This window comes from Micrasema longulum, unplaced genomic scaffold (assembly GCF_059751315.1).
Source record: "Micrasema longulum isolate JH-2025_06_02 unplaced genomic scaffold, ASM5975131v1 h1tg000083l, whole genome shotgun sequence".
Lineage (NCBI taxonomy): Eukaryota > Metazoa > Arthropoda > Insecta > Trichoptera > Brachycentridae > Micrasema > Micrasema longulum.
The window spans coordinates 257,480-374,760 of NW_028277289.1; the positions used below are offsets into that span (position 1 = coordinate 257,480).

At 31.2% G+C, this 117,281-nt stretch overlaps 1 protein-coding gene across 1 annotated transcript; it reads left to right on the plus strand.

The window, feature by feature from the left end:
• Nucleotides 1-16,072: 16,072 nt before the first annotated feature.
• On the plus strand, nt 16,073-91,119 carry LOC148284843 (nectin-3-like). The gene is made up of 5 exons (XM_088234048.1): nt 16,073-16,076; nt 17,353-17,558; nt 67,249-67,378; nt 89,480-89,613; nt 90,853-91,119. The coding sequence occupies exons 1-5, from the start codon at nt 16,073-16,075 to the stop codon at nt 91,117-91,119; spliced, it is 741 nt and encodes a 246-aa protein (XP_088090174.1).
• Nucleotides 91,120-117,281: the final 26,162 nt, after the last annotated feature.

Sequence of the window (117,281 nt, forward strand, 5' to 3'; positions counted from 1 at the left end):
AAACATAGGTAGAATGGTGAATAATACACATGGTATAAAGTAGCCACTTAAACCAGCCGATGACAGGTTTTAATTTCTGTAAATGCCTTGACTTCTGTTTTGATATACTAATTTTAAAAAGCATCATGAATTAATTGAAATTTTTTGATATTTTTGATGTTTTTATATCTTAAATACTTCAGAAATTATTCAATTATCATTTTTCCAAAACTGATAATCAAACTTAATTCATATAATTTTTTTATGCGAATCATTTTTATTCAAACAAATCAATTTGATTTTACTAAAATATGTTTCATACTTGCCTTAGATATTATTTGAAAGGACGACAGGACAAACAAACTAGTCAGAAGCCAGCTGTCAAAGTTAAAAATGATTTTTTTTGTAATGCTGATTACCGACGTACACCAAAAAATAATGATTTGCTCAGGGGTTCCTGTCATTAAAAAACTATCTCGCCGCTTTTGAATGTCAGTAGGTACAAGAGTACAAGAATCATGGAGTTCGTGTATATTAAATGAACACTCAGGCTGAAAGGGTAGACAGTTGGAATAATTGTAAAACTATTGTTGCTCAAATATAGGTAGAATGGCAATACCTTGCTAGAATCAACCTTTTCGAAACATCTAGATCTAGGTTCTGCAGTACAGATGAGGAAACACCTGTTAAATTATATATAAATCTGATGCTTTACATCATAAAAATAGCCTTATCCTCGGGAGACCACTGGATAAACCTGAGGATGTTGAAGAACTCGACCCTACCTAATAGCCTAATACTTTGTGGATCTGGGTTTAGAGGAGGAAATTAAGCAAAATGTAAACTCTCGCCATCCACACAGTAGACAGGTTCTTGATAGACCTGGGCTCGGAGGGATGGAACTGTTTTCGAGGACCCGTCACAATAGATCTTCACAGGTCACAGTGACGTCAAGAGCATGCATAGCACTAAATCCTACATCTAAGAATACCATTAAAGGCAAAATAGTGAATGTTACGCAGTATGTAATTTGGTCACTCATACCAGTTGAATACAGGTGAAAAGCCCTATCAATGTCTAAATTTTCATATTCTCTTAAATTTTCTTCATCTCTGTTATTTTATGTTAATTAAATATCATATTAAATTTGTATTTTTTATGTATATATTTTTTCCCGCTAAAGCCTATTAATTACATGGGGAACTAAAATGCAATTAACCAAATTGAAATGCATTTATGTTTAAACATCCATAGCAGAATGGTGAATGTTGCATACTGTGTAAAATATCCGCTCAAACCATCCATTGATAATCATCTGCCGTCCTTACGAAAAATGCCGTATCTAGCATTTTTGTCGACATTTTGTTAAATACAAATTCGAAATTACTCGGAATTGCAAAAAGTCTGTCTCTCTCTGTCTTTCTCATTTTGGGAAATAAATTATGAAGAGTACGTTAAAAATTGACGAATATACGATGTAAAAGGATTTTTTTAATTTCTTCGTCTTAAAACGGTATATTTCCGCATTTGGTGGCAAATCGTAGGATTCGAATGACCGACTATAGCCTGGAAGAATTGAAGGAATATAAAATAGATGCTTAAATACAGGCAGAACGGTGAATGTTGCACAGTGAATAAAGTGGCTACTTAAACCACCCAATGACAGATCGCAAGCCTTGTAGATGCCTTGACTTATATATTCCTTTCTCTGAAATGTTTTTTATGTCTGTTGTAATACGTTAATCTATCAGTAATATAATATTTATTTTATTTATTTATAAATTTATTGCAAAAAAAAATAAACATACTTAATAACAGGGAATCTACTTAAAACCAATTAATGTAAAATGAAAACGGGGTGTTTTCTGTTCATGATAGTCTCCATCATATTGCCCGGTAACAATATTCAAATTTGATAAAATATTATTGAATACCGATTAAAACTACCAGATGAAAAAATACCCATTTTTATGAATAAAATAGTAATTTCCATTATCCATAAGGACAATAAGCAAGTTCTCAAAATATAAAATTGCTAATAAGAAATGGATAGTGGAGGTGGGTTGCGCACGGATCGATGAGTGGATTAAGCCAAATATGTAAAATGTATGCACTGTTTATGAATTTTATTAATTAGTCTATATAAATTGGTAATGTTTTTTATGAATATTTTTATTTTTTTATTTTGTTTATTATGTTCATTGTAATTAGGTTAATTGGTTTAATTGCGTTTTTTTATTGTTTTTTTTTTTGTTAATTTTTTAAACTTTGTTAAATATATTTCATAACTTTGTTAAATATTATTATCTTAGGCATGTTTCACATTTTTGTAAAATGATACCTTCGGCACGGGACACTCCAGTGAGGGAACATTATTCTGTATAAAAAAGAATACAAACAAAAAAGTATAAATAAATAAATAAAAGGTAATTTTCCTAACCTTTTATATCGAATATATAAATTCCAAAGTGTTAATGTACCAAGGCCTAATTTACATTAACAATCGATTCGTTCTCAAACAAACAAACATTACACGTTCGTTTAGTATCTTATTCTCTTTAAAAATAACGTTTTCCAAATAAATAAACTGTAATACCATCATAAACATACCATGCCAGTCTCTTGGTGCCTTCACTTAAATTTTACCCAGCGTAAAATATAGAAATAATGAAACAAACAATACGTGATCTGTGTTTACAGTAAGAATTTAGCCGCTATATTGGTCGGTAACCTTCAACCAAATATTTTATATTTTCTTTAATGATTTTCTTGAAGCACATCCTGAAATTTCAGTACCCTGAAAAGTCTTCAACTTTAATCCGACTCCCACCATTTTGTAGACGCTCAAGAGGTTTCATTACGTTACTGTCATTTGAAAAAAACATTTTATACTCGAGCGAAATGCCGTAAACGTATAACAATACTTTTACTTGTACTGTTTTTAGCATTCGTTTACCTTGCGCAACTTTTTGTAAGTATGTACTTTCAACTTCTTCAGATAAAATCGAGAATATTCATTTTCCATATTATATTTCCGTATGATTTTCCGGTAGATAAATTAATTAATTTGATGCTTACGTTTGATTTAGACGCTTATAATATTTTCTTGTCCCATAACTCTTTAATACTGATTTTAATCATCTCACATTACATATTTTAGACCCTTAAAAATTCTACAAAAAAAATCATTAAAATAATACTTTATAAACCATCCTTGTTCTCAACTACCGAACTGTTCAAAGAATTTAATGTTTTAAGAGTGGAGGATATCTACGGAAAGTGCTGTATGCTCCCGGTGCATAAGGAGAGCCTCCCATCGGACCGTATTACGGGAAGGTTGAGAACAGGATGCCTAGCTCTACCGAGAATTAAAACTACCACGGCCAAACATCATTATACTTACATAGGACGGAAGCTTTTCAATAATTTACCACAAAATCTACGTCAAGAAATAAATTACAGAAAATTTAGGGATAAATTAAAGAAAAGCTTCTTGACATAATTAACATTAACTGTATTTTAAAAAAAGAGATGTTTGTTTAATATGTGCCCGTGTTTACAAATTTTGTGTTTTTATTTAATATTTTTTTAGTGTTATATTTTCTCAATTTTTAAAATTGTTTAATTTTTTATTTATTTTATTATTTGGTTTTGCATTTTATGTTTTATTTTTATGTTATTTTGTAAACTTGCCAAACACAAGAGCTAGACTCTTTTTTGGCAAGTATAACCTTAAGTGTTCCATTTTTCTACTGAATGTATTGTTTATTTATGATAATAAAGGTTTAAAAAAAAATATATATGTATGTATATATATTTTTCTCGGGTATTTTTTTTGTCGTTTAATTCATGCGTATATTCATTAGCTTTCTTTTTCTTATATTTAAGAGTCAAAATCACTCGCAAACGAGTAGAGGCGTGTAAATAAATTAAATGATTTTTTTTGTTTGTTTATTGTCGAATTTATGAATTTATAATTGCAAGTAATTGCTCATTTAATTTATTATTAATTAATTATTAAATAATTAATTAATCCTATTGGAAGGAGAATATAAACTGATAATGCAAATTTAAATACAATGTACACAATAAACAATACACAGAAGTGGAGGTTCAAGGTTTAAATTCCACTCTCCCGTGAATTTTTAATTCTTATTTTTGCATTTCAGTTGAAAAGAAGGAAATGGCTAAGTATTAATTAAATAAATATTATAAGAAAGCAAATATCGGTATTTTTTAACAATTTTTCAATTTGTGAGAGAATATTTAATTTGAAATAGGATCATATAATTATTAATATTATTAAGTACTGAGTATCAAAACTTTTTAATCCAAGAACGAATTCGTATATTTAGTACGTGGAGAGACTAATTTGTACTGCTAGAGAAGAACTTCAGATTCTGTTTTAAGACTCCCACTGTGAAACTTTGAAGATATGAATAATATAATATTTAGAATGTATGTAGCGTGGTGTTAAAGTATGTTGAATAAGTTTCTCAACACCACCGTGAACCAAAGTTCAAGCATGACATTCTAACAAACAATTATCAAGTTGAATCTACTTCAATTGTCATTCCTTCTAATTGTTAAATTATTTTAATCATCGTGTCATGAGAATTCAACAAACACTTTTAAACTCAACACAGGGAAGTTTAAATATGCTGCTGATGGAAATAAATCACCTCGCCGGTAAAAGTAACTAATACAATACGTACATAGTTGAAAAAACAGAAACCGTTGTTTTTACAGATATTATTACTGTAAGATTTACCTAATTGGATACGACAAAAGAAATCGAGGTCGTGCTTCGATGTGTATTAATTATACGTTGAATAATTTATAAAAACTCGCAACACTTCACACTTGCATCTCCAGGTGCAAGGCCTACCAACACAGAAGCCAAGCACATCACCAATGACTGAAAAACTAAATTCAAACTCTCTCCGCCCAGCATTGGTTCTAGTAATCTTCGAAACAACGATACCAATTACTTATAATATTCAACGTAAATTAATCTAATTAACACGGTTACGTTCAGTCAGTACTTTCGGGTATTCATTTCGTTGTATTTTATTGTTATTTTTATATGAAGATATATTTAGTTAAATTTCATTTACACCTCCAGATAAATATGTTAATTGAAACCTTTTTTTTAACACACCTTGTAACAAAACTTCGGTATGTCGAAAGTCTGTACAATTATTATTTTACACGAAAACATATTCATTACAAACTTTTTTCATTTAAAATTATTTATTGACAATTCTTGATGGAATTACATTGTAATGATGTAATAATTTATATTTCCATATAAGTTATTAATTTAAAAAATACTTGGTACACTTCCACTTATTTATTTTGAATTAGATAACAAATTTTAGAAATAAATAGGATAAAAAATAATAGTGATAGAATTTTAATAAATCAGCAGATAGAATTTAAAAACTCACCCTTATTAGCCCCCTTAGTTAGACCCTGTACATTGTAATAAAACAATAAATATATTTCAAATAATAGAATATTTTCTTAAAGTACACCGCCGCCAACACATGTTTCAATAATTTGTCTCACTCTGTTCCATTGCAATATTGCATATTGTATCTTTTTCAACTTATTTTTATATGTACCTACACTTAAGATAATATTTAATTTTATATAAATTACCCTTACACTGTAAAATATTCACCAGTCTGGAGATGCCCATTAGAGGGTGAAAGCGCTAATTGGTCAAAATAAATAAGTGGAAGTGTACCAAGTATTTTTAAATTTAATAACTTATATGGAAATATAAGTTATTACATCATTAATTACAAACGTTTAGACCTTTTCTGAGTAAATTTATAGATATATTTTATTTTGTTGTATTTGGCCTTCTAGAATATTCTGATAATGTCTTATCGCGTATGAACGTAAATATTTTTATATTATATAATTAATACTAACATATTCTTTATACCTGTATTTTGATTTAGAAGTTGTAAAGATGTACTTTTATCTAATTATTAGATTGTTGTTTGAGAAATAAGAAAACACTTAAATATTTCGATTTTCTGCGGGGTAATATTCTTTTAAGGAAACACCTAAGTACTTATTTCATGTTTTGGAATTATGTCGTTTGTTTAGGCGACTTTAATTTTAACTGGCGCGTCTTGGCGCCGGCCTGATATATTCTTCACAATGAACAAATGGTTCCCCTTTATAAAAAAAACGCACTGTCATTTTTGTTAGATTAATCAGACAACCAAAACGACAACTCAGCCCTGTTTTGTTACTATTGCACTGTTAAATTTCTGAGAAAAATTAAGATAAGTTTTTAAGCAAGTGTTTTTTCTACATATCGACAAACATGACTAACAAGTTCCTGCACCATTAAGATGATACAACAAATATAATTTAAAATCGAAAATGGAGCTATCCGCTTTGATAAATTGAGCTGAACTCTACTACTACTACAAAACTACTGATAAACTCCTGGTACTTAAGGGTGCACTGCTTTTATAGTAGTTGTCCATAATGTTCTCTTTACTTCCGAGTGAGAAAATGTTCTATTTTCCTTCCTGTCAGCAATTTGACATTCGTTCTATGTAATAAATATTTTAGATGTTTTGATTATTATGTTATTTACGTAAACAAAATGCACGATTATTTTCTGACGAAAGTAGGTCTAGTTGCAGTAGGCATTAGTTTCTGGGTGGGTCCCAAATGACTTATTATTCATTTTGATATTTATTATTTTTGATATTACTATCTTTATTTCTGAATTTCACATAATTTACTTTTTTTCATAAAAAATAGCTTATGTAATAATATTGCAGATTAAATGTTTTTATAGAAGTTGTTTCCAACCAATTTTAAAATTGTAAGCCGTCTAATTGATAAAAATATTTCTTGTTAAATATTTATAAAATCTTTTTTTTTGTCGCTATTGTAACCTTTATCTTTTCTCTATTAATGTTTTAAAAATTTTACTTTGTGTTTAGTTTATTTGCTGTTTGAAAAACAAGCACCATTTACAAAATACTTTTTATTTTATTTATTCGTATCATTTAAGGATATGATATAAATAAGATGATTATTTATAGATACATCCGATAAAACATTTTTTGCGTAGTTTTAAGTTAACTGAAAGTTTAAAAAACATATTATTTGGAAATTTTAATTAAAAAATTACAGTCATGTTTATCATCAATTTACACCCACTGAGAGATTTTTTTCCAATTGAACAAATATGTCAAAATTTCTTTTATACAACTTGTAACAAGGTTTGCCTGAAAATTTTACCCTTTATTCATTACGTGGAAGTTATTTCAATCAGTTCATTCAAATAGAAAAAAAAACTTCCTGATTCAGCAAAGGGTGTATCTAAAAAGTTTCTTGTAGATCCGGGGCTGAATTTATCTTCATAAATAACTGTAAGGGAAGTCGAAACGGAACAGGTAGGGGGATGTGACGGACAATACCACCCCTGAAGGTAGAACATGGGACCAAATTACCCCTAGGTGACTAAGCAACAATGCCAGTCATTAATTTTACAGTGCAAATCGTCTGTGAAATCTAATATCACAGTTACCAAGTTATTTAATAATTTCTAACTTTGGTGATAATTTTATCAATTATAAAGTAACAACACAATCTTACATCTTTTTACATTTACTTTTACTAGTGCAGTGGCATTTAAGTTTACACATTAGAATTATTCTACATGATACTCGTATCATGATCAAACCAATTATGCAAATCCAATAAAATGTATTTTAGAATTTATTTTCTGAGACTACTCACATAGACAAAATTTGTAGATTTTCAGAAATTATTCATTCAACCATAGTAGATCATATTTGCGTGAATTTTTTGCAAAAAAATCGTTCATCGAAAATATTCATCATCATCAGTGGCGCTACAGCCCGTTGTAGGCCCTGGCCTCCTCCAGAATTTGTCTCCATTCTTCCCTGCACCCTGCGGCTCTTCTCTAGTTCGTCAGGCCAATTGCTCTAATGTTATTTTCCACATTATCCAGTTATCTTAATTTTGGTCTGCCTCTACTTTGTCTACCTTCCAGAGTAGTATAAATAATATTTTTTGGCGTAAGGTTATTATTTATTCTCTGAGTAAATAAGAATGAAACTTTAAAAATTCAAAATTTAAGAAAGTCGGTTTTTTTTCAACACAATAGACCAGGAGACCCAATTACAATAGCAAATTACAGTACAGAGCACCCAGGCTTAAAAATAGTAATATTTAGTTGACCGGGAATCGAATTCGGAACCTTTCGTGAAGTCAAGCGTCTTAACCACGGAGGCTGCCATTATTCCAAAAAACCCTCGAAATATGGATGTTGAAAGAAGTTGTAAATTGTAGTATGGTGCCGAGTCGGTACTTATACAAAGCTTGGATTTTTACAAGTAAATTCAACCATATGTGGTATTTTTTCAATGTCAGCAAAAACACCAATTAGGTACTTAGACACCTTCATAGTATCTTAAACGTCATCTGATTTCGATGCCCAGCGGCATCGGCCCTAAGTTAGCAGCCCGTTTGGAGTTTATTACTCGGGTTTTAATTTGAAAAATTATGTGTACAATGATTAATGAGTTTGTGTTCTACTGTTGGCAACATTTTTGTTCATTTAGCCCAAAAAGTATATCGTTATAAATGTAAATAAATGTATGGAGAAAACCATAGACTAAAACGTCGATGAATGTTTCCTCGTTACATCCGAGATCTTGCAATTTTCTTGGTCGTTAAAACTAAATTCGACTGTAGTATAGGTTAGCGTCATTCGAAATAAAAATTTACCCCAGTAGAATATTGTATTTGTTTTTACGTTACATACATTATTTTACTTGATTACGAACCTTCAAAATGGAATGCAACTAGAGAAGTGATAATTCTTGACTAATATGTTATAAAAATATGAAGGATTATACATTAGAATACTTGATTTTAAATCCGATCAATACATTCAAATATGTAAAAAAACATCCCAAAAACCTCGCAAAATAGCTAAGATAATTTACCTATTTAAATTTGCTTCTGGTTCAATTGACAATTTTGAATTACTATCCAAACTCTCTATTAATGTCAACAAATTACAACAGGGATGGAGAATACCTTAAATAAGGTAATATGGAAGTCTAGGCATTTACAGGGCTTATTACATGTCATTGGCTGGTTTAAGTGGCCACTTTACATACTGAGTAACATTCACCATTTGGCATATGTTTGAACATCCATATTTCTTCAATTCTTCCATCGGTTGATTTTTGTGATTTTTGTGATTTAGTGATTTAGTCATTTAGTGATTCTCTATTAATGTTTCTCCAAAACCTTCTTTTTCAAACGTCTCTTGTCTCATATAATTTTAAGCAAAGTTCATATTTTTGGTGAACTTATAATAATTTTAATTTAATAACAAAATTATTAAACATAGATTTATTTGCGATTTACCTTAACGACATGCGGCGTTTGCTTTCAAAATAATTTTGTAGTTTTTTTTTCTTTTGTATTTAGATAATTGTTTATTTTATGTTTGAGAATATATTTTAATTTACTGTGATGCTACTTGTGACAACCACCTGTAATTGGTTGGCTTATTTGTAATTTATTTTGTTTATTATATATGATAAAAGTAAATGTTGGTTATCCGAAAAAATAATTTTTTAAAAGGTCTTTTTTTTATGTGTCTTCTTGTTCTCTTTATTTGAAAAAAAAGAACTGAACTTATGTAAACACCCAATCCATTTTTTAAATTTTTTGATTGCTATGTATTCTGACTTTTTCTGATGATGCTTATATGGATGTTCGTTTTTATCGCCATCCCACGAAACAGTTCGACAGACCCAGCATCTCTTATCTCTTTAATATAAAAATATATTGAATAATTGTTTCGCAGATAAAGACAAAGCTGATCAGAAGAGGTGATTTTTATTCGTTATATAAATTTCTTTTACGGACATTTCCAGATAAAGTTAACTTGAGTCATTTCAGTTTAATTTGAAAATTAATTTTAATAGGTTCTTACTGAAACTGTATTTTTAAATCCAAATTACATCCGGAAACGTCATTAATTGGGAGCGGTAACGGCCGGAACAGCCTGTAGGCTTCCCGAAGGCTTTCATTAATTATGAAAAAACTGGCCGTGAAGCCCGCATATCGATTAGTCTGATTAATAATGGTACTACAAAGAGTCATAAAACCTACTGGTGTAGTTTGAATTTTGTTTTATCTACTCAGGTAGACGAAAATAAAATTCGAACCAGTTTTAAATGTATTAGAAGCAAACTTAAAAATCTCCACCGAAAACGGAAAATTAGTTATTGATGCCAAAATAAACTATACATAAAAACGTACCTACCTCAATAATTGCGTAATTAAAAACCGTCTCTAAATCTAGCGAAAACATATTTCAATTATACTATTTAACACCGCAAACTGAGCATCCTTCATTGAGTTAGTGAAGCATAATTAGAAACCTGGCATTTTCACCAATATCTCAGTAATATATATATAAAGTTGGATAATCTATATAGCGCCATTTTTGTAAAAAATCACCTCAAGGGCGCTGTACAATTATTAATTATCCCAGTACGTCTTGTAGCTACAGAGGTCATGGACGGTTCGGATTCTAGTTCCTCGTTTTCAATTAAGATCAATAAAAAAATATAACAGATAGGAGCTTGATTATAGGACGTCTTGCAGCTACAGAGCGCATAGACATTTAGAAATTTAGCCCCCATTTACACATTTTAAAAATTGACAAATAAATTTAGTGTATATATTGACAAATAATAATACAAAAAAAAAATAATAAAAAGGAGTAAGATTACAACACTTCTTGCAGCTACTAAGCGCATAGGCGATTGGAATTCTAGACCCCATTTACAAAATTAAGTTATTTTAAAGTTACTACTACTACTACCATCACACCATTTCCCCGTAGGGGTAGGCAGAGAGAATGGACCGCCACATACGTCTATCCTGGCATACAATCCTAGCCTCTTCCACATTCATACATCTTGTCATACATGCCCTTCGGTTCTGTCTGCTTTTGACATGACCAGACTTAAGATTTTGGTTTATCTGATCATGCCACGTCTTCCTTGGTCGTCCTCGTCTAACGTCACCGTTCATTTTTGCCATATATACTTGTTTTACCATTCTCTCGTCGTCCATTCGTTCTACGTGACCAAACCATCTCAGAGACCCTTTCTTAATCTTATCAATTATACTTGTCTCAGATTTACACTCTCGCCTAGTTGATATATGAAAGCTAGATAACTAATCATCGTGCAGCTACAGAGCGCATGGACGAGTGGAATTTCAGCAAAGTTAGAATGTCTTTCTCTATTTCTGCATCCATTAGCATTCGCATTGTAAATATTCTCAGCCGTTCTTTCGCTGTTCTACATATCCAAACCAGCGCAGAGCTCCTCTCTTGATTTTGTCGATAGCGCTTGTCTCAGCCTTACATAATGTACGGATCTCAACATTTGTGCGTCTATCGTACATAGTTTTACCACACATTCGCCTGAGAGATCGCATTTCCACAGCATTCAGCCTACTTTTGTCCCTGTTTTTCCAAATCCATACTTCGCTCACATACATCAGGGTCGGGACCAGGACTCCGTTGTGAACTGCCAATTTGGTCATTTATTTGCCATTTATCAAATTTGCGTCAGAAAAATAAAATATCTTGGATATTCAAAAAATATTTCTGTTCAATACTCTGAATTTCATTATAAAGTTGAAAAATGGTCTGCTTTTTGGATACATGTTAAAAGAAATTCAATACAATAAAGATTTCCACAGCTATAAAATGAGAAGTGGAAGCGATTTCAGTCCTAAGGTAAGACTGACTGAAACTTATTACTGCCTTAAAGGTTTGACAATGTTTCATTAGCAGCCAGAAAGTCTCGAAGAAGCTGGAAGCGTTCCTACTTTTTGAAGAAAATGCTTTGTGTACGTTATAGGGATAAATAATATGTAGAATAGGGAAATATCACTTTTTTTACATTTTTAAGGTAATAAAGGTCTTTAAAGGTTATTACTAGCATAAAAAATCTTTTTAAATTTGTAACTTTAAATTCCCACAAAAACGGTCATTCCATTGGCTACGTCATGATTCATATTTATTTGTTCCTGCCCATTCAAATTTGTTTAGAACATTGTCACAAATCTTGACCTCACAACTCCCAAGGCCGAACACGTAGCGTTTTTCTAGCAACTTATATTATAACTTGTATGAAATGTTTCTCCACAGTATGCATATTGATTTTAAAAATACAATTGATTATTTTAAATCCATTTCATATATTTTTATCGGTATTCGTAGTATGTGATATTTCCCTCTTATAGATAAATTTAAGTCAGTTATATTTATATTTAAATTTAATTTAACGGAGAGTAAAAACATTTTTGAGAAGGGAATATGGAAGTCTAGGCATTTACAGGGCTTACCACCTGTCATTGGCTGGTCGTAAAAATAGTCCCTTCTCAATAATGTTTTCCCTCTCTGTTGAAATAAATTTAAATATGAATAACTCTCTAGGGAGGAAATCCAGCCATTCTGCAAGCATTTGGAGATACTCAAACATTGTTGAATTAACTACCTGGTAAAAGAAGAAGTATAAAATTTGGAAAATTGTTTTCAGGCGTTGCCTAGTAGGTGATTTGGTTAAGCCGGATGAATCTCACCCACGTAATAAAGGATTCAGCTCTTTTACTTTACAAAAGTCAACAGATGGAAGAGTTGAGGAAATGTGGATGTTCAAACATGGGCAGAATAGTGAATGTTACACCGTGTTTAAAATGGCCACTTAAACCAGCCAATGACAGGTCATAAGCCCTGTAAATGCCTAGATCTCCATATTTCCTTCTCAAAAATGTTTTCCTCTCTGTTGAAATAAATTTAAACATGAACAACTCCCTAGGGAGGAAAACCAGCCAGTCTGAAAACATTTGGACATACTCAAACATTGTTGAGTTATATTTATGTTCATTGTTTTGTAGTTTTATTCTAGTAAGTTCATTTATATGACTTTGTAAATTTGCAAACTAATAAAGAAATATAAATAAATAAATAAATAAGTTCTAAAATGTGTGATGCTGTTTCTTAGTCTTGCGGTAGGACATGGGAAACAAAGTTCAAAGCTCTAAATATACAGTTTGTAGAAGATAAATAATGCCATCCGCAAAATACTTTGTCCGCAAATTGAGATTATTTAGAACGCAAGCCATCTCTTAGAGTTGTTTACTTTGAATTAGATTCTAAGACAATTGTTTTATTTTATTTATGTATTTATTTAACTTCTACATACTTGTTTGTATTTGTGCACAGAAAAAATAACATTTCTACCAACAAACCAATAAAATAAAAGGTGTTGTTTAAAAACAGCTTAAATACATACAGCGACCATACAGCAAAACTTCCGAGAATTTTTTTTTATATTGTACTTTAATTTTGTTTTTTTTTATGAAATATCAGATTTTATTTTTTCATTTAAGACATATTTCACCGACGAAGCGGTCTGCACCGGATGCGGACTTGGGAAGGGGCTGGTAGGAGAGGGGTAGGGGTTTGTGGAAGGGATGCTAGTAGATGCATTAAGGATATTCTCAATTTTCAAATTGAATTAATATTTTTTATTTTAATTCTGTTTTTTATAGTTTACCCTGAAAAACGTTCCTCTGAAATTTTGCGGTCTTGCCCTGAAAACACCGTGTATAATTGAATAATTTTACACGGTGTTTTCTTATATTTTTTTAAAATATGAAAATATGTAACTACCGTTCATTTTTTATTTTCGTGTAATAATTGCACGTAGTTATGCAGCAAGCAGCCAGTCCACAGTTTTAAAAAAAAAACTTTGGTGTTAGCGAGTGCAGTAAGGTCAATTCTATGTTCTGCTTAAAACAGCCAGACCTTTTTCATTTGAAAAAACTGTTATAATCACCTTCTGAAAATAGTATCAATCACAAAAACGGCATTTCCAATTTGCAGAAAACACCCACAAAACTACAAAAATCTTACGCTTTTTTAAAAATCATTAAAAATAGTCAAATATATTAATTTGATTCTTGTTTGTAATATAAAAAAAATATTCATTGTTTATCATTTGTCAAAGTCAAAAACATTCCAACCGTTGTGCAGATTTTATTATTCACTATTTTCATAAAAGTGCTATTATCTCAGTTTCACTTTTCTATGGCTGGCTGCTTTCTGCGAAATTACGTTCAGTAAAGGTTTTTAAACGTATACTTGCCACGTTATTCCGGTAAAACATTTAATCATTTATTCATTTTCAATTTTTGTATTTTAAAAAAAGATTAAAAATTATGTTTCCTCACTGTGTCTCGTGCCGGGTAAACATTTTATATTATTTTGAAAAATGCCCTATATACTTGCCAAACAATTTTTTTTTTAAACATTTATCTTTTAAGTAACTCTACAAAAAAAAACCTTTTTGCATATTTGGCCCGATCCACTTATCAATCCATGCGCAGCCTACCTCCATTATCCACTTCTAGCTAGCAATTTCAAAATGAGAGAACTTACTAATTGTTCTTATGGACAATGAAAGTAGGTAGTACATTTTAATTTTCAGTTTAGTTCAGTACCGAAGTACGGCGTTTATTGGCAAATAAGTCAAGTACTTACTTACAGTACAAAATAAAACAAAAAAGGTGATTAACAAGTATAAATTACAAGAAAATATTTCTAACAGCCTCACTAGATACAAAGGTACATTTTTTAAAGCTACGTATAATATATACGCACCAATGTAACATATTATAATATTAATAAATAAAGGTTTCAGTTCTTAACTTCACAAAAATCAACAGATGAAATATAGAAGAAATATATTTAAATATGGGCAGAATATTGAATGTTACACAGTGTGTAAAGTGGCCACTTAAACCAGCCATTACAGGTCATAAGCCCTGTAGATGCCTAGACTTCTATATTACCTTCTCTTAAATATTCTTCATCTCTGTTGTAATATGTTAATATAAACAGCTCCCCAAGCTCAAAATATTGTTGATAATAATACCTTATTGTAATAAAAAGGAACAAATTACGAAAATAAAATGCTTAAAACATTTATGAAAAATATTTTGAGTTTGTCCAAATTTTAGTAGACAAGGACTGGATTAAACTCCCTGAGGAGTTGTTAATATTAACATATTACACAGAGACGAAGAACATTTAAAAGTAGGTAATATAGAAGTCTAGGCAACTACAGGGCTACACTACCTGTCATTGTCTGGTTTAAGTGGCCACTTTACACACTGTGTAACATTCACCATTCTGCTTATATTTGAATATCTGTATCCCTTCAATTTACAGCTCAATTCATAGCAATTCACAGTTCACAGCAATTCACATTAACAGCTCCCGAGGTAGTTGAATCCAGTTCTTGTATCAAAAAATTTGAGGAAACTCAAAATATTGTTGATAAGTCCACCTGGTCTATGAAGAAGTATAGATATTGAAAACAATATAAATTTCAGGCGTTGCATAGTATGAAGGTGAAATAATTTAATTAGATTAATCTCATTCGCATAAATAAAAGTTTCAGCCCTTTTACATCACAAACATCAAAAGATGAAAGAATTGAAGGACTACAGATGTTCAAATATGGGCAGAATGGTGAATGTTATACAGTGTGTAAAGTGGCCACTTAAACCAGCCTATGACAGGTAGATGTAGCCCTGTAGTTGCCTAGACTTCTATATTACTTTCTCTAAAATTTTCTTCATCTCTGTTGTAATATGTTAATTTATGAAAAAGTTTAAAAAATAATAACGAAGATAAAAAAAATACATAACAAACTACTAAAGAAAATAAAATAAATATTAATTTATAATTTAAACATTTAGTAACTTACAGTTTTAATTCCAAAGACTAAAAACAAGCAAAGAAAATTACAGATTATAAAAATAGAAAGAATAAAAAGATTTTTTTAAATAAATTAATTAAAAATAGACTATTGAAGGCAACATTAAAATATTATTATTAAGACCTTATCCAGCTACTTCTTCCAATTCTGAGAAGCCATTATTTTACTTTAACTGGGAATTTATTTTTGGAAGAATGGGTCAATTCTTGAGAAAGCTTATTATAGCATCGAGGTCCTATAAAACTTGAGTGTCTTTGGGCAAAAATTGTCTTCATTTGGCTGACCACAAGACTACCTTAATTTATGGCTCTGGATCTTTTGAAGTGTATTTTTACTAATTGAGGCTTCTTATCATCCTCTTTTATAAGTATTTTTTTTATTCGAATTTATCTTGATGTTATTTTTATTGTTATACTTGAGTATCTAGTAACTCAAGTATTTGTCCTTTTTTGTGTCATGAGAGGTTAAGTACATTCACGGAGTGCTGTACACGCGCAAACCACGAACCCACTACGTGATATCACGTGATTGGCCCATATAACGCCAAGGAAAAAATCCACACGACTTAAGTCAAAAATATAATAATTATCGTAATATATAATTCTTTTGTAATCCATGTATTATGTTTTATTGTATTTCAATGAATTTATTTATTTGGTCATTTATAATATAATTTGTTTAGAAATTATGGAAGTTATTATGGCTTTTTAGGCTGTGTCCGTGTTAAGCCATAATAATTACCAAGAAAGAAAAAAAATATACAGTAAAACTTCGACTATCCGGATTTATGAGTGGCAGATTTTATTATTTTATAGTAGAAGTAATAAACCTAATTAAAATCAAATTAAAAACTTACTTAAATGTCCAGAAAAGGTTATTGCACAATTCCATTTTGTTTTAAACCTTTTCCTAATTTTTTTGTTTCCTAATTACGATGCAGATATTCGGCGATCCGGGTTGGATTCAGAAACGAATTAACGTTGTTCGGATAAACGGAATCCTGGTGTAGTATCCTAAAACAAATAATAATTACATGAAATACAATAGTGATACAACAATAACAATCTAGAAAAGCAATAACATCGAGAATAATTTAATGTAAATAATAAAATAAAAATTATACGTGCATACTTTCAGACGTAATAAAATATACAAAATAAATAGAAAATATTACAAAAAGGTAATTGAAATATGGTTTATGAAGTATGAATTAAATTTATTAAAATAGTAAATAATGTGACCAAAAAACTGTTTGTTCTAAATTAAATCATACAAAATAATATATACCTAATAAATGTCAATCCACCCTGATTAAACAAATCCGTGTGAGTTTGGACGATACGTGTATAACGGGCCATTCTCAGTCGGATACCATGCGGCTGGTTTTTTATAAATTCTAGTAATAATAAACGAACAGTAGTCTGTAATTTTTAAACGCATAAAGCAGTAACTATGATTGTATTTTTATCCCCAGGCGGGTCCAGCGAAGTGGTCGTGTCGCTAGAGATGCCGCGCTACGCCACGCGCGGCGCGTCCGTCACGCTGCACTGCGCGCACAACGTGCAACAGGACCAGCTGGACAAGGTGGAGTGGCGGCGTGCGGGGGGCAAGTTGGCGCAGAACGTGCGGGGCCGCATGCCCCCCTTCCGCACCTTCCCCGTAGAAGGGGCGGACGTCAACGTGAGTACTAAACTTTATTATTTTAAAATGGTGCCAATCACAGATATTTATGAACGTCGATTAAACATCCTTTAACAACATGAACGATCACAATGGAAGCGAACCGCGATAATAAACTCGCGCATACACATTGGAAAGATTTGTTTCTCGTGGTCACGTGGCCAAACGTGAAATATCAAAGTCAGCGCGAGTCAAGTTTCAGTTTGTCCGTTTGACGTTTAAACTCCATATATAAATATTTCCCTTTCAATGGTTTCGTCAATAAAATATATTCGCATACTTTAATAGTAAACTCTCCTGTCGTGAACACATTGATAATATTGTAATCAAATATCTCAAACTTCTTGATTTTATCAATAGAATGACGACGGACTTAAAAAATATGAATACAATCAAAACTCTTTACTGCTCACTAGTTCAACCCCATGCAGAATATGCTTCTACAATTTATTATTTATTCTATGGGACTCATGTTGACCATATCGAGTCTGTCCATCACCGTTTTCTAAGAAAATTGGCATGGTTGCTCGGATTGCAAAGGGGTAATTATTTATATTTTAAAATAGAGCAATCTCAACAATATTTTGAGTTTGTCCAAATTTTTGTAGACAATGACTGAATTCAACTCTCCGAGGAGCTGTTTATATTAACATATTACAACAGAGATGAAGAACATTGAAGAGAAGGTAATATAGAATACTTCACAAACATCAACAGATGAAAGAATTGAAGGAATATAGATGTTCAAATATGGGCAGAATGGTGAATGTTACACAGTGTGTAAAGTGGCCACTTAAACCAGCCATTGACAGGTCATAAGCCCTGTAGATGCCTAGACTTCTATATTACCTTCTCTTTAATGTTCTTCATCTCTGTTGTAATATGTTAATAGAGCAATCTATTGATATTCCTTCATTGGAGAAACCTTACAAGTGATATCCCATGTTTGTTGCAATCAATTTCCTTTTCATGTTCCGAGCCAGAAGTCAAAATCTACTATTTATCAAATCTTATAAGACCATATTTTGATTTAATGCCCCAATGTCCAAAATGTGTAGATAAGTCAATTCATCACACATCACGGAATTCTGTGGGATAGGTCCTCCGCCTTTTCATAGATCTATTCGCCACTAAAACAGTATAGGATGAAGATGGATTGACATGGGTTAGCTTGAAGTCTTATATATTGATCGTGCTTCTAGATATATAATATACCATAATTGTATTTCCCCTTTTTGTCTTTGCTACATAGTTTTATGTTCTTTTTGTTTAGTTTTGTGCAAATATTTTTTGTACATAAAAAAAAATTTCGGCATAAATTTGTACCGTCAGCGTCAGGAAAGAACAGAAAGTAGCTTATATCGGTTACCGATCCTTCAACTATCGCTATGAAAAAAATACGACCGTCTGTTAGTCCATGGCGACGTAACATCGTTATTCTGTTCACAAATTCAAAATTCTATATTAAAACCAAAACTAAAAGCAACCAAACTAACCTTGGATAAATTAAGTCAATTATTGAAATTTTAAGAATTAATTTCAAATTGATTATTTTTGACATTCCACTTTACAGCGTTCTCATTTTCAAATAAAGTTATTCATTGTGATTATATTTTATTATTTTTTTAATGTAAATTTTCGGAATAAATAGTAAGTGGCCTTTTTTACTTTCTATCTCTCCAGCTATCCCCGTGCAAAAAAGCTAGTTGATCGGTCGCTCTGTCACTTTCGCAATTATAATTAAGAAGAAGAAATATTCACATGCGAAATACTATTTTTGACGGTTACAATGTTTGGCAATCATGACTCGATATATTAGGTATATCTATTCCTATATATCTTATTTTTCTAATTTACTACTGAAACTTAATACGTTATTTCGTTAATTCACCCCATTAAGATGAAAGATAAGAATGGGGGTGTAATAAAGTAGCTTTATAGGCGGAACCTTCTACAAGTAATGGAAGCTATTGTAGGAGACATGCATAGTACATAATACGAGAAAATCGATTTTATGAACGACCGAACATTTTTTCAAAATTGTTCGTGTTTCAATTTATCGCAAGAGAGATGGAAAAAATTTTTAGAAAAGGGAATAAGGAAGTCTAGGCATTTACAGGGTATTTGATCTATCATTGTCTGATTTAAGTGGCCACTTTACACACCGGATTAACAATGCGACACAATCGGGACATTGGTGCATGCAAGCCATAATATGTTCTGGAGGTTCTGATCAAGGAACATTACATTATTATTTCGCAACCTGCCGATCGAAACATTGAATGCCACTTGTTCCAGCAACAATGGTACATCAATCAAGCTACTTAGTAAATTAAGCATAAATAGTTATTGTTACAGTCATTGTTATTCTTACGTTTTTGAAGACTTTAGATTTTTAACATTGACTCCATTTCTCAGTAAGTGTAGGCATTTCTCTCGAGGCCAATCATCATTTGGCATTATCTAATAGCATCCGTTTTCATAAAAATCAATAAATACAATTTAAATAAAGTAAATAATTTAATAAATAAGAATAATAATATAAGATAAGAGTGGGGACATTTTTTTCCAATTTATAAAATGACATATGTATGTTCATTATATCTGCTTAATATGCTCTAAAAACAAAATCAATTTTCAAGAGGTCTTGGACTGGATTCTCCTTAGGGAAAAGATTTGATTTGGAAACTCATTTAAAATTTTCAATGGTCTATATTATGGTTTATACTATTTATATATCGCGGCACGCAGTGTTTTTAACAAAAATACACACATAATGGAATATAAACACTTCAATATAATGTGATAAAGAAAAAAAAAAGCATTATGTTACATAAAAACCACAACATAGCAGTTTCGTATGAAGAACAACACACAAAATAAATAAAATAAAAAAAAATTAAATACTAAAAAAATAAGATAATAAAAAAATTACAAAACAATTTTTAAAAAAGTTTTTTTTTAAGATATAAAATATAAGTATTTTGAATGCAAAGAGCAATAAAATAATTTAAATGTCAAAAAAATTAAATAATAACTATTAAAAAATAATCTAATAAAGTATACACGTAAATACACCATACAAAAGAAAACATAAAAAAACATAATAATCTAACAAATGTAAATTACCGTTCACCATCTTTGAAATGATTAAATAGAGTTGATTTATGTAAAATATACTTTATATTAAAAAACTAGAACTTACGTTATGTTGTACTAGTACAATCTACTATATTATCGTAGAACAGTATTCGTCCTTATGCAAGACGGGACTTAAATCCCATGGAATTAGCACAGGTGTCCCAATAAATGTAAATAAGTCAATTGTTTGTGAATGGATAAATAACACTTAAATTTAACACTATGTTATGTTATTTCAGTTCTCCTTTATCTACTCCACGTACGTTTTCTCTTTTTCGAAGAAACATAAGTTCATTGTTATTGCATGAGGAGAACCAAGTCCTAAGTGCATAGAAAATAGTCTGTTCCTAGAATATTCAACAAGAACGTGCTTCTTCACTTGACGTAGGTACCCACACATAACCAAGTTGTTTAATTTCATCCCCTGTTACCATTCATCCCGTGTTACCATAAGCTCTGAGATCTTATAGCGAAATAATTTATTCGCGTTACGATAGCACGTAGATCTTGGGCTGCTGATAATCTACATTATTACACCAGCTTTAATAATGTTACCTCTCAACTTCTTAGTTTGTAAAACAGATTAGCATTACACGGCGCATACCTTCATGCTCTGTACGAATCTAGTGAAATTATATGCCATTCTCACGTAAGTTAGACAAATTCTCAATTATTATCAATTTTCAAACAGTGTTTACTAACCGCCTCTTGTCAATGAGCTAACCGAAAAATACTTATATTCTGCAAATAAAAATATTGAAACTGAAAATAAATCTTGGATGAAAATTTTACCTACTGCGCCGCATCGGTTCAACTTCAATTTCATTAAATATTAGTAAACTTCATCTTTTTTATTGCCTTTCTGCACATAATAATGCATATGGCACTGCATTGGTACACCAATCGCAGCGTATCTTGATCATTTTCCTTACATAAAGGTAAAATGATCAGTCATACGCTTCAGGAGCCAGTCAAGGGATTATGAAATATTCAAGCAAATAAACAAATTATTAAACAAATATTTTCATGTCGGGAATCGAACCCTAGACCTCTTGCATGGCAGGCAAACGCGCTGACCACAGCACCACGAGGCCGAAAGTTAGCAAACTTACCCCCGAGTATCCAACCCGCGTTCTATACTAAAAACAATTTAATAAAAGTCTTGGCAACTCGAAATCCAAAATAGATTATGCAGAAAAAAATAGATTATGAAGAAAAAAATGCAAATGTTTTGGCCAATCCGCGAGAATAAAAAAAATTACCATTGGTTAATAAAACACAATAAAATAAGAATTGCTTCATGTGTCCAGTCAAAAAAATTTTAACACTTGAGACTATGACAAAAGCAGTAGGCGGACACATCTTTTGGTAAGAAACAAATCTATCAGTTTTGAACTGTGAGTTGTCAAAAGGTAATAGAGCGTCCTCCCGTTATTGTTCTGAGATTGATAGTGTTTTTATAAGGAAAAGTGTGGTAAGTGTTTTATTTGATGCTATTTCTTATGCAATTCTTTGAATATATCCATATTCTAATGTGTTAGGGTGTTTTATAATGTTATGATGTAACTAAATCTGACAAGTATTTTTACTGGAGTAGTAGTGGTTATTCACTGCTGATTCTGCTTTTCGTTTAGAGCAATATTAATTATAATTGTAATACGCGTATTTCAATAAAAAAGTAAAAGTACTTAAAAAATTAATGTGTTTTTATTGTTTTATTTTATTTTTTAGGGGTAAATAATGAAAGTCATACCCCAAATGTGGATTTCACTACAAGCTGAACCTTAAACGGTCATTCATTGGTGCTTTAACCCTACGTATTTTGTTAAAATACAATTTCAGAATTCTTAATATTGTTCAATTATTGAACAACGTACATACAATGTATTTATTATCTTACATCTATGTGGAAAATATTTATGGAATGTTTTTACAATTTATGTTCCCTGAACTTTTGTTTTCTCTATGTGTTTTATGTTAAAATGAAATAAACAAAATAAAATAAAGGCACAGTAATGCATTTTTTTTTAACACCAAGAATTATTAATAACATTTTGTTCCATATCTTTTTAGACCTATTTTCAATATTCCCTTACAATTAAAATGAAAACACCCTGCTTTACCTCTTCCATCCAACCGTATCAGTGCCTAAGAAGGTACTATTTTGTATAATTATTAAGGTTTAGTTTATGTTTACAGCTAGTGATGGGTTACTCTGAGTAGCTGAAATTTGTGATCTTATTCGTATTAAACTCATGTAAAACGTAAACCTGGAAGTATTTTTTTCATTTTAACTTCAAAATGTTTTTTAGCAAAAATCAATGCCGAAAAACTAGATAATGTATGGTAGATTTAATAAAAAATAATACGGATATGCATCCTAAATGGGGTATCCAAATAATATATCATTAATGGATTCCTCGTTCAGGTCACACTCGCACTTAGGAATATTGACTCATTAATTTCAAAGAAGTGTTTATTTACGATGCAATAACTTGTTTTAATTCGAACTAAGTGACTCATTATTATCTTATTAAAATTATACGCGTGATTTCATTTTTAATGCTTATTATATATAACTGTATGGTTTCTGAATAAAATAAAATAAAAATATAAAACAATCAAAAAATACCTAACAAACAAACCATCACGCCGTTTCTAGTATAGTTTATTGTAGAAGTAGGCAGAGAGAATTGAACGCCATATCACTCTATCTTTGCATACAGACTTCGTTTCCTCTACATTCATACATCTTGTCATGCACACACGCCGATTATTCCTACTCTTGACATGTCCATCTTCAAGTATTTGATGGACTTAATCGTGCCATGTCTTCCTCGGTCTCCATCAACATTCGCGTCGTAGATCCTTTTAGCCGTTCTTTCACTGTCCATTCGCTCTTCATGTTCAAACCAACGCAGCACCCTTTTCTTAATTCTGTCGATAATGCATGTCTCAGCCTTACACAGTTAACGGATCTCGACATTTGTGCACCTATCATACATCGTTTTACCACACATTTGCCTGAGGGATCGCATTTTGACAGCATTTAACCTACTTTTATCATCATTTTTCCAATTCCATACTTCGTTTTCATACATTAGAGTTGGCACTAGAACTCCATTGTGAACTGCTAGTTTAGCCTCCTTTGATAAATATTTGTTTGATAAAGTAGATTTCAGTGCACCGTTCGCCCTGTTTCCGGCACTTACTCTCCTTTCAATATTTTTCTAAAAAATACCTACGGAGAAATATATGAATGATGCGTACATTAATAACTAACGCAAATATTTTAAATATGTTAGATGCATATTTAAATATCCCTCGACTTTTTTTAAAATAAAAAAATAATTAAACTTTAATATTTTTTTAATGTCCTCGTAGACTTGAAACAGCACGTATTTACAAGATATGCAATCAAAAAACCGATTTCTTTAAATTTTAAACTAATATTCGAAAGTTAATTCCAAAATCTGTTTGATTTTGAAATTATTCAAAGAAAAATATACTTCAATTACTGAGCTCATCAACAAAGACTTAAATTACATTTTAAAACAATGAAAATTTGCATATTTCCTGAAATTTATTCATGTCCCGTTCTACCTCAGAACTGAAAACCTCTTTAGGACCTCATTTTGAAAGCAAATTGCATCATCCACTGTTTCTGAGAGATAGAGTCCCAGAAGGCAAGAACAGAACAATAATATTATGTATGTAAGGGAAGAAAATATAAAGGACGAAACCACTTGCAACCAAATATTGGCATTCTATCTTTTGTATTATTTTTTTTTTGTCTTGGGGCATTATGTACCAATGAATATAATAAACCTATTTATTTTATTTTTTTATTTATAAATTTATTGCAAAAAAAATATATTCATAATAACAGGGAATCTATATAAAACCAATTAATGTAAAATAAAAACGGAGTGTTCTCTGTTTATGATAGTCTCCATCTAACATGGCACAGCTTGTTCTAAGATGGAGATTTTCTATCTTTAGAGCATAAGTAGTCCTATACTAATGAAACAATAACGTAAAAAAGAAAAACTAAAACAACTTAATTATAAATGCCTAGCTAATCAAATGTAATAAATTAAAAATCATTATTATACAAATATAAAGTATGTATATATGTGCCAAGAATACATGTTACTTAAACATAAATAATAAAACAAATATAATGCAATAAAATACATAAAAATATTAATAATATGTGTATCAACTATAAAAATTACTAAGTTTTTTGATTTGCATATATTTTTCAAAAAAATCTATCGCTACACTATTTTTATTTGCAGTTATTTTTATTTTAAAATTTGTTTTACATTTTGAGTCTTATATATTTGGCAATAAATCATTAAATATTTTTGGAACAATTACATTATATTGCTTTTTACCAAAGGCGGTTGATACAAATGGGACAATACAATTAATTTGTGTTGCTAAACGAGTGTTTATATTTTGTTGGGTTTTTTTGACCTCACTTAATGTATCATGTTTTTAAAAAATAAGTTTACAAAGTAAAAGTCTGTTTCCTAAATGTGTTTTTAATATCTATAACCTCTCTTTCTTGTTCAGGTGGAATGCGAAATACAGTTCTGATACTAAAATAGACCCAAAACCCTCGACGAGTATTTTCCATTCACCGGCTACTCTAGGGTAAAAATCCTAAAAAATGAAAATAGAAATACCATAAGTCCCCCTCGTGTTATATTATGTAAAGTTTTTTCCTACCATACCTAAAGATCATGGTTTGTTTTCCGGAAAGATCTTTTTAAAATATGTTGTTAAAGGTGTGATTTTCATTGTAATATTTCAAAACCCCTGTATCATATCTGAATTGTAAGACAAAAATCATTATATCTTTATGTATTACGAGTAAGTGTTCAAAATACGATGCAATCCGAGTACCAGTACAGTAACCTATGCACTATTTTTGTGATATTATGTACACAATTAAGCGTTTATAAAACCCATAAAGGATAATATTTGGAAACAGCTGAAGAAAAGGTTATTTTTTGTCGTGGTAAATATATAAATCAAATTAAAGTTGATGTATTTAGATTTAGATTTGTTTATTTATGACAAAATACATGAGTTTTTAATTTTACATATTATTACCCTACGATACATATTTTATTTGTACCAAATATTTTCGATCAGCAAAAGTGCTGGTATGAGGGGATATAATATATTATGACACAATAACAAAAAGTCGATAAAATAACACCACATATCACTCGTCACACGGGCTGTAAGAACTGTTTTATTTGTTTTTTTTATGTACGTATATGTTTTGTATATTTTAAGGTTATTAGAAAGTGAATTGTAGATATTTATTGCTGTAAACACAAAACTGTTTCTTTTTCTGTTAGTCCTAGGTTTTTTGCAAGTTAAATTATTTGACACTCTTGTATTTATTTTATGTATATTGAAGGTTAAAAATTCATTTTATATTTGTCATTATTTTTCATCTTAAATATCATTTTTACCTTTTCTGTCTAACATTTCCTTTATTAACTATTAAAAAATTAAAAAATCTTACATATTTATAATTTTTTATAAACCACTTCAGCTTTTGAGTTATACGTTAGGTTTCGAGGTTACTTCCTCATCTTCACGACTTGAATTATCTTCAAATTGCTCGCATTGCTATTTGTTTTGTAAAATATTGTAAGAAAGAAACAAAATAATGAAAGAAGGAGAGAGAAAGAAGATAAAATGAATCATAACGGGAATATTTTTAATGGAGGACTCAAAGTTAAATTGAATTAATTATAGGTTTAAAGATGTAGTTATTTCTAAAATTTTTAGATTGTCTAATCAAATACCATTTTTGTAATTATATAAAATTTCTACACCAGTTTCATGATAAAAATTAGGATTTTCGGGTATAAGGTGGTTTGCGAATTCTGCGAAACCAGTCTTCGTCAGGGGCAAATCGTCCATCTAGTCGATTACACGTAGCTTACCAATATATTTAACTATCAATAATAATGTTTTATAGTAGTTTTAATAATAGGAAAATAAATAAAATAACCTTTTTATTATAGATTAATGTTACCGTTTATATGTTCCTCAAAAAATAAATATAAATACCTAAAAGCGCATTGGCTGGCTGATTACTGCAGTTTATTCCTCAATACAAAATATATTATATTCCTTGCTGAGTTCAATCGCGGATTACAGATATTATTTGAAGCTTCTCTATTTGGAGAGTAGTATTTCGGACATTATTTCCTAAAGCCCATTTTCGTTTGATAGTATTCTGTTGACATATGACATGCGGCCATTTTTTTGTCTATGCGTCTTAACTAGTGACGCTGCGTTCGGTGTTGTCAATTATTGGTATTATTAATTTTTAGTTTTGAAGGAAACAAAGCTGACGGCTCGGCGGTCACGACGCCGACAATCACGTGACATTTTTGTTGCAATATTATTGCAAATATGCCTTATGAATTTTATTGTTATGCTATGTTATTTAATGCAAAACGTAAAGTTAAAACTATGTATTTTGGCATAAACAAATTAATCTAAATTTAATCAAATTGTTTAATTTAAAGTTTTTTAAATAAAATATATAGTAACATTTCCTATTACGTAAAATAAAAAGCAATTTTTGTGAACTAAGGGGGGGTGAAGTCATACAATACTGTGTTTATTTTATTTTTGATTGTGTAATTGAATGTAAATTACAAAAAAAAAATACCGTGTTTTCAATCAGTGCTATACGAAAAGGAATTATAAATATATTTTTTTTTACTAAACTTTTTTTTTTTTTTGTAAATGTTGGATACATGTACTGTAAAATAATCGAGAATATACCTACATATTTTTCTAAGTAATGAATTGTTGTTTGTTTGTTGGATTATTGGTAATAATTTTTTTAATTAAAAGTAACTAGGTATTTTTCTGTTGTCAGCAAGTGAAATTGGAACTGGAGAGATGAAGTTGTTTTTACACAAAACCGTAGAAAAAGAAGCCGTGTACCTGTATATACTTTATTACTTATATATATGTATGTATGTGCAGCAGGTACAAATTATATAAAAAAAATATAGCTTACCTATAAAAAAAGTTACCACTAGCTACTGGTCGACGTACATGTCTAACTCAATACTTATTGTGCTTTATACAAATTTATAAACAAATCGGTTTTAATTTTCGCTGTGTGGTATGACCACAAAGCGAAAATATTTTTTAAATCGTTAAGAATGAAATACCCTAATAAATTATAAGCAAACATATTAGATACTGTTTATCCTCATTAGGTACAGTAAATACGTGTTCTGAGGAAGCCAGCATTTATTTATTTTTATTTAATACAGCATATTTAGTTCATTTATTTTTTTTATTATTTTATTCAGAAAATTCTAAGTAATGGATTATACCTATCTTGAACAAGAGAAAGGGTTTGAAATGGTGTCAGTTCACAACCCTTTAATGCTATCAGTAATAACTAACTTAGGGTTGAAGTAGGAAGAGAAGAACGGAAGTCATTAATTTAAGGGTTAATGCAATTCACATTCACATTTGAACTATCAATTTATCTTTAACTTGCGATTTAACCATAGCCTGATTGGAGTTGACGTTAGTTTAAGTTTTGGTATATGTAATCAAATACGTGTAATTAAAACCCATTCATAATACTTAAATGCTTACAGTGTTATCTAGTTAAAACCATTTTGTTAATAAATAAATGTATTCTTTAGACTAGAATTTGTTTTCTTAATAAGTTTTGTGCAATTTGTCAGTTAATTTTTGGTATATTACGATATTTTTTATCATTTTCACGTACAAAAAACGTAATTAGTAATTTTCCACACAACAATATTTGCAGTTAATTTTAAATAAATAAAAAAATCTAATTTCATATGCTGAGTTGTTTTCAGTGTAAAATACTTTACAAATCGTATATTGAAACTTAACTATAGAAGAAAAATTATAGACCTTTTAAATTGTAAATTCAATGTGGGATTGCCCTGAACTATTATCTCTCATCAACTTCAGGGTGCCTGGAAGAATGACTAGACAGATACCACCGTTTTGTAGCAACAATTCACGGACATTGTATACTTGTAATGCCGTATTAAATAGACTTCATGAACTCGGCAATAGTTATTCCCACGTATCTGACATATTTAGTGTAGGGTATTGTTCCTATAGAACAAACCTTTCGAACTTTTTCAAAGATGGTGAATGGTAATTAAATTTATTTATCCATGCATTTCATAATATATATATAAACAGTTTTTTTTTCAATTTGCCTAGTTGTGTGAAACAGTACTTATGATTTTCTTGTTGTTTTACTGTAGAATGTTTTATTATTTAAACTTACTACTGAATATGCTGTATAATATTTAGATTAATTTTTTAAGAATAACTTTTAGTTTATTTTTTTTTTATAAATCTTGGGTATAAGGAAATTCATGTTTTTTAAAAAAAAAAAAAAATAGTAAGCCAAATATGTTCATATTATAAATGTTTGTAAAAGGCAGATTTGCCATTTATGTTTATAAAAATAAAATAAAATATAACAATCCATTAAAATTTTAAATAACTTTTTCTTGTGTTTCCGGGTAAAATAAATTTTTCATATTGTACATTCAAATGTGCGTACTTACTCAATCGAAGATCACACGACAATCAACCAAAAGGCACACGCATTGACATAGGCTAGTTCAAAGTGAAATTACAAATATAATATTATCATTTATTATATACATAAAAGATGAGTGATACTTTAATCCACAAATTTGGAAAATCCAGTGACCGGTTTCATCGTTTTCGCGACATCTTCGAGACTAGTATCTTTATTAAGGAGTTCAATGCATTTATACAACACAAAGGTAAGGAAATAATAATTTAAAATTATATGAAAGTGAATTAAATAGTTATTTTTATCTTAAAAATCATTATCAACATGTTTTCGGGTTAACTAATGAGATGATATAATGCTATTTTAATGAGTTTTAAGTATTTTATTTTTAGTGCCCCATCCTTTGAAAGTGTGATTTTTTTAATTTTATAATTATAATTTCTTGGAGATGTCGCAAAAGCGATGAAACCGCTCACTGGATTTTCCAAATTTGTGGATTAAAGTATCACTCGTCTTTTATTTATATAATAAATTATAATGAACTTCTATCAAGAATTTTCACTTACAAACTTAAATGTTTTTTAAAAATATTATCATATCTACAGCAATTTTTACTATGGGTTTTCATTAATTTTTTTTTTAAATACGATTATAATTATTGACTTGATAATATTAACTAAAATAACGTTTATCTAAAATATGAATTTGACGTTGAATTTGAAGTGCTTATGTAGGTACTCATATTTCAGAAATGGATATTATTTTCAAACTAATGACAGAAGCTTTTCTAATGAAAATAGATCGCTTACGCCATTAGCGCTAATATTTATTGATGCCAGCTGGCGTTTCAATTTCAGCTATAAAATAAAAATTATAAGTCAAGGTACAGAAAAAAATATATTTCAAATACAATAGACACTTTGCAGAACTAAATAGATGACTAAATCGTCTTCATTCAAAATATTAATTACTTACATTTTTTTTCATAAAATATAGAAACATTTGTTTATTTTAATCAACAGTTTTACGGATTTATCATCATCATTTACAGAATATACTAGAAGTCGCGTAGAACCAAATTTGTATACATTGCACTGTATCCAAAAGTTTCTCAATTACCCCCCCCTATTTCATTATGTTGGTATGCATGCCCCTGAAGTCTAACATTTGCAGCTGTATTCATTGTTTACTTTGTCTGTGGCAGTCTCCTGCAATGTCAAAAAACTGCTGTGAGAAATTGCGTACAGTTTTCAGAGTAATAATGCGTAACCTAGAGAGGAGCCCTATCACTATGTTTTATAGAACGCAAGCGATGTTGGTTTGTTGGTTAGCAACCATTTTGTTTTGTTTGACAACAAACACATAACGGTTCTGTCGTATGCTTTTGTCGGTTTTCTTGGCTTTTTTGTAAATAACTTGGATATTTACGTTATAATAAATAAAAAACGACTATGGTGAATTGCAGTATGTTTAGTTGCAGCAGTAGGAGCGTCAAAGGTGTTAATGAGGTCAGTTTTCTCAGGTAATTGATTTCAATTATTTTCCCATGGCTAACATTGATTTTTGGCATTTATTGTCTCGACACGTGTATTATGTTGCTTAAAAACTTTCTTTATATCAACATATTTACTTTAGACACTATTTTTTCTCAATTTAAAGGAAAAAAATGTGAATCAAAGTATGTTTACTGTTGGTAATTACAGTTGATTAAGGGCAATATGTCGGGGCCGCACTAGGCATACATATAAAGTTTGAGTATATATCGAGTCGAGGTTGATTATAATTTTACTAGAAAATAGCAACGTTAACCTTGAAATCGCATCTAAAATGACATGTCCAAATTTCAGGCCGCAGCGACTCGCTGTTTCGTAGATGTGACGGACAAACTAACAAACTCAACACAGGATTTTGGTTCCATGGAGTTGGGATTTATGTCTCAATAAATGTAACATAAGTATATTGTGAATAAAAAATAAACACACACATGTATTTTCAGTTTTATAAAATCAATAAATAAAATAGGCAAATTATAGAAAAATAAATTGGTATAAACTTGCAATAATAAATACATAAGTACATATTGAAAAGTATTTACAATACAAATTAATATCCATTTGGCAATTCTCGACCTGAGTACGGCCAACATAATACCCAATAGGCATGTAATGGTTTTTCTACGTTTGGTGTCCTCTATGACTTGGCGCATTATTACTCTGAGGTATAGTTATATACAATTGAGCGTCTTGTCCAAATGCTCATTAAAATGCACGTTGATGTTATAATTTTTATTTTTATTCTTCATTAATAATATGCATGCTTCCATTTTCCATTATGGTGAATCCCAACTCAACACAGGGCTCTTGACTTCATAGCGTTAGGAATACGTAATTATTTTTTTTTGCAATATGTATCTTTTGTCAACCTCGTAGTATAATGGTCAGCACGTTTGTCTACCATGCAAGAGGTCTCGGGTTCAATTCCCGACATGTTTGATATGAAATATTTATTTCAAAGGGTCTTTTTTTACTAAAATATTTCATAGTCCCTGAACTGGTACCATCGGACGGTGCCATCGGCTGGGCTAATTGATCACTTGACAAACAATGTAACATATTTTCCATTCTGCCTATTTATAAATATTCACGTAAATCTTTCGATTTTCTATAAATGCTTGGCTTGAATTTTACATTCGCATGCGTGTTGGCCCGCAATAGAGAATGAAAGTGTTGAGAAAACTAGCGACATCTTTTATTGAAAAGGAAAAACCGTTTTTGCGACCTAATGGTCGGCACGTTTGCCTACCATGCAAGAGGTCTCTGGTTCGATTCCCGACATTGCAAACACAAAAATATTTTTTTGCACTAGAATATTAAATAGTCCCTGGACTGGAAGCTAAAGCGTAGGACTGATCATCCTACCTTCATATTTACTTTGTTCTTGTATACTTTATATTGACTCTTACATGACTGCGATTTCCACGAGCACCCTTCTGCTATTTTTTCTTTCCTCTTAACCATCTCAATAAGGGTGAGCAAATTACAGTGACCACAAAGTTGGTTTTAGTACCTACAATTCTGTGTGGTGGATTACACAGGCCTCTAATTAAGTATTATAGCCAACGTAAGTGCCACAGTAACAAAACATTCCAAATAAAATAATAGAAAAAAACATTATTGGAATTTTTACTTGATAATGATTTTTTGCGTTAATCAAATAAACTTATTTGAGGGGTTTAAAATTAATTAAATTAATTTTATAATCTTTGAACCTCCATATAATAAATAAATACACAATATAATGAAACTTTGTGAAACAATATTTTTTAAATGAGTGTAGTTATGTCGTTGGTGACAACATATCTATAGTAATATTCATACCCACATATTCTGGCACGCTCATTCTAGAACTGTCTCTCCTACTAAATAGTCATATTTGTATTTCATAGTCAAATTGGCAGCCTCTATGTTTTTTTGTGTTTTTTTAACATAAATAAATATTTGCGTTCTTATAATTTACCCAAATATTTCATTTCGAAGGCCATTTTCAACGAGTTGTAAATAACTCACTATTAGAAAATGGAATCAAGTTGGGGTAGAGTGGGATCCGAACCACGGACCTTTGAGCCGTGAGTCCGAGACACTAGCCACGGGACCACAACCCGATCAATATGCTTGACTCGCGCACGGAAGGTTCCGGGTTCGATTCCCAAAAAAATTAGTCGTAGCATATTTTAAAATTCGCTTCCCGAACCAGCAATCTCTCGCCCACGCATCCATCGTCACCGATACCCAACCAGCGGAAACACGAGAAGTTTTGTTAGAAACAAAACTATAAATTGCCAATCAATCAATCTCGCATTGTCAAAAAATACCATATTAATAATTCCAGAATAAATTTCAATTTTAAAATATAAAACTAATTTCACATTTCCATGTGAGAAATATGGTAAAGATGGTAAATATATAATTCTGGCTCATTTGCAGTCCTCTACGATCATGATTTTTATAAAACAAATGAATGCAAATGTATTTGTAGATACATATAAAATAAGATTTTTTTTTGTAGAAATTTCAATCGAATTAATTCGTGGGAAGGAGACAATGGATTGAATGATTTTGAAATAATTTAAATGTACTTACGCAAAATCGTAATCCCTTCATAATTGTGGTTGCTTCACATATTTTAAATGCTTTCACCGACTTGCCAAAGCCGACAAGCCGGAAGATTAAAAAAATGTTTTGAAGATGCGTTACATATTTACAATTTTAAGAGATTAGTTGCTCTGAATTGCTCTGAAATGTGGAACGTACAAAGTAACACGTTATACTATATCTATAAACTGTATAAAATATTGATTCGCTCCTTTAGTATTATACTGATGATAGTATATATTTTTTTAAATAAATGCTGATCAAGTGTTTTTTGATTTACGGTATGATTAAAAAAACCTCAAATTTTTAGCCCTTAATTGCATGAGTATTTAATGTTTTCCGAAGAAATGTTCTTTAAGAAATGTTTTTTTCAACACAAAAATTTAAATGTGTGTTTTCTCAAACCTGGGTGTTCTGTGCTGGAATTCAATGCTATAATTGAGTCTCCCGGCCTATTGTGGTGCTTTTTTTGTAAAGAGACATGGAGCCTACCAGTAACACACTTTTATAATAAGTTCAAATACTACAAGACCACACAAGTATGTAACAATTTTCAAAACCTAAGCTCTGAAATCATATAGACAATATAAAATCTTAAATTATTTTTATATAACTGATCTTTAGCAACTATCTTATTCAATCTTGGCAAGCAGCGTATTTGATTTTGTCGAGTAGTTTATTTGACTTTAACTAGTAGCTTTTTTGACTCTGGAAATCAGCTTATTTGATTTTGGTGAGTAGTTCATTTGACTCTAGCGTGTAGCTTACTTATTTGACTCTAGGCAAGTGGCTGATTTGACTTTGACAAGAATCTTTCATGACTTTTATAAGGATCTCACTTGACTCCTCAATCTGACAGAAATCTTAATAAATAGCGAATACAATCAACAAAAGGACCGAATTTTCGTCCCATTGTAGTGTGGCAGACTTCCAGGTTAGGGTCCGAGTTTCAAATCCCGTTCTTCTATACCTTGATCGACATTTTCTTAAAATAATGCAAAGGGGGGAATAAATTTTTAAGGTTTAATCAAATAGATATGATGCTTCATAGAAAAATAGTTAGAAATTATGTTCTAAAAAAATGAGCCTTATCGCGTCAACATTGCCGTGCAAAACGCGTAGGAAAGTAAAAAAGACTAACTGTCTATGCCAGATAACTGTGAATTCAAAGCTGTATGTCGCACCTTTTTACGCCGTTTCACATTTAGTGACTACAAGTTACGTTCCGGAACATAAGTTGAATGGAACGCAAGACGGGTGCTTAGTGTTACATAATATATATTAATGAAATAAATAGGATTTATAAGTGAGTTAGTCTAAAAAAAAATTTTTTTACAATCGACATTTTATATTGTTAAATTAATATGTTTTAGAAATAAGTACGGATTTCTGTGTTTTTTTTTACTCTTACAGCAAAAATTTAATTAGATATCAGACAATTCAGAGACATTTTCTTTTTAGTAAAATAAATCTAAATCTATGAAAATCTAAATTAAATATTGTAATTTCAACAAAAGGTATAATTTATTATTTGCCCAATTTTAAAAGCATTTTCAGCAATTTTAATGTTGACAAAATGTCCTCAGAGGTATGTTTCACATAAAAGCTATACGTATAATTAAACCCTTTTTGTGGGAGCATTGAATATTATTACTCCCTTCCCAAACAACTACCTAACAGAGAACCTTAATTCTTATCAAGGGATGGCAGGGGTGATAAGGGAAATATTGTATCTACTTTTTAGTCTAACGCATTCTTGTTTAAAATGTATTTTCATATTAAATTATTCTTGTGTTGTAAAGATTACGTTTATGGGATTTTTAAGGTCCTTAAATGCATACAATAGAGCAATTATTTAAGGCAGAATTTAGATTTATTAAACATTTTCAGCGAGAATAGCATACAAAATTAATCATTTACCCGTCATAAATATTAATAAGCCGACCACCGACTTCTGACCACCACGTTTGAATGATTATTAAATTTTGAAAAGTTCTGTTACACTTTATTGTGTGTATTGTGTAAAGCGGATGAAAAATAAAAGACTGTAAGTGAAAAGTCAAATTATAAATCTAAAGTTTTAGCAGTTTAAAAATACTAATTGAATCTTTTTGAAAGTGAAACTTTTTAATATAATTTCTATAAATAGTACGTAATACTGTGTTTTATGTTTCTAATACTATGGTGTCATACTATTTTGAATTGCATTAACAGATTTTTTGTATTGTCCCAAAAAAGTTTACTTTTTATGTACCGTCCCCATTGAGATATAATATATTATCGAAATAACACTCCGTACAAATCCGAGCTAAAAAGTCGTCCCCAAAAGAAAGGAATTACCAGCGGACGGAACAAGTATTGTCACGTCATATCACGTCGAATTTGACATGCAAAACAAGCAGTACAGTAAAAATCACGGACTGTTTACATCGATATACTGTAAGTTCTATTCAGTATATCGCTCCCTTCCGCATACGCGCCACCTTTGTACATCGTTTCACCATACGCCCGGCTAACTGAGCAAGACAGAGACAGGAGATAGGCGGTAACATATTAATAAAACGTTTTTAACATTAAAATAGCTATTTTAAACAAGCATTGATTAAGATAAAAATATTCTTACAAGTGAAAGGTTATTCTATCGCTTTTCCAGATCGATTTGTGCTTTATCTTAGCGAACATATAGACATTTTAGTAAACGCGTGGAGAAAAGTATCCGGTGAACGCTCGCAACAGACTTAAGTCCGTTCTATCAAACATATGCCAATTGGCCGCAGATTGAAGAAACATTTTTAGAACGCCCATGTTTACTCTAGTTATATACTTCATTGACCATCCCAAACAACTCCTGGAAGTAAGTAGAAGAGTAACATTTTGTTTGTGTATTATATGTTTTATTAATAATATTTAATTTTTTTAAATTTGAATTCTGGAATCGCGAGTTTTTGAATACTACGTATTTCGATCATCTGTCCAAAACAAAACAAGGTGATCATTATGATGCTTCTAGCGCCAGTACAGATACAATAAAATATAGCGTTGAACCTTGTAACAAATATTTAACACGGACCCTGCTAGGAATCTCACCGGACGCTTGAAACACGAATTTTCTATACCGATTTCCTTTTTCAGAATTTTAACCTGAGAGTAGCCATCGAGTCGAAAATGTGTTGGTTCTGTTTCAGACACAAAGCTGTATTTTTCTCCCGTCCTGACGCAAAAAAATTGAAATATTATGAATTTTCAAACTTTAAATGCGTAAATTTATCACTCAAACTCATTGGCGTAAAATAAATATTTCTTACTTAATCCATTTGATATTGCATTACCTTCTATAATATGAAAAAAATAGGCTACAAATCACGATAAACATGCAAATATTTATGTGAAAAGGAAATGTAAGGAAAGTTAGTACTCGAATACATTGTTTAAGATAGGATTACGCTGTTCTTGTGTGTTGTGTTGAGGTCTGGGCTGTCATAATGGCGAGTTAAGGTAGGATAACATTGTTTTGTCGTGTTGTGAAGTGATAAAATGTGTTGAGGGCTGTTCTGCCGGTTTTAATAATCATTCATTAAGCCATGAACAGTGACTTAATGCGTCAAGGAGATGATTCTAGAAACATTGTTGTAGTGTGTTATGACGCGCCGTAACCCCCTCCATCACTATTGCGCGACTAAAAATCCTTGTATCGGGAATGCATCGATGACGCGCCACTGCACACTACGCAAGAGCAGTGTCATTCTAGCCACATAAAATACATAGAGTCAATAAGCTCCAGCTAGCTCCCCAACACACCACTCCACAACATGGCATAATTTTCAGTTTCAATTTTACCCTCTTTCAGATGCATGAAATATTTGAAAAAATACAGGGCACAGTTGATCGATTAATCGTCGAACTAAAACACCTCTGCAATAATTTGTTGACATATGTGCGGGTCATAGTCAATTGATCACCTGAAATATAGAGCAACGACCGATAAAGCTACTTGCCGATAAATCTTAAGCTGTTTTATCTTCCTGCTAGCAGAATCAACTTGCCGATGGTAATGCCAGTAGGAAGAGCAATGTCTTTACTTAACCGTATTTCTTCGGATATCGACATTTTTCATATTAGTGAAAAAAAGTTCAGAGAGGATAGCATCCTTTTTCTATAATTGGTGGGTATTTTTATTTTCGTGTTATCCATGCATTGAAATATTTTTGTAATGTCCGTAAACGTAAATAAAATAAAATTAATTGAAATTAAATTGAAATAAAGCAATTCATAATTTTATAAAGAATACAATACATTTTATTCTGCAAAACTAACAGTATTGTACATAAAATATCCGTCTACATAAGAGCAACGTCTTGCAGTACATTCACGTCAAGGAGACATGAAGAATACAAAAACATGGTCTCTAAAGAGACCACAGGGCGAGGTAACGCCCAGTCAGCCCAAAGAGTCATCCCAAGCGAGACAGGCAGAAGAGTAAACTCAGTCCCAGCAAGTAGTCCAAGTACAGCAAGTTCAACTCCTCATCACCGTTACTCATACTTTCCACAATAAAGTTTCGTATTTGCCATGTAATAAATACACTTTGGAACACCAACATTGTGTTTTCTGTCTACTGCCATCAGGGGTAGGAGCTCCGACCAACAACATTCTAAATCCTACAGTATCAACCCCCAACAACAACTTTAATCCTACACATTTATTTTTTCGAAGAATCACACAAACTCGTATCCTTTTACAACAGGGGACTTTTGTTTGTAAATCATTATCCTGGAAGTGCTTCTGTGATAAAAAAACAACACGAAGTTTTTCGTTTCCTTATCCATATTACATGGACTCCACTAACACAAACGAAGGTCTCATCTCGGATTAGGGATTCCAGGGAGGAGTACTGTCCTCCCAGATTTTCAATTATCGTTCATAAATATTTAAAATATTAGACCCTTTTTTTAACAGAGATAAAGTTATTGAAAACATAGAAATCTAAACATTGAGAGGGCCGTCGGCACTTACACACTATGTGACAATTTTACTCTGAAAAATAAAGGTCAGCGCCATATAAGCTTTTGACATCACTGCGACATGTGTAGATCTATTTTGCCGTCATAAGAAAGAAGGACGCATCTGCCACTTTTTTCGAAAATGACTTAAATACATATTCGGACCCACGAAAAAAATACGCATCTACTGGTACTTGAATTATCTTCCTTAAATAACCACAACCCTATTATTTTCATGAAAAAATGAGACTTAACTGCAAAAAGTCTTAAAGACTACTAAATATAAAAGGCTGTTCTGACTTTTAATTATAAAAAAATAATTAAAATATTTATTTTTTCTTCTATTCCGTTTTTAAAGACATCTGAAATGAATGTACCTACTCGTTTTCAATTAAATTTAAGATCTGCTGGTAATTTCAAAGTTAATTGATTATTAAGTCGGCGTTACTAGTTTGAAAAACAGTAAATGGCCAATAACGTCTGTTTTATTTAGTTGAGTAAAATCTATTGGCATGTTAACACTAAAAAATAAAGACATTTACTTAATTACTAAATAAAAAGGGCGTTTCTAGCCAGAAACGTCTTTTCATTGCAGTATAACATATATTTTTACTAAAAAGAACATGAAAACGTTAATTTTTAAATTTTCAACTTAAATTTTATTAAAATTAATAAATAGATTTGCGTTAGGACAAACCATAATACATACTGTTGCATAATAATATACTAATTTTTGTAGCATTTTTCACACAGAGAATTTTTAAATTTCCGAGATACGAAATATTTATTTTCTCCGTTTTTTGTTTTATGTAGAAACGTTCTTCTTTTTTATGACGATAGTATTGTAACAGGTCCTCGTAAATTAGTTCTCGCCCTCCAAGCTCCGGTCTTCAAAGACCTAGCTACCGAGTAAAGGGCTAGTGTTCTAATATTTCTAAATCTTCCTCTTCAAGTTCAAATCCTTAAAGTAACGGGCATATGGGTCATCAGACAGATGCGGCTTTTTCTGATCGCGCCATTTACCCGTTAGCAGATGCACGCTTGAAGCGTTGGTTCGCGGGATGCGTTATTCTTTATTCACTTTGCCACTGAACCCTAAATACAATGAATGCAACTCCTGACTTGCACTGGGGTTCTGGTACCTTATTGTTAGTAACTTGTCTCGCGGCAGTCAGGATCAGATTAGATGGTGGAGTCATGAAGAAAGGGCACTTGAGATGGTTTCTTGATTATAATTATTTCACGACACAGTGGATAAAGTAACTGGTTCGCGATCGCGGTGAGAAGAGAATTATTATTCAAGCACATGAATCCTGACAGTTCGGTTATATTAGCAATTGTTCTTTTATTAAATGCATTTGTGTAATTTTGAATAATGTTAATGTTGGGCCGGAGACAAAAACGGTGTACCTACCCACAGTTAGAAACGCAACATTTTAATCGGGGCCCAGTATGCAGCAAATAAATACAACAAAGTAAATGTGGCGTAACCAATATAAAACATTACATTTACATATAATGTGGATAGATCTTTCACTGCACTTTGGAACATTTACTATTCATCTTTTAGTTAGCTGACTTCCATTATAACGTATGGTATTTTTTAATTCTCTGTACGTGTTTCGTTTGAATATTGGTTCACGAATAAAAAGGGCTGTGATTTTATTAATCTGGAATCTTTTTATTGGATTCGTCTCTAAAATAAGCAACGGCAAAAATGTTCAACTCTCATTTTTTTGTGATTCAATTCAAACAGTAAATATCTTCTGGTCGTGATGAGATCGACATCAATATTAGACACTTTATAAACAAAGATCAAGGTGTTTTTTTCGTATAGAAAAAAAATATTTTCGATCTTATAACATAGCAAATTTTTCAAATTTGGTGCTTATTTTCAACGAGTTGTAAATATCTAAATTTGTTGCAACAGAGGAGGAAATCATTTTTGAGAAGCTAATATGGAGGTCTACGCATTTACAGGGTTGGTAACCTTTTATTGGCTGTTTTAAGTGGTACCTTTCAATTCATTTATTCAATTTATTTATTTTAAAAATAACATGTACATAACAAACTTAAATTTAAGGCGTACATATTTTAACAAGAAAAAAAAACATTAAAGAGACTTTTGTCAATGTAGTAGGAGAATCCTGCTCCGGAAAATCTCTTCGGATACATGGAACAGATTTATAACCACAGCGATGTTGTTCAGCATAGCTGTAGCCCTTCCAACAGGCATAACCATTGGCCAGTTGGTCCTGTTTATCGGAATATGCAACAATTTATGCTAACGCTGTTTTAGGTAATTATCAAGAACATATAAACCAATGCTCCTCATAATCTCAGGATTATCAACCATACCGCGCAACGATCGACAAAAAAGTGTAGTCAAATACTCATTCCTTCTAGTCTCTAAACTGTTGTAGCCAAGCATATCGTGGAGAAACTCGTTCGGGTAGAGCCAAGAATAATACCCGCACTCTCTTATGTAGAGATATCTCTGAAACTGTTGGATTTTCTCTATCATAAAACAGTACTTCAGTTCATGTGGCCTCCAAATCATCGAGCCACTCTCGAGTCTTCTTCGCACCAAGGAGTTGTAAAGAGTTCTCAGTACGCGGGTATTTTTGAAAACCCTGGTAGTACGCAGAACAAATCGTAACATCTTCACTGTGTAACATTCACCATTCTTCCCATGTTTAAACATCCGGGGTTCCTCTATTTTTCTATCTGTCGACTTTTGTGATGTAAAAAAGCTTAAGCTTTTATTATGTGGGTGAGATTCATCCAACTGAACCAAATCACCTACTAGGCTACGCCCAAATATAATTTTCAAATTTTTGTGCTTCTTCTTTTACTAGTTTGTAGATTCAATCATGTTTTGAGTATGTCCAAATAATACCTAGACCTCCAAATTCCCTTCTCAAAAATGTTTTCCCTTTCTGTTGCAACAAATTTGGATCGGAATAACTCCCTAGGGAGGAAATCCGGCCTGTCTGCAAACATTTGGACACACTCAAAACATTGTTGAGTTGTAAATAACTCACAATAAAGAAATTAAAATCAAGTTAGAGTAGAGGAGGGTTCGAACCATTGACCTCTGATCCGTGAATCCGTATAATAACATAATAAAAAATCAATTATATGTTTTATTTGACTTGATGAATTTTGTCGAAATAGCAAAATATTATAACTCGCTTTAAAAAACTGAACCAAGATTACACGGAAATCCTTGATCTAATCCTATAGGATATCTTAGACGACTTGTGCTCTGAATCAGCAACATCATAGTAAAAGGTATTAAAACTGACCAAAAGGGCGTGTTTCTTTAATGACAACTTCAAAAGACCGAATATTCGTTTCTTGGTCACTTCGATTAAGTGTTCTTAAATTATCATCATTGTCTTAAAATAGTTGTAAGTTGAACTTGTCGGGGATCTTAAGACTAAATGACAAGGTTGATGGTTGGTGACCAGCATTTTGTTCTATCGAATATTCTAGAACGGGTTCAGTCTATCAAAGAGCTTACTTTTCTTTGTGATCAAATTTTACCAAAATTTCAACCTTAGTTTGTCAATTTAAATATTTATATTGTTGGCCTCAAATAATGTCCGTCAGATTTACATATCAGAATGTTAATTTGTTCTTGAATATGATAACAATATAGACGGTTCTTACTTTTTCTTTAGAAAATAAATATTCTGGTTCTTACGATTTACCTAAATATTTAAATTTTTGGAACATTTTTTTTAGTCATCAATAACCGTGAAAGAAAATGTCAAACAAAATGTCGTGGAACAGGGTTCGAACCTCGGATGTCTTGATCAAAAATCCGTGACACTAGCCACGGGACAACAACCCGTCATTGTATAACGTGAGTTTTCGAAAATATGCGAAAAATAAATCAAAAACTATAGATAACCTCAAAAGATGCGTCGTTTTTTCGATATGATATTCGTATAGTGCCAGAAAGATGGGTAAAAGTAGTTAGCTAGCGATTGACAATACTTTCAATGATATGTTATTTACTAATTTTGTAAAAAAAGTATAAGTTTTCATGAAAAAACAGCGAAAATTTATTTATGTCCCTAATATATTAAAGTGGCAATAGGTAGGACATGTCGCATGAATGAATGCAGCAAGATGGACTCCTAGAGATCTAAAGCGGTGACCTTGGAAGAATAAGAGAAGCGTCAGAAATATTTTTACCACAAAGTTAATGCTTTAAATATTCAAAATACAAACGGTTTTACTCACAAAATTTTGGGCAAGTTCAAATCTTTGTAAACGAATTTACGATATCCAGAATTAGGAAAATAAAATATTTTCATAAAATATTGTTAATCTTGCTTTTGATTCAGAAATAATTAAGTTAATCTACTTAAATAAGTATGCCAATGTTGTGTGCCTTATGTTCGATTAGATGTGGATGAGCATAATACAAAGATTATGGAAAAGGTAAAATATTATTATTCATTTTCTATTACTTAATAATTCACAATAATGAAAACTATTTTTTCATGAATATAAGGAGATAAAGATATTAAATATAATACAAACCTAGATTCAAAATGTGCATAGCTTTTCAGGTGATATAAAATGTTTGTTTACGGTTTTCCACCAAAATTTCAACCCTACGAGTATTTCAAGCATTGTGTTTGAACCTTTTAAAATATCTCAAAAACACTCCCCTTCTTTCTAATTTTCATCTAAGCTCGGAAATTAGTTGCCAAATTTATACTTCCGATTTGCATATTTTTTTTAAAGTAACGATTGATTAAGACACGCTATAATAGAACCATTAAGAGAAAAACGTGACTGGTGAAGATTGATAAGGAATTAATAAGAAAATAAAATACATAATAATTTTATTTTTTCAAACTTCAAGTACAAAAAAAAAGTACTTTAGCGGATTTATCAGTAAAAGCAAATATCTTCCAGGCAACCAAAAAACAGACTGGTCAAAAGAAGAGCTGGTCATTTTTTTTTACTTCAAACGAAATATACATCAAAAGAATACATTCATGAAAAATAAACCTAATTAATAAAAAATAACAGCTGTGTTTTTATGGAGAGATAAGACTACATTTATCAATTTTAAAAAAGTAAATTGTATTATACATATTAAAGGATGAAGAATGTGGAATCAGATAATGAGTTTGGAAGGGGAGAGAAAGAGAAACCAAGGAAAGAAAAGGGATAAAATATTAAAAAACAATAAAATACACGGAGTTCAGGGTTCTGAGGATTTAATGTAATGTTAAAGGCGTTTTTTTTAAGCTGGCTAGAAAAGATTCATTTTTTATATCAAAAGAGGTAGCTCATACAAAAGTCTTGCACCTTGAACGGAAAATGATTAGCTGAAAAATGATGTGCTATTACGAGCAAAGAGAAGAGCAAAGCAAAAGACCATGATCAGAAAGGTAAATGAAATTCTCAGCGAGATATTTTGGAGCGCAAGAGTTGTAAAGAATATTATAAAGAAGTGAGAGAAATTGAAAGTTTATGCGCTGATAAAAACGAAGCTACTTAAATTCGAAGCGAAAGGGTGATACATGGTTATACTTTTGAGATTGAAAATAAAGCGGATGTTTTGATTCTGCAAACGCTCCAGACGATCTATGAGTTCCGTATTGGCGTCAAGATGGCGAATGTTAGCATAGCACTGAAAAGACAATGGAATAGATTGGAACAGTGTTCTTAAAATTGTGGTTGTCGGAAAATTCTAAGGTATTTTTAGTGAATGAAGTGAAAAGTTTAAATAATTAAAATTTTAAATATTTATTATTAATATGGCTTAGTAAGAAGTTTGATTGTTTTAAAATATGTTAATGCGTACATTCAAAACCTTTTTTTAAACAAATTTTTGTTTTTTTTTAGTATAACTTACGAAGGAAAGAAAGAAATCATTCGGAATTCAGAAATAGGGGCATTTAAAGAGCTTTAGACTTGTCATTAGCTGGTTTAAGTGTAATTGTGGTCCCGTGGCAGTATTGTGAATTTACGGATCAAAGGTCCAAAGTTCAAATCCCACTCTACCATAACTCGATTCCCATTTTTCCCCCAAAAGTTATTTACATTTATTTTTAAATGGTTCGAAAATTAAATCATTTTTAAAAATGATAAAAGTTAAAATATTTTTTTTTTATATAAGAAAAACTAAAATTTATCAAGATACTTTATTTTTATTTTATTTTAAGCTACTGTATCTAACTTTATCCTTAACACACATTTTTTCTAATAACTTTTTACGGTGTTTGCCTTCACGTGGCTTGAATTATTTTCATGTTGAATTTATATTACTTGTCAATTTCTGCTTTAATAATACATCAAGCAGTCACCCTCTTTCTTCACAATTTCTGTTTTCTCAAGCTCCTACCCTTATATAGCCATTTCCAGCTACGAAGGCTTCAATATCCTTCAGGGCATAAAAAGCTTTATCATCAAATAATATCACAAAATACTCATAGTTATTCCGCCGTAATATGAAGCCCTACGGTGCCCTTAAAATACATCCTTTTTAACCAAAACTTAAGTCAATAGAATTTATCATTGAAAAATAGTACCTTAAAATGTATTTATATTACAAATATTTTAAATATACATATTTTATGTGCTTCGGTCGTATTTTATTTCCTTCTCGTTTGAATCAGGTTGTATTCTCGTGACTAGTTTCGCAAACTCATGGATCACATTTCCGAGGTTCAAATCCTACTTTACCTCGACTTAATTCCCATTTTCTAATAGCGACATAACTCGTTGAAAATGAGTCCAAAATTAAAATATTTAGGTAAATCACGAGAACACAAATACCTGTTTATATATTTTTTAAATTTTATAATCCTTCAAATATTATTGAAAAAAATGCTGAACAAAACATTTATACGTGTACATTTTAGTTCCGAAGTTGTAAGCTATACTGCCCTCAAAATTAAAATGGCAGCTTTTCGACAAAAATCACAATCCTAATTTAATGTAAGGTATGTTCTACAATAAATTTCGATCCATTTGATTTAAAGTAGAAATCAGTAAAAAGAAAAAAAACGGTAGTAATTCTTTGCAATAACACAGTATCTAGAGATATATAAACTAAAACACAATGTACGTGTGATACTTATGGGTTTTATTTCATTAAAAATAATTGAAATACTTTGTTTTTACTGATGATTATGTACAGTTTTGAAAAATTTGAGTAACGTTGATTAATATTCACATGTGTCATATCTTGAAATACGACTTTTGCAAATAGCTGCCTATTTACTTATGAGAGCAGTCACATATATTTAAATATTTCCAAAATTACTTAAATTTGTTATTGTATAATACTTATTTATGATTTGTTTTTGGACAATTGTAAATAGTCCTTAAATCAACTCATTTTGTAGAACTAACGTTTCGACCCTGCAAAACAAACGGTACTTAAGAACACAACAGTTTTTCATTCAATAAAAAATCCTGGAAATTTACTGGGAGTCTCAGGAATAGGGGGAGGAAGGTCCTTAATTATTTACCCACGCAGAAGGCCCATCTGGGGGCAAAAACCCAAGAAACATCATCTGTACCTTTTTGCTCTAAACCTTCAACCTTCGTGCTTTGGTAACTTAATCTACTAATAAAATAAAACTTTTATCGACTTTATTTATATTCCTTTAAAAGAAAAGGTTAACGCCTACTCCGTATTTCTTGTAGCTACGTAATTCACGGGAATATAGTCATGTACAAACTCATACATAACGAGAACAAATAAATTGTAAATAAATTTTAAATAACTTTTAACGTGGTTTCTATCTCAACCCAATTATGTCGACATTCTACTATTTGATAGATTTTTCTTCGGGTTAGTTCAGACATATTTTTTGATACTTATATTCTTAATTAATTCTCGAAACGCATTCCGTTTATTTATACAATAAACATAATACATTTTAAATGTTTTTTTTCACTATTTTTACTTTAAGTTTTTTTTTCAACAATGTTTGAGTATGTCCAAATGCTTGCAGACTGGCTGGATTTCCTCCCTATTCATATTTCAATTTATTTCAACAGAGAGGGAAAACATTTTTGAGAAGGTAAGTGTGTAAAGTGGCCACTTAAACCAGCCAATGACAGGTCATAAGACCTGTAAATGCCTAGACTTCCATTTTCCCTTCTCAAAAATGTTTTCCCTCTCTTTTGAAATAATTTTTTTTATTTTTTTAAGTTAATGGAATCGTAAAACAAACGCTCAAAAATTACTAGAAAATGAAATAAAATAAAAAAACATAACTTTGCCTCAAAACACATGATTATGGATTGCACTTAAGTGAACTAAAAAATAACTTTATAATAACTAGTAAAATATATTTTTACCTTTCATATATCAAATAATTTGTATGTACGAGTAAGTTAAATTCACAAATGTATGTTTTAAGTAAGAATATTTCAACTATCGGTAGTAACAACTTGTAGTGTTGAAACAATAAACTTATGAGTTGTTTATTTACAAACTAGAGAGTAGACATATCTTTATTAATTCTACAGTATCCAATAGCCTAAAAATATATCAAGTTTTGTTTTTTGCTCTCCTGTAAACTTTGCAAAATGCAGTTTCGATAATGTACGTAGGGACCGTCGCGTCGATACTTCTTTTTCAGTTTTCTTTTTTTATCGTTCCTCTCCCCGGTGGGAATTGGATATCATCACTGCACTCTTCACTTTGTTGGCAGCTGCCTTGAACAAGGACTGAATGCTGCAATGGAACCAGTCACGCAAGTTCTTTAGCCAAGCAAAGCAAGAAGCGCCTTCTTCCTGCACTGCGTCTACCTTCAATCCTTCTCCGTATAGAATGAAGTAAAATGTTTTATTTTTTGCCTCTCATTTCATGAAAAAAAAAATCTCGCGTCTCCCATACGGTCACTTTACTATTTCTTCAACACCACAGACAGACCTTATCGTCTCATTTCCGATCTGATCTTTAAATATTTTGCCTCCGATGAAGCGTCTTCATTTCCGTCACTTTAAAAAGGCTTTTTGTTCTCGGCTGATATTCTGAAAATTCTCTACCCCCTGGAGGGTAGTTAATTTTTGGATTTGTGTTTTTTTCATGCAATTATACTTTGCCTCATATATGCTTTCACTGATTCTTTAACGTCAAATAAATACGAACACGTAAAACCAAACGAAAAAAAAATCAAATATCATTTAGAATATTATTGCGACCATAAGCATTACCTAAAACACTTAATTAGGTTGAATTTACTAAACCCTTTAAGTTTATTTTTCGTTTTTCAAACAGTTCTATTCATCATTTGACGTTTAGTTATCAGTGTAGCAAAATCAAAATCCACAAATTAACCACTCTCTAGGAGGTAGAGAAAATTCAGAATACCACCCCTGTTGGTATCGGCTCTCACTTCCATCCCGAATATCATGATTGGGCAAATGTATATCTTATATTATTTTCAAACTCAGATAAAATTGTGATCGTATGGATATTAAATAAAGATCTAAATTCGTTGCAACACAGAAGGAAAATGTTTTTTAGAAGGTAATATGGAAATCCTAGACTTGTAATGTCCATATTCCATTTCCCCATCTCAATTTTTTTTCCCTCTCTGTTGCAACAAATTTAGATCTAACTTACTCCCTAGGGAGGAAATCCAGCCCATCTACAAACATTTGTTCATACTCAAAAAATTGTTTATAAAATAAAAACTTTGAAAAAAAAATAAAACATGCGATATTTTATATGGTTTTAAGTAAATATAATCGACGGGTCGCGACGTAGAAAATGGAAATAACAAAAAAAATACCTACCCAAAAAATTTTCGCCGGTGAATGTAATGCGTTTTTAATATTGTGTAAGTTTTAGAAATAAAACTATTGTGTTCACTCGAGATTTTCTGATAGCAATCGTTCTACTATAACTGGTTTTTTATATGAAAAGGTTGTAAGGGAAAAGTAAAATTGAAAAAGCAGAAAATATTTCAAAAGTTTTGTTTATTGAACTGTGGGCAAATGTTTTGGTTTTGACACGCGAACCACATATTAGATCATTGGACTTTGAATTTATTGAAACTACATGATGATTTATTGAAGCAATGATGTTTCACTAATTTGTTTTGTTACTTAAAGCACAAACTTTGTAACTGTCATATTTAACTACAATTATAAAAATATTTTCTGTGTTTGTTTAAAATACAGTTCTGTGTATAAAATAGATTCCTGAACTAGTGTTTCTGACTTGATAGCTACTCCTAGGTAGGAGAAAAGTCCGCCTAGTAGTATAATGAATGGCTCGTTCGCCTACCAAGCTTAAGGTTCGATTCCTGTGATGGTCAACATGAAACACCTCTGTTTTAGTAGGACTGACTATATATTGTGAGTATACAACAAAAACTGGCCAAGTCAGAATTCATGTTTGTTGACAAATCAAGATTGAAGTTTACATAGACATGAACTCATAGTCAAGCTTTTTAGTACACTTTTGATTTTACATTTCTTTTGATCTTCAAAGACTAGAAATGTTAACATATTACAACAGAGATGGAGAACATTTTAGTGAAGGAAATATAGAAGTCTAGTCATCTACAAGGCTTACGGCCTTGATTGGCTGGTTTAAGTGGCCGTTTTACACACTGTGTAACATCTATCATTCTGCCTATATTTAAACATCAATATTCCTTCAATTCTTCAATATGTTGATCCACGTAAACTAGCCCATGACAGGTCATAAGATCTGGATATGCCTAAATTCTCTATTTTATTTTTTATTTATTTATTTTTAAATACATATATTTACAAAGAATTTTCATTACAAAAATACACTTTAAAATACATCTTAAAATTAAACTTTACTATAATTTGAAAAAAATGCCCACAAAGACTTCAGCGTCTAAGCGTGAACCATTCCTTTTTTAATAATTTATAAATTTATCGTTTATAAATATGGTATGACATTACCATGAAAAGAAAAACAAGATTAACCCTTTGATCACCGGCCGAATACACATAGAATTTACTCTGTGCCCGGCCCATTTTTGTGAAATTTCATGCTGAAGGGTTTCTTAAAAGTGTCATATTTATGAAAATGCGACGTTAAATCATTTGAAACTTCTCAGATTTATTATATACATAAAAATTCACCGGGGAAGGCAGCGGGAAACCACTCTGGTCATCTTCTTCCGGGAATAATTATGGCGAGTTCATCAATAAGCAGTCGTCCTGGATGCGGAATATAAGAGTAGCGCAGGACGGAAATGCTTTTGCTGAAATGATCACCAACGACGGCGTCGGGGAGACCTGACAAGGCACAGGAAGAAGAAGACAAAATGCTGTTCGGGCCGCTTCTATTCCGCGTTTTATTTTATTATAACTTTATAATAATTAATAATCAACAGAATATCAATAGTCCAAATGAGAAAATGAATGCCCGTTTTATGGTGTTTGGTAAATTAATTTACACGCCTTGACAAAAAATGTTGTGTTCGTTTATCGGTAAGATTATTTTTAGTTAATGATTTTTTCGATCTTAAATATTATTTTGATGGTTTTTCTTTTGTGTCTACCCTTAAAATGGCTTTATTTCAAATCCGCAATTTATGACCGTTTTGTTATTTTCCATTTAAACCAATATAATATTTCGCTAGAAAGGATACAAGGAGATTCTTAACGTTTTATTTAAAGGATTTTTCTCTCCAATATTTCTTTATTTATTGCTTCCGTTTTTGTGTTCACTGTTGTTTGTCTTGTCATTAGGATTTTCCCTGAAGGTTTTTACAAAGATACATTTATTTTACCGTCTTCATTTAATGTAATAAAAATTTAATAGTGGACTTTTTTGATTGTCATTATTATTTATTGAGTTAATGACCGTGATAACGTCAAATAAAAAAATGGATATGGTTTTAAAAATTTCTGGGTTGCAATTTTTAAAATAAGCGCAAATCGCCTTTGGGAATAAATTAATTAACAGCCCGAATTCGCGAAAGAAAAAATATTTTTACTTAATTCGATAGTCATCATCATTTCTCTTTCCGCACTCACTGAACTGATAAACCAAGAGTAGACGTACTGCAGAGAAAATGTTATGAAATAAAAATGTATTTTCTTACATATGTCGATAAAATACAATCCTGAAACTATGTTAATGTTCTTCAAGTCGAATAATAATTAATAAAACTAAAACCGAGATTTCAATATCATAATAATTAACCAAAAATATCGCCGATTATTTTTTGCCTTTATCTGAAACAATTTTTAAATTATATGTTTTTTTTTTCATTTTAAGAAGACCAATGTTAAAAAAACCGTTGATTGGTATATAGTAAACAAGTATGTAATAATGTTCCTTTACCTTATGAGCAACATAAAAAAATTCCAAAATAGGTTTTTGGAAAAAACACATTACTCTTTTTTACATGCTTATATTTTCTGATGCGTGCTGACTTTTAAAGAAATATTCATCAATTAAAACATATTCTTAACCACAGCAATTTCCCGTGTCTTGTGAATTTTTATTAGTTATTCATTAATTTTCACTCCTGAAACCTTAACAGATTTTTCGCGAAATTATAAAATGCCTGGGGAAGGGAATTTAACGGTTTTCCTCCGCATGACTCTGGTGCTGATGAAAAACTAATTGAATCACTTAAAATAATTAACTCTGACGTAATAAAGCGTTAAACTGACAGTTTCCATAAAATTTAAGGTAGGAATAACATACCCCAAACGGGATGATAAAAGTTTATTGTAATAACATGGATTTTTTAAAATAATTCATAAATATGTTGATTTTCTAATGTGTTTACAATTAAATCACACACTATAATATTGTTTTAAGGTTTTTAAAGATAGTTTAAACACGTAGAGCTAATAAATACGTACCTTACTTATGTAGGTAGTGTTAAAATATTTTGGATTAATCAAAAATAAAAATAAAATATTGTTTTAGAAAAAAGGTTACAAACAAAATTTTATTTATTTATTTTAAAGAAACAAACAGTCAAGAATGATATAGTAACATTTTTTTTAAATTCGGTTTAAAGACAGACCAGCGAAGTTTCTAAATAAAAATCATACATATTATTTAATTGTGTTACAACAAAAGGATGTGTTTATGTGTATTTGTATGAGAGTAAGTGTAGATGTGTGTTTATGTGTATTAGTATGGGAGTAAGTGTTCAGGTGTGTGTTTATGTGTATTAGTGTGGGAGTAAGTGTTCAGGTGTGTGTAAATGTGAACATCTTTAAATAGTAAGTGGAATCGTATCGCAGCCAGAAATAATAAGTCTTTATTTATTTTTAAATAAATTAAGGGGCATGTAAAATATATCAATAGATGAATAAAAAAAACATTTTATTTAGAGCTAGAACGATAGAGGAAAGAATGTTGTACATAGTTAGTGCAACAGACTGTCAGATGAAATAAATAATGATTTCTTGTCACGCGAAAGGGGACATTAAGATTAATTTTGGAGAGTAGGTTAAAAAAATCTACTTATTACATTAGAACAAATGTGATTCATAAAATTTCGTTTTCAACCTTTTTTCTAAAATAATCATTCTTTTTTTCACCAATACAAAATATTTTGACACTCCTGTTATTAACTTTCATTTTTACATGTGACGAAACTTTAAACACTTAGACTAACGCCACTCTTAGCGGAAATTCCGCCGTCGATCTTCCGTCGCGGCAAATCCGCAAACAAACGAGCAGCCACGCTACATATTCTGTGGCGGATTGTCAGTCGCCTAACAAGTCTTTTACACCTTATACATTCGACGCGAGCTGTCCGCTAAATGTGGCAAATCCCATAAGAAAACATGCAATGCATCGTTACCGATGAGACGTTGATGGAAGATCAGCGCCGAAGGCGAGCGGTCCGTCTAGGTCCGCGACGGATCAACCAATCATCCGCGTAGTGTGCCCGATTATGGAAGTCAATGCAAAAAATATATATTGGCGTTTCACAATGGAAGATTGGGGATCAAATTTCCGCTGAGTGTTGCGCCGATAGGCCTTAGGGCTGATTGTTTGATAATAATAAATAGTCATCATTTAAAACAATTTAATATTTCAAACAACTCTGCAATGGTTGTTCCACGAACTGAGGACTATTTAAACGGTTGTCTATGATTGATCGATTTGCACACTATGTATTTGTGAATTATGATTACATAGGTATACATGTTTGTGTAAAAATATGTTCTAACTTATTTTATCAACTAAAAAAAATTTCATCAGATAATATTTGAATCTGTACAATCAATAAAACTTTTTCAAAACATAGTTTTCACTGCTCTTTAAAGAAAGAAACACAAACGTAAAAAAACATTATTTCTATTTCTATACAAATAAACTTTTGCGACTGAAAACAGTGTGATGTAAATTATCCCTATCCCTATCTGGCCGAGAAGCATTATAATGCAAAGTTTAGTTTATGCGTTTATCTAACTCTGCGAATGCGTCTTTAATTTTGAGAAAAAGAGTTTTATTTTTTCTTTAAACATCTCAGTGAAAGCCTTATTTGTTTTATTTTGAACAGTGAAATTCATGTCAAAAAATATGAAATGTTTCGTTAAACTCGTCGGTGAGTTATATTTTTATTATCATTTTTTATTACACACACATAATTGTAATAATTTATACAATGTTACTTTGACTATCGAATTAGGGTTATTTACCCCGTTCTAAGACAGTAAAAAAAATATATAAAAACCGTAATCAATATATAGAAACAGTTATAAAGATGGTGGACAAAATAAAAAACAAAGTAAAAAATAGAGTAAAAACATGGTTAAAAATGTAGTAAAAACATAATAAAAATGTAGTAAAAACATAATAAAAAATTAAGCAAAAACATAGTAAAACCTTAGTAAAAACAAAGTAATAAACGTAGTAAAAACATATTAAAAAACATTTAAAGAAAATATTAAATAAAAAAAAATATTTTAAACCTAGTAAAATGCAAAGTAAAAACATAGTAATAAACATATTTAAGTCGTATAAAAAAAATGTATGCGTTTACCAAAAAACATATTTTAAAAAAAACATAGCAAAATACCAAGGAGAAAGAAAAAAAAACAGAGTAAAATAAAAAGTTAAAAATGTATTTTTTAAAATATGTATGTATATAGTAAACAAAACATATTTTATATTTTAAAAAATTCAAAGTCATGAGTATCTTAAAAAAATAAATCAATAAAAAACTAAAAAACTAAAAAACTATTGTGTAAAAAACAAAAAAAAAATAGTGTGCTGATATTTAAAAATAGAATCGCATAGATTTCAAAATACACTAACTGCTTAAAAAATGGCTACATGGAAATTGGAAATCACAACACATCACAACCCTATAATTGATTGGTTATTCTTCGTTTATACATTTTCAACAAACTTGCTGTACAATTAAATGCTTTAGTTTTTACCTCGTCTAAGAAAACATTTTTTTTATCCTATTTTCCGTAGGACTGAACTTTCGTATCACGCTATAAAATATTAGGTCGGCCTCGTGGTGTAATGGTCAGCGTATTTGCCTACCAAGCAAGAAGTCTCGGGTTCGCTTCCCGCTGGTTAGATGGTTGATATAAAATATTTATTTAAAAAAGTGTTTTTACACCAGAAAATTTCATAGTTCCTGGACTGGTAACTGAAGCGTAAGACTGGTCATCCTGACTTCATGTTACAAAAAAATGATCAAGATACTTTGCGGTTGGTGCACCAATGATGGGCCAATGCTGTGCCCTATGTAAATAAGTGAGTATTTATAATTTGTTCACTGCCGTGATTGTAATTTTCGTAAAAGAATTTGTGGCAGGTTAACCGTAAATAAATCAATATGATGAAAAAGGAATTCAAATAACATAGTTTATGTCACTAAAGCGAAAATGACACAAAAACAAATTAAATGACATAACACTTATTAAATGACGAAGAGGTTTTATGTGGCCTTTATTAATTATAAGTCAGTTTGAATTAATGTATTTTCTTTGTCCTGAAATTGATAGATCTACGTGAGCTTTCGCTATTGGAGTTGTTAAGTTGGTTCGAGACTTTGCTGAGTCCCTTCCCAAAGGAAATAAAGGTTTTGTCGAATTACTTGACGGCTGATTGGCCACCATGACTTGACCAGGAGAGCTAATCTGATAATTGGCAGCCATGTTGGTTGTTTTATCACCTCCGAGCTTCACAACAGCTCCCATTACAGCGCCATAAATCATCTATTAAATGCCGCATGCTGGGCTCAATAAAACTTGGTTACAAACAGTTAATTAAATTTACCGTCCACCGATAGACAATATTACATGTGTTTAATTCAAAAATAAACGTGTTCAACTCGACAATGCTTTGCCGTTTCTAGATTTTAGTACATACTCAAATATATTACCACAATCAAAAATTTGAAATCAGTTGTTGTATTTAATTAAAATTAGATATGTGTATATACCTATATAATACATTATTATTTTTGTATTTTAAATTATATAAGTTATGAGAATATGCTGTGACTATAAATTTCGATAAAGTATTTGAACACTGTTTTTCTGTCACTGTCGTGAAGATGCCCCCCGATACAGTGCAAAAAATACAACTGCATGTCGTAACTTAAAATGTGCCTAACTGAAATCAATTAGATCGACGTTTCGCTGTCCCGTTTTACGCACTCCAAAACTGATAAATTTTTAATATAAATTTGGGAAAAGTATCAAAATAAAGTTTTCTGTATTAATGTTTTTTGCGTTTTTTAAAAAAAAGTTATCATATTTGTTTACCGTGCGCCCAAAGACAGCAGATAAAAGGGCGCTTTGATGAGTTTTTATATAGTTCTAGTTCCCATAACAATCAATTAATCAAAAAAAAACAAACAATGAGGACACGCCAACAGTAAATATCTATTGTGTATAATAATCTCAATGTTCTAGTGCCATAAAAAAAGAAAAGAAGGAGACAAAATACGTTAATACATTTGAATAAAGAAAAGTCAGGCTGCATTTCTTATTGAGATAAAACATTATTGAGTTTACTTACAAAACTACGTAACCATAAAAACAGGTTCGGTTTTCTTAAGTCAACGCGTATTTAGTTATTCCCGTCAGCCGAGTTTTGACGTGAGCTTGATATTTAATTCGAAACCAATGCCTAATTGTATCATAAAAGTGTGTAAAAACTGTTCGGATGAACAAAAAAGATGATGTAACTCTTTATTTGCAATCAATTACCTAAGTTACTATGATTGAATTCCATAACTTAAAAAAATAAATATTCAAATTTACAATTATTTTTGTACATGTCAAACTCTGTTCTTTTTTCCAACAGGAGTGCATTTAATGTAGAAGTACAATTTTCCGAAATGTATTAAATATTAGTTAATATTATCTCAATATTACCAAAAATCCAATAAAAAGAGATAAATGTGTAGAAATTAAAATGAATTATCGGAAATAATCCGATTGGGATCCACAAAAAACAAATGTGTGTACACATGTGCATACATTTTTTTTTTCTAAACAAAAAATAACATCCTCCCAATTGTTCCGTATTTGCAATTTTGCATCCTCGCCGAACGGAGCCCGGTAGGGCGATGAATAAAACATTTACTCTCCTAACTTTTTTTGAAGATTTTAAGAGCCATGAAAATGCTTAGCGCAAATCTCATAATTTTGAAGAAAAACGCACGTTAATCGGTTTATTAGTTGTTTACTCTATAGAGGACACACATAAAAACATTTTTTTTTATATACAAAGATTTCTTGCCAAAATAAATCTTTGGATTTACTACGAAAAAATCTCTTTCTCTGATCCACTTTTTATAGATTTATATATGAATACGAATTCTTTCTTCTTAAATTCGTTGATTTAATAAATATGTTTTTAAATATAACCAAACGTTAGCAAACAAGGGCTAGATTACACCCTCTAGGGAGTTACTATGATTAAAATACATTACAAAAAAATACGCAAAACCACTTCCATAAATCTGAGTTTATTTATGTTTCTAATTATATTTTTAAAAAGCGAAACATTTTAAATATTTCAATTCAAATCTTTTTTATTGTTTTTTTTTTCACTTTTTGGTTATAAATATTTCATTTCTACTGTATTTTTTAGCAAAATTTTAATATTCGTATCGGCCATTTAACGGTATTTAAATTTTGCTTTGAATATAGTCTAGACATAAAATATTTACAACCTAAATATTAGTGTTTAAAGTTGACAAAATTGAAAATTCTATAAAAAGAGTATTAACGATTTTATTTTTTTATATAATACAAGTGTGGCAATATAACCTAGAAAATAACAAGTGTACCACAAAATTTGTGTGTTTTAAAATGCTTACATTTCTTTTTCAATACCAAAATCAGATTGTTTTTTTATAATAAATTACATTCTTGTTCAATAACTATCTAAATCGCATTACATAAAACAACAAATTTCACTGAAATACATTGTTTTTAAAAATATATGTACCAATGACCCCCTATGTTAAGTCTAAATTGCAAGAGACGTGTTTTGCAGGTCAAAAAATAATGATATTTTTATCATATTAGACTTTATGTTTTTTTTAATGTGAGAAACACCTTAAAAAATTACTGTTTATATTTAATGCATTTTTTTTTTTTAAAAAATGATTTCTCGATTTCGAAAGAACGGCGTTTTAGCATGACAAAATCGTGTAATTTTCCTTACTTTTTATCTGGCTACAGACTTAAACATATCTTAAAATGCGATAGAGACTTCATAGTCACTTACAAAACATACACTGTCAGCGAAACATCTACAAATCTTCGATTTAATCTGAGAATGTTCAGTGCCTGCTTAAATGCCATTCTATCATGTCAGTCCCAATGTTTTTTTCAGGTGAAGCGACTTATATTTCAGGCGGACAAGCTGAAATCACAAATCGAAAAAACCTTTCGTAAATCCTGAAAGCCGAAGCGCTTGTATAGTACAACGGTACAATTTAACGCGAAATTGGCACTTCGGCACTAGGGCAAAAGTCACGTTTTTCTTTATAAAAAGAAAACTCTGGAATCAGTCGTTTTGATATCGATTCGAACCTTAGAGATAAAGATAAAAGAGGGACTGTGATAATATAATTTCTCCGAGAAAAAAGCAATCAAAGAAACGAGGAACAACGCCGCTCTATCTTTCAGAATACAACGTTTCATTTCCTACAAATTAAATTGTTTTATTTTACCTTTTTACCTGGCTTTAACACCCCTAGCGTTCCCGTGGTGATTTTTAACCATTCGTCTATTGCTCTCGGGACGTTCCTGTTGGACTAAATTTACATACTTGATTATATTTTATTACATTACCGGGGAGGAAGTTCGGTGACCATAAATATTCAAGTATTCGTCTTGACTCCCCCTACCTGTCCAACTTTTGTACAATATTTATAACGTGATTAGGTATCGGAGGAACTTTTAATTGTTGTTTTTGATACGAAATACTTAACCTCTCGGTCCTGCCTTCTTTGTGGTTATCAGGGAGAGTTGAATATTTTATGATTATAAAAGTTACTTATTATTGGCTCATTCGTTATTTAATATTACAACTCAAAAACAATACTCAATTTTGTAAGAGCAACTTGCATTTTACCAAAATATCTTTATATATAATTCCTCTGTACGTGTGATGACACTGAACTCCTTCTAAACGGCATAACCGATTTACGTGCGGTTTTCAGAGAAATGTAGATCTTTGCAGTGTGCGTGTTCGTAGATATTAAAATTTTCAATCTAATGTGTAAAAGGTAAGTAAAGAGCATAAACGTTTTATTCATCGATCTACCGGGGTTGCATTCGAGGAGAATGCATTAACAATAAAATGGAACGATTTAGTTTTTTTGTGAGTAAAAAACAAAAAAAATAATATTTATAAACAGCATTTGTTTTTTATGGATCTCAATCAGGTTTTTACCTTAAATTCCTTATAATTTCTATCCGTTTATTTATTTTTACTGGATTTTTGGTAATTCTAAAATAATATTAAATTCGATACATTTAAAAAAATCGTATTCCCAATACACCCTACAGTTGGTGAGAAGACCGGAGTTTGACGTTTGCAAAAAGAATACCATATTTGAAAAAATATTTCATTTATGTTTTGGAATTCAACAATAAACAAGTACCTACTTAAATTTGATATTTGAATATTAATAATTTTTAGTTTTGGAATTTAATCTCAAACAAGGAACTAGGTACCTACATATCAATAAAAAGTATTTTTCCAAGGCAAGCCAACGTTTGGGCAGGACAACGTCTGTCGGTTCAGTTAGTTCTTTATAAAATTCATTTCAGCACACTTTTTTATTGTGTAACCGATTACGTGAATCACTTTGAATAAAACCAAAAAAAAACTTTGAATAAAATTTACATAAGTTTTTTAGCGCATTGACGACTATATTTGAGTACCTTTACATAAATTTCAATAACGAGATACACATATCAGTTTATCATACACTTATCAACATCAGATTTTCCATAGGGCACAGAATTATTACTCATACAAACTTCATAATATCTCGGTCATTTGTAACATGAAGTTAGGATGATCAATCTGACGTTTTGGGTGCCAGTCCACAAACAGCATCATATCTCAGTATAAACCACCTTTTTTAGGAGTACATCACGTCCAACCTACCATAAAATAATCAATTGAATCCTGGAACTTGAGCGAAGTAGGCAAATGCGCCTACCTCTACACAGCAAGGTGGACCTACACTCAATTTTAACTATGTCACCGAGTCAGAGTAAAGATGGAGTTCTCCGCATTGTACAAAAAAGGTAATTCATAAACTTGTGGTAACTATTGTAGCATCGCGTATTTTAGTATGCCGGGGAAGGTACTTGCATATATTATAACAGCTTACCCACCACATACCGCACACCGCATCTGAGGACATAAGTCTCCTTGGCGGTGCCCACATACACGGAAAATTTGCTCGTTGTCAAACGAGAAAAGCTGCCCGAAGGAGCTCTCTGAAATCTGGTAGCCTTAGCATCTTTGTGCTGAAAGAAAGTAATCCAAAAGTACATAATATGTACTTCATTGGATTGAGAAGAGAGGGAAGTGAATTCTTCACTGACTGGGATTAAATTGATTGGACATGATCAATTCGCCGAAATGATTACAAAACTTTTTAAAAGCCTTGAAATTCTTTTTAGAAGCCACCAGATCTGTATATCCGACAGGACCTATAAAAGGGCCACGGATAGTAGCGAGAAGCTCCATTCGGTAATCATAGAGAAGGGGAAAGGGACAAGACCACAGGATGTGTTCAGAAGATTGGTTAGGATATCCGCAGCAGCACGAAGGAGAGTCAACAATATTAAAAACAAATAATTTTTGATTAAATTTACCATGACCTGATAAAAACTGCGTAGTCCAGTGATCGGGAATAACCCAAGAAGATTCTAAGCGCTGACGGATCGAAGGAAAAAAAAGAAAGGTAACCCTCCCTGAAGAGGAAGATTCCCATCGCGATTGCCAAGCATTAAGAAGAGCATTTAAATATATTATAACATATATTATAACACTGCAAAGAGTTTGAGGGCCAATTATGCAAGTTTTAAAATAAAACCAAGCGGGTTTTCTACCTAGTAGGTCATGCTCGGAGCATATCCACAACATAGGGAACATGAAATTACACAGGAGAACAAAGAAATTGTAAGGTCATTGATTATTTGCTTTGTAGATTACAAAAAAGCGCTTGATAGTCCGCACAGACCAATACTCTGGAAAATACTAGAAGCACAATGTGACGTGCCAAAAAAAATTGGTCGAACCTATCGAATAAAATAGCGAATGCCAAATCAGAATTAAAGATGTTGTGTCACAGATTGGTCGTGTCTTTGCACCTTTCCTTTTTATAATCCTTATGGAAGTCATCCTAAGGAAATCAATTCCACTAGATTGAGAAATACCCACCTTTTTCTACGGAAATCTCTGCTAGCTAGAGTATGCCGATGATGCAGTTATAATTGACGACTCAGTCGGGGCTCTTAAACTCACTAAAGATAGGCTAAATAGGTACTCCGCATGCATGGGTCTAAATACGTATACTGCAAAACCCATGTACTGTATATCCTTCACTTAATGCTTTGATGCTCAAAATTCCCCGACTCTGTCAAACCAAATCATTTAAAGCATAGGTTCTCAACGTGGGCGAAAACTTCTCCTAGCGGGCGTTTGAAACATTCAAGGGGGCAGAAGAAGACCCAGGGAAAATTAGGAGCGTTAAGATGGCACAGGGCGTGGACAGGTAAAAAAAACTGTTGCAACAAATTTAAATATAAATAACTCTCTAGGGAGGAAATTCAGCCAGTCTGCAAGCATTTGGGCATACTAAAAATATTGTTGAATTAACTACTTGGTAAAAGAAGAAGTATAAAAATTGAAAAATTGTTTTCAGGTGTTGCCTAGAAGGTGAATCGATTCAGCCAGAATCTCACCCACATGATAAAGGCTTCAGGTCTTTTACTTTGCAAAAGTCAACAGATGAAAGAGTTAAAGAAATGTGGATGTTCAAACATAAGCAGAATGGTGAATATTACACAGTGTGTGTGAAGTGGTAACTTAAATCAGCCAATGACAGATCATAAGCCCTGTAAAGGCCTAGACTTCGATATTACCTTCTCAAAAATTTTTTCCCTCTCTGTTGCAAAAAATTTAAACCTAAAAAACGGCTTACAGTTGGCGTCACGTCATTTTAACGTCACACGTCATGTCCCTTGAGTGAGCTTCTTATAAACATTGCGTACAAATATGGTGCGGTAACGTAATATGTAACGTTGGTCTATATATGCACTTAAACCACTGTAGATTTTTTTTAAAACCTTTAAAGACTGCATAAGTCTACAAATAACTATCCTTTTATAGTAAATATACTTATATTATACTGATTTGACATTTACAATAAACTAATACATACTGTCCAAATTCAAAATAGGAATAAATAATACACTTTTCTTGACAAGTTTTTGTTTAGACAGTGCTGGCTGGAACAATGGTGTTACCCTCTTGCCATGCGCCAGCTGGGTTACTCTACCGGAAAAGCTTTTGCCGGGGCTTTGTATGCGCTTTTAGCGGGTTTTGTATTTTCCGTCAATGCTTTAGAAACAGTTTCACTCCCAGTGGAAACCTTTCTGCAGGGAATGCCTGAAATAATGGCGGAGTAATCCTATTCTGAATGTTGACTTTTCTCATTCAGGGCAATGTGCTAGTGATTGCAGTGCCTCTTTCTACAGATTAAATTATCGCGTGATACCAGAATTATTGCCACCTTTTAGAATATTTTATTTGAAAGAAGTCTGAAGCTCTTTCAAAATTCAAATCATGTGTATGTAATTTATTTGTACAAATGGAATGGATCACTTCAATTGAATGTGGAATATCTGACGAAATAATTATGAAGATGCCTAAATCCCATTATATGCCGGTTTGCATAAATAATTTTAAAAAATGTACATAAATATAATTCATAAATGTAATCGGAATCAGGTTGTGGTCCTGTCAAACAAAAAGTTTTGAGGTTCAAACCCCACTACTTTAAGTCGATTCTAAGTTTTCCAGCTCAAGTAATTTACCACATTTTGGAAATTTTCTGAAAATTTAAATATTTATTTATGATTATATATTGAAACAATATTTATATATTGGTTTGGGCATCTTCATAATTATTAAAATTTTGACTTTTAATTTTATCTTTTTGTTTTAATTTTTTCATTTTAAATTTAATTTTAACGTTTAATTTTAACTATAAATTTTGACTTTAACTTTAAATTTCAACTCTTAATTTTTACTCATTTGCATGTACTTCTACTACCTGCACTTAATTAATTATTGTTGGTTGTGAATTTTTACTAAGAAATATATATGTTAATAAAAGCAGAGAGAGAGGGGAGGAAAATGTACTTTTTATTTAATATTCCTCTCCTCTTGCATTCATAATAAATTAATGTGAAATCTGTAATTAGTCTTACTTGTCTTAATTGTTCTTTTGTACCTTGTTAAAGACCGTATGATTTCCTTAATAAATATTTTTTTTTTTTTAAGTAATAAAATATAATATACATTTATAGATATAATGTAAATATAATGATATTCATATACAAATATAATCTTGTATAATGCCAGTACCACTATATAAGTGCAAATCTTGGCACCTGATGACAACAATTAATAAATGTCAACAAATGTAACAGTAAATGAATAAATGCGTTTGTAGTGTCTAGAGTCGATTATTGTAATAGTATCTATGCAGGTCTACCATTGAACAAAATAACTCGCCTACAATCTGTATTGAATGCTGCAGCGTGACTTATTTTCGGAATCTCTAAGTTCACTCATATCACTCCACTACTTCGGGAACTACACTGGCTACTTTTTCCGCAGAGGGTCGAATACAAACTCTCTTGGCTTATGTATAAGTCACTGCACAACTCTGCTCCGAAATATCTAAGGGAACTATGCATTCCAGATGAACTAGCTGACAGGCGCCTCACGCTTAGATCAGCTACGTTTACAGCGAGAGAAAAAGTTATTATACCTCTACGCAAACAGCGCACTAAATTTAGTGAACGCTCATTTGCGGTCGCAGGCCCTATGGCCTGGAATGCTCTCCCAGCAGAGGTGCGAGGCTGTGAAAGTAAAGTGATGTTTCGGAAAAAAACTTATAACCCACTTGTTCTATAAATCATTTAAATAAATCCATAGCATGTGACAACAAAATAAATTGTTTTATTTAAATTACAAATTTAAAACCTTCAATTAAATTTATTTAACAATAAACTCACTATGTAAAGCGCCCTCGAGGTATTATATTACGAAAATGGCGCTATATAAGTTATCCATAAAAATAATAATAATAACAAACTTTTTTGTGCTTTAGGAAAATATTATGCATAATTTGGTTCAATTTCATAACTCACATTGAAATACGAGAATGGACGCAGCAGCCTTCTATAAGGGGGCAGCGGTGAACCTTGCTTAGACACGTGGTGCGGGTGGTTGTCTCAGGAGAGTCTTAACCCAAGTTCATCTTCTTCACACCTGCAAGCTCTTGTTGTCCTTAGAAGACCATTTTTGGCGATCGTTCGGCTTTATTTAGCTGAACTAAGAGACACAGGATTGACGTGGGAGGAGACATGAGTGTTAAATAGCGAAAAGGTCTTCTGGAGGCATCTGGTGATGTCCACACGCTCCACTTAAGAGCGGATATGGAAAAAGAAAATATGATGTTTTGATGGGGCGCATTTTTATTTGTAAAATTCAAATATTGTTTTATAAGTATTAAATATATATTACAATACAATATTATTCCTACAATTTACATTAATCAATATTATAATATAGATACACCTAAAAAAATTGTAAGTCAAAAAATTTGGGTTTACTATTGCCTTCATTTTTAGAAATGCATTTTCTTTTATTTTATAATATTATAATATTAAATTCGATGTCCATAAATTGATTTATTGCGGTTCGTTGACGATTATTTAATTAATAGATTTTTTCTTTTGTTTAGTCAAACCAAATTGTTTGTTTTATTTTTTATTCATACAAATACTAGTATGTATGTGTCCGGGTGGATGAAGAATAAAGTAAACCAGAACCCTGAACGAAAACTTTTGACTTGATGACTGTTCGCCGGTTAAAACTCAAACAAAGGTAAAAAAAGGCTCCAGACAATCAGTCAGCATTGCCTATCGAGAAATCGTTATCCTATGTTCCACATCTTGGCCGGAAATGTCATCAAGTGGAAATAAGTCCACCTCGTAGTGTAGTGGTTGGCGCATTCGCCTACCATGCTTTAGGTCCTAGATTCGATTCCTGATAGTGTAAACACAAAATATTGATTTTCAAGTTGGTTCTACACTGCAATGTTTCATATTTCCTGGACGACCAACTGAATCGTAAAATTGGTCACCTTGCCTTCTATGTTACAAAAATAATTAAGATACGCTGCAATTGGAGTACCAATTTAATGCCCTATGCATCTCTGGATGCGGATAAGGAAATGATGATGAGGAACATTTTTATTCACAAAGTATAAGATAGACTACTGACCTCTTTATCAAAACGTTAATAATGTATATTTTTAACAAAAAAATTATATTGAAAATAGCTTTCTTATTATTTCCTACAAACTTGTAAAAGATTCACAATAAATAAACTCCATCATTTTATAAAATATTAATCTTCTAAACAATTATGTTTTCCCATATTTTTCGATGAGTAGATTGCTTTCTATATTATGGAAGTACTACTATTTCTCATCTTTCCATAATGAGGTTAAGCCACTCTATCATCTTACTACTTGTGAGACATAATTTCTCTATAGATCACAGAAAACAGCATTATTTTTTTACGTACAAAATACTTAGTAAAGACGTTATATTATAATTCACTGCTTAATTTTTTAGCAAAAATGGTAGATGATTGGGTAAAGTTATATGTATTTATTGTCATTCTCAAAAAAATAGTTTTTTATTTACCAAATAACAGGGTTAATGGTTTCACAAAGTAAAATTTTATCGGAATTAAACACAATTTATAAATAGTTGAGCGGTTTATCACAACTGTAAATTTACTAAAATGGCGATAAGGAGGTAAAAATTTTACAATACATCCATCTAAAGGCCGTGTAATAAAGAAGTCCAGTGTATTTTATTGTTTATAGGATATTTAACTAAGCCAAAAAAACGTATTTTTTAATTTTTATAAGCGCTGTGATTTTTTAAATTTTTGTGTTTATAAAATTACTGCACGTGTGACGTCTTAAGTTCTCTTCCGCTTCTTTTCGGTCTGTTCTGCCGATTGGTCCGTTGAATCTTCCGCAACTCTCATATCGTTGGTTAATTCATATGAACTAGTGATATCATTCAAACTTTGTATTAAATATTTTTTTTTATTTTTTTTTTCGTACATTTTCAAGAAACTTTGCCGTATAATTTAATACAATTTCTAGACCCAAGGAGTCAAATATTCTAACAAAACAAAATAGTTACTTTTCATCATCATTCCCTTTACGGAACTAATGGTGCATAGGGCACTGCATTGGTACGCCAATCTCAGCGTATCTTCATCATTTTTAACAAGTTAAAACAGGGATAGAGAATACCTAAAATAAGGGAATATGGCAGTCGAGGCATTTACAGGGCTTATGACCTGTCATTGGCTGGTATAAGTAGCCACTATACACACTGTGTAACATTCACCATTTTTCCTGTGTTTGTACATCCATATTTCTTTAATTCTTCCATTTGTCGATTTTAGTTAAGTTAAAGAACTGAAACCTTTATGAAATATGTATTGATGTAAGGAGCTTCATCTGACTGAATTATTTTACATACTAAATGTAAATGTCCCGTAAATGCCTAGACTTCTTTATTCCCTTCTTTAAGGTAATCTCCATCCCTATTGTTATTTGTTAATCTTAATGACACCCGAGGGGGTGAAATCCAGTATTTTGTCTACAAACATTTGGACATACTCAAATATTCATTTATTAATTTATTTATTTATTTATTTACACCTTTTATCAAAAATACAATTGTACGTTCACTTTGCCCAGCTAACAAGGGTACATACCCCGTTAACTAAGCAATTACATTATAATATATTATAAAAGTTAACAAATTTATAGAGCACAGGCTAATAAAATATAAACTTCGATATAATAAATATTGTTCATCATTTTTTGTTACATAAAGGTTAGGTGATCAGTCTTACCCTTCAGGTACCAGTCCAGGGACTATTTTTATTACATTTTTGAAAAAAAAATTGCACCACAACAGGCCAGGAGGCCCAATTACAGTGGTGAATTACAACACAGAACACCCAGGTTTGAGAAAAATCCCATTTAAATTTTGTGTTCTCACCGGGAATCGAACCCGGAACCTTCCGAGCTTAAGTTAAGTGCCTTAACCATTACACCGCAGAAACTGCCAAAATAGTAATTTTTACCTCTAGTATATTTTTTCAACAAAAACATTACTAGCGCCATTTGTTGAAATTGTGAAGTAATAGATCTGAAGTATTTATGCTGCTGGGCCCGGAGTCTGAGACGTTTACAGAGTTATCTTTAATTGTCTCTAAAATAAAATCACACTTTCTGGATGAAAATGTGTTTTCTTTATGATTTTTTTATTTTAAACATGTTCAATAACATGTTACCGATGAAGATACAATTTTTTTTTTCACAAATGTTGACATTTCACAGCACAAATTAGCACAAAGAAATTAACTTGCTCACAGTAAAGCAACAAATCAAATATAATGTAGCAATTTTTATACATAAATAAATAATTTTATACATAGATAAATAAAATAAAAACAATAATAAAATTTAACCAACAATGTCATACATATGAAACAAGGGGTAAAAAAAAGATAAAATTACCCATGAGGAAAAAACAGAATCTCAAAACTCATTGTACAAGGGATTGAAGCTGTACAATGAGTTACCTGAAGAAATAAAGGAAATAAAAATAAAAAAAATATTTAAAATTAATTTGAATAAATATGTTATTAAGAAATTTTGATAAAAAAAGTGTAATATTATTAAAAGTTTATATTAGTTCTTAAAGTATTATGAACTTACTTAATAAAGCATAAATAAATAAAATAAATAAATAAATTTCATTTAAAAAAATCTATGTTTAATAGATAATTGAAGATAATTCTCTTTACTTCCCATTGTAATCGGGTGCTGGTGAGATTTTACAGAACTATTTTTCCCAGCTAGAAATAATTAATAATAATGTTTTATTAATATATTAATACATGTAATGTTTTTGTTCCTTTTTTCCAGTTGACGGATAACAATACCATCACCCTGAGGAATTTGCAGTTCTCAGCATCAGGAAGTTACTCTTGTGAAGTATCCTTAGAAACTCCAATCTATACAAAATCTTCCATATATAGAGATCTACTTGTAATACGTAAGTTCCTCATTATGTTTTTATTTATAATGTATATTACACTTTGACTTTAATAAACAAGAATATAATAAATAAAACTGTTATTTTTAGGACGTATATTTATTTATTTCACGTAAAACTTTGTATTTTTTCTTTTCTATATGAACACCTTATGGGGCATAACCCGTGTCGAAGCATCCATTTACATTATTTTTATGTTCCAGTGCATAATAAATTAATATAAAATGATAAATAATACTGTATGGATATAAACATGAAATATAAATAGCAGACATTTTATTTATTTTATTTTATTAACATAAACGGCCAATCTGCCTTTTACAAACATTTATAATACTAACATATTTGGCATAATATATATTTTTTAAAAACATAAATTTCTTTATACCCAAGATTTATAAAAAAAAATCAAATCTAAAAATTATACAAGATTTATTATATAAATAAAACACGAGTGATACTTTAATCCACAAATTTGGAATATCCAGTGACCGGTTTCATCGCTTTCGCGACATCTTCGACCAAAGATGTCGCGAAAGCGATGAAACCGGTCACTGGATATTCCAAATTTGTGGATTAAAGTATCACTCGTGTTTTATTTATATAATAAATTACAATGAACTTCCATCAAGAATGTTCACTTACAAACTTAAATGTTTTAAATTATACAAGATTTATATTTTTAAAAAATATACAGCATATTCAGTAGAAAACTTAAATAATAAAATATTCTACAAAAATCATAAGTTCTATTTCATACAGCTGGGCAAAGTGAACAAAAAACAGTATTTATTATGAAATGCATGAATAAATAAATATAATTACTATTCACCATCTTTGAAAAAGTTCAAAAGGTTTGTTCTATAGGAACAATACCCTACATTAAATATATCAGAAACGTGGGAATAACTTACTATTGCCGAGTTCATAAAGTTTATTTGATACGGCATTACAAGTATACACTGTCCGTGAATTGTTGCTACAAAACGGTGGCACCTGTTTAGTCATTCTTCCAGGCACCCTGAAGTTGATGAGAGATAATAGTTCAGGGCAATCCCATATTGAATTTACAATTTTGAATAAATTAAAATTTTTAATTTTAATTTAAATTTCATGCAACAATAATTCCGAGTTCAAATAGACTACTGTTTTGGTGGAGTGACCATCTCAAGGCAGTTCTCGGGACCCAAATCCAGAAACAATTGTTGAATCAAGAGGTAGAGTATTGTAAATTTTGGGAGCAAGGTACATGTTACTCCTTTGACCAAACGATGTTGTCAATTTAGGTGGCACGAACAGTTGTTAATTTTTTATCTTGTTTCATAGATTGTATTTTATTTACTCCTACCATTTTTATGTCTGTGAACGAGAACCGCCCTAGCGTACAATTGTTTGACATACAGAACAGCTACTCATTCAAACGACTTCGTTGTGGGTGTTTTGATAGGGACCCCGAGCAGAGCCTTGAGTACAAACTTTTGTGCTATTTCCAAGGTATGCATAGCAACTTTGCTGGCTCCGCCCATGGAATTATTCCGTAATCTATAATGGTTTGACATACTGAGTAGTATACTTGATTTAAAGTTTTTAAAAAATAAAAATGATTGTTTTGTAATTAATCTAGAAAATATAGTTTCCAACCGATTTTTAAAAAAATCTTTCGTTATTTTACATAAAATATAGATACATATTACATACCTGGAGGAGTAATGGGTTGGTAGGTACGGTCCTAATTATTATTTTTTTTTTTTACAAAAATTTAAGTTTGTACAAATTTGTATACACAAGAACTGCATTAAACCCCTTTGGGAGTTGTAAATATCAGTATATTACAACAGAGATGAAGAACATTCTACAGAAGGGAAATACAATTCAAGGCATTTACAGGGCTTATGACCTGTCATTGATGCGCATCAATAAAGGTTTTATCTATTTAACTTTACAAAGATTAACAGATGGAAGGATTGAAGGAATTTAGACGTTTAAACGTAGGCATAATGGTGAATGTTACACAGTGTTTAAAGTGGCCACTCAAATCAACCAATGATAAGCCCTATAGATGCCTAGACTTCTATTTTTCAATTGTATGAATATAAAAAATATAAGTATATAATATTACAACTAAATGCAAATTTAACATTTTCATTGACGTTTCCAATTACGTAAAAGAAAGAAAACTATTCTTGTGTACGTAAAGGGAGTTACGTTTTACAATAATTCATTTGTTTTATTTTAAAGAAGTAAATATTTTCGATAAAACATATAAAGTACAACAACAAAAAAACGGTGTTTTTATCAGTGCTACACAAATAAAAATGATGAATATAACTTTACACAATTTTTCCTTCTCTAAAATTTTCTTCATTTTTGTTGTAATATGTTTATCATGTACATAGGGAATAATATTGTATTTTTAATTATTACGTATTAAACTTTCATCATTTTTAATTATTATATTTGTTACGTGTATATTATTCTACGGAAACAATAAAAATTCGAATTCTGATTTGACCGAAGAAACATTATATGAATCAAATACAATTTTGAGTGGCACTATTATCATTTTTATTTGTATTTCCGCGCCCAGCGGTGCATAGCCTACCATTGATAAACCAAAATTAACGTATTTTAATCATCTGTAATATGAAGCTAAGGATATTAGTCCTACGCTTCAGGTCTCAGTTTAGCAACAATGAAATATTTCAGTCTAAAAAACCTTTGAAAATAATATTTCACATCCACCTTGCCATGAATCGAGCCCAGGACCTCAAGAATGGTAGGAAAATGCGCCAACAAGCAGTATATTACATTTCATTTACCCTTATCTATTTTAAAACCAGTCTTAACCCTTTGATCCCTGAACATAAATTTGGTAGAGTTTGCGGACTTTTTCTTTTTTAAATTATGTTATTTATGGCTTGAAAACGGTCATGTATAATCTTGCTTTTTTTTCAAAAGTCATTTAAATTTTTACCGTCAGGGTATTACAATGGAAAAACTTTGTTTTTTTTTCAATACTATGTATAAATAAAAGAATAAAAAATATTATTCTAAGAGTCCTCCTCACTCGAGAAGCCTGGTTTAATGAGGACTGTCCATATTTATTTTTTCATTCATATATTTTTTTTATTTCTTCTGTCCTTATTGTATTTTGCCAGGTTTTGATAAATCTTTTGAAATATTGTTTATTATCAGCTAACTTCATTTTATATTAAAGCATATTAAACAATTTGGCAGAAAAATAATCCTTAGACTTTTTCCCAGATGTTGCGTTGAAGGGAAGAATATTGACAATGATTATTTCTTGCGCTTGTTATATCTTCATGTTCATGAGCAGGAAGATGACAATGTCCACCTCCAAATTATAATCAAATAACAAAAAAACATACCTACCATCATAATTATAATATTGACGTTTTTAAAGGAGTAGTTATTTTACACAACCAAACAGGTGACACCTCGACGCAAAACTAATCCCCAGAAGTCATTTTTTAAAATTAATTACTTCAAAATGGTCAAAACTACTCGAAAACGTCAAAATATGTGCCGACAGTGACTAGTTACATCCAATGCATTTTAATACAAGATATATGTAAGTAATTTTAAACCAGGACAAGTCAGGCGAAGGGTTAACGTGATTATACGTTATCTCAAACATTGCTTACTATATATATGTTGAGACCATGATTATAAAAATTAATGACAGGAATAAAATTTCAAGAATATGAACTAAGAGATGATATCTAATGGATCGAAAGCAATTTGCAAATATGAACGAAAAAAAAGTCAAATTCAAACAGACCGAAATATCCATATACATATCAAACCACAAGGATCTTTTTTGAGTCCACTGTAATTTATTTTATATTTTTATGTCTTATCATTGTACATTCTTTAAGAAAAAAATATTGTGTCCCGACGACATAGGACTATTTTATAAAAATTAAACTAACGCATTAACAAACAAAGACATAAACTAAGACCTAACTATGTTGACTAATTTGACAAATACCAATGAAAAAAGAAAGTAATCCATTTTAAATCTGGAAAAAAATACAAAAAATAGATGGTTACATAGAAGATGAACGGCTAATTGAAATTGTACATGTTAAATACTTAGGACTAGAAATAAAAAGACAATTGTCATGGACAATTTTTATCGATAATTTGATTCGCAAATCAGCAACATTATCCGGCCTTTTTAAAAAAAAAAAAAAAAAACATTGTTCCGAAAACAGAAAAAAAATCATGTATGAAGTATACTCGTATGCTTGTGTAAAATCTGAAATATGTTATATGCAACAGCTATGGGGAACAGGAAACCAAAATGACATACACAGACTATTTGTAGTTGTCTTTGAACAGCAAATTAAAATACTCAAATTAATAAATGTACTCAACACAAGGCTCTTGGCCTCATGGATTTAGGGATACGTTTTTATTTCTTTTTGTAATATGTATCTTTGTATGAATAATCAAATATCTTTGACCTCCCTTATCTAACAGCAACTTGAAAATTCTTAAACAATTAAATGTAACTTAACCTTTTTAACTGGTCTCCTTAAAATTTATTCATAAATTACCCGCTGATGTAATTGTAGACAAAAAACTACTAAAAAAACAATACGAGAATATCAGAACAACATCAAATACAACAGTTTAAAACGAGAGAAAGCTGTCGTGACTACTAACCATCATTGATCTTTCCACATATAATGGTGCATATGGCACTGCATTGGTATACAAATCGCAGCGTATCTTGATCATTTTTGCTACATGAAGGTAAGATGGTCAGATGCCAGTCCAGGGACTTTGAAATATTCTTATGAAAAAACAACTTTTTAAATAAATATTTCGTGTCAACCGTGTCGGGAATCGAACCCGAGACCTCTTGCATGGTAGGCAAATGCCGCTGACCACTACACTACGAGGCCGACGCCTAATAAACCAGGGACTGAAATAATATAATAAACTACTAGACAAAAATAAACAAAAGACCCAGATAACCTTTACAAAAGATATTTGAAATATTATCATTACCTTTAAATATTGATAAAACAAAATACATGACATTTAGCAAAACCACAGTGGGATAGCCTAAACAAAACCTTCAATTAAAAATATGCTCTGAAATACTAGAATCAGTACACCATATAAAATATTTGGGAATAATTATTGATAAATATTTCAAATGGACAGAACACATAGAATATATTTATTTTTTATTTATTTAAATCTTAAAATAGGGCACACATATCATACATATTGTTACGTGTGTTCTAATAATAACATTGCAAATATATTTAATTTATAAATTGTTTATCACATATGTCTTGACCATTATTTTAAATTTTGATATGTTTTTTTCTTCATAAATATTTTTTTCCATTTCGTAATACTTTTTAATTGCTTTAAATAAAATTGAATTTTGTGACTTTGCCTTTTTCCTAAATGGAAGTCTAATTTTGTTCTTTTCTCTAGTATTGTGATTGTGTTCATGCTGGTTCCGATCATTTTTTTTCCAAAATTCTGTTTTTTTATTAGAGTTTATAATTTTATGAACAAATATCATTGTATTGTAAAATATTCTTTGTTTATATGTTAATAATTTCATTTCATTTACCATCGACTTTACCCTAGTATATCTGTTTTTTTTCAAAATGATTCTAAAGGCTTTATTTTGTAATACAGTTAGTTTATCTATGTTTTCTTTGTTTCATAAAAATAAAATGCTACTACAGTAGTTAACGTGTGGTTCAATAATTGCTTTGTAAATAGTTTTGCAGGAGTCCTTATCAATAAATCTTCTGATCCTTCCCAAAATTGATATTTTTTTTGCAATCTTATTTATTACCATCTTAGCGTTTTGGTGAAATGTAAGTTTTGAATCCAACATTACACCTAAATATTTAATTTCAGTGACTTCATTAAGTAACATATATAACACAAAAAATTAGAAAACTTTCCCGTATCTTCAAGTCGATACTTAATATATTATCCTTAATCAAACTCAAATAATTGTATAATATTTTATGTAACTCAATTATAACTTATGGCATAATAAGATGGGGAGGCACTTATAAATTAATTTTAAAACCTCTCGAATCTGCTCAAAAATTGATTATTAAAATCATTTTCAAAAAGCCCTTCAGGTAACCCAGCGTAAAGTTGTTTGAAGAATTCGAGATCTTAGATATAAGGCAATTATATATCTCTAGAATAATAATGTATGTGAAAGCAAATTATTCTACCAAATCCCTAATGGAACACACCCACACTACCAGAAGTCAAACAAGAGGATGAGGCCTGCCACAAACTCTGAATTCGGGTAAATAAATTTCAGGTTTCTGGGCCCCAAAATATTTAATATTTTACCCGGACATTGCAAAACTACGACCCGGGTTCAACTAAATAAATTTGTACAAAGTTGGTTACTGGGTTTAGGTAGAGAAAAATCAGAAAATTTACTCAAAAACATTCTAAAATAATAAATGGTATCATTAAATATTGTATAATTCTATAAGTTTATTAGTAGGTTGTCATGTACTTTATTTTGCATAAAAATGTTTGCCTTAAAACAGGTTGTACCTAGTTTGGCAGACTACACATAATACAGGGAAATCTATTACCTACGTGTGTATGTAGTTGGTATAGAAATTGTGATTTTTTTTTAATAAACCATGATTTTTATTATCTGCGCTTTATAATAATTATTAAAAGTGCCTCTTGAAGGCGTCAGAAGGAGTTCGATTTCCTAAAAGCAGAGATCAGTCGCTGTGAGTTGTAAGAATGTGTAGCTCGCAATAGAACCTTCCGAGCATCGTAACTGGTTAAATAATTGGACGAGAATGGAAAGCTGAAATAAGAAAATGTTTTAACAAATTGTTTAAATAATTAGGTTACGTATCCAGGGTGTTGAAATTTATGTACAAAATGAACTATGTTCCTGGAATTTATTCTACGTGTAATATAAAAGTCAGATGTTTATTATGTATGTATATATAAATTAGTGAGGTGACGGGCTCTAGCCAAATTGTGAGGTTCCATGCTGTTGTATGTATTTATCTTGACCAATTTAGTCTATTCACAAGCTACAACACAAGACATTAGTTAGAATCTGGAAAATGGACTTTGTGGAGTAAAATTATGTTCACTCACCCAGTTTATGTTCGTTAATGTAGATATCTTATTCGTTATTCTTATTATTAATATTATATGAATTCAAAAAAATCAAAAAATATTTTGTTAATTAAATAATCCGTAAGGGTTTATAACTAAATGTTTAAATTTAAATAATGGTAAGAACGTGTAACTTCAATCCTTCACGAGGAGAGTTCCATAAGAGTACCTACTATAAGAGTCTAGAAAGGGGTGAGGAACATTGTCAAGTTTCTGGTGAAGAGGGGTAGAAGACAATTTACGAAATTGTCTAGCGAGACGAAATGTGTGCTCGCATGTATTTTCAAAAGCTTCATAAACATACAATAATAATGAACACAAAACACGGAAATGTACAATAAAAAATACAATAAATTACGTGACTTTCTAGTTCTTAAAATAAACGAGTATTTATACGATATTTCAATTCAGAACGTGAAGAAGTTTCTTTATGTATCCGGGTGGATAAGGAACACAGTTTTGCGTGTAAGGTGTAGGAAGGATTACCGATGCTAATCGATGAAGCACAAAGTGTGGTCACAAAAATCAGTATTATTTATGTGTTGAGTTTTTCCGTATACAAAAAGTGGATTCTATAACCAAATTAATATCAATATATATAAGTTCAAGAGTTTAAGAGATAACGAACATTTTATAGAACGGAATAAAGTAGTTCAACCATTTACAGGGCTTGTGACCTGATATTGCCTGGTTTGTGTGATCTTTTTACACACAATGTAACATTCACTATTTTGCCTATGTTTGAAAATTATATTCCTTCAATTCTTCCCGCTGTTGGTCTTTGTGAAGTGAAAGAGGTGGAACTTTGATTGACGCGGGTGAGATTCTAACCGATTAATTTCATCTACATACTAGTATGCCTATATTCAGGCGTTGCCTAGACAACGCCTGAAAATACTTAACAATTTTTATACTTCCAGGGCCACCAGGTTTTATTGACAATACTTTGAGTATGTCCAAATGTTTGTAGACATGAACTGGGTTTAACCGCTTTGGGAGTTAATAATATTAATGTATTATGACAGATGTGAAGATTATTTTCAGGGCTTACCCTTTCAGCTCTTTAACTTCATAAAATTGAATTGGTCAACTATATTATGAAAATCCTTCTCCTCCACTCCTCCACTCTATTTCTTTATCCCTTAACCTTCTTACGAGCTCTTTTTTTCTCATGTCTTATATAATATTTTATTTTTCTCTTTACTGTGTAACATGTTCTCTCATTATATTTGTAAAAAACGTTAACTGGATATATTTACTATTTTTTATATTTTGTATTCTTAAATAACAACTGTTGTTTTTTCTTAATTAATAAAAATAAAATAAAAAAAAAAAAAAGATTGGCAGATAAAATAATTAACGGAATATGGATGATTAAACATAGGCAAAATGGTGAATGTTATACAGTGTATAAAATGACCACTTAAACCAAACAATAATATGTCTTGTAAATACCTAGACTTTAGAATGTAGCTGAGAAAGGCATTTGTTTTTAATATTGAAAGTTTCATGCAAATACTGGAATTTTATATTTTTTTATGGTCGGTGTCCGGGCGAAATGAAGAACTGTAGAACGGGGGACAGAAGAATCCTGGACGAGAGTTTTCGACTAGATAGCTACTCACAGGCTAATGGATACTGAAAATGGAAAACAAATAAAGTTGACGCGTTTGCCTACTATGCTTGAGGTTTCGAAATAAACCCGTGGCAAGGTCGGCACAAAACATTTGTTGAAAAAGTGATTTTACACTTCAATATTTCATTATACTTGGATTGGTACCTTAAGCTTAAGACTAATCACCTTACCTTCATGAAATAGATGATCAAGTATTTATACGATATTTTATAACAGCTGCATTTGTTTACCAATGCGTTGCTCAATTTTTTTGCACCACAACAGTTTGCAACACAACAGAAAAAATAACTCAAAATTTACACTGTACTATGAAGAGAAAAGAGTGGATGGGAAGGAAACAAGAAAGAGAAAGGAAAAACTTAGAAAAATTTAGAAAATAAATATTTAGATAGTGACATTTCAATCTTGACGTAAATGTAAATAAAAAAGGGGCGTCTCCGACATTAGTGGGTAGATTATTCCTCAATCGATCTACTACTACTGTGAAAGAGAAGGAAAAAAAGGGGGCGAATGAGTAAGGGTTTTCTCGTTACTAGAACGAAGAGATAGTCCATGTTGTGATAGAGGTCGAAAGAGCTCTCTCAGAAAATAGCCGAAGTGGAATTATTAAAAATATAGTGATGAAGTGATAGAATTAGAATATTTCTTCCATGCCTGATAATTTTAATGTGAAATAATAAAAAACCAAAGCTAGGCCCTAATCTTAATACATACGAGCCGTTCTATATTTCTCAAGAACTCATGAAGAATTTATAAATACACATGTGCTGTAAGTCATTAAATATTTTTCATAATCAAATTCCCTAACCAGAATGCAAAGAGATGTAATATGAAAATCTCTATCAACAAAACAAAGTGTATGACGATCGCAAAAGAACAGATAGAGTGCAGTGATGAAAGAGAGCGAACCCATCCAGCAGGTGCCAAGATTCAGATAAAGCAGGGGTACATCAGGGTGTTTTATTTTATTTGGGAGTTCAACAAGGATACATAAAATACATACAATTTGTAAGTAAGCATTGGTATCATTCTTCATATATATCCTCAATAATGGAACTCCACCGTATTTCATAAATTATATAAAATAAGTGTGTACTTGTTACATAAATAAATTTAAGTTATAATAAAGATTGAGTTAACTCAAGATGAGACTTATTATTTCTTAAGATGAGACTTATTATTTTTTAAAGAAAAAAAAAGAGCAAATAAGAAGATATAAAAAGTAATAAAAGAAACAAAAATTAATTCACATACACAAAACTTAAGATTAGATATTTGATTTCAGAAACTTTTTTCTGATAAATGTTAATATGTTTTTTTTCTTTTTTGTTATAAAGTTATAATATTCTTACAAAAGGGTTCCAATGTGCCATATTAATTGTAAAAATTGGAAAGTAAAATGTATCAGGTGATCTCAGACGCTTACGGGAAACGTACAATGACACGTTTTCAACACAATACAAAATGTATAAAAGTTTAAAATACTTTGTCTGGAAAAATAAACATATGCATGTAAAAAGCGAATCTATAAAACTTGTATCCGGCCTAAAATGACTTACGGAATCGAATCAAGAGCCGACACAAAAACAACAACAAAAGCACTGCTTAGAACTGCAGAAATGAAGACATTGCGCACTATTCTGGGAGAGGCACTGAGGAATATGATCAGAAATACTGTCATATGTGAAGCCTGCAACATAAAAGATATCGTGAGATGGGGCAAGAAAGGGTGACAATTCAGGCGCATCCACAGAGAATAGATACCGACAGACTTCCACACGTGGTAGCAAACAACCTACCAGAGGGTCGTCGAAGACTTTCAAAGGGGTGGCTAGACAGTGGGAGTTCGGTATCTCGAGATACTTCTTTTTAATAAACAGATCCCCGGATCTACTTCAAGATGAAGAAAACGAATAAGAAACTCCCTGAATGGTTAAATCCAGAACTCTTCTCCAAAGATTTAGTCAAATTCAAAATATTGTCATTTATTTCCATTTAACTTTTTTATAGAGTTCGCTGAACTCGGAAATTCTTTTATATAAAATTGCGCTTGATTTCTTTCACAGAATTAATAATTCCGTTCAACACATTAATTCCATTAATTTTCCACCGGTGTTTTGAATGCCTATTGAATGCCTAATGGCCCTAAATTGTTATATAGATAAAGGGTGATGTTGTATAGCTCAGAGTTGAGCTTCACCATTACTCTGACATCAATAGCCTTTCATTTTGTTATTAATTGTTAAACCTTACACCCTCAGGGGACCTGCGGTAATAACTCAAAACAATTAGTCTCATGGAGTGACTGCTGATTTTTAGTATTTTTTTCTTACTCAATTGCGTAATTTTTCCTAATAAATCTTCATCAGCCATTTTATGCGTAAGCATTTTTGTCAGTTTCTTTATTCGCTCGAGTATTTTGGGAGCTGAGTTGGTTCGAAAATAAACGAAGAAAGAGTTAATTTGATTTAAGTAAAGTTGTATTAAAAACATACGAAGAAAAAATTATGGTTTTATCTATCAGATATTCCATTTTCATCTTTCCGTATTTTTTATTTATAAAAATACGTCCTATGGATGCTGTACATAAGTCGGTCTCACATTTATTAATTCATTATTTTATATTATTTACTTCATTATTCATATACACAGCACGCGGTGCCTTTTACCTTACAAAAATATTTATTATTTATTTATTTAACACTTCATATACATATACAATATATACATATAAGGGCGGGCAATTTCTTCCTACCTACCCAAACCGTTGAGTTTGAGAAAATTACAAATACATGGACATATTGAATCTTACAATTTATCCAAAAATAAAAAAACAAAGATTAACAAAATAAAAATATTTTAAAAAATAACACTATACTTTGAAGAGAGGAGTGTGGATTGGGAAGGAAAGAAAAAGGATAAAGCAACAATTTAAATATTCAGATAGTGACATTTCAATAAAAAAATACATATTTGATAAAATATAAACACTCCAATATAGTGTAAAAAAGAAAAAAAATGTATTATATTACACAGCAGTTTTATATAGAGAACATACTTAGATAAAGGTAATAAAAACAAAATTTCACTAGTAAAATTTTAAACAATGTATGCATAAAAAAATTTAAACTTTAATATGAAATGGATTTTTTTTAACCTTTGAAACATTTAACAATTTAAATTAATTTAATTTGTCAATACACAATTCCATAATTGCACAATTTTCATGTCCCGCCTTGCTAGAAAGTTATTTGTTAAGTTGGAACTCTTATATACGTACTAAATCAATATATAGGTAAATATATTAATATTATGACACACATAATAAAAATGTATGCGTATCAAAATATAATACAGATAAGCTATTTAATAATACAGTTAGGTAGAGGATACGCGATGAAAAGCAGTTTGATGAATAGGTATTTGAGCATATTTTTTCTGTCTGTCTCTCGTAGATGCCTCTCCAATACTGTGAGAACAAGACGACTGCAAGTCGGACTGATTATGCTTAACTAAAATCAACATAATCGAATTCTCGTATTTTCAATTTCCGCACACCTAAAACTAAAGCGATTTTGGTTTTTATTTAAGAAATAGTATAAGAATGAAATTACCTGGGTCAGCTCATTTTATATGTACTGTACGCCCTAGGACGGCAGATGGATGGTCTCCGCCAATGTAAAATGCCTAAAGCGTGTATAAAAAATAATTGCCTAGTACATATAGTACAATACATTTGGATATAGAAAAGTCGGACCGCGTTTCCTCTCAATAACAATATGAACATCTACTCATAAGTCTTGATGGCGAACATTATTAAATAGGTACAATAAATAGCATATTCTTGTATATAAGCTGGATATTTTAAGGGTTGATTGTTTGTCCTCCAACAGAGGATAATATTCATCTTGAAAGCATCTTGGGGCAATTCTTATTCTAATTGATTAATTTATAGAATCACTTTTTAAAGCGCCCTTGGGGTATCATATTACGAAAATAGCGCTATCTAAGTTATCCATAATATTAATAAATAAATCCAAAATTAAGTCTTTGTCTATGTTAACATATTACAACTGAGATAAAGAACATAATAATTATAATAAGTTATAGATAAAGAAGAAAGTGACCCTGGCAACCATATTGTTTTCAGTATTCATGCTGTCTTGTGATTGGCTAATATGAACAGTGGCGCTTTTGTTTGTTTTATTATACTTGAGGACAGTTGTGTTCTTGCATCTTAACCTCATTTTAAACACTAAATCTGCATGGATTATAGGTGATTGATGACATTGTCCCGAAAAATCAAAATGTAACTAACGTTTTAGCAATCAAATTTAATTTTTTGGTATTTTGAGCAGTGGAGTTTTTTTTTCTGGTGATGTACGAGAACTATTATATTTGAGTAAGGTTTTTCATTATGACATGCGTTTTAATTAAAACCTTTTTAATCGTCTTTTCATGCTGACCTTCCTAGAAATCAAACCCACGACCTCAAGCATGGTAGGCTAAGGCGCCAAACACTAAACTAAGAAACGGACTTATCTCTACTCGTCCAGAGGTGATATTCCAATCGCTCATTTTATACAAAATACGCTAGATAAAAGTGTTTTATTTAAGTACAAAATACGCTAGATAAAAGTGTTTTCTACGGCCGCGAGAGTGGTTCACAATAGCACCGCAGGGCTCTGTTTCTATTTCACACACAGAACTTTATTCTTATTTTTCCCGGACACCACCGTAAACCATGTTCTCTGCACCATTAGATGCAAATAAGAGAATAATTATAATATCGTTATTAGGCCACGAAAAGTATGTGCCGCTTTATCGGAACAACGTTATTATCATTTCAATACACGATAAAAAAAAAGCTACGGTAAAAGATAATAAACAATATGATAATAAAATAATATTTAAAGCACTACCTTTATGATTTTCCATTTTAAATAACATAACAAATATTTTCTTGCTTTAAAATCACTAAATATATTTAATGTGCCTACAGGTTTCAAAACTGCTCTCAGACTGCTTCTTCGTCAAGGCTTAAAACAAAAATAAACATTTAATATTTCACTTCTTACAAAAAACAAATCTGAATCTTAAATATTATGTGTATAATAATTATTAATTATCATATCGAAAATTGAAATATACTGTCGCTTGCTTGTTTACAAAGATTGGGGCATACTGCATATAATTTATGGATATACCAAATATGTATGTAGGGACTCAATGAATAATTGTATTTTATTTAAAATTTTGGTACGTACAAAGAAAACTCAATTTTCTTTGGAAATGCTGTGGGGATTCACGTTTTTGAACTTGTTTCTTACATTGAATAATATAATATCAACTTCTATATTTCTATAGTCAGTAGAATTGTAATTTTATTCTATAAAGGTTGTCTCCACAATAAACAGAGAGTTGCGAAAAAGTCTACTTTAGATATAAATATGATAAACGACCACTTCTTGCGTCGAGATGAAGAAAAAATGCTCCTAAATTCGGACAGTGGACGGCATTATTTCTTTAAAGGGGTAATTCATGTGATAAATTGTTCAGTTTTGTAAGAAAAGAAACAAACAAATCCCCATTATGTTGTCATTATTTTATCCTTAATTTTTTTACTCATTCTTATTACACAACCAACTTTTTATAGCTAAATAAACGAAAATAATTTAAGGATTGACATGATATGGATCAAACATAGGCAAACGGCTGTTATATACTGTTCATTTATCACTTAAATAATAAGCTATGATTGACCAAGCGACGTCAATCCTGAAAACGAACGCTGCAATGCGCTCCGAAACGTTGCCAAAGACACACGACACAATAACCCAGAAAAACTCAATGTGCATCTGAACGGCTGTGCAAAACTATTTTTTTTAACCAATTATACGATTATACAGTAAAATAAAAGTATTAGTATTAAAAAGTTCAGTCAAAAGTAATTGCTCTAAAAATATTTAATGATTTGTTGCCAAATATAAAAGACTCAAAATGTAAAACAAATTTTAAAATAAAAATAACTGCACATATAAATAGTGTAGCGAGAGATTTTTTGAAAATATTTGTAAATCAAAACACGTAGTACATTATATAATTGGTACACATATTATTTGTATGTATTTCATTGCTTTATGTGTTTTTTTTATTACATATTATACTATATTATTTATGTTTAAGTAACATGTATTCTTGGCACATATATATACACTTTATATTTGTATAATAACGATTTTTTATTTCTTACATTTGATTAGCTAGGCATCTATAGTTAAGTAGTTTTAGTTTTTTCTTTTTATATTATTGTTTTATTAGTATAGGACTACTTATGCTCTAAAGATAAAAAAATCTCTATCTTAGAACAGGTTGAGCCATGTTAGATGGAGACTATCATAAACAGAGAATACTCCGTTTTATTCTTCTTCTTCTTCTTCTTCTTCTTCTTATCAGCCCGTTTCTCTCCACTGCTGGATATAGACCTCTTCCAAAATTTTACATGTTCTTCTGTCCTGGGCACTCTGTTTCCATCCATGGCCCACGAGTTCGACGGCGTCGTCAGTCCATCTCCTTTGTGGTCGCTCTAATTTCCTTTTACTTTGTAGTGTCTCCAGTTCAGTATTTTGGGGGTCCACCTATCGACTTCTTGTCTCGCCACATGACCCGCCCACTGCCCTTTTTGTCTTCCCACTCTTTTTGCGATATCTAGTGTTAGAATCTCCCGGCTCGACATAGAACTGTGGAGGAGCTGTTTCGCACTGCTCAGGATAGGGAAGCTTTCTCCTAAGTGATCATCAACGTCGGAGGGACCCGACATGATACGTGAAGAAGAAGAAGAAGAAGTGTTAAATATTATCAATTGATAATTAATTATTTTATTAATATTATTATTTATTAAAAATAAATAAGTAAGTGTCAACAGAAAACAAGTAACGCGTTTTTTCAAATATTTTTTTGTTTACTTGGAAATTTTACAATTTTACAGTATTTAGACGATTTTAAGGCAGCCTTTTTTGCTTTTTTATACTCATTTTTTTTTGGGAACGAAACCTTCACCCGCACATGTGTATTTTTAGACCTTTTACTAAAAGTCGTAAATAACTTACGAGTACACTGGTATTGTGTGGTGATTTGAACCTTGGATTTTGATCCGTGAGTCCACAAAACTAATTATTTAAAGGTTCTTGTTGCTTAATTATGATATACAAGCCATTCCATCATCATGTAGATATGGCTGTCTGCTATGAATAAAATACCGTCTTCCCTTTTGTGTCTACGTTAGATTCACGATTCAATAATGGCCATGTTTGAGAGACAAACTCGCGCCTGATCCGTGTGAGTAATTCCAGAAAGGCAATACGTTTATTGAATACGAAATGAATGGAAAATATTCGGGTGAAGGATAAACTTTACCTCATATCGATCTATATCCGGGTTGAGCCATTTTTATTTGCTCTGCGAATGCTAATAAAACGCCGTATATGTTCATTTAAATTCTTTACGTTATTACAAAACATGGATTTATACTTCTTCAAGTAAATCAAACCCTCACTTTCCATTACAACGTCATTTTTTCCTGGTCTCGTATTACAATAAGAATTATAATAAAATAATGTCGTTTCACCGAGAAATGTTAGTAAAAAAACTCAATTTATTACAATAAGAAGGTAACGTAGAGTTTCTGAACATATGACGTTTTTAAATTATGTTTAAAAAAATGTGTAATGAACTAGGTACTTACAAGTAAATAAGTAAGTAAATATTTATTTTACAACAACAACAAACCATCACGCCGTTTCTCCGTAGGGGTAGGCAGAGAGGATAGAACGCCATAACACTCTATCTTGGCATACAGACCTCGCTTCCTCTACATTCATACATCTTCTCATGCACGCACGCCGATTATTCCTACTTTTGACATGTCCATCTTCAAGTATTTGATGGACTTGATCGTGCCATGTCTTTCTCGCTCTTCCTCGTTTTCTGCATCCATCAACATTTGCATCGTAGATCCTTTTAGCCGTTCTTTCGCTGTCCATTCGCTCTTCATGTCCAAACCAACGCAGCACCTCTTTCTTGATTCTGTCAATAATGCATGTCTCAGCCTTACACACTTCACGGATCTCGACATTTGTATCATACATCGTTTTACCACACATTCACCTGAGGGATCGCATTTCGACAGCATTCAACCTACTTTCATCATTATTTTTCCAATTCCATACTTCGCTCCCATACATTAGAATTGGAACTAGAACTCCGTTGTGAACTGCTAGTTTAGCCTCCTGCGATAAACATTTGTTTGCCAAAGTAGATTTTAGTGCACCGTTCACCCTGTTCCCGGCACTCACCCTCCTTTCAATATTTTTCTCGGCCTTTCCGTCCCTAGTAAACATACTTCCCAGGTACACAAATTCTTCTTCCTGATTCAGAATATCTCCGTTCAAGCTGATCTCACATTTAGTTATATTTTCGTCCCTTTCAAAAACCATCACTTTCGATTTATCAACATTCATAAGCAAATCGCTTTTCTTGCATACATCGTAGACTTTTGTTACCAAGAATTAAAGGTCTTATTTGCTGCTAGCAAGAAGCACGGCATCATCCACATACAGAAGACAGTTTACAGTTGTACCACTCATTTTTGCTCCCATTCTTAAATCTTTCAGTTCTTTCATACAGTTATCGATGTATATGTTGAACAACCATGGTGACATTACACATCCCTGTTTGACTCTTTTCGGAATATTAAACCACGATGTGAATGACCCATTCACCTTCACACATGCTGTTTATTTTATTTTATTTCATTGGGTAAACAAGCAGTATGGACACAAATATTGTCAATTTCTTTGTTTATTAGTGTAAAACACTCATGCACACACCAAAAAAATTGTTTACACTTAATACAATAATTTTAATTATGCTTAGTACAATAAATGTAAAAGAAACGATATGAAAAAATATTAATATAACAATAAAGTTAAATATCGGCTTCTCTCAAAATTTCGGTTTTTTTATCTTAATTTACATACATTGTCACAAAAAATATCAGCCTCGGTAAATCTATTGTTATGTTGGTCGCATATTCTAGGTATTGTGGATTGTTTCAAATAGTTTGTTGACGCGTTTTCTGTGTAAAACAGAAGACTTTGTCTTGTCGGTCTAGATGGCACACGGAATGTAAGTTTTTAAAGTAGGTTAGGCGAATTAATTTTATTATTTATTGATTTGAATAAAAATAACTGGTCTTACATTATTCCTCGATTTTTAAGAGAGTTTATTCCATGATACTCCATACTTTCAGCATGGTTAGAGAAGTTGATGTTTAACCGGTAGTCGACCTGCTTAGAAAAATTTTGTTGGACCAAAAATTTTTTGTTGGAATATTCCAATATGAATATTCACATATGTGAGGTATATTTTCAATTTTATGCTTGTCTTCAGTGTTTAAATAAACATGTTTTAGTTATTGTTTTAAAATTTTATCGACATATTTAAGTAATTGGATAGGACAGACAATGTCAAATACTTAGGAGTTATTATTGATATGAATTTAAAGTAGAAACAGCAGATTGAAAATAATTAATAAACTTAAAAGACTAACGTATATATTTAAAACAATTCGGAATATAATTAATTTACAGGAACTTTTAAAGATTTATTTTGCATTGTGCCAATCAATTTTGGAGTACGGTATAATCGGTTGAGTTGGTGCGAGTGCCACAGCTTTAAAAAGTGTATTTGTTGCACAAAAATTCATAATTAAAATAATATGCAGAGTCCCGTTACAGACATCTACTGAAAAAATATTCCACAAATCATAACTTTTGACACCAAAACAATTATACGCTAAAACAATACTCACTTACAGATTCAAAAACTACTCTTACTCAAATTAAAGACATAACCCCTACAATACATCACATACAAATAATATAATCACTAGATCCTCAACAAAGACAACTTAAACAAATACGAACTAATACCACTTTCGGACAAGGGGATTTTGAGTATTATTTAATTAAATTCTTTAACCTACTTCCACTATCTATTAAAACAATTAGTAACGAGAAAGTGTTTAAAAGGGCTGTTAAAAATGGATAGTGAAGCTAGGTAGAAGTAAAAATGGATTGTTTCATTCGCTCAAACCAATATTGAATCAACTGCTTCACAAGGTTTTTGTTATTTTCATTGTTCGTTTTGTAATATAAATAATGTGGATGTACATATATATCTAGTTAACAGTCTAAATATTTTGTTTATTATCTCTGTTAATTAAGTTAGTCTTCTTTGATTATTCTCAAATGTAAAAACATTTCAAAAAAGTATATTGTTAAGTTTTCTCGGCGCGGGTGATCCCAGTGAGGTCACATTATTTTTATTATTGTTTATAGTATGTAAGAGTAAAATATGAATAAATAAATAAATTATGTTTTCTAATGCTGTATCTCTCCAAAAAAGAGTGAAGCTCTTGTACTCGGAGGGGGACTGACACTGAGTTTTCATCTAACATTTTAACTGAATATATTGAGGTCAGTAGCGATCACGCATCTCAACAGGGAAAAATACTCAACGGTTTGTCATGCTCATAATACTAGACACTCCAATAAGGATCTGATTCTACAGAGAGGAGTTAATACTTTTTTGGCTCAAAGGCAGCAATACTATATAGGCCCGAGAATATATAACCTTATCCCAGATTCATGGAAATGTGGTGGGATTGCCAGGCTGAGGAATGTGTTGACTGCATGTTTAATCTGTATTGGTCGGAAGGAGTCAGATAAATTGTTGTTCGATGTAGAAGGACGTTAGCTGATCTAGTTTTACTGGTAATGACTTAGGATTTCGGATATAGAGATTTAGGTATTATTTAGGTGTTTGTATATTTATTTTTTACTTTCAAAACTAGGCACACATAATAATAAAATTCTAATTATTTTTTTATATTTTATTAAAAAATACATTATTTACTGTCTTAGAACGACGAAGCTATCCCTAGTTAGGCAGTTTAGATGAACCATCAGCAAAATTAAAAAATATGTTTGTATATTTTTACTATTCAATTAATCTATTGTAAAAATAATCCAATATAATCAATATGTAATTCAATGTAAGCCAAAATCACTCGCAAACGAGTGGAGGCATAAAAAAATGCAATAAATATGTAATAAAAAGTGTTTTAATTATTATCTTTTAGGTTTTGAACCCTGATAACACTGATAAAAGATTATATGTAGAATGGAGTGGGTTGTATAGAAATATACTACTCACTGTTTATGCCTTCTGTACACCTTTCTTTTATGAAGCACATCACATTTACTATTGCTCAGATACCGATGTCGTGTAGATGTTGATAAAATGTTTGTTTTAGGGAGTTTATGGAACACCAATTGTCACACCTTGTCTGAAACTATACACATGCAGATATCATGATAAAAATTATCAGACTAACACTTGACAGTTTCTTGTGATCCGCTCGATAAATATTTTTTACTCTTTCGTTAATAACTATTGCAACAATAACCTTGGTATATTAAGAAATGCATTACTCAAATTTGATGCTAGTGTAAAAAAATGTTATTTAGTACTTATCGTATATAAAAATATATATTTTATATCAAAGTGTTATGGGCCTGCCACACGCTTGACGAGTGGCATGGGAAATAGCGAGCAAAGAAGGCGTAGTGTGGCAACATTACTCGTCATGCCGCACGACATGCTCCTCGTCGTGCCCATCTCTCTCTATTTTGTCGGTTTTTTTATCGCGAGTCAAAAGACCGGCAATATGAGTGCGAGTGGCTAGCCACATAATCGCGCGGTCGCAGTACGCGTCGAGCGCTCACACGAGACGCACGCGTCATTTTTGAATTATGTATATTTCTTTTTATGACATTGATATAATTAGCTATACAAAACGCATAGCGCGCTCGCTGCCACACCTTTATTTTCCAATGTATAGCAAAGACAAATGACAAGTGCGGAGTGCCGCGATAAATTGCGCGAATAGAGCAGTGTGTGGGCAGATAAGGCAACAAAAGGAGAGAAGGTGGCAACGCGAGGAGCATAATGATGAGCAGCGTGAGGAGCATAGTGTGGCGGGGCTGTTACGAATATAGAACTATTATTCCGATGACTCACACAAAGAAGATCTTTCTTCGAGTAATCCACTGAAGAATTTTTAACAAATGTGGCGGATCTATGGGTAGATCACAAATAGGATTCAGAAATGGCTATGGAACGAGGGAGGCTTTCTGTTGCATTCAAATGGCGGTTGAACAAAATCATGATGTAAATACGATTATTCATGCTTGTTTTATTGACTTTGAGAAGGCATTCGACAAATTACAGTATCATAAATTAATGGAAATTTTCAACAGAAAAGACTTTGGTACAAGTGATATACAAATAATTGGTAATCTCTATTGGAATCAAAAGCCTACAGTGAAAGTTAGAAATTAAATGACAATAGACAGCGACATTCGTCGTGGCGTTTGGCGAGGATGTTTACTTTATTTTGTTCTCTTAAATTAGAGCTCAGAAAATAATGTGTATTCCAAGAAGCACTAAAGGAAACATTCGATGGTATAAAAGTAAACTGACAGATCATAAATAATATTCGTTATGCCGATGATTCTGGCATCCTGAAGAATAATGCTAATGAATAAAATCACTAGTATGTGCAACCAGAGGACTCAAATAAACGTGTCTACATAAAATTACTGTCAGCAAAACTGAACATATGCCAAACATGCCCTCAAAATAGGAATAGAGGAAATAATAAGAGTGCGCCAATATAAATATTGGAGATGCTGACTCAATTATAAAAGAAAGGATTGAAAGAGATTTTATGAAACTGCTTTTTCAAAATGCGTGACCTCTTAGTAATAGAGACATCAACCTCAATATTCGTATGCGAATAATTATGCGATGCTGTCAATGCAATCATCGCAAATCGGGTTGTGGTCCCGTGGCTAGTGTCTCGGACTCACAGACCAAAGGTCCGTGGTTTGAATCCCACTCTACCCCAACTTGATTCCATTTTCTAATAGTGAGTTATTTACAACTCGTTGAAAATGGCCCTAAAACTTAAATATTTGGGTAAATCATAAGAACGCAAATATTTCTTTTTAAAAAAATATAATAAAAATAAAAATATAAAAAAGTATACAAAAATAAAAAAATTAAAAAATCTTGTATTAAATGTAATATAAAATAAATAACTGCCACATAATTGAAACATTAAATATGTTTTTTTATAATTGTTTTTTTATATTTTGCAGAACCCCAGAAACATAATCCGAGGATAAAATTCGGGTCTTCCCTATATACGGTTGGGGACACGCTAGAGGCCACGTGCACAACTAGCCCCGCCTTCCCTGCACCGCACATCACGTGGCTAGTCAACGGAGAAAAGGTAATTGACCTTAAACAATTAATAAAATAAATTATGTAATTTCAATCCCTTTGGGAGCCCACAAAGCGCACAGCTGTTGCTAACGCGAATCAAGGAATTTAATGAATAATTTCCCTTTTTTAAAATTTATTGTACACATATTATAAATATTTTTATTAATTATAAATACATGTTCTCAATATTTGCTACGCAAAATTTTGTATAATGATTTAATTTATATTTTAACTACCGGAAAAAAGAAGAAAATATTTTGAAATAATGGAAAGGCGTCTTCTTACTTTTATTTTTATTATTACTAGATTATTTTTTAAATCTTCGTATTTTTAAGTTTTCTTTTCGCAATTGAGAAAACACATTTATTTTTTCATATTTTGGAGTAGGCTTAAGTAATTTCTTGTACCAAAATGCGAAACATCGGTTTTATTTTTTAAACTCATTGAAATTTAATTTTATATTAGTTTTTGATGCGTACCACTGTTTTTGTCAAACACACTGTACGATAGTAATTATTTTACATTAATTATGTTTGGTTATTATCTACAAAGAGCTATATTTTATTGGTTAGTTGGATCGCAATCGAATAGAGAAATAAAATAAAACTCGATAAAATCTCTTCTCGAAATATTGATACATTTTATTACTCGGGCCATGTTCCTGGGATTGGTATTAAAGGAAATCTTTATATCTGATGGGTGTTTTAATTTTCCACTCAAGTCTAATGGCGACGACACAGTCCTTTTACAATAAGTCACTGACCCTCAGTTCCCGGTGGAAAAAGCACGAAGTTAATTTGCATTCCTAATTAGAAAGCTTTCATAGTTTACGTAAGATTTCCTAAGCTTAATAGAGAACTTCAGAGTTATGCGCGAAACCGCGCTCATAAAAACTTCATTTAGCTTACACAACAAGAATTGCAAGTTGAAAAACTGCAATCAGCTTCATCGTTTTTAAAACATAACAAAGACAGTAAAAACATTTAATAAATTTATGAATTTACGAGTTTATAAAAGTTGGATAGTAGTATGTTTACGTTTCATGAATAACACCAATAATAAAAAAACATTCAACCAAACTTGAGCTGAGGTGTCATTTAAAAAAAAAAAAAAATAAATACTTTTCGGTCACAAAATAGTAGGAAAAAGCACTAAGTCCAATGCTTTTTTGGAATAAAAATTTTATTTGAAGTTTTGAAAGCATTTTCTGAACTATTGTGACATATTTCCTGCTGAATCTCAACAGGTGGATATTTCACTGATCCAGAGCCTGACGAGACCAGTTCCACGCAAGAGACACAACCTTATGACTCTGCGGAGTGCCAAAATAATCCCAAAACACCACCTCTATCCCACTACTCCATCATCCACAGCATTCCCTGGTCCTTCTACTACGGAACACCCGACCACGGTACGGATATTATGTTCTTCCAAAGACATCTATGGAGGACCTTCTCAATTCCAAAAACCCGCCAGGAAACCCCAGCAGGTACTCCGCAATGCACGGAACTAGTTACCTAGTCAGCATTTGTGTCCTCTCACCCACCCCGATCTCCCCTTAGCTGCTTTCTGTGATCATAAACCATTTATCTCCAGTTTGTCAATGCCTTGTTACCTGACAGGTGCCTAGCAGCTAGTTGGCATTGTATAAACGGGACTTTATTTTGTCTAATCTGCACTCGGAGACCCTACAGTAGTGGCACAAGACTTTATGTTATTTCAGCACAATGAGTGATAATTTGATCCACCCTGTTCTAGGTACAAACGTGGCCACATCCATACATACACTGTTTACCCAATAGAACTGCACATCTAATTAGTGTCATAGAAGCTATGTGTTAGACTAATAGAATTATAATATTTTATGTAATACGTGTGATAATTAATTCTCCGAATTATAACCATCTGTTAAGATAACGGAGAAGTTATTTAATGTACGATGTGCTAGGACTCTAGATTGCTGATTACTGGAACAAGTAATGGTGTTATAATAGTATATTAGTTAATACATAGGCTCGGAACGTGTTCACAAATAATATTCTATGAAACATTATATTCCACGCCTTCTATGAAACGTCTCAGATTTAATGAGGGAGATCTAAATTTATGATACTTCAAAACTTGCTAAGCAAGTAAATCCTACTGTATAAATTTACGGTCTGAAAAAAAACTAAAAATAAAAGTATAAATAACTTTTCGATATAGTGGTCCTTTAAATTTCAAAGAAATTTTAAAGATACACTTATGTATGTAAAACAGAGATAGTAAAAATTATAAAATAATAAATGCAGATACATTATGATTACTAGGCATACCATAACCATATGTTTTTGATAATTTCTGCAGTAAATTGAGCCTATAATAATTATTAAAATATTATCAACCACGTCATTTGTAAAGCAACTATTAAAAATAATAATCATAAACATTTTTAGCTGTAGAAATCAAAAGATAGTAGATAAAAAAAAAAGAAACCCGAATAACCCACTAAATTACTTCTCCGACTAAATAAAAGCAACCTATTTTACAATTAAATTTAGAAAAAAAAAAAATATTTTACTTTAATTATTGTTTTTTCAATGAAGAAGTTCAATGCTACGGGAAATTAGATATTAAAATGTTTTCATACACGCGGTAATAATTAGAACATTTCATTGTACTGCGAAGTTTCTCTAAAATGTATGCAACAAATAATAAAAATGATTTCAATAAATTTAATGGGGTCACAAGTTCTTCAAAATCCACCAATGAGTGTTGAGAAACATTTTCGTTTTCCGGGAAGCCATCCCACCAATCGGGACAACTCGCCAAAGAGAACTAGTGATGTCACGCGGGGAGTAATATATATATTTTTTTTATTGGGTTAGTTTTATGGTCTTTTCTTATTTTATGGTCGGTCGTCAACAAATAAAAAATAAATAAAAGAACCACTGAACTCATTATGATAATATTTTAATGCATATTCGCTAATAAATATCAGATTAGCGTAGTAAGGGAGAAATATAAATATGTATACATCCTCAGAAGATGATCCCGCGCTAAAATGCATCTCAGATTAACGCTTACTTAAGCTAGGGTTTCCTAGGACAGCGGTGCCCGTATCTTAACGGCCGTAGTGAACGGTGATGCGGTGGACAGCCGTCGTAGTGGTGACTAGAGAGTGGTTTTATTTTTTAACGGTGTTATCAACACCATTTTTATAGGAAACCACTCTCTAGTCACCGTTACGACGGCTGTCAACCGCATTAACGTTCACTACGGCCGTTGAAATACGGGCACCGCTGTCCTAGGAAACCCGAGCTTAAGAGACAGACAAATTTGGGGTTTCCCGTGCCGAGGGAAACATTTTACAAAATGTGAACATGCCTTTAATTAGTTTTTTAACAAAGTTAACATAATAATAATAATAATAATAATAAAACGTCATTATTCTAATTAACATAATAAAGAATATAAACTGAAATAATCATAAAAAACATAACCAATTTACATAAATATGAATTGGGTTGTGGTCCCGTGGCTAGTGTCTCGGACTCACTGATCAAAGGTCCGTGATTCGAATCCCACTATACCCCAACTTGATTCCCATTTTCTAATTGTGAGTTATTTACAACTCGTTGAAAATGGCCTTCGAAATTGAATTTTTGCGTAAATTATAAAAACAAAAATATTTGTTTTTTCAATTAAAATATATAAATATATATACAGACCAATAGACCAAATTTCATAAACACACACTTTACACACACATTTTACCTATTTGGCTTGATCCACTCATCGATCCGTGTGCAACCCACCTCCACTATGCATTTTTTAATAGCAATTTTGTATTGTGAGAACTTACTGATTGTCCTTATGGATAATGGAAGTAGATTATACACTTTAACCGAGTAGTAAACCAATCCTCTTTGACCGAAGGTTGTATTTATTTGTTTATGTAACAGTGATGTCAAAATAAACTGCAGTTCTTTTCAACGGCCTCTTTTTTTTCCTTCAAAATGGTAAAAACGCCCCTCTTTCGCAATGTAGCTACAATATGTTATGTCTCCACTCGAGTCGGCTCTCGGGTCGTGGCTCGTGGGTCGTGGCTCGAAACCTTATAAGATCCGTAGTCTGGCTTACGAGGTACAATAAAAGGCAATCAATTAGAATTTTCTGTTCCAATATCGGAATTTTTAAATAGTTTCATAAACCAAATTTCATAAACATACACTTTACACACACATTTTACCTATTTGGCTTTATCCACTCATCGATCCATGTGCAACCTACCTCTACTATCCATTTCTTAAAATCAATTTTGTATTGTGAGTACTTTCTAATTGTCCTTATGGATAATGAAAGCTTATGGATAAGGAAAATGAAACATTAGTAAATGAAAATGGCTCTTTTCTTGTTTGTTTATTGCGTCATTTACCCCTCCAGTAAAAGCCCATTGTGTTTGTCTCCGGCGACCATTTGAATTATTTCTTCCGTCATCTCCACCTCGCACCTGCGCAATAATAGAATATTTAAAGTTCTCGTAGCTAAAATCTCCCTGGCTTATCGCGTCTTATTTGCAATATCGCCTGGCGATACGACAAGTGATGGCGAGTCGGCCTTAATATACCGTTCAATTAAAACTTTTCGTATTGCCAGAATGAAATAGCACTGTTGACGTGAATAACATAAACACAATAGACCGAAAACTTTTTTAATCGAACTCATAACGGGGATCAGAAAACTAAAATCCTAGTAAGGAAGGTTGAAAGAAGATGGATTTACTTTGTTGGTATTTATTCAGGCAAACATTGCTGCAAACGCCGATGAATTACTTTAAAATGTTTCAATGCTCTCCGAGTTAAATGAAAACCACTTTAATATCTTAACTTCAAAATTGGTGAGTATTCTTAACGTCGTTAACATTATTAAAACATTCCTGTTCCAATAAATTTCCATCCTGATAAATCCCTAGGAGGTGGAATCCTGCCTTGTCTACGAACATTTAGGCATACTCAAAATTTTAGTCAAACTAACTGGTATTTTAATTATTTCATTTTATTAACATAAACGGCAAATCTGTCTTTTACAAAAAATTATAATACTAACATATTTGGCTTAGTATATATATATTTTTAAAAAACATAAATTTCCTTTTACCCAAGATTTATTTTTAAAAATATGCAAGATTCATAAAAAAAAAATTAACACAAAAATTATACAGCATATTCAGTAGAAAGTTTAAACAATTTGAGAATAAATTAAAAAACAAATTAAATAATAAAATCGGGTTGTGGTCCTGTGGTCCTGTGGCTAGTGTCTTGGACTCACGGACCAAAGGTCGGTGGTTCGAATCCCACTCTACCCCAACTTGATTACATTTTCTTATAGTATGTTATTTACAACTCGTTGAAAATAACCCTCAAAATTAAATATTTGGGTAAATCATAAGAGAACACAAATATATATATATTTATTTTTTTAAATATATATTTTAAAGTAATATAACAAGAAAACCATAAGTACTGTTTCATAAAGCTGGGCAAAGTGAACAAAAAATTGTATTTATTATGAAATGCATAAATAAATAAATATTATAACCATTCACTATCTTTGAAAAAGGTCAAAAGGATTGTTCTATAGGAACAATACCCTACACTAAATATATCAGATACGTGGGAATAACTATTGCCGAGTTCATGAAGTCTGTTTAATACGGCATTACAAGTATACACTGTCCGTGAATTGTTGCTACAAAACGGTGGCACCAGTCTAGTCATTCTTCCAGGCACCCTGAAGTTGATGAGAGATAATAGTTCAGGGTAATTTCATATTGAATTTACAATTTTGAATAAATTTAAAAGGTCTATAATTTTTCTTCTATCGTTAGTTTTAACAAATTAATGTTTTTAGTAAAAAATCGAAATTCAAAAATTTATAATTGAGTTTATTTACTAACGTTTCTTCATTATTATTGTTATTATTATTTATTATTTATTTATTTACGGACATGGTCCATTTAAAAAATTCATAGGGTATTAATAATTCAATATAAAAACAGTTAAAAACATTAAAAAATAAGACAGAAGCATTGACAAACATATGGGACATCAAGACAATATATGGATTATTTATTTTGTGCTTCTTTGGATCGTTATAAACTCAAACCAAAAAAGTCCAGATCTTGTCTTGAGCTAACAATACGGCAAAGACGGGTCATTGCAGAATTAAGGCCATAGTTTGTTCTATGCTGATCGATGAACAGCACTTCATTGTTCCTCAACCCACGTGTCGGAATATGGAATTTTACCTGTCCCAGTAATGATGGCACATCGATTATACCATTCAGTATGCCGAACATATATATGGAGTCGATATTAGTTCTACGTTTTTGTGGACTAGAAATATTTAACATTGACTCTATATCAGCATAAGAATAATTACCTCTCTCTAGTTCAAGCATCCACGCTACTTTTCGAAGCAAGCAATGTTGGACTGATTCAATAAAACTCATGCGATTGACATATAATGGAGACCAGACCACGGAGGCATATTCTAGAAGAGGGCGAACAGTTGAGCAATGAAGGGTTTTTATAGTGCGGACATTTGTAAAATTAAAGGATATTATGTTAACGAAGCCAAGTAACTTCAGCAATTTATTTACTATATTATCTATATGCTCGTTGTATGTCAGTTTATAGTCCAGAACAACTCCTAAATCTCTGATGGACTTAACTACATCAACTTTAGAGTTTTCTATTAGGTACTCGAAAGAAATCGGTTGTTTTGTTTTATGAAATGACATTATTTTGCATTTTTTAATAATAAGTTCTAATCTATTGATTTTACACCATTGGTTAAAATAGTTAATGTCTGATTGAATAAGAAAACAGTCTTGTAATGCTTGAATTATTTTAAGAAATTTTCTTGTCGTTCGCGAAGAGACAAAAGCTCTTTCTTGGTAGAATTGCATTTTAATTATAATGATAAAAATACGTGTATAGTTTTATTCGACGTTTATTTATAATTTTTACAAGTGACCGGGTTTTGTCGTGACTGACATCGTCAGACTGGTGGGAGACTAGACAATTTTTTATCTTATATACAAGTGCAAGCAGGAGTTGTAAATCGTAAAATCAAGCCTAATATTAACAAACTTCTTAAAATGCATCAAATTCAACCTTCTCATTTGATGAGTTATAAGTTTTCAATATAATTTTAAGTATACGTTTTAATTATTGTTCTCGTCGATACATTCTTCTTTAAATTTAGAAATAGGATATGGTTCATATCCTATCTTACGACCATATAATATTACAGTGTAATTACAAGTTTAAATAGAATCGTGGCAGTGTTTCAGATTCGTGACAGATGTTTAAAAAAAATTTGGGGAGGCTTTTGAAAAAATATTTTCAAAGTGGGCAAAATAAGGTTGAAAACCCATGGTCTAGACTCTCTGACAGTCATTTGAAGAGCTGTCAGCCAGAATCCAACAATCCCATAAGACAAACTTTTCACCGAAGAAAAACTTATTCACTGATAAATGAAAGCTTTCTTGCTTTTTATATATTTTTATCGAATGGACACTTAGAAACATATTTCATGTATTTTTTTTTTGAATATTTTTTTTTTGTAATTTGTCGGGATTATTATTTAACCCTCCCTCCTAGGTAATGCAAAGCTAGTGCGCATCTTATTACTTTTATATCTCTAAATATAATAAATACTGGGTTTAAATTTCATATTCCATCCTACAACATTTACGTATCAATTTAAATAAAATATTATCAATTAATAAATATTTATCGGTAAAAGGATTTTAGAAATTGAAAATTAATCACTTATCCCACCGAAAGCTTACAGGTGTATAGCATCGTCGCAGCGATGATATAAAAAATACCGAATATGTGACTGTCTCAAATATTCATTACACCTCACTCTCGATTCTATAGGTATATACAAGAGCGAGCGAGACGATTTTATGCGTAATGCAGGCATGGCTATAAAACCGCCACAAAACGTCAGTTGCTCTCAGTTGTTATAGGAGCTCCACTAATGGTAGTCTGTTTACTCGTGCTATGAGCGTAAGCAAACGGTATTTTCATGTTTTAGCGATTATATTTAAAATATCATAACTTTTGACTTCAAATATAGTTGATTGAAGTATTTGCCTATAAAATTCAATTTTGCAGCTGTTAACTCCTTCATTTTTATGTGTATGGTTTTTAACTACACAACACCGGGACGTGCGAATTTTTTTAGTATAATTAGGGAAGGGATGAACCAATATTCTCCAACCAACTAAAACAGACCGGTGCAAGTTGGTCAAGGTTTGTACTAAGGGTTTTAATGCTGTCTGATGTGCCAGATGCAGATAGTGCAGATCTACGAGTACATACCTACATATTATTATAAAAATGAATGAAAGCATATGACATAATTTAAGGTGGGAATTTTATGAAGTTTTACTTATTTATTTAATTTTTTGTACGTACATATTTGTCAAACAGCAATTTCTCCTAACCATCCAACAAAATTAAACATGTTATTTATATCATTTTACTTTAAGAAAAAAACCATACAAAAATAGAACTAGCAATATGTGAATGTAAATTAATTTATATATATACTTGTCTTCAATGGGAAAACGAAAGGAAAAAAGAGGAAAAGAGAAGAGGTTAAGGAAGGGAAAATATATGTTTCTTCAAGGGTGATTTAAACTGAGCTACGTACTAAAGAAACATCTTTAAAAGTGGATGGGAAATTATTTCACGGTCTAGCCGCATAGACACCATATGAGTTGGAGAAAGAGGAATAATTTGATTGTGGATGGGATAAAAAGGGTTATGCCGGGTGTCCAGTGACAGATTTCATAATTTTAAATAACAGAAAATAAATTGAAAAATATTTTTAAAAATTCGAAATTTTATTTAAAGCATATGTATGTGGATGTGGATTTTTTTTTAAAGACATAATTTCCAAATATGGAACTTTTAGATCCAAGGACTTTTTCAATATTTCAAGCATATTTTCAAAAACGCTTTGGCAGAAATCGCTCGAAATCCTCGTGACCTCTGTCAGTATACTTTTTTTTAGTATTGTAGCTGTCGCAAGTTTTTTTTTATTATTATTTATAAATCATGCATCACAAAGTATTTTACAAGTAAAATACGTTAAGTTACACTCCCAGGAGTTACAACAACTCAATTCGGGACATAAATAATATTAACATTTAAAATAACTCATATTGAGAACAACAAAGAAACAAAGCAAGTTAAACACCTTTATAAGTAAATATACAACAACAATATATACGCCTAAAACCTTTTCTTACACAAGCAGAATAAATATATATAAAAAAACGTGAAGTATATATATATAGAATATATAGAAGTGAATCCACTAAGGGAGATAAGGTCATTAACATCACATGTCATGCAGATGATGCTGCCATAGTGATGATGAGAACATATCCATCTCAGTTAGTAAACATCTGAAATGCCGTATAGTACAATGAACGTTTGTCAAAAATTGGTTTTGGTCAACAATTTTCTTGAGATAGCTTCATAAAAAAAGTCACAATAACTCTGATCAGACGATTGTACTGGCCAGGAGATGTCACCAAACCAAAAGATCGCTTTTCTTTTGAACAAATCTCTTACAGCATCCATAGACGCAAACGCAGTATGTGCAATGGCACCACCTTCTTAAAACCATCTGTTTCTGATGAAAAAATGACTTGTGAGAAGTTTAAAAAAAAACTGTTGAACATTTCACAATAACCCTCAGAATTTACGGTCCTTGCTAAGCCACGATAATTTTCAAAAAAATAAGCGCCAATGATTACTCTATCTGAAATAGCGAACCAAACAGTTTTTTTTCAAGCTATGCATTGGTTGTTCATGTACTTTTCCTTCATTCTGTTAACTCTTGCATTATAAATTTTGCTTGCTCATATAACCTTTAAGATGAAAATATTCCTCAACACTGGCTCAGTCGTGTTTCCATTGGAAAAGTTCTTAACATCCTTTCGCCATAAGTGACTATAGTTTAATAGTCATTTTCGTTAAATTTGGGAACAATTTAAATTTTTCATAGAAGAATCTTGAGTTTTTTCTTTATTGTTTATTGCACAGTTGATTTAACGATTCCTAAAACCAACAAGCGCCTTCTTAGTAACTTCTGTGGATTTTCTAACATTGCATCACTTACACGTCGAATGTTTCCCTTAATTCAAACAGATATAGCTGGACATTGGTAATATCTGTTAATAACTATCTCCGAAGCTGTAAATCTGGCTACCCAACTTTGAATCAACTTTATCGAAGGCTATTCACTTATTTGGCGAATTTCGTAACGATTGTAGAAATTACGCCCAGCGAAAAACAGCTTGATGTGTACCAACGCCTCGATAGCGAACACACGCATTTTTTTCGACCAACAATTCATGACAAATAAAATTACGCATTACCAGCAACTTCAATGCCCCATTCCACTCCTCACTAGCTGCTTGCATTTAAAACGCTAGTTTCACAGTCTTGTGGAACGAATTGAAGACGAAAGAATGGTATAACAAGTGTTGTTTAACAGATATTGCATATTATAAATGGCTGAGAATAAATGCAGACGTATAACGAGAATGATCAAGAAAAACGTGATATGATCAGATTAACCAAAATATGTATTTTCATGTCAAAAACAAACACAATCGAAGAGCATGTATGAGAGGTGTACGAATATGAAAAAAAATCATCTAGGGAATTGTGTCATAATAGACGCGTGTGGTGTTCCATCCTCACTACCTACTGAAAAGTTCGTAACAGTTATTATAATAATGGCATCTTTTTACATGTTCATAAAAAACACGAATGGGCTGAACTTTCAGAAGTAAAGTAACAGTAACAGGTAACGTAATATATCTAACACTTAGAAAAGTCCTACGGAGAGAGTAGGTACTTCAATAACATAGTAAAATTCTTGTTTCACTTTAGGATAAGGCATTCCCAAAACTTCATTTCCCTAAAATAAACTCCTAACTTGGCCCATAAAGTTTTACAGCATGGTAAAGACTTTATTACAGGATTTTTCTAAAGAACTTCTTCGGCACGTTCATATCGTGGCGAGACCCTAAAACAAAGAGCAGGCAGGTCCATTTCATTAAAAGTCGTCCCGATTACTCGCGGAAGGCACTTTAATAAACAAGAAAAAGTAAAAATAACCTAAATAAATTTATTGCAGTGAGGTTTTCCTTTTTTAAGAGGAAAATATGCCTCTCTGTTCAAACATTTATAAAAAATACTCGCTTTAAATGAAGCTTCTTCAGCGTAAAATTATTGTTTGTAAGGATAAAATAATACTGATTCACATAAAATGAAATTTATTTTTTTATATTATTCTAAAATTCCAATTATATAGAGTCTATTTTTTAATTTAATTTAATAGTGATTTCAAGAGTAATACAGATAACAAACGATAGAGTATAGGAAAAAAAACAAAAAACCAATTACAGATATCAACAAATATACTAATATAGAATGTAAATATAAACAGGTATATAATGAATATGTATATCTTTTGGGTAATCCCGTGTAAGTTGGATCCGTTCCGAAGTTTCGGTTACCATTGCAGGAGCCATCTCCGGGGTAAACTGTGTGTTTTGTAGAAAAAAAATGTGTTTATTTACTAGAAATTTGTACCGTATTGCAGTCGTCAGCGGGCAGATTCCATGTAATTTTTTTGTTTTATGATAATTAATCTCGGGAGGGTTATTGAATAATTTGTTGAATCTTCTTCCTACGAAATAATTTTTAATTCAGAGAATGACTAAGGAACCCGCAATTTTAAATCGAGTGTGGGAAACTCTTTTTTTATATTCCGAATCAACAAAGTTTCCTACAATCAATTTGACAAACGAAATTTGTTTTTCCAGCAGGACATTACAGAATTACGTAATGCTTAATTTTTTAAATATTGTGCTCACAATTATTATGTATTTAAATCATTGTTTTATATTTTAATCTTCCAACAAGAGCGAATAGACTTTAAGACATTTACGTCAATCAACCAGTCCGCAATCCTTCTACTAAAACGATTTCCAATGTTTATCTTCCAAACACAAGGGATTAAGTTTTAAAGCACTAGACCGTAAAAAGAAAAGATTTCTTAGGGAAAAATCTCACTCTAAGTAAATCCGATTTACAACGTTATCGATAGAACAATTTTCTCAAATGTAACTAGGACATTCTCAATTTTAAAATAGAAGTTTTCCTTGAAAATCTACAAAAATACACAACACAATTCATAAATTACGTAGGTTTTTAAATTGAAAAAAAATATTATAATTTTGCCCTAAAATAACGACTTACCCGTAATCATATTATTTTTATTTTTTATTTATAAATCATGTAATTCAAAATATTTTACAAGGTACAATACATATTAATTACATTTCCAGGAGTTACTACAAATCAATTCGAGACTCAAATAATTTTACCTTTTTTTTTTTAATTACGAGTATTAAGATTAACCTACAAAGAAACAAATCAAGTTTAGCACCTTTATAACTAAATATAATACAACAATATACAAGTCAAAAATTCTGTGAGTTTTACCACAATATTTTTGCAGTTTCCTTATCCACAATTGATTCCTATCTCACATGACGGCAAGTTCATCAGCTTTAAATTTTTAGTGCCAGTTCAGAACTAAGAAATATTTCTTTACAAGGACGCATTTTTAAATCAGTATTTAACGTACATGGCAGACAAATGCACACGATAATCTTCACCCGATTTTTTTTTTCAGTACTTTTACTTAAAAGCAGCCATCTAGTTTATTTGTAGCTGCTCGTCAAACTATTATTGACAATTCAATTCCATAAATTAAAAAAATACTTGTTTATTTTTATTACCTTTTACTTGTTTTTTATTTTTTACTATTATATCAAATTGCATTGCAGTATTGGCAAATGCGCATTTCATATGTACATATTTTTATTTCTTATTTTTTATTTTTTTGTGATAATATATTCTTGCTTATTTATTAATTTAACTTAAATTTGTCTTTCTTGCTTACCGTAACACTTTATTTATTGTTTGCTTTACAGAATTTATTTCATAAGCTTATATCTTTGCATTTTTTGTTTATATGCTTACTGTTTTTTCTTGCATAAATTTGTTATTATTGTTTTTTTTTTTACTTTGTAAAACTTTTTATTATATCCTTTCTAACTAATTTCACATATTTTTTCTGTATATTCTGTGTTTATAATTTAGTATGTTAGCATGTATTTCATTTTTATTTTTTGTAAATGCCTTTTGGGCGTTAATGAACAAAATAAATAAATAAATAAATCTTTTCTAAAACATTCGTTAGGATTTTTTATTCAATTTCACATTCAGAATCAACAACGTATAATTATATTGACACGATACAAGCGCCAAGAAAACGGCATTTCAATCCGTGGGTAATTGTCTTCCTTGCCTTTATTATTTCACAGACATTCGTCATGATCAGACGTGATGCTTCGCAGAAATGTGCCGTCGTGTGTGATAAAAAAAATATTTAAAAGTACTGCAACCTTAGAAATTAAACAGATACATATATTGTTTAATTCGTAAATTCAATCTAATTTATGGAGTAAGTAGATGAGTTCTTTTTAGTATATTTTTCAAAATATCAGCAGCTTTGGAGCTATTGTCGTCTTTATGTTAACTTCTTCTTCTTTGTCTTCTTGAAGATCTGACGATCTGTTCTACTTAGACTACTCACTCTCCCTTGATGAGGCCCAACTATCCTTCCGTCGCTTAGGGGGTCTTCCAGGTGGGCGCCGTCCGGAAGGCAATTCTTTGGCTGCTATGGACACCGATCGATCGCTGCATTCTATTTATTTGGTCTCTCCAGAATCTTCTACGGGAACTGCTCCAGAGCACTATATTTTCGATTTCGCACGTTTTCCGTATAAAGTAATTTCTGACCCGGTCGAGCAATGTTTCCGGTGATCGATCTGAGGGCCCTCATCTCTGATGTTCTTGGCAGATTCTTTGTTCTCGTGGTGTCCGCTCGTGTTTCTACGGAATATGTCAAGATGGGTCTCACAATGTCAATTCACATGTTTTTTTTCTTCCATATGATCTCTTTTAGACATCCTGATACTTGAGAGGCTTTGTTGACTTGATCTCGGACATCGTTGTACAAATAACTATGGCTGGATACATCAATTCCTAAAAAATCTAAAACATGCGACTTGTTCTATTGATTCATTGTCATTAATCAGTTTACACCTTTTAGGTTGTCTTCTATAACCGAACTTTATATCATATCAATCTAAAAAATGTGTACATCTCTTTCTTACGTGAATGATTGTATGTATACCGTGATTTGATCTCGCTTTTTTCCAAATTGTTGAGGGCCACTCAATACTTGCTATATCTTGGATGTTGCTAGTAAAGGAGTAACAGGCCTATTCATTATTCGTCAGGGTGAAGAAATGTATTCTATATTACGCCTTGTCCATAGAACTCGTCATTCTGTACTTTTTGACATTCCGATCTCACAGACTAATTAAATGAAAAATAGTTCTCTTTGAAGAATACAGGCTACCTATAATGACATTTTTAGTGACATCGACATATTACACTGTAAATACAATATTTTCATAAGATCTGTTAAATACATTTTAAATTTATATCCTGCTTAACTTTTAATTTTAACTTATACATATGTACATATATCTACTACCTGCAACTAATTAATTATTGTCGGTTGTGAATTTTAACTAAGAAATATAAATGTTCATGGAAGCAGAGAGAAAGGGGAGGAAATTAAAGTTGAAACTACGATATCTTCTACTTTTGAATTAATTTTTATAATATTCCTTTTTATTAGTATTATTTTTTCCCCTCTCTTTCCGTATTTATTTATTTATTTATATATCAACGGTTCAAAGAACCTTTTACAAAAAAAAGTTTTACAAAAATAATCCCAGTAGTGAACAATTCATTGTGTAATATGATTGAATAATTAAAACTTAACAACTAAGTGAAAGTAAAATGTTTTTTTAAAAAACAACAAAAAGGAAAAAAAGAAACATAACATACCTCAGATGACAAATAAAAGATATAAATTAACGTGAGAAAATCTTATGTTCTAAATATAAATATAACAAAGTAAAGTTGAGAATAATTTAACTTAAACATAAAGTGGCTAGTATTTAACTAATTTATAATGAAAAAGAATAATAATACTACAATAATATTTTATAAATAATAAGTTTTTTGGAGCAATATGAAAACTAAAGTAATCTATGTAACACCTTTATCATTTCAGTTGGTTGGAAGAAGTTGTCATTTGGCAATAAACCCACCGATGTAAATTTTTTATATATAAAAAAATAAACAAAAATACGTATCCAAGAAAACAAAGTTAAATTTAATAACATATTTAATAACATGAAATCTGTAATTGGTCTTACTTTTTTTCATTGTTCTCTTGTACCTCGTATTTATAAAAAAGACTGTATGATTTCCATAATAAATAAATAAACACGAGAATGATGTGGGAAAAAATTACCTTTTAATCAAAATGAATTTTTAAAATCATCATCATCATCATTTCCTTTCCTCACCAAACGGTGCCATAGGGCACTGTATTGGTACACTAATCTCATTTTTGTAACATGAAGATAAGATAGTCCAGGGGGCTATGAAATAATTCGGTGTAAAAACACCTTTTGAAATAGTTTTTTTATGTCAACCTTGTCGAGGATCAAACCCGAGATCTCTTTTGTGATAGGCAGAGGCGCTGATCACTACAGCCGACGTGAGGCCGATTCAAAGAATCAATCAATAGTTTACCTTACAATCTATGTTTGTCATATCACATGCCTTTATTATTTATTTTTTTGTGAATTTTATTCAGTTAAATCTTAAAAGGAGAGGCGGTGTGATAGTGAATTGTGATGAATTGGTATTTGAACATTGTTTTTCTGACACTCTCTCGCAAGAAAGAGTACAAGAAATAGTATTAGAATGAAAATTTCTGTGCAGGTACTTTTTCCGTTTTTCAAAATCATGTATCATGCTCGTGTACTGGGCGCTTTTTTGGGTTTTTAGATGGATGGTCCTAACTCCCATAAGAAACTATTTATCAAAAAAGAAAAACCATAAGGACACGCTAATGATAAATATCTATACTGTGCAAAAAATCACTGCTCAAGTAGAATTCCAGGGAGAAAATGCGAGAATACGTTTGTATGAAGAAAAGTCAAATCACCTTTCCTCTGGTATCTTAAGTACATTTTTTCAAAAGGAAATTTCAATTTTTGATGTTCAAACATAAGCAGACTGGTGAATGGTGCGTGAACACAATGTGTAAAGTGATCACTTAAACCAGCCAATGACAGGTGATAAATCCTATAAATAACTAAACATATATTTTCCATTCCTCAATTTGTTATCCCTATATGTTGCAATCTCGATCTTGATAACTCTCTAGATGGTAGAATTCAACCATGTCTACAAACATTTAGACTTTTGCATTCAAATTAGCTATTCAATATTACATATTCGTGTATGGTTTGATTTATAATTAAGTACAGAGCCGGTAGTAGATAAAGGATATCGGGCTTAAGAAAGAGACTGCCAACCTTGTCGGCTAACTTCGGCTTTGTAAAACGTCGTCTTTGCCATTCTTACATTCATACACATACCGGACTCGTGCAACAGAGACGACGCTTTACAAAATCCTTAACCGATTATAGCCGGCAATCTCGTTCTTAAGCGCGATGTCCTTCATTTACTGCCAGCTACTGTAGAGTAAATTCGAATGCTTAATAACCCGATTTGTGTCAGTGAACCTTTTGATTCTCACACATAAAAAAAGTTTTTTGATTTAAATGGACGGTGTGTAATTTTTTCATTATAAGGTTGTTTTTTCATTATAATTATAAGAACATTGTAATTTTTTATTGCTTTATCAAACTTTTTGATTGATTTTCTCCAGGTTGACGAAAGCATGACGGATCCTTCTACATCAAACCACCGCAAAATCGGTGGGGAGACGCTCTCATCTTCCACGACGAAGTTAAGGGTTGCCGTGTCCAGCCTGAGGCTGGCTGATGGAGGACGACTGGCTCTGACCTGTCTGGCCACCATCCCCGCCTACAGAGGACCAACTGGACGATATGCTGACTCCAGGAATCACACTGTCAATAGTGAGTGTTCTATAACAAATTATCTGATCAATAAATAATTCGTATTCCCAGACGTACATTGTAGTAAGAGTCTATTCGGCCATTTTGCAAGAGAGCAAAAACAAAATCCTTGTTATTTATTAATGCTTGTTACTTAATATGTATTGACATTTGAATGCACAATATTAATTTCATGTGGTATTTGCTCATTTTATTTATTTATTTTCAGTTCACAAACAGTAAAAGATATCACAATATAAATTCAATTTTCAAAATAAAAAATAATAACACTTAACATCTTTCACCAATTAAATGTGAACACCAATATAATTTTTTTAAATATATTTTTTTCATTTTGTTAATCTTTGTTTTTCATTTTTGTATAAAATTGTAAGATTCAATATGTCAATGTATTTATAATTTTCTCAAACTGAACGGTTTGGGTAGGTAGGAAGAAATTGCCTTAAGGCAATAGCGGTAATTGTATAAAGAAGAAAATTTAGTTTTCATTATATGTTGCGAGCTGAACCCGGCAATGCTTTGCTATTGCTAGATTTGAGTTCTTGCTAAAAAGATTAAATGAACACAATCGAAAGTTTGATATTAATTATTTTATTATTCCAAAATAGATATGTACGTACACATTATTATTTTTGTGTCTTGGTTTAGATAAATTGTGAGGACAGAGAATTTTGATAAATAGGTGTTTGAACATTGTTTTCCTGTCACTGTCTTGCAGATGCCTCCCCGATGCTGTGCGAAAAAGACAACTGCATTTCAGACCCTTTGTTAGAATAGACAAAATCTAAGTTTCGCTCTACCGTTTTCTGCACCTCAAAACTGAACCGATTTTGTTTTGTTTTTTCGGGTTTTTCAAAAATAGTTATATCTGTATACCGTGCGCCGTGCGCCCGAAGACAGTAGATAAAACGGTGTTTTCATGGGTTTGTATTGTTCTAGTTCCCATAGTTAACTATTTTTTTACAAAACGAAACAATATAGGGACACGCCAATGGTAAATATCTATAATGTATAAAAAAGAGCTCTGCGCTAGTTTGGACATGTAGGGCGAATGGACAACAAAAGAACGGCTAAAAATATTTACAATGAGAATATTCATGGTTGCAGAAATAGAGGAAGACCGAGAAAGACATAGCATGACCAAATCCAACAAATACTTGAAGATGGCCATGGTAAAAGTCGGAATAATTGACGCGCGTGCATGAGAAGATCTATGAATGTAGAGGAAGCGAGATCTGAATGTAAAGATAGAGTAATGTGGCGTTCTATCCTCTCTGCCTACCCTTACGGAGAAACGGCGTGATGGTTTGTTGTTGTTATTGTAAATAAAACCATTCTCTAGTGCCATAATTCAGATAGAAAATACGTGAATACGTTTGTATGAAGAATAGTCGGACCTCGTTTCCTCATAAGATTAAACATAATTAAGTATACTCACCAAAAACTACTAGAAAATCTTTTGAAAAACCGTAAAAAAGATGTTTTAACTTTTCACTGGTAAGTAGGTACTTGTTTATGGTTGAATTCCAAGTCTCTAAGTAATATGTAGATATTAAAATATTGCATTTAAGTAGGTACCTACCTAAGTACTAGTTTATGTTTTAATTCCAAAACATAAAATATTCAATAATTTTCAAATAAAGAATTCTTTTAGCAAATTTCAAACTCTGCTCAGGGTTGCATTTTAGTCAGGAATGCCATTTTCAAAAATGTATAGAATCTCAGTTGATATTATTTTAATATTATCAAAAATCCAGCCAAAAGAAATAAATGAGTAGAAATTATAAGGAATTCGATGAAATAATCTGATTGGGATCCATAAAAAAACTAATGCTGTCTGTAAACATTCAAAAACAAACTTTTTATATACATAAAAAAATAACATCCATCCATTTTTTTTGTACGCGCATTCTCGGCAAATGCAAAATGCATCCTGGTGATGAATAAAAAAACATTTACGCTCCTAACTTTTTTTGTACTTAATAAATTGGAGATTTTATGAGCTTTAAACCTTCTCGTGGCAAAGGTGTACATTTATTTGAAAACTGCACGCAAATCGGTCCCGTAGTTATCGAGTCTATCGAGGAGAACCACTCGAACTTTGCCTTTTATATATAGATTAAAGCAGTTAATTAAAATTTTCATTAGATTAATTTTAATAAAATTTAATTTAAAATAGATGCAAGTCATACAATCGAATAAAATTTCACTAGAATATTAGTTAAGTCTTGTAATAATACTAAGTATTGTTTAATGTTTATCAATAATTATAGTTATAATACTCACTATAAAATAAAAAAATAAGAATATGAATTTAAATAAACTTAACAATACAAAAGATTAAAATTGATATTCAACTATTGTAAATATATGTATTTGACTGTTAATATATTAAAGGAGATTGTAGCATCATAATTACTTTTCAGTATTTTACTTCAAAGAATGTTGAAGTTTATGGCATATCTTGCCCAAAAAATATACGTGAGTGTTCTCCTAAAACGAAAAAAAGTGGTGAAACTCAGTTCAGTGCCGAAAATCGGTGTTTATTTTAGTAATCAATACAATATGTTATTTTTTTTTTATGCATCAACGGTTCAATGAACCTTTTCCAAAAAAATGTTTTACAGAAATAATCACAGCAGTGATCAGTAATTGTGTATTATTATTATGTTGTCACGCTTTGGACCGGGAGCATGGAAAATTCAAGAAAAGTCGCTAAAGACATCTTTAATGATCCCCGTCACAAAGTGTCTTCACCAACCAACTCAGTCTTTCACAAGGCACTCCATAAAAACATATATTTCAATTGACAGCTCTCACAGATTTTCTCCGGGTAATATGACGAATATTGAATGAAAGATTTCCAAATGGTATATTACAAAGTTTATTACAATAATTATGCTAAATATATAGATAAATACAATATGACGCTTTATTTCAAATTTACTATAAACAATCAGTTTTTATTTTAGCGACTAAAAAAATTCTAATCTACCTAACTAGGTGAATCTAATAAAATACAGTTTTCGAACAATCTCAATCATCTTCTTGCGGATGTTCATTGTGAGATTCCATCCCAATGGTTATCTTCTTCTAGAATTTTTCCTTGTTGATTATTCTATCATCCGAAGGTTTTTTATTGAGTGGGTAGTTTTAGCTTCCAGTTACTTCTAGTTTTGTATTTCAATGAATATAATATTTAGTTTCTCACGGGACAAATCCCAGTATAATATAAATATTTATTGGATTCATCATCAGGTTTAAATATTACATCTTACTTGCAAGATACAATAGAAAAAATATTATGAACAAGACATTATTATAGTAAATATTAAGGGGAGCCCTGTGTCAGAAATGAATAGTATTAGTGGCTTGTTCAGTTCTACATTGGTCAAGTTAAAGATGGGGTTTTGACTTACGATTTAGGCTCCCATCTTTAGAGTTCATGGTGAGATCTTCATTTCAGTTTTGTTCACCAGAGCGCTTTTGAAGCGGACTTCGCGGCCACGACATTTTGACAGGAGACGCGTTCAAGTGGCGACCTGTTTTGCCGACTTTACGCGGGTCGCCACTTAACGAAATGAATTACCTATTAGAATATTTTTTTGTCATGGTACCCACCTAGTCGATAACATGAAAGTACATAATATGAAGTATAATAAAATAATTAAAACTTTAAAAAATTGTGAACACGAGATATAACAAAAAGAAAAAATAAAACATAATATCTCAAAATTGAAGATAACAATTAACATGAGAAAATCTTATGTTCTATGTACATTCAAATTAAGAATAGAATAAGTGACTAGGAATTTTCGTCTGTTGTTCATTTAAATTCAATTCTCTCTACTCGTGTTTCTGGTAAATGGATGATGTAAGAATCATGTGACAGAATGGGAGGGAAATCAAATCCCACATCTCACTAAACTATTTACTCAGAACTAAAAAAAAACTTTAGTACAAACTATTCGTCTTATTTCTCTTACATTCATTGTATCAACTTAAGATGCCACGAATAGTGATTTGGCAAAATACCGAATGTTCGGCCACGCTTTCGGTCGAAGCGCCGAATATTCGGCTGCTAAATGTTCGGCAAAAGATGTGTGCATTTCGCACGTGACAGGTTTTTTTATATTTTTTTATTTGATAATGTATTTATTAACCCTTACGGACTATTACATTCATTTTACAAAAATAATATTTAGTTTTTTATTCATACTCTGTTGTTGATAATAATATTTTTGACATCTTTTGAAAAGTTTGCCTGAGTCTTTTGTTTAGTTTTGTCTGGTAGTTTATTGTATAATTTCAGTCCCTGATTTATTAGTCTCGACTGTCCTTGTCGCATTTTAGAAGGTTATTTGTTTATAATGTATATTCTCGTATTGCGTCCATTTTTTTTTCAAGTTTTAGTTCTTCGTCTACAACTACATCAATGGCTTATTTCAGAATAAATTTTAAGGATTCTAGTTTAAAGAATTCAGTTACATTTAATTGCTTAGTTTGTTTTAAGAGTTCTTTAGTTGCTGTCATATAGAGGAGGTCATATACTAACTTTAATAGTTACGACCTGTCTCATTGCAGTGAGTGCGGGGGTGACGGGGCGGGCGTATTTGTTTCATTTGCGAGTAGATCATGTCGCGGCGCATGTTATTTGTCCATTATTACATCACATTGTGTTACTAATAGTATTTTTTAGTAATAATTATAAGTAATTAGAAATTATTTGTTCATCGTACATCATGACACCATTTGATAAAAAATCACCTATTTGGAAATGTTATGGGATATGTAGTGAAGATAATAAATTGTATGTGTGTTTGCTGTGTAACAACAAGATCTCACGAGGTATAATTTATGAGGACAGGCGCAATTGTTTGCTACCAACAAATTCTAAAAAAAGTAGTTTTTGGTCGTCACAACTTACCACTGATAGATTTTAAGTATTAAACTAATAATTTGAGATTAAAGTAGATACATTTTCCCGTAAAATGCGAATGATTTTTTCGTAATTTGGTGTTCGGCCGAATACTACGTACTATTGTGAATATTAACAAAAGTAACCGAATAGTGTCCAAATAATCGTGACATCTCTAGTATCAACATGTCTGAACTAAAAGTTCTTAAAACAAAGTAAATAATTAACTCATCGAAAAGAATGAAAATAATTTCTCGACCGCATGGCCCGTAGACTTTGGCAAACAAAAGTGTTTACAGGATAATACCCCGAGCTTACGGAGACGAAGAAAGGAATAATTCTATTGGGAAACGAGATATTCAGAACAAAAATAGGTACCTGAAATACGAAAATGAATAATTTCGTAATTCCTTTATTTCTGAAAATTTCAACCACAACTTTTGCGATTTGTAATTAATAAATCTATTTTATTTATTTTAATACTACTTATTTTCCACGATTTCAATTTCAAAAATTATTGGAGACACCATGACTTCAATATTTACTGTGTAAAATAAATTACGCTATTTACGGCTCAATCACAAAAATATATGACCATATTTTTGTTCAAAATACTAAATATTTAACAATACCATGATATTTGGGTATAAAATTTAATGTAAAAAAAAAACAGTTTTTAAAAAAAGTTTATCAAAGTCAACTTGAACATAATCATAATATCAGAAGACAAGATAAAAATACGACTCTTATTTGGAAAGAAGACGAAAATTCAGTTTTATATGAGGCAGTTAAAAAATATTATGATATTAGATAAAACATTTATAAGGAAAAAAATATCAAAATTCAAACTTAAGGTTACAAATTACATAATATGTTAAACAATTTATAAATTAAACTTTTTATATATATGGAGAATTATATGATTAGAGTAATGTTTTTTTTTTCTATCGAATACATATTTTGTTTCTCATGTACATTCGAAAATATATAACTTAAAATTATTAAATAACTATAACAGTAAATGTCACCCTCCAAGAACAAGAGCTAGTCTCTTTTTTGGAAAGTTTCAGTTTTCACATTAACAAAATATATAAAAGTAGATTGTAATAGACAAAAAACTTGTATCGATTAAGTAACTGTATTAGTTAATTAAAATAAATTAAAATATAAATAAGATACGTGTGCCCTATTTCAAGATTTTAAAAAAACTTCAAAATTTAAAATAAAATGAAAATGTCAAAAGCAAAAAAATATATTTATATACTTGCCATTATCTATCATATTTTAAAGGAGATTTTTTTTTTTGTTGATTGTTTTTCTTTTTAAAACATTCATTCATTTATCACGTTAAGAAGCATATTATTTCAAGTCATTCATCCAATCAAAGAAATATTTTTTTAACAATTTTTTTAGTACGTTCAAATGTTTGTCCACAGGCTTGATGTCCTCCCTAGGAAGTTTTTTTATAATTTTTTCACCCACACGATAAGGGTTTCAGCTCTTTTACTTCACAAAAGTCAACAAGTTGTAGAGATGAGGAACTGTAGATGTTTAAACATAGGCAGAATTATGAATGTTGAACAGTGTGCAAAGTAGCCACTTAAGCCAGCCAATAACAGGTCAAAAACTGCCTGGACATTCTATTCCCTTTTCAAAAATGTTTTCCCTCTCTTTTGAAATAAATATAGAAGTAAATATTGTTTCGATCAGCATAGTCTAAGAGATATGCTGAATTTATGTGTATTTATTAATTCTGCGAGGTATTTTTTGTTAAGATGATGGATTTTCCCTTGTTGGAATGTTTTTTATGCCCCAATGAATGTAATGCGTCTTCTTTGTTAGAAGTCCGCAATGTAAAAGGAAAATCTTGTTCCAGCCCGAAAACCATTCATCTTCTAATTTTGTTTTTATGTTAGAATCAATATAAGAACCTAAAAACTTTGTGATAAGATGCTTTTACAATCTTCTTCTCTAGAGAGATTAAGTAAGACTAAATTCAGGTAAGAGACACCTGAGTTTCGTCTTGTTTTGTCAGCAAAATAAACAGAAATAAAAGTGTAAGGAAATAGGAACACGAACTGAAATGGGATCTACGTGGGAAGATGTAGAATCGTGTATTATATAAACAATGTTAAAGCATTTATAATTCAGCGAACTCATTAGCAAGCTGTTGCGGGTGGTGCTCGATTAAATTAAAATCTACAAATGATTTCATTTATTTATTTTTCATGTAAAGCCATTTAATTTCTCAAACAAGTTACGTTTATTTCGTTTGCACTTTTAATTAAATTAATTGAACAATAAACAATCTAGCTGAACACCATATGCTTGTTTTATTACCTACGTTACATAGAAAATATAATGTAATCCATTTATTGAAAATATATAAAATATTTCAAGTGAAGATTTTTTCTATTTTTCGCTCTTACGTTGGTCCGATAGATTCAAAAACGTGGAAACTTTACGATTTCAGCGTTAAAATATAGAATTATATGCTTATTTTCTCTAAATCTAAATATATAAAAGGCAATGTTCATATGTGTGTCCTCGATAGACTGAATGACTACTGGACCGATCTACGTTTTTTTTTTTTACAAAATGATGAGATTTTTCATGGGTATGTTTATGGCTATTAAAACCTTCAATATTATTGATCAGATCGGATTAGAATTTAGAGCGTAAATGGCTTTGTTCATCGACCTATTAAGGCCGTATTTGACTAGAACGCATTTACCAAAAAATTAAAAAGATGTAATTTTAAAAATTGGAAGGATATAGTAAAAAAAAATTGTATTTAAATTTACACAAAAAACATTTTTTTTATGGATCCCAATCAGATTATTTCCTTAAATTCCTTATAATTCGTACCTATTTATTTCGTTTTACTAGATTTTTAGTAATGCTAAAACAATATCAAATGAAGTTCATTGACATATTAACAAATATAGACATGCTCTGAGCCTTCAAAAACGATGACACTTAACTCATGCCCAAACGTTCAGTCATGGTCTACACGTATTTAATCGATCTTTGACCGCCAGCTAGGCCTGACGTTTTGAATCGGCACCAAAATACCTGCTTGTGTCATGAAAGCGTGTAAAAACCTTTCCGATAAACATTGTAAAAAAATGTGTAACTTTTGATTGGTAAATATTAATTCATGAGTGATTAACAAAGCTTAAAACAATTAATATTCAAATGTAATAATTAGGTGCGGTATTTGAGGTGCGGAAAACGGTACAACGAATTTTCGAGAGTCAATTTTGTATATTTCAGCTGGCATGAACGGTCCTATATCTAGTTTGACCCACAGTATCGGGGACCCACCTGCAAGACAGTGACGGAAAAACAATGTTCAAATGCGTATTTATCGAAGTTCCCTGTCACCGCATATCCTCATAATTTATGTAATCCGAAATACAAAAGTAATCATGTATAAATAATTTTAACTAATCAATCGTTGAAATCAAACTTTTGATCGCGTTTATTTAATCAATATTTGAGTATATACTCAAATCTACCAATAGCAAAGGATTGCCGGGTTTCGTTCGTTTATTACAAATAAAACACTTTGTAGTGATAGATACCAATCATTATTTTCATTCCCGTAAAATTAAAACTTTTAAAATCACACATTTAAAGACATCAAATTAAGGCATTAAATAAATAATTTAGAAATCCAAAATTATTTAAATTCTGACAAAACATTAATTAAAAGGTTTATATTCCAAAAGGGTTCTCTTCCTGCTTTCGATCTTCCCAATAAATAAATAAAAATCACAGCTTGTCTTACCCCCTCCATCTAACCCTATAAGTAGCTAAGCACTATTCCATATAATCATTTTGGTTTAGTTTATATTTACGCCTGATGATGGGTAATTCTGAAAACTCGAAGCATGTTGTGTTCTAACTAATATTACATTCGTACACATTTAGTTAATTTAGAGCTGTAATTTACATTTCTTGGGATATTGTGCTTTTTTTGGTTACTTCTGTATACTTTTTGTATAATATTGTTTATTTACAGGCCTTGAACATAAACTCGGCATATAGTTACGCCTAAGCATAGTTACGCCTAAGTATAGTGGTATAATTCGGATGGGAATACCATCCTAATTCTACCACTATAATAAGGATGGTATTCCCATCCGAATTATACAACTATACGTAAGTGTAACTTTATGCCAAGTTTATGAGTAAGGCCCTACGTGTATACTTCATTGGATCATAAGTTTTGTTCAGTTTACTAACGTATGAATGTTAAAACATACACTTCTCCTTTCTTTTTTCAAATTTTACACGGAAACATTGTATAGATTTTTATTTTTTATAATCTATAAGCATAGAATTATAATTTACCAGGGCCTCGATTATGATGGGAAGATAAAGACGTCATACCTTCAACTTGACGGTATAGTTGAAGATAAATTCCCTGTAGCGATTAAGACATACTACCGACCCCCCACCTTCAAGTTTTGAATAGGAACATCGATATGAAACAAGGGGAAACATATCTATGCTCTAAAATGACATAGTTTCAGTATGACGTCATAGTTGAAGATAAAAGTCTCTCGACCGACTACAAAGGTATAGTACCGATACCCTCACCATCAAGCTTAGATGTAAGTACATCATTTTATACCGACGGGTCTAGAGCCCCTTGATACGTTTATCGGCGCATTAAAAGTGTCAAAAATTTTGTTCCTCCGAGCAACTTTTCCTTTAATTATGATTTATTAAAAAATTTTATGTTTTTGAGGTTGGCACTTTTTTTCTTAAAATCCTGTTAAAAATATGAGAGAGAAATAATTAAGTTTTGAAGTCGAATTAAATTCCGACATAACTGTCACTTTAATAAATCGAACGTCTAGATGTGAAAATAATGTCGCTAGGTTCTCTCCTATTAACAAATAAGAGTATCTAGGCGTCAGACACAGATTATATGCGTCAGAAAGTTACTACTTTAAAAAAAAAATTGGTTACTGCTCGTATATTTTTTCTATCTGTTTTACTATCTTTTCGGGTGTATGTATCGAGACGTTATAGGAGCCGGCTTTGTAGTCGATCGGTAGATACATACAGACGATCGTTAAGCGTACCGTCTGGTGATTTCCAAAAGTCATGCAAAATTCATGTTCAAGCGAGCATTTTTTGCTTGAATTGGGATTTATTGGAGTTTATAATCGCTTTAAAGTGAGCACTTTTTATTACATAAGCCTACTTAACATATAAATGATAACTATTTTTAATGTTAATGACGCAAGGAGCGTGGACTAATTGTTTGCGGTCATTCCATTGGCTTGTTTCGATCATATGATGTCGATATGACAAGTAGGTTGAACATACCTAGGTAAGATACAGATATTACAGAAGTTAAGTTTACCGTCTAGATATATACAGATGAAGATAGCGTTCATAATCGAGGCACAGAAGGCCCATAGAATCAAGTTCGCATACATCACACTGTGTCCAAAAATTGGACCCTCCTCCCCCTGCACGACTGGACTATAAAAAAATCAGTTACTTTTATTAGGCATACGTAATACAGTTTAAAATTATCATCATG

What these genes read in the sequence shown, in the direction of transcription:
- LOC148284843 (XM_088234048.1), top strand. An exon ending in TAGAGATCTACTTGTAATAC is followed by an intron (nt 67,379 to 89,479) that starts GTAAGTTCCTCA and finishes TATATTTTGCAG; the next exon opens with AACCCCAGAAACATAATCCG. An exon ending in GGCTAGTCAACGGAGAAAAG is followed by an intron (nt 89,614 to 90,852) that starts GTAATTGACCTT and finishes GAATCTCAACAG; the next exon opens with GTGGATATTTCACTGATCCA.